The 103577-nt window shown below is 38.0% G+C and overlaps 2 protein-coding genes and 1 long non-coding RNA gene across 3 annotated transcripts; 2 read left to right on the top strand and 1 right to left on the bottom strand.

The window, feature by feature from the left end:
- The first annotated feature begins 35656 nt into the window (after positions 1-35656).
- LOC126816584 (myeloperoxidase) lies at positions 35657-43254 on the top strand. Its single transcript, XM_050543270.2, has 7 exons — positions 35657-35759; positions 37264-37365; positions 38038-38130; positions 38643-38874; positions 39619-39806; positions 42155-42413; positions 43097-43254. The coding sequence occupies exons 1-7, from the start codon at positions 35705-35707 to the stop codon at positions 43107-43109; spliced, it is 942 nt and encodes a 313-aa protein (XP_050399227.2). The 5' UTR covers positions 35657-35704; the 3' UTR covers positions 43110-43254.
- Positions 43255-50191: 6937 nt separating this feature from the next.
- LOC126816761 (uncharacterized) lies at positions 50192-61377 on the top strand. Its single transcript, XR_007678583.2, has 5 exons — positions 50192-50290; positions 50773-50824; positions 51780-51848; positions 58711-58850; positions 60006-61377. It is a non-coding gene; the product is annotated as an uncharacterized LOC126816761 (long non-coding RNA).
- Positions 61378-67394: 6017 nt separating this feature from the next.
- LOC126816591 (uncharacterized) lies at positions 67395-77600 on the bottom strand. The gene is made up of 7 exons (XM_050543282.2): positions 77429-77600; positions 74536-74667; positions 73537-73720; positions 72431-72528; positions 69818-70016; positions 69023-69177; positions 67395-68189 (listed from the first exon to the last, which is right to left on the bottom strand). Exons 2-7 carry the CDS (start codon positions 74657-74659, stop codon positions 67930-67932), a joined length of 1020 nt encoding a protein of 339 aa, XP_050399239.1. The 5' UTR covers positions 74660-74667; positions 77429-77600; the 3' UTR covers positions 67395-67929.
- Positions 77601-103577: the final 25977 nt, after the last annotated feature.

Here is a 103577-nt window from a genome sequence, read left to right on the forward strand (position 1 = left end):
TCGGATAGTCGTATCTGGACTGCCGTAGTACTAACCCGGATAAAGTGTGTGCCATGAGAAACATTCTGCCCAGACAGCGGTCCTACGGTATATTCTTTTTTTTTTAAATGTTTTTTTTTTGGTTGGACGTCACTGGACACGCTGTACCGATTTCACCTCCCACCCGAGAATATAAACTATGTCCCTTGCCATGCCCCCGACCTGCACCACTGATAAGAAGAACTCCGCTGGAATATAACGAGGTATATTCTCGGACAACACCGGGGTCGAACAAGTGACCTCCTATTTAGTGAGCCGGCTTCTTTCCAACTGAGCCATTCCATAGAAGGATACACCAAGCGTCAACGCCTAGTATTCGACTAAATGTCCCATTAATATTAAATATTATTATTACAACCTTCAAGTGCAATAGTATGCACTTAAAATGTTTTGCATTCAGCTGTAAGTCGTGACGTGAACAGAAGAAGAATATGAAGCTTATTATTTTGCTTGTTGGTTGTATTGGAGTTTCTGCAAGAGGCAGCAGTACGTAAATCTTTAATTTTATTTAAAAAATCTATACGTGATTAATGCGCTATAGAATCCCCTGGGAACTACAACATCGTGAAAGGCGTATCTTTAATAGGAATATCAGTTCTTATTTATTTACCCGTGAACCAAATTAATGGGCCTGTTCTAATCGTAACCTGGACATCATCTATAGCGTATGTATTTAGAGCTTATTGTCTTAAAAAGATGCATTATGTTAGAGGTAAATTTACCTATTGGGGGTCCTTCTTTTGATTTCAACTGTCATACAAACTACTCTCTAAACATTTATTCACACGCCAAGAATATAATCAACTCTCTAGACCATCGGATGGCAGAAACTGAAATGGATTAGGACACCCGCGTGATTTAAAAGTAGACAAACGAGACTAAGTCTAGATTGTTTAGTAACCTACGATAAGAAGCATTCTGTACAATCTTCAAACAACCATAACTTCGCTTGGATGAAATTTGAATGACATTTTCAATATATTCATTTTTCAATATCTATTTTTGAACTATTATAGCACGAATGACCAGCTCTTTATCTAAATCTTACATAATATATGCTATCAAACTCTTTATAGTCGTTCGGATGAGACCAATACATATTAACGTTGATTAAACAGTGAGAAATTGGATAGTTTACGAAAAATACAAATGGCGCATCGTTACTTTAAAGTTGCAATTTCATATTTTTAAGTTATATTTTTAAAATTTATTAAAATAAAGCCTTAAAATAGATAGTATCTATAAACAGTCCTACCTTGTTAAAGAATAATCTTATTAATCCTATAATTCACTATTGCCAGTTGAGAAATTGGCAAAAATATCATTTTCATCTTCAAATTCCAACGTTTGAAGGTAACTACTCCATGGTGGAGAATAGAAAACAAGGGAGGTAATTGGGAGGTAATTGTGTTATTATTTCCGGTGTAAATGAGTTTTAAGTGTGAGAATGACACCTATGATAATAGTGAGTTGACAACCTATTTGACTTTCTTAGAAAATATGAAATTGTAACTTTAACGGTTGTTTTAAAAAAAAGACAGACGCTTGATGATAGTGTATATTTCTTCTAAGATTTGTCGAATGAAAATGTGGAGGTGTAGCGGAGTTTTCGCATATAGAGCATCACATACAATGTCTCTTTTACGTACGCACAACGTTTATTAGAGTGTTCCTTAGTTTTTCGTCCAATCCAAACGATTAGACACTGTCCTTGTCAGCCCTGCTAACACTACCCCGGTCAAGTGTTGGAAAACTCATGATAATCTTGGCCGGCCACGTCGCGATTCTTACCCGTACTGCTCGACCAGTGCAGATCGACATTAACATGGGATATACAATGATTATGCCCAAGAACTAAGAATCTATGAAATTGTAAATTGGTATGTATTTTAACCGAAGCATCCAATTTTAAACACAGAAATGAGTGAGAGTTTCAATTGAAGTGGTACCCAAAACACCATATGGCAAAAAAACCCTTAATACGGACTATTGTGTTAACCACGCCACCACAAAACAACGAATGTTTTATTTCCATTAATCAGCTACGATAAATAAATTTGAACCTGTCTCATTAGATGATTTGGCACCAGGCCTTATAGATGTTCAAAAACCGTGATATGATGTATAACTTTATTGGACATAACGATAAAGGTCAGCCGTCTTGTACAGAGGTTAACGAAGGCTTTCGCAATACCGCTTTGAAACAGTTTGAGATCACAGGCACCTTTAACGTGGAAAATATTTCAAAAATAACATCAAGCTATGACTAAGTATAAGTATAATGTCTAAAGTCTGTTAGGTCCATGTTCGTAAGCGAGATTATCAAATAACCGGGCTGATTCCGATTTCTAAAATAATGGGGATGAAAGTTCACTACTCTAGATTCCGTCAACCAGTGGCAATACTCACTAATTTTCGCTAGGTAGACAATCGAGTCTACGATGACGTTTTAAAATTGTCCACGTGACTTAAAGAGGACTTCTAGAAATTATACTTAGTCATGTTATTTTGAAATATTGTCCACGTTACAGGCGCCTGTGTTTGAGATATGACGAGTCAGAGTTTTGAAAAAATCACGCCCCAGAAAACAAATCACGCCCCAGAAAACAAATCATTGAATACAAACCGCGCCCCTGAATACAAACATCACCCCTTAATACAAACCTCACCCCTTAATACAAACCACACCATGAAAGCATACAGTGAGTGTTTTTTTTTATTTTGTTTCATTATTAGAACCGTCATCATTTGATGATTTGACGCTTGGCCTGATAGTTGCTGGTATCGTGGTGGCCATTACTGTTGTTATTGTCGTCACCATAGTAATTGTCTATTTCAAGTTCAGTAAAAACGTAAGTAGAGAGAGCAAGCGAGCGAGCGAGAGAGAGAGAGAGAGGGCAATGGGGTTAAACGTCCACTCGCCACAAAATTTTATTTCAATAATTCGCCTGCACGTCTAGGTATTTTAGCTGTGGGAGGAAACCGGAGAACAAGTGAGCGAACCCACAAGATTGGGTAGGTGACCATACCCATACGCCACTTAACTCAATGAGAGGCCGTGTGATTGTTTGTTAGACTATTCGACCACCCAAGCACACGGGGTTGGATCTATTTGATAAGGCCGAATGATTGTTTGTTAGCCTATTCGAACACCCAAGCCCACGTCGTTAGATCTATTTGATAAAGCCAACTTCAAGTTTGGTCAAAGGGTACGAGATATAAACAGGGCTAGCGCTAATCCGAACCCTTACCCTAACCCTGGACCCAGCCCTAATGCTTGCCCTTACCCTAACCTACAATCTCACCAACAATCACGTGACCTAAACTTATTTACATTTGACAAAACTTGAGCTGGCTTGCCTTTAAGTAACCGTTTAACATCGCACTTTCTGCATAACCTTGGCTACTGAAGACGGTCATACGCCATATAGTGTGCTATGGGGTAACATTTTGCCCGGGCAGCGATGTTTCCGCCAACTGTTCTATCGAATTCCAATTGCCAAGAGTTAATTTACCCTTAGATGTACAGGGTAACTTAATTTTGATTTGTTCCGTACGTCCGGAAACGATGACAAGGAAGAACAGGGATATGAATCCAGGAACGAACCCGGGACACCCCGTGGTTAATGTTTATTTGCTTTTCAGTCTGGACAGTTATTAGTGATGAATTCTTGTCTTTACTTTTTCAGAGAGTTAAAAGTTTAACAAAATCCAAGAAGAAGCGGCCCAGGGCTATAGTAGCTAAAGATATGAAAGACATACCGATATTTAAAAAAAGATATCCATTTCCAGAAAGCGATCATCTATCACAGCCAGCATCGAGCAAGATCACCCCGGTCGATCAGATGGAATATGGAGATTACTTGTTTTGATTGGTTGTCTAAGTTTATTACCATATAAAGATACTGTATAGATATTTGTAAAACTTATTACCATATATATAAATTTGTAAAACATATTACCTTATATAGATATTTGTAAAACTTATTACCATAGTATATATACAGATAATTTTTGGGCTATACTATATACCGGAAAACACCGGAAAACACCATGTTATACTGAATACCGGAAAACACCGGAAAAAACCCACTAAATACCGGAAGATACACTAAATACTAGAAACCACCCTAAATTGGTAACCCGGAGAAGGGCCATACTATAAACCGGAAACTAACCCTAACCCTAACCCAGGCACACAGAGGACCAGGCTCCCGGTTACCTATTTAGGGCGCCAGTCTCCGGGTTACCTATTTAGGGTATTTTCCGGTATTTAGTGTGTTTTCCGGTATTTAGTGTTTTTCCGGTGTTTTTCGGTATTCAGTATAAAATGGTGTTTTCCGGTGTTTTCCTGTTGTTTTCCGGTGTTTTCCGGTACATAGTATTGCCGATAATTTTTCATTTTTGGACCAGGAACTGATCGCTAACCGCTACTCATCTTGTTCGTGATCTTCGAATTCAAGTACGATCGACGTGAAATTCGATTTGATGAATTAGATTTTTGAGTTTCATCCAACAAGATGGTGATCAGTTCTTGGTCCCTAGTACGGTCGTGCTTGTTTGTTTCAGTAGTGACGTGTGCACCAGGTATGACATGGTTATTCCCTCGGTAACACCTGATACCACTTCGCTAACAAACCTTTGTTTTACTTGTGTGCTGTAGTTCAAAATCTGTTCGGGGTCATGACCCGTAAATTACACAACTGTAACTTAGACTATAGGATTACACTACGTACCCGGGCAACTACAATCTTGTGATCATTGAATCTCAATCCAAAAAATTATTCAATACCGTTCAACATTTACAAAGATTTGATAAATTGAAAAATTGTCAACATTCGGCATTCTCTGCAGACAAAAAATACTGAATATGACTGAAAGTCAGTACCGTGCAATAAGCCACCGTGGAATCAACAGTAGAAAACCCTATCCAATCTAGCTCACTTCAAGTGCAGAAAATAGGTTATTGAATTAAGCTAGCGAGGAATGAGTCATTTAATTAAATTTAATATTTAAAGGAGCTAAATATCGCTTATATTTGGCATCTAGAAATTGACAGAAATGGGTCACAATGCAAATAATAATGTATATATGAATATATATAAACTGATTTACATTCAATCATTTCTGTCTTACTCTAATTTCAAATCAGTTATGTTCGGCGAAATACGCCTCAAGTCTCAAAGGATGGTAATATCTTGCGTCTGGTTATTCCAGTCTACACCGATAGTATTTATTGCGCATGCTTTCCAGATAAGAATACGAAGTCAACGTTTGACATGACTTCTGGAATATCTCTAGTCTCGTTCTTCGAGTCCCTTGTTACAAATAGCACTGAAACGTATTATAGTACACGATTCGTGTACCAATGGTAAAGTGTTTATTTTGTCTTAAATATTGGATATCAGAAGCCCATATTTTCCCGATAAGATTACAACACCAATGTTTATTTAAAATGACAAATAATTCGTATTTTAAATGTCGAAGACTTTTGGTGATATTGAGTTAGAGACTTAGCTACTTTAAAGACCTGGCGTGTGTATTTGATGTAATAAGAGCTGACAGTTGAAGATCGGGAACCAATCCATGCTTTTAGTAAATGATATTTTCTCAAAATATTGTTCTGCTGCCAATGATCATTTTACACATTTTTTCCTCTCTTGCCAGTGGGCAGTGGCGAGTGCCTTATGTTGTCTTCGTCAATTAGTTTTTACCAAATGAAATGGGGTTTAACGTCCTACAGTTCTGCACTAAACGGACTTATGGATACAAGGGAATTTTGCCCAGACAGCAGTGCTATCGCCTGCTCTTAATTCGAAGAAAGGGGTTGGATGGCTAACGCTTGCGCGTTGCATCATAAGGTATTTATTGAGTCAAATGGCTTGGTTTCGATTACCCGCTTGTACGTGACAGGGTTTAGGGTCGCCTGTCCAACCTCGTGGGTTTTCTCCAGGTTCTCCGGTTTCCTCCCTTCGCGCAAGCGAATAAATGAAATAAATTTGAACCATATTTAAGTACCAAAATGACATAGTTTGTGTCGAGTGGACGTTAAACCCCGTTCCCCTCTCTCTTATTTTGAAGGGTTTTGTAACGCACACACCAACGTGTACACGGAACAAGTAGAAACTGTTTCTGTCAGGCCCAGCGTTCTGATCAATCTTTCTCAGTGAACACCGGGACTATCATTACATGTATATTAGGTAATATCTGACTCTCACTCTTTAAACCAGAACTTACAAACCACGCCTTCATTGCACCGTCGTATTAATATAATTTGCCTGTTGTGTTAAGTTTTACTGTGAGATTATTCTGCCTTGTCGAGTAGCATTTCATATATAACTGTGATATGTAGATTTTACACCCAAAGATAGAACGAATCATAAATAAATAACAATATGTTGAAATGTTATAATCTAAAGTTTGAAATTTTACACAAATCATAGTCATCCTAACTATTTCTGTGCATCTTTCTGGCAGCAACAAAGAAAAGGCAATGAATAACGAACACCAGAAAATAATTAATAATTACAATTTTACGTTTCAATTCTCAGTGGCTCATTGGGTAAGAAGAAATTGGCTGAGAAAGTTCCTATGCATTGCAACCCGGCGTTTTCAGGCTGGTCGTTCGAATGTTGCGAGAGACCAATGTATCGTGTTGACATTGGCATGTACGTAAAAAAAACCTTGGCAGTTGGAATAAATACCCTCATAGAACACTGCATAGCATATTATCGTCTTCAATAGAATAGACTGTGCAGAACAGTAGAACGTTAAACCTCATTTCATTTCATTTAATTATTCCGTCCGTTTGACGAAAATTTGACAACATTGATTTTATTTCATTACTTAAACTATATGTTCGCGTCATCGACTTTCTTGGGATAATGGCAGCTTACAATAATTCTGAGAAACACTTTACCTTCTAGCTAACAAATCAAACTGTTTTCTGCTTTTTATATAATCAAATTTTATTACGTCTATATGTTTGTTAGTGCTTTCACATTTTCAAAACTTTGCTTCGACAAAAACAACAACTATTACCATTATTAAGTATTAGGGAGTCGCGTTGGCTAGCATGGAAGACGCAAGTTTCTCCTTGTCAGTGGCACAGAACGGAGGAACTGACAAGGACAGCTGTCTAGTGGTTCTGAGTGCGGGAAAAACCAAGGTCCCTTGTACGCATTGGCATGCACGTAAAAGGTCCATTGGCAGTTGGAATTCGATATAAAAATAGGCCGTAGCGCCGCTGTCCGGCACAATTTCCCTCATGGCACACTGTATGACGTATGCTCGTCTTCATTAGCCCAGTCGGAGCAGAATAGTAGGACGTTAAACCCTATTTCATTTTATTTCATTTTATTTTACTATTCCTAATTGATATCGTTTATTATGTGATATTACGTAGGATATCCCTTGCAAGATTCTATGAGTCAACCGCAGTTCCTACCCCCCCCCCCAGCTATTTCTGAAAATTACCTTATTAGACAGACGTCGGGATAGAGATCTCTGGTAAAGTGATGAGCACACTTTTATGAAAAGATGGTTGACGTACGTAACTAGTTGTCCGTATGACACCGTTTACAAATAGTCCACCCTGAATGCATACGTATCTAAGCCCTTTTTTATATAAAGTAAACCGGCGAGTTTTTACCGGAATACACCGTGTGGCGTAGTGTCACATATATCTTTTTGGTCCTGTGACGCAGAATCGTGTCATCCAGGACATGTGCAGACGGCTACATGTAGCACCATAGGTCTTTTGTCAGTCGTGGAGAGCGGGCGAGAAAACCGGTCGCCACATCCTACATACGACCCATGCACCTTTTCTTACTACATATTTCTGTAGCCTTGTGATCGTCTAGAATTTGTCTCTAGCTGTCTTTACTTCTGCTTCGAACGTTGTGTATTTACTTCTTACAGTTTCTTAAGACGTTTGTCTTACCAGGAATAACAATGCAACAGTTTGCTTCTACATTTTATATAGCTGAATACAGGTATACAAGCATAGCACAAATTACAATACTAGCTAAAACCATTTCTCAACCCTAGCCAGCTTCGCGGCTGTCTAGGAACTCAGATGGAACCGCTCTGGAATCTAATGGAAGTCTAACTTAAAACTTTACTATGATTTGTTTTAAAATATTCCTGCATAGCACGCACATAAAGCCTGTTCATGGCCCTGAACCTGTGCAATTAACGATATGATTGATTACTTTAAGCTAAATGATGCAATTAGAATAATTCCACTCACGTGTAATTCTGGTGGTAAATTATTGACATCTGTTTTGGTTAAAGAGCTCTTTTTATGTAACAATATGTCAATTACAGACTAAGTTGATTTAGTACACACTATATATGTGAATATGTTTGAAATTACTAACTTGCCAAAGATATTAATTAATGAAATATAAAGTCATCTTATTTCTCTATTCCTTGTCTATAAATTAAAAAACAATGTCGCAACGACGATAGTGCTACATACACTTGCTGACCATAACCAGATTATTCTTTAGTTTATTTTTTATACTTTCGACGGCCTTTACTACATGAAGATCTGAACGGATGTAATGGAAGGTCACATCAGGGTTCATACGCTCGGATATTGAGCCTATGACGTCAGACATCAGCGTTCAGGTTTCCAGCGGTTTACACACAGTTCCGTGCACATCACTCCAAGAACTCACCGCAACAGACCGTTTCATTGGATAATCCCTCACATCAATCAGGAAGCGGGTTATATAACAACTCTGTCAGATCCTAGTGTAGTAAAGACAAGTAAAACGAAATTTTGAACTATAAAAAAAACAAAACGAAATATTAGGTACTGTGTTTTAATCAGATCTTTGACGGACGGGGTGCAACAAATCATGTTGCTAATTGATGTTTGCTAATTAATATTGCTAATTACCACTGTTAGTCGATTTTACTAATCACAGTAACACAAGAAAACATAAAACAGTTTTAGCGCCCTCCACTTAAAATGGCCATACCTCCAGTGAGATTTCAATTTTTTTTTATTTGCATGAATCTTTATGCTCACATGCTGTGAGTGAAGTTCTCGTCGATTTGTTGCCAATCCACGACGTCTTAACGACTGTTGGTTTTCGTAACTATAAATGGGTTACGGTCACAATATAAACAATCTGTATCATCAAAGGACTAAATAATCTCAAGCATCGGAAGTTTGAAGGTGTAATCGAGTATTAGGGGCGTTGGACAACGTATAGTCGGTTGGATGAGACGAAAAACCGAGGTCCCTGTACACATTGGCGTACACCTAAAATAACCCTTGAATGTTGGAATTAGAGATAAGAATAGGTCCCTGTGTCGCTGTCTGGGCAAAATTGCACTCACAGCACACTGAATGGCGTATGTCCATTTTCATTAGCCCAGTCGGATCAGAACAGTAGGACGTTAAACCCCATATTTTTCTCATTTCATTTCATCTCCACATTAAATGGACGACTAGCCGCTAGTTCCTGATTACAACATTATAACTTACTAATCGTCTTTCTCCTGGTAAAATCCTGACTATCACGCCATCTAGCGTCAGTAGCTCAAAGAGTAAGTAGGTAGTCAATTAGTAAGATTTTGTGATCACCGTGTCTGATATTCTGTAACCCATCAATTAGTGGTACCGTATATAGACCGATTATGTCTTTTGTTAAGCCATGTTTCTCATCAATAAAAGGTTGGCAAGGTAGTTAACGCTAACCAGTTAAAAAAAACCCAACTTTCTTTATATTACTGTAATTGGACGAACTGGGGCACTGTGACTTAACAAGGACAGACTTCCGGAGTCACCGGTAACCTCCGCATTCCCGATGTTACCTTCAGTATTTTTGTAGCCATTGTAGGGTGAGTGGCTGAATGGTCTAGAGTATTATATGCTAATGTTTTTCATTGAGTCAGGTTGTGTTATTTCGATTCCCCGCCTGTACATGACAGGGAATATGATCGCCTGTCCGACCTCGTGGTTTCTCCGGGTCCTCCGGTTTACTCCTGTGCGTAAGCGAATTATTGAAATAAAATTGAAACATTATGTTAGTCCCGAAATGACCTATTTTCTGTTGAGTGGACGTTAAATCCCCAACTTCTATTAGTGGTTAACATCCGCTTCTACCGATGGTGATATATCAGACAAGTCTTCTTATTTTATTATGCACGTGGGGGGGGGGGAACCCGGAGTACCGCCCGCAGTAAAACCACATGGTGGAGAAGGCGCCCTATCTCCAAACCAAATACACCCACACCAGGGATCGAAACCACGAGGTGACCGGTCAGTTAGAGCTCAAAAGGCGATACTCTAGACCGCTAGATCATCGAAATCCAGCACCCCTCCCCACCCCCTCCCTCTCTCTCTCTCTCTCTCTCTCTCTCTCTCTCTCTCTCTCTCTCTCTCTTTCTCTCTCATTCAATATACTTGCAAATATTCTTATAGAAAATATCATAAATATTCTTATAGAAAATATCATAAACAAGCATCGTGTAGGACGTTAAACCCAGTTGATATCACTTCTTAAAAATATACCCCCCAACCCCCCCTACCGCCTCCTCCCCGCAAACCCTCTCAGATTAGAAATGAATTAGCACCCTTCACTTTTCAATTTTTAGGTCATTCAAGAACTGAATACCAAACATAAAAAGTTAGTTTTCGACGTGCCGAGCTATAACCATAAACTTTCTCCTGTATGCACTGGACCAAGATGATTAATCACCTGAAAACATATCGATTTCCAGTAGAGTATAACGGTGACAAAAGATTTGGCTAAAGTTCAGGCCTGATTGATATTTTCAGGTACTCAGCCTGCTCTCAATTCACCCAACTAGCCGTTTAATTAGCCTCATTTACACCACCGGCTTCCTTCTTATAAATGATTTATTGATGAAAAGCGTGAAATTCAAATCAGCTATTTTCAATCTCGTCCGTAATCATTGAAGAAAGAGAGAGAGAGAGAAATAGGGTTTAACGTCCACTCGACACAAACTAGGTCATTTCGGGACTAGCATATGGTTTAATTTTATTTCAATAATTCGCTTGCGCGTAGGGGTCTTTAGCAGTGGGAGGAAACCGGAGGACCCGGAGAAAACCCACGAGGTTGGACAGGCGACCCTACTCCTTGTCACGTACAACCGGGGATTCGAAACCACGCCAGTTGACTCAATGACAGGCCGTATGATACAGCACGCACGTGCTAACCATTCGGCCATCCAACCCCTCTTCATTGAAGAAGATTTCGATACGTGAATTACGCACCGTGATATCTTGTCGAACTTCAAAGGAGGGAGGCTGTGAACGAAGTTGCCGGGACAGCCTGCGTGTCAGGATAATTATGCCCGAATTCCAACTGCCAAGGGTTTTTGTACTCAACAACAACACAGTGTGCATAGCAATGGTTAATAAGCTGGTAATGCTCCAAAACGTGAAAGTTGGTGCCCCTGTATTTAATCCTCAAATAACAACAATATAGTGAATATCAATACAACGTGATGTATTTGACCATTCGTTATAAAACAATTGTTGTATTATACTGGTTACACAGTGTGAGTAGATGGGTGTTATAATATAATAAAACGGCATCAGCATCATCATCACCAGCATCAGCATCATCGACCCACCACATAAAAGATGTATGTCGTGTACAAGACATATATACCGATCATCATCATCATCATCATCATCGACCTACCACAGATTAGATGGATGCTTAACATTTCCCCCTTGAAGGATGGTGTAGTCATTTGGATGGTACGAAAAACCAAGGTCCCGTGTACACATATGCGTGCCCGTAAAAGAACCCTTGACAGTTAGAATTTGATATAAGAGTAGGCAGTATAGCGCCTCATAGCACGTCAAAGTCAAAACATAATTATTTCTATGTCTTTTGCTCAATAGGTTATCAAATCACGATTATACGATCATGGGCATTATTTCCCACCCTTAAAAATCTATGACACAGGAAATAACAACACAATTACCTCCCCTGTTTTGCTACTGACAACATGGGGCAGCCATTTTCCAACGTTGGAATTTGAAGTTAAAAATGATATTTTTGCCAATTTCTCAGTTGGCAATAGCGAATTATAGGATTAATAGGATTATTCGTTAACAATGTAGGGCTGTTTATGGATACCATCTATTTTAAGGCTTTATTTTAATACATTTTAAAAATATAACTTGAAAATTTGCAATTGCAACTTTAAAGTAGGATGTTAAAAGGGCATTTCATTTAATTTCATTTCAGTTTGAGAGAAATATTACTGTTTTCATGATATGAACCTAAAACATTAAGTAAGAGAATAAGGTCGATCTTTAGCTTGACATTTTAGGTTGATAATATTTATTGATTTCCCATGCTTCGTTTTCTTACTTCCATTTGTCTTGACATACAGTAATAGGGAGAAAAAGAAACAGGAAAAATTCTTTGCACATTTAAAGATTAAATACAGAGAATTTGTACATCCATCAGAACAATACTTAATACATCGCCAATGTTGAGGTCCACAGTGGAGTAGGGATTAGCATAAAATTGGTTATACAAACTGAAAGTATACAAAAGAGTACGGCAATGCCATTTCATTTTCTTTCGTTTTAGATTCCGCATTTTATATTTACTTAAAGGACAATATTGGTGCCAGCCATTATCACATGTGGTAGAACTGGTTAAACACGTTCCAAATATTATATTAACACAAAGATCATTGCTACGATAGATGCGTAACGAAGAATTTAAGAAACGGAAGTGACGAAAGCAAAATAAAAACACGGGTTATCCTTCTATATAACTGACTGAAGTAACGAGCGATAATAGATACACGGGCTAATGTCTGCTCACTGATAAGACCAAAAGTTGTTATGAGACTTTGAGAGGATATCTGATACAAAAATATGCGAAGGGGAACACGGACGTAATTATTCTAAATGAACACGTGGGTGTATAAAAATATATACATGTGTTAGTCCCAAAATGACATGGTTGAGTCAATTTTTTCTCAAATGCATATTATAATGGTGACGGAAAGACGGAAAATCTATGACCTAATGTACATCGATAACAAGTTGGTACTACCACCATAACCCGAGCTATTGTGCCCCTAAAATATGACAGTCGGGTACACCCACATACCTAATTAAACGTCCCTTTGCTTTCTCTGAAAGGAGGGGGACAATAAAAAGAAAGTTTTTCCATTGAAATAGAATTTATTCAAATGAATGGGGAAATTGGTCAATATTGTCATATACATAATATAATAACTGGTTGGTAAAAATGGTATTAATTATAATAATATAATATTGTACCTGATAATAATAATAATAATAATAATAATATAGTATTTATACGTGGAGCTGTATAACACTAATCTGTTATATATTTTGATAGGAAATAATATCCGAACAAAGTATTCACAACATGCAATAATGACGTTCAAAATGACATTGGTCTCGTAAAATGAATCTATCATTGATGTGAGATACCCCTGTCCAAGGTAAGTATAAATACGATATTACAATTGCGCCCGTAGGGGAAGGATATAGTTTTAAATTGCATGTAGCACTGAACACATGAGAATGATTGGCATATTCCTGTCAGGAATGGCAAAATATGGACAAGCAATTAATACGAACAATAGATCATCTTATTATACCGTCGCATTAATTACATGACATATAATTTCTGTTCAGTCGGTAATGCACGCATTAATTTTGTATTGTACAGTATATCACGACAAATGTAATGCCTTCCTGGGGCCGTGGTATTCAGAGGACCATGGCATTGTATTCTCAGCAAAGACTATGTTACTGGTTTCAATCTGGTGTGTGCGGCGAACAAAACCTTTGTGATTATTTAAGTCAGGCGGCTGCTAGGCTGACAAGTAATGTGTGTCTATTCGTTCGGATGTCACAGTAAACGCTGCCCAGGTAAAATTCTCTTACCTCGTTTTGTACACGTAACAAATACCATATGTTAGTCTCAAAATGTTACATGCCATTCTATTTCATTTGTAAAGCGTCCATGTCGAACATATGAAATACAAAATATATCAGCGCTGGTGAGCAGCACAGAGTTAGCGGCGCTATAAACCTATAACCACATTACATTATTTATATACAAACCCCAAACAAATCACTCTTTCACCGAGTTCAAAAACTATGATTGCAGGAAAGCTCTACCCAGTGTGCTTCCTCCCGCTGCTAAACGACCTCTACGAGTAAGCGAATTATTGAACTAAAATTGAACAACATGTTAGTCCCAAAATAACCTAGTTTATGTCAAGTGGACGTTAAACTCTCTCTCTCTCTCTCTCTCTCTCTCTCTCTCTCTCTCTCTCTCTCGGTAAACCAGTTGATTCTGATTGCGCAATCGAGGTTAATTTACCTCGTAACATTATTTCTTAGAAACTAACAAAGCTTATTTCAGTTAAATCCAGAGACGTCTGGCAACATCGACGCATATTGAATATCTCCTGAAATATCTCTGATTATATTCCGAAAATAGTTCATAGTTAATTTGCACATATTTGGTAGAACTAATCAATAAATAGTCCATAGTTAATTTGGATTCATCAGGTAGAACTGTAGCCGCACTCCAAAACACACCTAATAATATGGTTACTAAAGTATGAGACTGAATCTTGTCGTTCTGATATTAATGTGTTAACTACCTGAACAGTTTAATAACACAATTCAATATTTAGACCCATTCCTTATCTCGCCCTGGGGCTGATGCGAGTCTCTATCTATCTAGCCTGTCGTCTCGGGGCCCTGCTTTCAAATGGTTTCCACCGTGGCGAAAAATGTATTCTGTCCATCTGATTAATTCAGTCAGCTGCTAACTACGTAACTAGATCCATCTGGGAAATATTTTAATATAACAATTATATTTGTATGAGAGAGAGAGAGAGAGAGAGAGAGAGAGAGAGAGAGATTAATGTCCATTCAACACAAACTATATGAAATTTTGGGTTGAACGTAGGTACAATTTGATTTCATTTATGATCATTATTATATAACATACAGTTAACATAATGTAACTAACTACATTATGTAAGAGCTAAATCTGTCAATTGAATGTCTTTATTTTAGCTACAAATGTTATATTTAATTAGGCATTAATTATTAACATGACAGGTTCATAATCAAATCTCTAGATCGTCGGGCGGCAAAGATTCAAATAGATAAGAACACCCGCGAGATTAAAATATTTAACGATGCACTGAATAATCGAGACCTAGTCTTGCTTGTCAAGTGGAGAGAGAGCAATGGGGTTTAACGTCTACTCGACAAAAACCAGGTCATTTCAGGTCTAACATATGGTTCAATTTTATTTCAATCATTCGCTTGCGCGTAGGGCTCTTTAGCAATGAGAGGAAACCGGAGGACCCACGAGGTTGGACAGCTGACCCTACTCCTTGTCACGTACAAGCGGGGAATCTGATAGTCAAGTACCGTTGCTACGATAATAAATAGGCAATCTACCCTACACATGCAAACACGTATAATTTGGCTCAGAATAAAGTAATCATCGGTATATATGCATTTCTCATTATCTATATTTAAACTATTATAGCAAGAAAGGTCAGGGCCCTTATTCACGAAAACTGAAACTAAGATAAAATCGAAATTTTAAGAAATACTGCAATTCGATTGGCTGACCAGTAAAATCAATTGCATATATCCAATCGAATTGCAGTATTTCTTAAAATTTCGGTTGTAACTTAGTTTCAGTTTTCGTGAATAAGGGCCCAGCTCTTTATCAAAATCTTACATAATGCATCTTTAAAAAGATGTTATCAAACTACTTATACAAGAATCGAGGTCCTGTTTACACATTGCCGTGCACATAAAAGAACCCTAAGCCGTAGCAAAGCTGCCCAGGCACAGTTTTCCTCATAGCACACGTTATGACGTCTAAATTAGCCCAGTCGGAGTAGACAAGTAGGAAATTAAACCTCATTGTATAGGGGCCTTTAGCAGTGGGAGGAAACCTCACTCCTTGTCACATATAAGCGTTGAAATCGAAACCACACCACTTGACCCCCCCCCTCCTCACACACACACACACACACACTACCCCCACCCTCCCCCAGTGTTGATGGGATTCAAGACCTACATAACGGTAGGTGTCTACGCTCTTTGAGACAAAACCTCGTAGACAAGAAATAACGATAAGGGCCACCACGATCAGAAAAAGCCCTCCGGCAATTTAAGGACCAATTGTGTTAACTGTTCGTTGATTGTATATCAGACAACATCGGACATCTAATGTTTAAAATAATTGTCATCTATTTTGTGGACAATATTAAACAATGGACATCTATCAAGATCGTTAACCAACTAGGTGTCACAATCAGATGAAATCATCCAGGTTTCAAACTGAATTGCTTTAAGGATACAACCTAACAAACTAGCTGTTTACATATTGTCGTCTTTAAACTGAAACAAGTACGATCATAAAATGGACCAGGAACTGGCCATGTTGTTGGATGAAACACAAAAATCTAATTCTCCACATCGGTGCAGAATTGTTAAAAGACCAAGCATGACAATTTTCATGTCGATCGGACTTGAATTGACGGAGTCTTAAGCCTAGCTCACAACCCGTCGTATGTGTTACTACTGGCAGTGTACGAGCGAGGAATTTTAGTAAACCCATGCGCGAGACTTACGCGCATGCATGTGTTCGGCACCGTAGAGGATCGAAGACTGGCCGTAGAGATCCAAGAAGAAGAAAAAGAACAACACCAAAATAAGTAGCGGTTAGCGACAAGTTCCTGGTTCAAAAATGGATTTTGTCCATGACTGGTCTCATATAGATTTATGTAAAATGAAAATAATTAATTCTCTTAAGCGTCACGAGGTGTCAAGACATTTACTCCCTTGCTACTCGTAAAATCTATTACATAATGTCAGAAGTGAACAATTTAATTTTCAAGTTACATTCGGTTTTAAGATGTTAAGTCTATTTTAAAAAACGACGGACCTGTAAAACTTGGATAGATCATTAAAGATACGTTATGTAAGATTTAGATAAAGAGCTGACAGTTTGCGCTATAATAGTTTAAAAAATGGATAATGAAAAAGGAATGTATAGAATAGTTATGACTGATGAAGAATAGCGAAATCTCGATTGTCATTGCTACCATTGTCTCAATTATCCATTTATAAATTAAATTATTCAATGACAATCGTATTTCAATCCCTTCAAAATCCGAACCATCGGATGGTCGAAAGCTTGTCATGTGAATAAATGTGTAATTAATAACTTGTATAAAATTTCAGTCCAAAAAAAGGATCTGCAATAGGCAGATTTAGCCCTTACAAAATGCATCTTTGAGAATTCAGGAAACATGATTGCTATGATATGAATTTAATATACGAGTCCTTATAACATCACACATCAATAAACGCTGTTACTTGATATACCTTAATCACAGGTGTATGGAAATAATAATTGTCACAAAATACACATATAAGGAAAGTGATGGTTGGTCTGCCTGGTAAATATATCAAATGGCGTACAGAACCGGTGAATAGACAATACATGTATATTTTAGTGGATTTAACATAAATGCAGATGGCAATACACACAAAACATATTCTATCCCATAATACTCCATATATATTATATACACGTCTTATCCCTTTTGACTTCTCAGCTCGGTTTTCAAGATTATCCAGAACAAGAACCTTTCAGAATCGACAACTTCAGTTAAAACACTGGATAATCGATCCTAAGATATCCACCTTGGTGACTAGATATTGCTAACATACTTATCCAGATAAAATACCCATAAACACACATCACATCAATTCCAACTCAGAGATCATTTTCTTTACGGTAGGTGTATTACCGGACTCAACTTCTTCAGATACTGCGTCATCAGTCACCTCATTTCCGGTAGAATTATCCGTCGTTAGGTTGCTAGGCGGTCTCGTGACATGTTCCTTTGTAGGCGGATCACTGTGGGTGTAGCCGCCATCTGAAACACTACGTTTAAACTCTAGAAGGCGTGCTTGTGTTCTGTGGTCTTTCGCGTGTCTTTTGGTGGGCAAATCAGACTTTTCTTCCTGACTTTCGGGATTCGCAGTTGTTGAGTAAGAACGACACATGGGTTGTTTCCCTTGGGCGGCCATCTTGTATAAGCGGATTATTGACTGGATCCCTGCTTGAGCACAATCTACGGAAAAATAAAAAATAAAATTAAATTACGTTTGGGATATTGAGAGATAGAGAAGGAGAGAGCGAGATACGGTATAATTTCTTTTTAATAATTCGATTATTTTCGTGGTCGAATAAAACCGTAGAAAACTCATGTGGCTTGGCAGGAAGTAGAGGTATAATTTCTGGTACTCACCCTAAAGCACCGACACCCAATCTACCCACAAAGCCCTAAAACACTGACACCCAATCTACTTACAACACCGTTTTCAAAACGCGTTGTGGATTTTGGTTATGATCGTAACTGACAAGGTGGAGACATTTTTTTCGAGAACTCGAAAGTTCCCTCAATCGCTTATCAACTAGTATGTTTTAATGGTAAATTATTTTATTAGTAAAAGGTCTAGGTTCGTTAGTGACAGACAACAGTTTAACAGCGCAAACAGTCTGGATAGAAGTATCTAACGTCATTAAATTCTTAGAAGTTTATACAGTCTGGATATCAGTATCTAACATCATCGTTACATTTAGTAGATCTTTGTCACAAGTCAATTATTTTTCACCCAGTCTTAGAAACAACCTTGTCATCTAAATCCATTCAATATTATCCATCGAAATCTTTAAATGACCTAACAAACTATATCTGATACAATCATTAAATATATTCCATTTTGTAGATAAATATAAATTGGAATTGATATAATCTTACAAAACGTATTAGTATCAATATCACGTGATTATCTGTCAGGTAATGGAGAATTATCTGACAGCTATTTGTTTTTTATTTTATAAAACACAACGTGGATTATAACTGGTCTATCATTATCACAGTGTATTGTATTATAAATGTTCGGATAGGCTAATAAAATGGAGTTGTACTTGTAATTAATACACTGTCCTGTGGATTTCAAAACGAAGCCGGGATTTTGTTACCGAGACGCACGATTATAAAATTTTGAACAGTATTTGCAGAACGGAGATAATGTACGAAGAGAAATAGAAAGAAATGGAACTATCTGTCGATAATTTAATCGATGGGCGGTATGATTTGTTGATATAAATAATTTTTGGTATTTATAAAAATAAAATAACGTTTTATAAAAATAAAATAACGTTTTATAAAAATAAAATAACGTTTTATAAAAATAAAATAACGTTATATATGTATTCAATGATTCAATGGCCTCGGCTATTTAGTTTGCCGAGAAAATGTAAAATACATCGGCATTTACGGATTTACCTCGGCTACTACAAATGTCCGAGGTTAATTGGCAGGAAATATTAAAGATATTCAAAGGGGTGAGATTCAAAACCAGTAAAACGAATGTCGTTCTTTTTTTTCTGCACCTGTGTTCAAAAGAAATAATCCCACCAACTCTCTAATCAAATAATTAATACAAGACAGAAACAAAATAACGTACTACGGACGTAGTTATGTTTGTAAACTCCCAAACTCATTACTGAATGGGTCCGAGAGCAATAGCTTATTGATGCACACAATTTGAATTGTAAAAGAGCCAGACACCATTACAATAGGACAAGCCTTGCTGCCACCCCCTTGTAATTATCTTCCATTTTTGTATTTCTCGATGTCTAAGTTTGTGATGAGTTCAATTTTACAAGAGATAACTCTTTTATTCGCTGGAATATTTAATTGTGGAATGGATTTTATTTAACGGTTGGTGATTTCAAATACACAGGTAAGTTTATAATAACCAAAGTTAAGTAGTTTGTTCATAATCGAAGAAATCCGTTTAAAATTTACGACGGTTCAGACAGTAGTCATAATATATAATACGTATTACATCTTTTGAAATTCTATCATATCTTTTGTATATCAACTGCTCCTGCCGCCCCGTATTTGGTTTGTGTTTCATGTTTTTGTGTATCTTTCATTTCTGTTTAGTCAAAGTATGTATGGCTAATTGTTTACCCTTTTAAACCAAAGTTATTATTATTATCTATGCCTTCCTTTCTTGGTAAGAACTAAAGAATACTAGCTGAAACATCGCCCAGTAATACACAGTAATTCATTAAACGGGCATTATACAAGAGCTAAATTTGCCTATTTCCAGTCTTTCTTGAAGCCTTAAATGTTCTCTAAATTATTAATTAGACATTAATTAACTTATCAAGACCATAACCAACTCTCGATGTCATCGTTAGCCTGCGATATTTAGTGGATTTAAAAATGAATAATCGAGACTTTGTTTATTATCGTACCAAAGTTAGTAATGAGAATCGAGGCTAGTCTAAAATAAAATCGCTAATATAGCAATTTTCATCATAATCTGTTTTCATTATTATAGCGAGAACTGCCAGCTCTTTATCCAATCTTACCTAATGCCCCTTTAATTATTGTTCGTTATATGGTATTTTTTAGGTTTTCTCGTTAATAAAATATATATTGTTACACAGATTAGTGTCGTGTATATAGACCTTATATTATAAAACAAGTACGATCACACAGCTGGCCATATTGTTGGATGAAATTCAAAAATCTAATTCACCAAATCGAAGGAAAATTGTTCACAGAAGAAGCATTCCAATTTTCAAGTCGATCTGACTTGAATTGATTAAGCCTTAGGCTTTTTCGAAGAACCTCACCCCAAGAATAAGAACAACAACAACCAGATGAGTAGCGGCTAGCAGCCAGCTCCTGTTCCAAAAATTGACAGTTGCTTCATTTTATTTCACTGTCTGTGCGTATACCAGGTAACGCTTTTAGCAGTAGTACAAATCATTGAAGCCATGTTGTATTCAATATTTGATTATTAATTTACACGTATTTGTCTTCTGTACGTAATAGGCCCATCGAGTCGTGTTGTGTATTATATGGACGTGCTCAACAGGACCATCTTAAACCAGGGAACGCCTGATGTTGTTGGAAGTACCAATACAATAAATATATTTTTCATTTTGTTTACCATTTATATTTTGATTCATGTGAGTGGTAATATAGATATAGGCCCCAGTACACTACTTTTCTTAAGGCCTATAATGCAATGTTATTTTACCCAGATAGTTAAATTCCACTATCTTTTAGCTAAAACGTAGTAAGGTAACACGCTTAATTTGATACTCCTTGCTTACTTGCTTATTGGTGATTACTTTCTAATAAGGGAGACAAAGTCAAACTACGACGATGTCTTGCACCTATAGCCTCAAAACGGCCGATATGTCAAATTCCATGCCATTTAGTTTTTAAATGTCAAGCACTGCTTCCCTCGAGACGAGATTTGATATCCATTCAATTATACTTGTATGAACAAATATTTACAACTACTTCTAATGCAATAATTGTTTTGCATATCATTTTTCAGTGTCTATTAAACCAATATATCATGATAGATCATTGTTATGTTTTTGCCAAATATTTCACTTTCTACATTACGTGGTTTGAATGCATACTTCGAAAAATTTAACGTTCCAAGTGTCTTTCTCACGGGTTCACGACAAGTAGTTTTTCCATGTTCTCACGTTTCTAAAAGTTGTCGATTTCGAAAAGTTGTCGATCCAACCAAAACGAAACGAAATGCATCTTACGGACGTAATTATGTGCGATATTGATTTTGTAAAATTGCCTTATGTGTTTTATCAATACTCTGATTAAAGATTATCCTGTAAGAGGTAAATCTGCCTATTGCATGTCTTTATTTTGGACTCAATTATAAATTAGACATTTATTAACATGACAAGCCCATAAAAAACTCTTTAGACCATAGAATAACACATTGGCCTGGTACCTAAAATAACACATTGATTTGATACCGAAAATAACGCATTTACTTGATGCCCAAAATATCACCTTTTCTGGATACCCTAAAGAAAACATTTACTTGAAACCCTGAATATCACCTTTACTTGAAACACATTGACTTCAAAACATATATAGTTTATTGTATTCTACAACAAAGTCCCTTAAGCGCGTTGGTTTTAAAAGCAAAAAGAGCTTTAAAAGATTACAAATCACTATTCTTATAGGCGAAATCGTATGATCTACAACAGAATTTTACGGATTTATTAAAAATGTTGCAAAATACTTTTTATTTCGTTAATTACTAAGCTTTCATTTGATTTAAATATTTTGAAATATAAAAAAAGAGAAAACTTACTTGAAACTTGTGGAGTTTCTCAGACACAGAAGCTATATTATATCCAAATATATAGTTCCCCTAACGAAAGACGAACTCGAGACTATATGAGGGAGGAAATGGTCAAAGAGACACGAGGCGAATCGTTTGTTATATGGAAAGAATATAACTACATGTAGCTCCAAGATAGAAAACGGACTACAACACGCGTGCTAATAAACGGAGTCTCGAAAGCCCCCGCAGCCTTTCAGAGAATCGCGAACCGTTCATAATATAGTTAGATTGTTCATTGATCGACTACTGCTGATAAATGACAAAAAACCCGGAGACACTCGCCACTCTAATGAGACCGTGATTAAGTACTTGCACATTTCCAAGCCGTAAATAATACGAGCCTTTCTCATATCGGGAGGAAAATTTGAAACAATAAAGTCATTTCGTAAAAAGACATTTCGTTACATTATTGATGAAGTGAATATTTTGAAGCTTTCTTTACCACCAGATAGTTTACAATTAAAGCAACAGTACCGTTAGTAATTTATAAAACAAACATGCTTCTATTCTTTGCGTGGAAATGGAATGAACTGGGGTTTCACGTCCCACTGTTCTGCACCAACTGGGCTGATGATGACGGGCATACGCAGTACAGTGTGCTATGATGGCAACTTTGGCCAGACAGCGTCACTACGGCCTGCCCTTAAATCGAATTCCAACTGTCAAGAGTTCTTTTACGTGCTTGTTCGGCAATGTGTACATTGGACCTCGGTTTTGCGTCCCATGCGAACGCCTATAAGCTCTCCCTTGTCGGGGCATTCGCCCTGTATCGATGAACCCTCCCGGGATCGAATAAAGGACGTTACTCACTGAGCCGGCGTGTCTCCTACATATAGCCTTGGTTGTGTGACGGGGAGTGATTTGTAGCTACACCCATACAATAGTTATGCAGCTTGCCGCTTTTAGAATGAAGTTCTCAAAATGGTGTTGTTCGAAGACATTCGGCAAACCTCGGCAGACTCCGGTAGGTACCCTACCTACCTTTAAATTTAGTCAAGCAATGTAAGGGTTTACTATCGGAAATACATAACAAACAGCACACAGTTTCTTAAGATAAACACTCTTCACGGGCGTCTTCATGTGTGCCGCCAATTTTAATCCAATGGGCACCGCCATATTTAATCCGGGAACTTGAAAGTAGTTCTAATATGGCGGAATCGGTCATACAGTCGATTTTAGATGTAGGGTACTGGAGTTTTCCGAGGTTTGCCGAATGCCTGTGTGGGCACAATGTCCATCATAGCACACTTGAATTTACATAGTTGATATTGTTTGTTGTACATGTTACTTCATGTAACTACATCTGGAAGACATAGATACACAATCCCGGACACGGGCGTGATAATTAAGGTATCGAATTTGTGTTAAATTATCTTCAGTCGGAACTAAACAATTCGGTAATTAATGAAAGGGTAGAAGTGATTTAAATTGAATGTTTCAAGGGGTACCTGGATAGTCATATCTATTGGTATAGGAATGCCGACCAGAACGGCCCAGGGTTAGTACGCCAAGTGCAACTATTGGTATTTGTAAGACGACGTTTATGTTTTTATATCCGTTCAGAAAAGTGTGTATTTTATTTCGGTTGGAATACGGAACAGATAATCGTGTGCAAATTCCCGCTCGTGTGACAAAGTGCTCCATAACTTGTATCATATTAAGATTATTGTATACATGTAAAGTATTTATTTAAATTCATAGAACCAGTTTGAACTCCACATGTACCAACCCATTGAACCCCATACGTTATTGATCTATATATACGATATGAGATATACTGTCCATTACATATATACACGTATTTAATTACGTACGTAATAATTTCCACATGTAGTGACAATGTCCTTGATTAAATAGAATTTGCACAATTAGCTATACGAGGGCATATAAGACCCTGTGCTTTCTGTAGTTATCAGAGACGCAGACGTGAGACGAGCGGACAGGAGAACAGAGGAGCAGAGACCTGCGAATAGGCTCATCCGAGTTCAGGCGCTGCCGAGGCAGAAGAGCGAAATGGTTGTAATATAGTCCTATACTATACTATTCAAAATAAGTAGGGGATATTTGATTTTGGGGGCATAATACTAAAATATGCAAATGACTACGAAAAAAGTCACTATAGAACCTAACAGAAGAAACATTTCCAGTTACATGTGACGCCCAAACGCACCAATAGCTAACGCATGGAATGCAGGTGATGCTTGGGATCATCATAGGGGTCCAACCCAAGATTTGCACGACTCTGACTTTGAATGTTACAGTCATTGTGGCATTGAATTCCAGGGTGGAAACATCAGTTTAATTGTTTTAGTGACCAGAAAACAAATTTTGATATGCGTCGGCTTACCCAAAATGAAAGGTTACGTGCCCTTGGCATGCTACAGATCGGCACAACACAGGCGGTTGTGGTGCGGACGATGAATGTTTCTCAGTCTGTCATAAGCAGGCTATGGTCCAGATACCGTGATACACAATCTGTACAGGACAGACCACGCTCAGGTCGACCAAGGGCGACAACTCAAGCCCAGGATCGATTTATCCGTACCTTGGCCTTGAGAAATCGTGTCATCACAGCAAATCAGATCAGCGCTCGTCTTCAAACAGACACTGGTGTGAGAGTGAGTGTCCAGACGATTCGGAATCGACTGCATAGGGGTCACCTTCGCGCCCGACGTCCTCGCGTGATCCCTTGTTTGAGAGATCATCACATTCAGGCAAGACGTCGTTGGTGTAGGGATCGTCAACACTGGGATAATCGACGCTGGAGCAATGTGATGTTTTCAGATGAGTCAAGGTTCACTGTTGATTTTTTGGACAGACGTAGGAGGGTGTGGCGTCGTCGAAACGAGCGCTTCTAAGACGTTAACGTCATCAGACATTATCGATTTGGGGGTGGTTCTGTTATGGTGTGGGGAGGCATCACTGTTGCTGGAAGAACGGCTTTACATGTTGTTGCAGGGCGTGTTACAGGCCAGTACTACCGGGACAACATCTTGGCAGTCCATGTTGTGCCGTTCGCACGACGTCATGGCCGCCGTTTCATCTTCCAGGATGACAACGAAAGATGTCACAGGGCCAGGATCGTTACAGGTTACCTCCAACAACAGAACATCACCACACTACCTTGGCCAGCACTGAGTCCCGACCTCTCCCCCATCGAGCATGTCTGGGACATGCTTGGACAGAGGTAACGTCAACGTCAACAACGTCCTGCCAATGTCCAAGAACTTGCTGCTGCGTTGCAACAGGAATGGGACAATCTGGACCAAAATGACCTTAGACGTCTCATTAGGAGTATGCCACGTCGGATCAATGCTTGTTTGGCAAACAGAGGAGGATTTACCCGTTACTGACTTGGTTGTGATGCTGTGGTAACTTTGCTGTTTGACCCCGGGTATCATTTTACCCTTATAATGGTCAGTCTGTGCCTTACTTAGTCTAACGATCATTTGGAATAAATCGATGAATGTGAACTTCATTTCATTTTGTCATTTGTTTCTTCGTCAGTTTCATTAGGTGACTTTAATAACACTTAAAAATCAAATATCCCCTACTTTTTTTGAATAGTATATATTAATGTACTGTAGCTAGCGATGCCATTTATAGTTAATTATGGTCTGGATAGGTTAATTAATGTCTAATTAATAATTTAGATAACATTTCAGGCCCAAAGAAACACCTGCAATAGACAGATTTAGCTCTTGCATAATGTATGTTTAACATTAACTGTGTTTTTATCTTGTGTTAAGTGGAAAGTTAAATGCGCCATAAAATATGTTTATTTCTTTTGATATCATACAATATGTCCAATTACATTTCAACAAACAAGAAGCCTATTTTGACAAACATTTATGTTTTTTCTTTGGAACGGTGGGACAACATCAAATTACATTTGGGTGGGGTGGATGGCCGAATGGTTAGCGCGTGCACGCTGTATCCTTAGGTATGTCATTGAGTCAACTGGCGTGGTTTCGATTCCTCGATTGTACGTGACAAAGAGTAGGGTCGCCTGTCCAACCTCTGGGTCCTCCGGTTTCCTCCCACTGCTAAAGACCCCCACGCGTAAGTGAATTATTGAAATAAAAAATTGAACCATGTGCTAGTCCCGAAATGACCTAGGTTATTTCGAGTGGACGTTACCCCCCCCCCCCCACACTCTCCCTTTCTCTCTCGCTAGCAAGCCAGCGACTTAAACATATAGTGACCGTGACCCCCGAGGATGATATACACCATCAAATCTCATTTCATACAATGACAGTGCGCGGTGACATATTTGTTTTATTTGTTCAATTTATTCTTTAAAGTCACCGGGAAAATTGTTTTTAAGTTGTAATGAGACAAATTACTCTTCTAATCGTACACTGATGGAGTGTTTTATAGAGAGTATGAGGTTAACCAAGCATTGGGATTTATCGGCTATCTTTGTAACTATAGCAGGGGAAATAACTCTCACGTTTCTATTGATTTCTATAGCCATGGTTTAACTTGAGTCTGGTCTTCTATTGTCTAAATAGTGATTGCGTAAGGAATGACCTTTTTGTTTAATTCTAGTGCTAAACATTTACACAGTTCCCGCCTCTGGCCCATTATATCCTATTCAGCACTATTATTCCGTTCGTTTTCACTGTGGTGCTGACGTGCCATAAAACCACACCGCATTCATTCATTAATTTGTTTTCACTGACACCCATTATTTCATTTTTGTTTTTAATAATAATAAATAATTGGAAATTCTTATAATGCGCACAGATCCATCAAACTTAGCAAGCCCGCAACGCGGTCTCAAATTGACACCAGCGAACACGGGGATTCGAAAGCACGCCAATTGACGCAATGACAAATGTTATGATACAGCGCGCACATGCTAACCATTCGGTCATTCCCGCCCCCTCCCCCTTGTTCGCTAGCGTGGAGGTCGGGTATTCGATCCCTGCATTGGCCGAGAAAGTTCATCCAGTTTTTCCGGCGTGGTTCCCACTTGTCAGTGATGCAGGACGGAGGGCCTGACAAGGACAGCTGTCTAGTCGTTCGGATGGGACGTAAAACCGAGGTCCCGTGTACACATTGGCGTGCACGTAAAAGATCCCTTGACAGTTGGAATTCGATATAAGAGTAGGCCGTTTTGCCGCTGTCCCGGAAAAACTTCCCTTATAGCATACTGTATGGCGTATGCCCGTCTTCATTAGCCCAGGGGTCCTTGTCACGTATAACCGGGGAATCCAAACCCCGCCAGTTGACTCAATGACAGACCGTATGATACAGCGCAGCGCGCACGTGCTAACCATTCGGCCATCCACCCCACCCCCCCTCGGATCATATGACGTTAAGGCCCATTTCATTTCATTTCGTTTCGTTCTTCATCCTGTTTTTTTTTTTGTTTTTTTTTTACACCAACCGGTCTTATTAAGACGGACATATGCCATGTACTGTGCCATGATCCATTTTGCCTAGACAGTGGTGTTTGACTCAGTGTCAGACCTTGTGATTTAAAGTGCACAAGTTAAGTTTGGAATGCCCCTCGAGACATATTATCCGTGTATTGTTTATTGTGTAGATCGACTAGAATACGGATATAGTATTTAATGAGAAAGTTTTTAACCAATGACTGGATGTTTGGATGTTATAAAACCAACATCGTTATATCACTGTTAATAATGACTGACAGTGACAGACATGCATTAATTACACGTGTCTTCGTCGACATTGTTTAGATGTCCTTGTGGTTAGTATGATACGACAACTGAACGAGCAGCATGTTACAAGGTAAATAAATACATTTGATTTAAAGAAACTATATACGTCTCTGTTTAAGAGAAAATTATTTAATGGTGTTTCCCTGATAAAAGACTACATAGTGAATGACTGTCTTCATTAATGAGCCAAGCCCGTCTTCATTAGCCCTGTCGATACAGAACAGTATGACGTTAACATTACTCATTTCATGTCATTAGCCCGCATAGAGCAAAAGGACAGGACGTTAAACCGTATTGCATTTCATATCATTTCCTTTTATTTCCTATCGTAGTCCATTATGTAATCGTAGCATAACATAGCCAAAATCACAGCGTGTGCTACAGGCTTAAGTTACAATTTCATATTTTCTAAGAAAGTAAAAACATAATTATTTCTATGTCTTTTGCACAATAGGTTGTAAACTCACTATAACATCCCACTTCTACTCGTTGCCACTGGCAACCTTTGATAAAACTGTCCTGTTTAATTGCAGTACATGCAGAAAAGTATCCGTGTATCAGAAATGTTCAGAAAGAGTACTGTTCATTTCTGATACACGGATACTTTTATACCGTTTTAGATACCTATCAAGTAATAAGTAGCGGACGTTTAGTCCGACCCAGATCGCAATTGATATCGACGGCTCTGTACAATGTCCACGAAACGACTAGTCAAAATCATAGTAACAAAACAAAATGGGGGGGAACTACATGGCAGTTCAAAAACATATACAATGACATTAAATTAACATAACAACATATTACAAAAATCAATTATTATACATATCAATTGGCATCTATTTCATAATTTGGTTTGATTTATATTAATATGCAAAATATATAAATTAGAATTTTGAATAATTATTTTAATTAATTGTGATGATAGAAGGCGCAGTTCTCTTGCTTGACACTTCACAGGCATTGAAAATAAGCAGGATGAAAAAAAAACGCCTAGAAAGTCATAAAGTTTATTACAAATAAATTTCAACGGAAGAACCATCCGCCGATGCATACTTTCACCAGGAATGACCCACGTTTCGCATTTCCTTTACACTACATTTAATAATATCGCAGTCCTCTACGCCATAGACAAGTTTGTTTTGACGATGTGGTCTAAACAAACACCTGAATGTTTTACGCTCAGAGTATCATAGCAAGACGCACGTATAAATACTACTCAGGTGGTCTCTCCACTGCGAAATCATTCTACCATGAAATGTAACGTGAGGCTCATAAAGGGATAAATAATGAAAGAGCAGAAAGTATTTGTCACTTTTCGGTTGAAACGACTCGATAATAAATACTATTTTTCACATTTTGCTTCACATTACTCGATAGAAATGTGATGTAAGTAACTTACTAGCACCTTTCCTCGGTGTATCGGTGAATATCAGGACAGTTTTGGTCGGGAGCCGCCTCGGCTCCGCCTCGGCTGGGCCCCTCGACCAAAACTGTCCTGATATTCACCGATACACCTCGGAAAGGGTGCTAATAACTACTACTTATACGATCGTAGGTTATCTTTCTCACACTTAAAAATCTTCACACCGAAAATATTAACACAATTACCTCCTAATAACCTCCCTTGTTTTCCTATTCCCCACCATGGAATAGATATCTTCAAACGTTTGAATTTGAAGTTGAAAATGATATTTTTGCCACTTTCTCAACTGGCAATAGTGAATTATAGGATTAATAGTATTATTCATTAACAAGGTAGGACTGTTTATAGATACCATCTATTTTAGGGCTTTATTTTAATACATTTTAAAAATATAACTTAAAAATATGAAATTGTAACTTTAACGTAAAAGGTTAAGAAGACATCTTATGGCAGATACCAACTATAACGATTCGTGCTACGATTGAAATCGTGGAGTAATCGTGGTGATCATATCAGGTCAGTCGTAAGAATTTTGTTGATCGTATGGAAACGTATCCGAACGTATCTACACGTACCAGATCCTGGACTCAATAGGGACAATCATCGTAACGCATCGGAATAACCTTGGCCTCTCGTGGAAGAACTGGACTATACGCTATATAGAGAGTCTCCTACGTGTCTTTTTTGATATCAAAAAATATCAACACAAGTCGATAAAGTAACATTTTATTTATCACCCAATCCTTTCTTACATGCACAAATAAATAAATATAATTCTTTGCCGTAGATTTCACTTTTACTGAACCTGATTACATTACGGCGTAGTGATACATCATTTTTTGACAGCAGTTCAACCATTGCAAAGTCCTTTATATTGACCCAGTGTTTCCATCAAGGTCAATTAAAAAACAATAGTTCATTTTTAATTAAAAAAAGTTACTTTTAATAAGAAATGAATTGTTCTTTGAAAATAAAAAAGTTGTTTCTTTTCAACTGACCAATCAAATTCATGTAAAGGAGATATCGCAGTAGATTATGTAATATATCACACAAACGATATTTACTGTAGAATGTACTATTGGGTGATAAATCACAATATACACGATTTATGAGAGCATGTTGACCGGATTAAGACAATGAAAAGGGCAGAGTATTTATCACTGTCTTTATTTTCTAGAAAATATTAATTTATATGCTGTAAGTTGACAATTATTCCCAACGATCCAGTGTCTTATTTTCGTGATCGATGACTCGTGTTTTTTTTAAATAAAAAGAATGAAGTAAGGAAATATGTTTTTTTTATATACTTACCTCAGCCTTCTTCTGTTACGATTTCTTAGTGTAAAGAATACTTTCGATATGACTCGATATGTTTTACTGTTTAGTAACATCCGATATGTTTCAGAGAAATATAGCAAGATATCACTAATATATTCAAGTTCCAATTTATGTCTAGTTTTATTTTCTTATTTTAACGAAAAATAGTCAAGTCATCACTTGAGTGTTAGATTATAAGGATTATGAATTATTCCCATTTATAACGATATTTAGGTAAATTCAACAACCGCTGTCCGGGCAAAATTTCCCTAATAGCACACTGTATGTCCGTCTTCATTATCCAAGTCGGCGCAGAATAGTAAGACGTTAAACCCTATTTAATATTTCTTTACATATAGTCATTACACCCGATGACATCTTCAAAGGCGAATAAGACATCACTGATGTGCCGAATGAGTAACCGAGAGAACGTCGGCCTGTGGTAAAGATGACGAAAGGGAGACAACCGAAGATGATTAAAGGATTAAGAATTGTGATTATTATTCAATGTTTAACCCTCGATCTGGCTGCACAGCAAAATCAGGGTAAGTTAAATATACTACAGCCAGCTTTATCCTTTTTGAAGTTAATAAACCTAGTGAATGCTATTAATAAAGCTATCTGTTATCATATATCGCTTTCACTAAAAAATTAAATAGATTTAATCAAACAAACAAATTAAAAAGATTTAGATTAAATATTGGTTTTGTTTGCTGTTAATATTTTCTTTTCGGCTTGGGAGGATTTTGTTTTTGTTTATCTTATCGTCTCTTCTCGGCTTTTCAAGTAAACTTGTATTTTTTATATTTGCAGCTGTTCAATTTATAGATGCAGTAAGTAAATTATCTAGCACAAGAAATAAACGCCACGTTATTCCCCTCTCAAGAAGGTATTTCTTATCATTCTTACACATTGGCGTGTACGTAAAAGAACCCTTGACATTTGGAATTCGAAATATGAGTAGGCCGTAGCGCCACTATATCGTTTACGTTTTATTTAGAATGAAATGGGGGTTTAAATATTACTTTGCTGCGCCTCCAATTATAAGGGTGTCTTTAACGTACCGCCAATTTTATGCGATGGTTTTTACCTCGATGGTTTGGTCAGAGACATTACCTTAGCACCCGATTAGATTTTATTACATACTTCGAGAAAGTATTTGTTGAGTAATAAAACCTTCTAGTAGTTTATCGAGGGCTGGCCGTCCTTACCGCACGGTACAAATATTATCACCACTAGAAGCAACAAATTCCAGAACAAGCCAGAACTCATACCAAAATGGCCGCTTTATACAAATGAGTATTTAGGGGAATACTAACCCGAACCCTAACCCTAACCCTTTTAAGAGAAGTAAAAACTAAATTAGACCCAAGTTCAGTCTTTTAAAAAGGGTTAGGGTTAGGGTTCGGGTTAGTTATCCCCGAAATTCTCATTTATATCAAGCGGCCATTTTGGACTCCGGAAGCACCCGAACCTCGAAAAACTACTATAAGGTTTTATTTGTACCGTGCGGTAAGGACGGCCAGCCCTCGATAAACTACTAGAAGGTTTTATTACTCAACAAATACCTTCTCGAAGTATGTAATAAAATCTAATCGGGTGACCTTAGCAGGTCCCTCGACCTGCGCCCCTAACAAGATTAATCCTGGCTTTAATCCATTCTCGACCAACACCGGAATCGAACTCGGGACCTCACAGGTAGTGACCTCTTATTCAGATATGGAAAATAACCAAATGTGTCAGGCAAACCGGGCACCACTAACAAGGCGAAACACCGTAACTGAACCCAGGACCTCCCAGATAGTGACGTTTTATTAATTCATCTCCATAATAACAAAGGAATATGTATTTTCAGTGTGGCGGATCAGGCATGTTCGTACCAGAATGTTCAGTGTTCTCCGTTCGAGAAATATCGACTACCTGATGGAAGATGTAACAACCTTAAGATACCGTACTGGGGAGCAGCTGGAACTGATCTTAGGAGGTTAATTGATAATCATTACGATGATGGTAAGTAAACAAACCTCCTGGGAAGTGGTATCCGGTAGTATCAGGTGTTTGGTAAAAGTAAATATATACCTACCTTGCGAAGTGAGGGGTGGGTTGAAGGACGGTGGGGCGGGGAGAGCGACAGGCAAGCGTTAATGCCATACAAAACAAAGACGACGCGTTAGATGCATATTGGGGAAATATGAACTAATGCTAATTGCAATAGAGACTCGGGTAATGAGGCCGCTCTCAGTGACAACAGAGGTCAAAGTGATGCGACTTCACTCAAAGACAATAGAGACTCGGTTAATGAGGCGTCTCGCTGTGACGCGACTCGCAGTGACAATGGGGACTAGAGTGGGGGTGACTTCTCTCAATTACAATAGCGACTCGGGTAATTTATGGGGCGTCTCGCAGTGACAATGGAGACTAAAGTGGAAGCGACTTCTCTCAAAGACAACAGAAACCCGAGTGAAGCGACGTCTCTCAATTACAACAGAGACTCGAGTGGAAATACAGACTTCGGTGGGAATAGAGATATAAATCTAAAGTATATTTCTGCATAATAGTATGGTAGAGTTATTTCCCTTGTTTGTTATCTGCGGTGTCCGATATATTTATTACATTAATACATGATCAAATGAATAATTCTTTTGTAGGATTTGGAAGTCCGCGAACACGTGGTGTAGGAGGTGTGTTACTATGTAGTACCAGAAAGATCAGTAATGCGTTAGTAGATATAGAGGTCAATGGTGCCATAGATACGATCTACACCAACTTATTTCAAGTATATGGACAGTTTTTAGACCATGATATAGATTTCTCACCTAATATAAGAGGTTGGTGGTTCTATTCCTAGCGTTTAATTATTGTAAAGACAAGTTAGCTCCCTTTAACCCCCCAAAATGTAATAGCTCTGCACACGTGATTGAATTATTATACCAAATCATGGAATATGATTATTGATTGTTACTAAGACTAGGCTTGAACTAGAGAATATTAGTCGAAACGTCTCTCAGTAATAAATATTAATTATGTTACACAAAATTGTGTTCCATGCATTTCCAATTTAATTACTTCATGTCATTAAAACAACTTATTATATATTAAAGAGGCATTGTGCAAGAGCTAAACCGGCCTATTGCGGGTCTTTCTTAAGGCCTGAAATGTTATATACATTATTGATTAGACATTAATGAACTAATCAAAACCATAATGAACTACTCGATGCCATATTAAGTTGATTCAAATACGTTTTGCGGATGATGCGGTTACCGTAAAAATGGATACTCGAGACTGTTTATTATCGTAACAACGATAGCAATGGCAATCGAGGCTACAGTGTTATTGAAACGAGGATAACTCGGCTCAGAGTAAAGTAATTTGACTGATATTTTTAACATATTCCCTTCTAATTATATTATAGCGGGACCTGCCAGCTCTTTATCTAATCTTACCTAATTGTCCGTTTAATATTGACAAGGATATGTATGGGATCTGAAAACAAACTGAAGTTCATATAAATTAATCATCCGTTCATTAGTAAGTGGAGTGTGTGTGTGTTTGTGGGGGGGGGGGGGATCCACACATACATAACTACACAAGACAAACCCACGGTCAGGACACAAACACAAGCACTCACTGTGCTGTACAGTCCCGGGCCTGTAGTGATACAGACGTCACCCAAACTAACGGTAAGGGAAGCACCCCCACCCACTAAACAAAGGGGGGGGGGGTGTTAGATTTAGCATCGTCAAGTGAAACGTAATTTGATAATTTATCAATTTAAATGTGAAATGTATTAGACGCATCTATCAGAATTGATTTTATTTGAAGGTCCTGATAAAAGTCTTATAAAATGTTGTACAGAAATGAAATCACAGCAAAGTGCTGGTGTTGATAAAACGTAAGACTGGTTCCATTATTGCTTTCTTTTTGTTCGTACTTAATTGGTTTTATTTTATTTCTTGTTATCTTATTATCTGTATTTTGTCACAAAACCATAGACACATAAATCAGAAAATAAATTTTTGTGTCCCCGTTTTTTTCCCTTGTAGTTGTCTAGATCCGACCTCGCGATTATTATTGGATTTAAATAAAATGAAATGGAGTTTAACGTCCTACTCATCTGCACCAAGTTGTCTACTGAGGACAGGTATACATCATGCTGTGTGCGTCTCTATCTACTCTTCTTTCAGCTGTCAATAATTACATGCACACCAACGGTCAATAGTCGTTTTACATGCACACCAACGGTCAATGGGCATTTACATGCATGCCGGGATCTGCTGGGATATGCTGGTTAGTTGGCCAATACTGGGATCTACTGGTTAGTGGGTCAACTCTGGGATCTACTGGTTAGTGGGTCAACTCTTGGATCTGCTGGTCAGTGGGCCAACACTGGGATCTACTGGTTAGTGGGTCAACTCTGGGATCTGCTGGTAAGTCGGTCAATTCTTGGATCTACTGGTTAGTGGGTCAACTCTGGTATCTACTGGTTAGTGGGTCAATTCTGGGATCTGCTGGTTAGTGGGTCAACTCTGGGATCTGCTGGTTAGTGGGTCAACATTGGGATCTGCTGATTAGTGGGCCAACTCTGGGATCCGCTGGTTAGCGGGCCAACTCTTGGATCAAAGCTGGGACCTCTTGGTTAGTGAGCCATCACCTTACTATATATTCTATTTCATTAGAAACGGTCCCGTATTCATTAGCCCAGCCGTGGCAGAACAGTAGGACGTTAAACAACATTTCATTTCATGAATTAGAAAAGTAATTCGAATAGATTATAATTATATAAACAAAACATATTATATTGTTGAGTATATGCCAATTCGGGGGGTAACGTATTGCTACGTTGTTTTTTTTATTACTAGTGGTACGTGTTTTCCCATAGAGATACCAATTAACGACCCGTATTTTAAACCTAGAAGATGTATGAACTTTGTACGAACTGTTACAGTTGACGACCCGAAATTAAAATGCAAGTCAGGTGAGTGTTTAGAATTGACTATGTTCACTCCTTCAGCTAGGGATAATATCAGGTGTTGTCGAGGGAATAAGTATGCACGTTGCATCCGGATTATTTACATTATTATTGTTAAATGTTTTGACGCTCTAGTATAGCCCATGACAACAACCGTCAAGACTCATCGCATTATTTCTGTTACGTGTTTACTGTAAGTCATTGGGGTTTTTTCGGGAGCCGCGGTCAGTATGACGCTGGCTTGCTATCCTAGGGGTCGCGGGTTAACTTCCAGTGTTGGCTGAGAAAGTTCATCGGTCTTTCCGGCGTGGTTTCCCCTTGTCAGTGGTGCAAGACGGACGGTCTGACAAGGGCAGTTGTCTAGTCGTTCGGATGAAACCAAAAACCGAGGCCCCGTGTCCACGTTGGCCTGCATGTAAAATATCCCTTGGCAGCTGCAATTTGATATAAGTGAAGGCCATAGCGCCGCTGCCCGGGCAAAATTTCCCTCATAGCATACTGTATGGCGTATGCCCGTCTTCATTAGCCCAGTCGGAGCAGAACAGTAGGACGTTAAACCCCATTTTATTTCATTTGATTTTGTTTTGTTTGTCAATTTGACTTGAGAGAAGCCTGTATCATTACGGGCTCGGGCTGTACAGTGCGATGGACGCATACGACTGGATCCCAGATCCATCCATTTGATTTGATATTTGTTGTTTATAGTTTGCAATGTCTGCGTTGTCTGTCTTATATGGTTTGTTTGCGTGCAGTGCGGTCCACATGCACTTACTATTATAAAATGCAACCATAAGAACATATTGTTTCTCCGATAATGACAAAAAGTTGGAATAACTGAGCCGCGTTGACGGGATCACTAGCCAGTAGGTCCAGGGTTGATGTTATTCTGACATGTCCTGTCCCAATACCTTTAAAATGATGAGGGGTTGGGTGGGCAAATGGTCTGTCATGGAGTCAAGTGGCGTAGTGTCGATTCCCCTCTTGTACGTGACAAGGAGTAGGGTCGCCTGTCCAACCTCGTGGGTTTTCTCCGGGTCCTCCGGTTACCTCTCATTCTTCTTCTTCTAATAATGTGCCGGGTTCTGAGTTGAACATATTCGCACATGGTTAAAAGATTAAAATCGTGTTAATGAAATAAAATTCAACCATATATCAGTCCCGAAATGACTTAGTTTGTATTGAGTGCACGTTAAACCCCACTTCGTCCTCTTTAAAATGATGTATGGTTTGTCTGGATCGAATAAAAAATAGCCGAACTATATACATATATGTATGATTGAAGTGGCGCAAGTCGAGAAAGTGAATTTTGAGAAAAAGTAAGTGAAACGTGTCATATGTTCATAAACAATATCTCACAGCAGCCACTCCGTATATTTGTTATTTTTCCGTTTAATATTTCATATGTATCAGGTTGATCCTACAATATCCGCTATCTTTTGTTTTCTAAATGACAGATAAAATGGCTCATTTTACCCACACGGGTTATACGTGTTAATACAATTATACATAGGTGCTCGAGAACAGAAGAATACTATAACGTCATATATAGACGGTAGCAGCATATATGGAAGCAGCGAAGATGAGCAGAAGAAATTAAGACAATTCCAATATGGTGAGAATTAGTTTGATGTAGTCTACACGTAACGAGAAACATTGAATACATGGTTGAAACCAGCCACGGTGAACAAGTATAATACGTCTTCGCTATAGGGCCACTTATATAACTGGAGAAGTATTGACTATTACATTAACATTTGCCGTGGAAGATCTGCGGATACCCGGTACAATAAGGTAATACGAATGATAAAATGAAAATCCCCAGTAGAAAAGACATATTATTATTATAACTGATCGTATGTCGAGTCATATTTATTAAGCAATTACTAATTAACCAGATTCATTGAAAGTCAGCAATTAACTAATTATTATTAATTAAAGAAATTTACTGAGAGTCCGTAATTAACGAAGTATCATTATTATATAATTAGGTTAACCGAAAGTCAGCAATTAACAAAGTATCATTATTATATAATTATCCTTACCCGAAAGTCAGTAATTAACCAAGTATCGCCATTCTTTTACTAGGTTTACTGAAGGTCAGTAATTATCAAAAGTATCATTATTATACATGTATAATTAGGTTGACTGAAAGTCAGCAATTAACTAAGTATCATTATTATATAATTAGGTTATCTGAAAGTCAGTAATTAACAAAGTATCATTATTATAAAGTTAGGTTAACTGAAAGTCAATAATTAACCAAGTATCATTATAATTTAACTAGGTTTACTGAAAGTCGGTATGTATGGAATGTTACCAGAAGATGTTGATGGGGATTGTGTTAAACGAAACGTGACAGATTTCTGTCTTTTAGCCGGTAAGCTATCCGATATCTACAACACGTGATAGTTGTAGCTATATTTATACGAACACATTTCATTGAGAGTTTTTATGACGTCACCTCTCCCGTCGGATCGTCAACAATTGGCTTGTGAGTGCGATAGACATAGAGGCCAGAGTTTTAAATTTGACATCGAGCAGGACAATAAACCAAATATATATTCCTGGTATCCGAAACATTTATTTGTAGATTACTATCGACTAGATTGTCACCATTACACGTCATCAATGGTTCGTTTGTCCGCCCGTCAATTTACAAGCGAGGCACATTTCGTTCATCTCATCTAAGCAACCTGACAAGGATTTACGTATTTTGCCCCGTGTGTACGTGAAAGAAACGAATCTTAATTACAAAGATTGGATGTGTTACCATCAAGCAAAATTTTCAACTTTGATTATCCAGATTGAGCTTGAAAATAAAATTACATTTATTTATGGTTTTAGTAATACCCATTTTTTTGTGACACGACCTAAACGTTTTTCCTACAGGTGATTCGAGAGTCAACGAACATCCGGGTCTTTCTGCTTTCCACACAATATTTGTGAGGCTGCACAACCGAATAGCAAAGCAGTTAAGACGATTGAATATCAGGAACCGTTTATGGAATGATGAGAAACTTTTCCAGGAGACACGTAAAATAATAGCCGCCATTTTACAACATATAACGTATAATGAATGGCTGCCCCTTGTTGTTGGACCAGCAGCCACCCAAAAATACAGGTATAAGCCAAATCCCTTATCTCTTTAGCCACTCCCTCAGCAATATAGCTATTAAGTCAAGTTCACCGCATTGAAATCCTATTAGTCCAGACGATGAAACTAAACCTACTTTATACTATCCTCGATTACCGCGTGGGTATTCGTCCGGTTTCCTGCAACTGACAAAGAATTCTACGGTTAAGGTCTGATCGTGAGTCAGGTGTTGTCGATACCAGGTTTTACGTGAAAAGGAGTAGGGTTGCCTGCATAACCTCGTAGGTTTCCTTCGAGTCTTCCGGCATCCTTCTATTGTTAAAGACCCCTACACGCAAGAGAATCATTGACATATGTTAAACTCACATCTCTTCTTCTTATTCTCCTGTTTCTGCTAGGTTCCCCACTGTCGTGCGATGCGTTTCGACAGGATTGTCCCTATTGAGTCCACGATTTGCTACGTGCAGATACGTTCGGATATGTACCGATACGGTGAATACAATTGCTACGACTGACCTCGATGTATGATAAGACTTGATAGGATCATCACGATTACGCCATGATTAAAACCACGATTTCAATCGTAGCACGAATCATGATAGTGGGAAGCTATATATTCTCTGCTAGTACATGACAAGGAGTAGGGTCGCCTCCCACGGCTAACGGCCTTTACGTACAATCGAATTATTAAACTATTTGTTAGTTCCGAAATGACCTAGCGTATGTCGAATGGACGTTAAACACAATTTCTCTCTCTCGCCGTGGTTTCAGATTAAAGACAACGTTTGGTGTGATGCATCGATATGACGATAACCTGGATACTAGAATAATCAACAGTTTCTCTACAGCTGCGTTTAGATACGGCCATTCTACGATACCGAACGCGTGGTCGTATGGTGATATTTATATGTTACTTGTAGAAATGTTTAACAGTCCATTCTATATCGTCGATCACCAAGGTACGTACATCTTCATAACTCTGGTCAACAAGGTACGTACATGTCTATTATATAACTCGATGCCAGCCCAGAACGTCCCGAATTAACAAAATTGCAATCGAGTGGCGCGGAATTCACTCCTGTCACAGTTCTGTCAGTCTCGACAACGGAGGTGGTGTGAGTAGAATCGTGACGTAATTAAAAGCAACAAACATGTTTCAGCTATCGTGGTTGGTTGAGATATTTTCAACTGCAGTCTATGCATGTATTGTAGCCCGAAATCCCCCTTTCACTTGTACACGGTGAACAGTCCATATGCTGATTACACTATTTTGCCTGATTACACTATTTTGCCAATACCGCTTTTTTGGAACTTCGGATTTTGTCTAATGGTTTGGACTGTTCGTACTTGGTTTTAGTTTATTTAACTCGATTGTCACTATTTCGGGGTTTGAAAAAATTTATTTCCGGAACATTCAATCCCCCAAGGTATTTGTATTGCCATTTTATACCCCTGTCATCAAAGCACGCACATCTCTATTTCACATAAATGTTTTCGACGACATTTTCAGAAAGATGTTGTGATATAGTCTGAATTTATTGTACTTGTCATCAAGAATAGCGCGAAATTTGACATTCCACATATTTTGAGTAAATGGAAAAAGTGTTTATTTAACAGGCAATATTGGTTTTCTTCGATATCATCCCGCTTACACTTTTGTAGCCAACGCCGAGATTTTGTAATAGATGAACAGTGAAAAGGGAAAATCGAGAGGATTCATCCTCTCATTGTCCCAACGAAAGGTCACGAACGTTGAATATCGCTGTGTTTGTCGCTTCATGACCCCAATGGCCTACACCAAATTTTTAAAAAAATCATGGTCAAAACTGTAACCCCTATCGCTTCAACAAGTTTTTCGAGGGTTACTAACTCCGGAACAGAAGGCCATAACCCAAGCATTTGCACCAAAATCAAATTCAATCTTCATAACTCTGGTCAACAAGGTACGTACATGTCTATTATATAACTCGATGCCAGCCCAGAACGTCCCGAATTAACAAAATTGCAATCGAGTGGCGCGGAATTCACTCCTGTCACAGTTCTGTCAGTCTCGACAACGGAGGTGGTGTGAGTAGAATCGTGACGTAATTAAAAGCAACAAACATGTTTCAGCTATCGTGGTTGGTTGAGATATTTTCAACTGCAGTCTATGCATGTATTGTAGCCCGAAATCCCCCTTTCACTTGTACACGGTGAACAGTCCATATGCTGATTACACTATTTTGCCTGATTACACTATTTTGCCAATACCGCTTTTTTGGAACTTCGGATTTTGTCTAATGGTTTGGACTGTTCGTACTTGGTTTTAGTTTATTTAACTCGATTGTCACTATTTCGGGGTTTGAAAAAATTTATTTCCGGAACATTCAATCCCCCAAGGTATTTGTATTGCCATTTTATACCCCTGTCATCAAAGCACGCACATCTCTATTTCACATAAATGTTTTCGACGACATTTTCAGAAAGATGTTGTGATATAGTCTGAATTTATTGTACTTGTCATCAAGAATAGCGCGAAATTTGACATTCCACATATTTTGAGTAAATGGAAAAAGTGTTTATTTAACAGGCAATATTGGTTTTCTTCGATATCATCCCGCTTACACTTTTGTAGCCAACGCCGAGATTTTGTAATAGATGAACAGTGAAAAGGGAAAATCGAGAGGATTCATCCTCTCATTGTCCCAACGAAAGGTCACGAACGTTGAATATCGCTGTGTTTGTCGCTTCATGACCCCAATGGCCTACACCAAATTTTTAAAAAAATCATGGTCAAAACTGTAACCCCTATCGCTTCAACAAGTTTTTCGAGGGTTACTAACTCCGGAACAGAAGGCCATAACCCAAGCATTTGCACCAAAATCAAATTCAACCAAAATCTTTTGATCCTCAATATCTAAAACGGGCAAAATTGAGGCACAAATTAATGTAAAAATGTGGACGTATAAATGTTTACATAATTGACAGATTTGTATGTATAATGGCTGTGTATAGGTATCATTTACTTACAAAACACAAAATTGAAACGAAATCAAACTGCGTGATCGATGGCACACCAAATAAGCTTCCTCATACAAATATTGTCAGATTCACAAAGATACCTACCGTTTTTCAAAACACGGATTTTAGATTCTCGAAACACTGATCTTTCATTTGGAGGCACCCCCATGTCCATGTAATAAAATTACTTTAATAATGTTATTAACCAGTTTTATCACATATTTGTAGACATCAACAGTGTCTGTTAAGGACATAATAGGTATTTTAGTACTGTAATATGATATAATTTACGTTTCTATATTTAAAGGTAAAGGATTAAATCTAATTGTTGAAGGTATGCTAAAAGATTCAAGTCAGGACACCGATCATATATTCAGCGACGGTGTTAAAAATAAACTTTTTCAAAATTTTACCGTACCGGGTTTAGATCTAGCTGCTTTAAACATTCAAAGAGGCAGGGATCACGGTCTGCCACCTTACAACAAATATAGAAAATACTGTGGGTTAACACCTATTGGTTTTGACGGTAGTACGCCACAGGTTCGAGCCCTGGAACGGGTTTATAGGTAAATATAATCCAAACATTTAATGCCGCGTTCCGAAATAAGAAGTGACATCAGGGGGTCTGCCAAGTGTAAACGTGACTTACCTGGTGTACTACACCCGTTTGTGTTCCGGAGGGATTGGTGGCCGAATGTTTTAACACGCCGGCTAGTTCACAAGGTATGTCATTGAGTCAAGTGGCGTGGTGTTGATTGCTCACTTGTAGGTGACAAGCGGAAGGTTCGCCTGTCAATCTCGGGGGTTTTCTCCGGGTCTCCCGGGTTCCTCCCACTGCTAAAGACCCCTACCCGCAAGTGAATTATTGAATTAAAATTGAACCGGAAATCGATCTCAAAATGACCTAGTTTTTGTGGAATGGAAGTTAAAGACCATTTCTCTCTGTGTCTCTGTTTGGGTTCCTGAAGTCGGATTCGTGAAGAAATCAAGTTCGTTTTTCATGTATTTACGAGGCTGGTATTAATGTGCTTGTATTTGCTGAATAGTCCTTTTGTGTAGGCATTAAAAATTGACGTACGGTCGGATGACTGTATTACATATCAAACATATCTCCATAGTGATTCAAATTATATATTTTTACAATCATGTATTTAAATTGTTGACCTTGAATATCCATCAGTATTAAGGATCGTTTATTCAATGGTTTAACTATTTTTCAGCCATGTTGATGACGTAGATTTGTTTATAGGGGGCGTGACTGAATCAGCTATATATAGAGGTGTTGTCGGTCCAACCTTTGCCTGTATAATCGCCGAACAGTTTCATAATCTCAAATATGGTGATCGATTCTGGTTTGAGAATCTTCGTCCTCCGACACCATACCTTGGCGGGAATCCCGCTGGCTTTACAATAGGTAAGTTTGGTTTCTAATATATACCCTTCAAAAAAAGTAGAGGATATTCAGAAACAATACAAAACTGCGGAAATGCACTACTGTTGCCTACACATGAACTTAAACAATTCATATGGGCGGCTTATCTGACGTCCCCATTTCACTCGGAATGAGATACACTGTCAGAAGTGAAAATGGACATTTTTGATTTTTATCTTAATAATGAGTAATTGCTCCACCAATCCTCAGACATTCAGCAATTCTTTGTGGCATGCTCCTAATCAACCGTCCATTCACGATTTGGGTCAATCTGACCAAGTCCTCTTGCAGTGCCACGGCCAATTCTTGCAGTGTTGTCGATTGACGTTGACGTAGCTCCACAAACTACACAAAGAGAAACTGAGTATGTCCTGCCTCCAGTAATATCCATACTGGGTCAGCTGAGTTACTGTTAATCATCATGCATAATTCTGCTCTGAAAAATGTCTGACTTTGGAAATTTAATGTCTTACAACGATCTACTCATATTTCGAAATTTAACGTCCAAAAAATCTTTTAAATGCACTTCAATGCAACTATACATTGTGTCCTGCCAATGTAATATAAGATCTGACAAGGAACTGTGTCTAGGTTTTGAGATTGAGTGAAAAACCGAATCCCCATATACTCCATACAGTGCGCTATGCGGGGAAAAGCGCTACGGCATACTCACATATTGAATTTCAACTGCCAGGGGACTCTTTTATGTGCACCCATTGTGTGCACAGGCCCTCTACTTTTCGTACCTTCTGAGCTGCCCCTGTCAGACCCTCCTTCCTGCACCACTGAAAAAAAGAAAACCACGCCGGAAAATCCCGATGAACTTTCGCGGCTAACGCCGGGAGCGAACCCGCGGCCTACAGGTTAACGAGCAAGCGTTTTACTCACTTAGCCACCGTGGTTCCCTGGAATAAGAGTAGGCCGCATAGCACAATGCATGGCATACGCCAGTCCTTTTTATTATCCCAGTAGGTGCAGAAATATTATACTACAATTATTTGCATTTCATTTCACTCCTCGTGGTTTAAATATATCTATATTTGTTTTCACCAGGCCAAATAACCGCCATCAGAAGAGTTAGCATGGGACGGATATTGTGTGATTCTACAGACATCAAACACGTACCACGAAAAGCCTTTCTTCATCCTAACAATGGGTAAGATGTTAAATAGCTATTTCCTTCCTTATACCGGTTTGTAACACACTGCATATTCGTAATCAGTGGATATTATGATTATCTATTGTGTTGTGATGTTGCCACTATTCGGCATCGTGATGGTCAAAATTCCTACAGTCACTTTATAAGGCAGGAGAGTTGTCAGTTCAAAGGGCATCGAACTGCTTACATATGTGTTCTATTACATGCGTAAAGTATTGGACGTCGAAAGACTTGAACTGGACAAAACACAACGTGAGGAATCTTGGATGTTTTCTTGTAACTTTTATCAGTAAATAACTAATATCTACACGTATATCAAAAAGGAACATGGTTTATTTGTTGCATACAGACGTTATTACTGCCGTAACTTTCGGGTCGTATTTTGGCAACAGCCCACTTTGCTTCCCCAAATGTGATGTACAAGCTCACGTGGTCGTCAATTTCACACACGATATAGCCGAGAGTTGTGGAGAAAGCTGCCAATTCAAGAACACCCCAGGAAGGGCAATTTAATGAAAACTGTATTTCACGGGCGTAAGGCATCGCGGGCACCTCCCTCGACCATTTCAGATCGGATGGAAATTGTGCGGATGTCGTTCTAGACGCGGGGACGCCGTAGACAACCGAAAAAATTGAAATGTTGATGATCCCGAACATAGATTGTGTTCACCAATTTCGATAAACAAACCAAACGTCCCTGTCACAAGGTCACAAAAACGTTGGAGAGTAGGGGCAAACAGAACGCGATAAGACAACGCTGACTTTAATTATAAGAACATCTCGAGATAGAGAGAGAGGGAGAGAGAGAGAGAGACAGGGGATCATTTGTTTGATAAAACACGAGCAATACTTTTATAGGTGACGTTTGCAACGAATGGTTTATCCTCAGTTTTGTTCAAACCTAAACTAAATAATGAGCAAGTATCGATTTTGTCGGTTAGCGCACACTAATTAAGACCGCAGACCACGTAATGTTCGATTTCGAAATCTATAAAACATATACCCGTCTTCATTACCCTAGTCAGAACAGAATACTAAGCCATCCATTTCATTTATTTTGCAGGCACAGCAACAAGTTAGTGTCGTGTAGCGACTTCCATAGTTTACCTGCCCTAGATATTAAACAATGGTATCAGTCTATATTCGGTTGATACTCCATGGTTACTGTTACTAGGCAACACTGTTACTGTTACTAGGCAACCTTATGGTATTAAAAAGTCGTGATAAATGTAGGAGGGGTTTGTACATAAAATGGACGATAACCAAAATCAAAATAAAATGAGAAATGGGACGTACGTACTAATATGTATCATGGATTTGACGAGGAGATTGTTGAGATATTTACATGTTGAACGTAGTTAAAATTGAAATGATTAGTCAGTGGAGTATATAATTAGGTACATGATGGATTAAGCAATGTATGTGTGAAATAGCGTTATTTAAATTCCGCTTCATTAGCCCAGTCGGAGCAGAACAGTAGGATGACAATAATTTTGAAGAGTATATAGACTTGGTTGGTTTGCAACTTACACAGCGCGGAACCTGAGACATTTTAATAACCTTCACATAATTTCCCCATAAAATTAGATATTCAGATAATTGCATATAAGGGCTACAGTGATCAACTAGTTTTTTTTTATTTTAATATTAACAAATATACACCTTGTTTGATGTAAACGCCAATGTTATGTACATATAAGACGAGAATAAAGGGTTACCATGATAAACTAGTTTTATTATTGTAATATTAACCCTATGTATAATAGACCTTCATGAAGAATGTGGGCCTACATGCCTGTGCGAAAATGCTATCACAATTACTTTTACTATATATCTAAAACCGATAAAGATGACGGCATAAAATCAATAGAAACCATGAAATAAAATTTTAAAAAATCACTTTATTACGTTCTGTTATAGCTTGAACACAGCCAGTAGATGATGACAAACATGCTAATATAGTTCCCATAATCCAGATATATCACTTCCATATCGTTTCTGGCGTGTTAAATTTTTTGTAAAGTACAATGACAAGTTATAAGTAGTAAATGTATGAGGACCATACTACACGCAAACTAAACCTATTCAGGTGTGTATTAGGTGTGTGTGTGTGTGTCATTAGTAGGAGCTAGTGTTCTACAGTGTTTGTTTTGATGGTTTACATTATAACCAACTTCCAACACGCAAACTAAACCTATTCAGGTGTGTATTAGGTGTGTATTAGGTGTGTGTGTGTGTCATTAGTAGAAGCTAGTGTTCTACAGTGTTTGTTTTGATGGTTTACATTATAACCAACTTCCAACAATAAGTCCATCCATTTACATGTCGATCGCACGGCGTAATCTGTTCCTCTCCGTATTTTAAAAAAATATCTATTCCCATATTTATTAGCTTTTTAGTAATTTGAATGTACTTCTCCTCATCTTCTTCCATGAAATCTTTAGTAAATGCAACATACTTCTCCCCTCTTTTGTCCCCCTTCCTTGTATCATCAAATAAAATGTAGTTCAAAAAATTTAACAGCTAGATGTATAGGCATATGTGTCCGACTATTAGGATGGTTGACATCTACACCAGCATCAACCAACTTAATAACACACGGTAACAAGCTATCTTGAGTAAACTTAATATAACCCGTACCTGTTTTTGGTCGTTATGGCATAGGGCCGTTATGACTACATCCCTTGTTCCTCTTTCACAAAAAGCATGTACAGTAGATTGTTCTGGCATTCATCAACATAATGTACATCAGCACTATGTTCCGCCAGATATATCAGAACTTCGTGTAATCCTTCCCTAGCTGGTGGATATCTACACTACATTCAACTATTTTAAATACCAATCTACACCCTTTATTAGATATATAGCAACATCACACAATTTAAACATAACAGCTCTAAATATAGGAGTCAATCCATCTTCATCCACCTGATTCACATATGCACTACGATCAACCAGTTTAATTACACACTTTAATAATAACACATTATATCTAATATCCTGGCATAAGAGCAGTACACTTAGAGGGTTATTCGTATTTAAATGTACATCAGCACCATGGTCTATAAGATATATGGCAATATTACACATCCCTTTGCTAACAGCTGTAAATAAATGAGTTAGCCCTTCTTTATTCCGCTGATTAATATTAACACCAGCAGTAACCAGTTTAATTATACATTTTATCCATAAATCCATATCAACATGAGTAGGTATTTCAACGCAACATAATGGTGCGATTAGCAGAGTGTTGTTAGCTGAATCAACACAATGTACATCATCACCACTATCTATCAGATATAGCATGACATCGAACAATCCTGCACAGACTGCTTCAAATACAGGCGTAACACCATGTTGATTTAACTGGTTAAGGTCCAAACCAGCACCAACCAATTTAACTATACATTCGAATAACAAATAGGTGCTCATTACATATAATTGTGTTTATCACATTATCCGCATAATGCAGACCAAGACCATGTTCTGTCGCATATAACAGAACTTCATACAGTCTTGCGTTTCCTGCTCGACATACGTTTATTTTTCTTGGCTTGAAGGGATAATGATTCCATTAGTTCTTGTTAAAGTCCATCTTCCATGGCTTGCTGAAGCCTTAAATATAACACAAATGCTTCAGTGTAACACCCTTTCTTAATATTCTCCACACTCCTCGTTCGTAATTGAAAACATTGGCTTAACATATTTTAAAGCTTTATCGATCAAGAAGTTTAAATATTGTTACACCCATGCTCGTATAAATAGTTTATTCACCGCTTCTTCGAAGTTTAAATATTGATACACCCATGCTCGTATAAATAGTTTTATTCACCGCTTCTTAGACTTGTCTGCGATATCACCCTAGGTGGAAGTGAACGTAAAACCCCAGGGACGAACGAAGGAACGAACGCTTCTCAGATTTATGAATATACGAACCTGAATTTTAGGCCATCTGACTCATCCGAATCCATAGTGTTTCAAAGTTGTTGGTATTTATATGGCTATCTTATTTTCGACGTAAAAAGTAAATAAAAAAGTAAAACACTTAATCTTAATGGTCCATTACTTCTCTCATCTACTTGGTCATGCCTGTGGTACAAGGCAAAGGGCCAAACAACTTAGAACAGTGTCTAACCGTTCGGATGAAACGACAAACGAGGTACCGTCTACACATTGGCGTAAAAGAACCCTTGGAATTTGGAATTCTAAATCAGAGTAGACAATAACGCCGTTCTCTAAGTCGGTTCTGAATTGTGGGTGCAAACACCCTTCGCATACCTGGCACGCACCCTGCAGTTTTCACTGCTGTGGAGGTTGGGTGACGCCTGTGCAGAACCCTAATTTAGCGATCTTGTGCTGCAGTTGTTAAACTACCGATTCATGTCGTAGAGGCAGAGAATAGTGCTCTGATGTATTCACCTACCCACAGGCGACCTATTGCAAGGTTTCGATTCGGCGGGCTTAATCTTGTAACTCGTCTACGTTGAAATGTAAATGCGACATCATTGCGAGCATAGCAACTTCAAATTCCTAACCATAACATGCCATAACGTGCGTTACATTGGTTTTAGGAGACATGTGGGGGTGCTATCTTATTGCAGAAACATGGTCATTCATCAAGCGGGAACAAAAAAGAAATTTTGTAAAATCAAACCCTTTACTTCTCTTCATATTACCTATGCGTTTCTTTTTTGACAGATTATGTAAGTTACATATGTAAGTTATGTAAGTAGAGAGGGGGTTACACATAGGTATATCTTTTTCCTAAATACAAATTCAGAAATCTACTGAATGAAATATTGTTATTAAAAAATATGAAAAAAACAAAAAATTTGAAAAAAACAAAACAAAACCGAGTAAGCAATTTAGACAAAAGCATTACAAGGCAAAATTTACGCTCCATAAGCTAACGTAGCATTATTAACAGTAGAAGGGGGTGGGGGGGGTGGATGGCCGAATGGTTAGCACGCACGCGCTGTATCATACGGTCTGTCATTGAGACAACTGGCGGGGTTTTGATTCCCCGGTTGTACGTGACAAGGAGTAGGGTTGCCTGTCCAACCTCGTAGGTTTTCTCGGGGTCCTCCGGTTTCCTCCCACTGCCAAAGATCCCTACGCGCATGAGAAGTATTGAAATAAAATTGAACCATGTGTTAGTCTCAAAATGACCTAGTTTGTGTCGAGTGGACGTTAAACCCATTTCTCTCTCTATATTAACACTAGTGGCTGTTTGTATTAAATACTGATACAAAAGTTAAAATATAACATATCACAGTAAATTAAAAGTTATAATGAACATATAACCAACCACAAATTCCATGTGCTATATTTGTGTTGACCAAGAAAGTTCATCGAGATTGTCAGTGGTGCAGGGCGGTGGGCCAGCAATGGACAATGTATAGTCGTTCGGATGGGCCAAAACAACACATGGGCATACACATGGAATTCGAAATAAGAATAGGCCGTAGCGCCGCTCCCTGTATAGCGTATGTTCGTCTTCATCAGCTCATGCGGGGCAGAGTAGTTGGACGTTAAACCCCATTTCGAAAATTTAAACTATAATATTTATAAGATGTTACATCCATATTAGCATTTTACTATGTGTTATAAAAAGCTGGTTTATTATATGCAAATATATTGATAACTTGAAATTATATGCATTGAAGTAAACATTAGCAAAGTAATCAAATATAATCATGTCGTCAGTTTAACTCCATAGTTGTCAAGGGCATATTTCTCTGATTACACACACAGCGTTCACTGTATTAAATACTTGTTTATAGAACATGGCAGATTACATGATCAGAGCTGCTGTAGAAGACGATTGTGAACAAATCTACAATAACACGAAGGTAGGCCAGTACAAATAGAATATTCACATACCAACATAATAAATACACCGCAGTACTGTAGTCCACTTCATATTGGAAGTACATTGTCTATTGTGTGCCGTATGACCTGGTACACCCCCCCCCCCCCCAAACACACACACAGCCCAGTCGGAGCCGAACAATGTTTCATTTAATTTCACCTCCATAGCCTGCTAAAAGAAGTTAACTGTGGAAATACCGTCTGTATAACACTGTTGTGTTATAACTCTACCATCCAGAAAAATATTCATATGCTATGACAGTCACGTATTACGTATTTTCATGACACCCATGCGAAAGTGTGGAAACACTGTGTAGTCATCATACACTAAAGACACCATTATATAAGAATTTCCGTCGAACCATGAAACAATAGGAAATTAGGAAAAATGTTATTTTTTTTCGGATTCCCTTTGGTAATTGTCTACTGTAATCCTCGAAATAATTCTTTTATTTGTAAATAGGATCTGGCCATATTTCTCAACCCAGCATATCCGTCGAAATTAACCTCTGACAGTAAGTAACTTCATTTTAAAAATAATATATATTTATTCTTCCACCACAAATCGCAATATAACTATAGACTGTCATATTGATTTATATTAATTACGGCATTTCACCTTCGCCGACTTCGGCCGATTTTGAGTATGATGTTTTCTGATAAATCACCAAGCCCGTTTTTTGCAATTTATTCAGAGTAAACCATTATCCATTCCCGCCTATTCAATAAAACTAATTAAAAGCAAAAGTCCAAGAACTTGTAGGTGTAATTCAATTTGTTCGACAGTCCTTGGGATGTGGGAGCCGCGGTGGTTCAATGAGTAAGGCCGCGTGTCACTGACCAGGATGTTCCGGGATTGACCATAGTATTGATTGTGGAACTTTCTAGAGATATCCAAGCTTGAGTTCCCCTTGTAAGTTGTGAGATGGGTCTGTCAATGAACATAGCCTATTCCTTCGTTTGGTACAAAAACTTCCCGTTTTGATGTTAGCGTGCACGTAAATGAATCCTGAGAGAGAGAGAGAGAGAGTCCTGACGAACTTTCTCGGCCAACGCAGGGACCTAGGTTAGCTAGCCAGCATCTTATCCAATGAGCCAATGTGGTTTCCTAGTTGCATTGAGATAGAGACTAGCATCCGATTCAATTTTATTTCAGTAATTCGCAATGCCAGGAAATCGGAGGACCCTGATAAAACCCATGGGGTTGAACAGGCGACCCTACTCGAAATCACGCCACTTGACTCAATGGCAGACGTTATGAACTAAAGCACTTCCCTACCCTCAAAATCAACGCCCCTTTAAATATTATTAAATAGACCAGCGTTTTTGAATTTAGTATTTTTCAGAATTATTTACATTTGTTGAGAGTGATGGTGTTTCTTATTGAGAGGTCTCCCTCTGAGCATAGTATAGTAACCTTTTATTTCAGCTTAATTTGACCTTTCAGGCATTTTGTTTGTCTCTTTACAGCTTTCAGAGAAGATGGTTTTGGTACAAATCCTTTATTTCGATGTCATGTGGCTGAGATAGTTGATTCGGGTAAATATTGACCCATGTTTAAAATAAGCTTAACTTAACGATGCATTGTGTAAGACTTCATATTATATATAAATCATTAATTGGGCATTTATTCACAATGCCAATATCATAATCAACGCTCTAGGCAATCGGATGGGCTTGATATTCAACGGATTAAACAGGACTGCCAGTTCAGGCCCATAGCTAGCCCAAAATGTTTGGAGGCGGCAAGTTGATTCTGAGGGCAACGATGGGGCTTTTAGAGGCGCCGATGTACCTACACTTGACGGTCCACAGCGAACGGCACCGTGGACGCGCCCCCCTTCGAAGAATGGTCTAGGGTGCTCTCTCCCTAGAAAATTTTCGAAAGGAGAGGGACTATGAAAATGACGGAAAATTCCAATTTTGAGGCTGAATTTGCGATATTGACGTATTATGATATTTTTATATGAACATGAAAGAATACGACTTTAGCGTACCTATAATAATTTATGAGAAAAACGAAAAGTTCGGAATCGGGTTAGAGTGCGACTTGTTTTAATTTTAAAGATTATCAGAGATGACGTTGTAGTAAATCCAAAGAATATCCGTATGAACTTGATTGAGGATTAAGTCCAAACTGTAATCTGCACAGTTTCGATATCACCACAAACAGGAAGGATGCCAGTGAATTATTAAAAACGGGTGAGATTTACCACCATAGACCACAGACCATATAATTCGAATGACAGACCTTTGACAAACAAAGATAATAACTACACATGCCTGTGAAACTTCGTGTTTTCTTAACGGTTCTTGGAGGATCAATGGATTGTATTGCACGAACTTTATCAGGACCAGGTTTAACTTCTTCTGACGTAATTACAAAAGCCCGAGTATTTTGTTGGAAAAGTGGCATTTGCTCAACTTCAATATTAAACCGTGTTGTCGTAATCTATCAAGAAAAAATGAAAATTTCGTCCATGTAAGCGACGGCGAAGTGCTCAAGACCTTTCAAACAAATAGTCATTAAATTTGAAAACATACTCGGACAATTATGAATTCCGATAGGAATAACATTGAACTCAAATAAACCTTTTTTCTTTATTTTTCTCATCGACCAAAATTTGCCAATATCCAGATTTCATATCTAGCGTCGTAAAATATGCTGATATATCCAATTCACTCATAAGTTCGTCAACCAGGGGGAGGGGGAGGCGTTGAACTTCGTTACCTTATTCAGTTGTCGGAAATCTACGCAGAAAGGTTTTGTTCCGTCTTTCTTATCAACTATTACAATAGGAGAGCTCCATGGGGACGATGGACGACGGATAATGCAAGCGGTGAGCATATCGTCAACAGCTTTTTCAACGACTGGTCGTGTAGTCATAGGGTCGCTGTTTTATGGGCGGATGTTCAACGGTATCAATGGTCGTTTTAACCGTATCTGTATGAACAATGACCTAGCTCCGTATCGTTTGCTGCAAATAGATCATGATTTATCTTTAAAACTGATAGCAAGGTACTCCGTGCGTTGTCTGGCACTTGAACAGCAGCGAGTATCATCTAATACTCTCCCAGTTGGCACAGGTTTGTATATCTCTGTGTATCAGAAACAGAATTAACGTTAAAAATATACAAAGGTAGCGCGCGCCAAATTAACCAACCTCGTTTTAGACGGAAAATCTTATTTGTGTTATTAACAATGAGTATAGGTATTATTTTGGCATTGTGTCAAACTAAACAAAGAATTAGTGGTCATCAATCCAGGTTCGCTACTCACGTAACCTGTTGATAAACTTTCGATCTCGAACAAATTTCCATTAGACGTTATATAGCCATGAAACTATAATTTTGCATTACATATATTATTGGTTTAAGGTTTTAATACCACTTCATCTGCTATTCGCAATATTGAAGAAATGTGGACGTCGTCTTAAAGGGAAACATATGTTTTGCCTACTCGCAGACAACCTAAATCGTAATAGAGCCCAACACCATTCTCAATTAACCAATCTCATCCTAATATTAGGTTCTTATTCCTACTGGTAACACCATAAAAAGTGTGATTTAACTTTAGCCCCCTTCATTTCAAAGTTTAACATAACACTTCCTATTATATTTAATTGTTCGCCGTTTACTGATTGTAATAATGGTTTAATTTTATTTAATTTTGGCCTATTACTTAACGAATTATAAAATCGAGCATGGACTAAGGAGACTTGGGCTCTACTATCAACTAGGACTCGGTGTTTGTGGCTGCCTATTTTTATTAAACAAGAATTGGAGCTACCTGCCAAATGTATGTGAAACAATGGTGCATAGGATGAACTCTTTTTGTCGGCTCCACAAAAAGGGTTTAATGGTTTCCCTGGTTCCCTAACGGACGTGTTTGAAAATGTCAATTTCTTTCATCTAAGGACGGGTTCCTTTTTATATATATTGGAGGTACCTCCTGCAATCTCTCTTGTAATGTCCCGTGATCCAACAGAACCAACAGTCAAAATCAAACGGTCCATTTCCGCAAAGTCTGTACCTCATTGACAGATCGCCTGGCCCTGCACTCTCTTGACTCGTGGCCTCGTCCGTGGATCTTTTCCTAACCTTATCAAAAAGCGTTTCCTTTTGTTTTGTTCTGTCCTCGGGTCTTTGCTTAATCTTCCTTAACATCGAAAGGGCTTGTTGTGGATCGGTTATTTCGGTGAAGGTATTTGTCAACTCTGTTGTTAGCTGATCTCATGTCGCGTCTGGGGTTGCACTTACAGTCAAGTATCTCTGAATGAAATTAATTATCCCCCCCCCCACACTGATCTGAAAAGCGATAAGCTTAACCCTATTTTGAGCTATTGTTGCCAATGGGCTATATTTTACTATATTTTATTATCCAATCTCGAAAACGCCTTGGATCGCCATGGTAAGGTTCAATAAAATAAAATAAGTACGAACAATCCAAACCATTAGACAAAATTCGAAGTCCTTAAAAAACGGTATAGACAAAATAGTGTAATAAAGCAAAATAGTGTAATCAGCATATGGACATTTGCAACAGAATTTGATGAGATCGATGAAGACAAACCCACCAATTGAGAAGTTAAATTTGGATAAAATTATTCAGTCCTGTTCTTTCTAGCTAAGTAGACAGAAGAAGTTACTTACTTGTCTGAAGAATCAGGGTCGAGATCCTATGTTGTGACGGCACCAAAACGACAATGTAACACTCTGGGGACACCTACTCTATGTCCAGACGACCAACTCTTCATTGTCATACTGTCGTATGTCTGAGTAGGACTGTGATCAATAAGACCTCAAACTCTTTTTTGTCTTCGTTGATCTTTATACGTTACAATGATGTATTCTACAACATCGACACAGCAATTGTTCTTTAGTTATTTTAACGTTAATCACAATTAAAACCTATGATGTCTACCCTGGCTACTGGCTATTTCGCTCAACCGTCTCCCGGGCAAAACACGCTGGTCTAATTTATATAAAAATGTTAGGGCCGTCAACTATCAGGGCGGATCCTTGACCATATTTGGGCAAGTGTTTCATCAGAGCACGCCGTTACGTGAACCCTAATTTTGTGAAATTGGGCTAATTTGTACTGTACCAAAGGTGCGAAGACCTCTGAACTGATGTCTGATCGTTAACGTAATAGAATATCATTTTTAACGTACCGTAACACAACAGTAGCCCTCTTCCAGAAATATACTATTCAAAAAAAGTAGGGGATATTTGATTTTTAAGTGTTATTAAAGTCACCTAATGAAACTGACGAAGAAACAAATGACAAAATGAAATGAAGTTCACATTCATCGATTTATTCCAAATGATCGTTAGACTAAGTAAGGCACAGACTGACCATTATAAGGGTAAAATGATACCCGGGGTCAAACAGCAAAGTTACCACAGCATCACAACCAAGTCAGTAACGGGTAAATCCTCCTCTGTTTGCCAAACAAGCATTGATCCGACGTGGCATACTCCTAATGAGACGTCTAAGGTCATTTTGGTTCAGATTGTCCCATTCCTGTTGCAACGCAGCAGCAAGTTCTTGGACATTGGCAGGACGTTGTTGACGTTGACGTAACCTCTGTCCAAGCATATCCCAGACATGCTCGATGGGGGAGAGGTCGGGACTCAGTGCTGGCCAAGGTAATGTGGTGATGTTCTGTTGTTGGAGGTAACCTGTAACGATCCTGGCCCTGTGACATCTTGCGTTGTCATCCTGGAAGATGAAACGGCGGCCATGACGTCGTGCGAACGGCACAACATGGACTGCCAAGATGTTGTCCCGGTAGTACTGGCCTGTAACACGCCCTGCAACAACATGTAAAGCCGTTCTTCCAGCAACAGTGATGCCTCCCCACACCATAACAGAACCACCCCTAAATCGATCATGTCTGATGACGTTAACGTCTTGGAAGCGCTCGTTTCGACGACGCCACACCCTCCTACGTCTGTCCAAAAAATCAACAGTGAACCTTGACTCATCTGAAAACATCACATTGCTCCAGCGTCGATTATCCCAGTGTTGACGATCCCTACACCAACGACGTCTTGCCTGAATGTGATGATCTCTCAAACAAGGGATCACGCGAGGACGTCGGGCGCGAAGGTGACCCCTATGCAGTCGATTCCGAATCTTCTGGCCACTCACTCTCACACCAGTGTCTGTTTGAAGACGAGCGCTGATCTGATTTGCTGTGATGACACGATTTCTCAAGGCCAAGGTACGGATAAATCGATCCTGGGCTTGAGTTGTCGCCCTTGGTCGACCTGAGCGTGGTCTGTCCTGTACAGATTGTGTATCACGGTATCTGGACCATAGCCTGCTTATGACAGACTGAGAAACATTCATCGTCCGCGCCACAACCGCCTGTGTTGTGCCGATCTGTAGCATGCCAAGGGCACGTAACCTTTCATTTTGGGTAAGCCGACGCATATCAAAATTTGTTTTCTGGTCACTAAAGCAATTAAACTGATGTTTCCACCCTGGAATTCAATGCCACAATGACTGTAACATTCAAAGTCAGAGTCGTGCAAATCTTGGGTTGGACCCCCATGATGATCCCAAGCATCACCTGCATTCCATGCGGTAGCTATTGGTGCGTTTGGGCGTCACATGTAACTGGAAATGTTTCTTCTGTTAGGTTCTATAGTGACTTTTTTCGTAGTCATTTGCATATTTTAGTATTATGCCCCCAAAATCAAACATCCCCTACTTTTTTTGAATAGTATAATTGGTAGCAGGAACCGTGAGTCAGTCTTATAAACCCGAGGGAATCCTGCAAGGGTAGTTTGCGTAGTATCATCAGGAACAAAAGTACGGTTTCTACAAATTTTTTTAAGCTGGATAGATAGGATACAAGCATAGATTATAATAAAGTCATTCTCTATATCCCTCAACCCAGATGTTGACACTTGGACCTCAACGGTCTCTTCTAACGATGTCTACCCTAGAACGCACATTTTATTAATTATATACTCTGAGATTCACGGCCATTAACTATTCCATTAGCTAATTATGATGTAATTAATCATGTGATTGGTCACTTATGCCAAATATGGAATGGTCACTTTCCGATCACATGCTTTTAGACTTAGAATTTATCCTTGGCATTTGACCCCGTTTTCTTGTTATTATCACAATATTTCATAAACAATTTAATTTGAGTTTCAGATAAATCCATACCATAGCTAATATTTTGACAATGGAGAATAATTAATCAAGGCCATAATATTATTATACATGCGCCCTTTAGCACAAATTCCGCCATCCATATTACTACACATTATTGGTGGGGTGTCTCATGTCATTATAAGGCGCCCCACCAATCATGTCATTATGTGCGCCCTCCTGGATAAAGCACACCACAGACCATGCCGTTTTGGGCGCCCCATCAATCAAGTTGTGGTGTTAATCGTGTGATTCATTATGAGGCGCCTCACCATTTGTTGGGGAGGGGCGCCTCAAATATGAAGACATGATTGGCGAGGCGCCCATAAAACCAACTGGCATTGGTTGGGCTCCCCGCCAATCTCGTCGTGGGCGCCCAACTATTGTCACGCTGCTTTATGGGGCGCCCCCTCCCGCTAGATACTGGCCTACAGTTAATGATTTAATTTTAAAAAAAATAGTTAATCTACAGTTAATGATTTAATTTTTTAAAAAAAAGTTAATCTGCGCTTGGTTTATTTCCCTAACAACGGTAGAATGACTGCATTGTTATTCAAAGGACTATAACTCCAATCAAAATGACGTAATGTGGCTGATATTTTTTTTTTTACATATTCCCTTTTCCTTACCTATTTGGGATTGGTATAGCGAGAACTGTCAACTCTGTTTCGGAATCTTACATAATGCATCTTTTATCATAAACAGCCATGTTTGAAGCATGTCTGGATAAAAACATCTTTCCTATTTAGTGTAAATACGTATATAAATAGAGTAAAAGAAACAATTCTGCTCGGACCAGTTTACGTTACCGCGTCTGATGTAAACAATTCACGCGTCATCGTCTCAATAATCGACGCCGTATGATGTGACGTCACATGTAGAAGGCGTACTTGAAGTTAATGTTACTGACAGTTAGTGGGGAGGGGGGAGGGGGGGCTAGGGGGCTAGTGGTCTAGAGTGCTGCGCTTCGACCTCTAGCTGTCCGGTCACCTCTGAATTGCAGTTTAGATTTCGTTCCCTGGTTTGAGCGTATGCGCCTTCTCAACAACATCAACGACTGACAGTTACTCTTTAAACGGCTATTTCTTAGTAATGATTTATCAAATCAAAATCTGACACATTGAAAGTGTTTTGAATCGTTCCATTTGATGCCGTATTTGGTCGCGTGTGTTCATTGTTATTTCAAGGGAGATAATCGACCTTGCAATGTTTTTTGTATTACAGGGGAGATAATTGGCCATACCTTGTTTTTTCCGTCCTATAGTTCAGTAACAGGCAAGTGTATGTATATGGAAGATTTATATGTTTCTGAGCATGCGCGAGGTAGAGGTATTGGAACAGCTCTCTTCCAACGATTAGCTCAGGTAAAATCGGTCATTTATTATATAATTTTACTGTGGGAGTAGTCGCACACGTGCGCCTCAGTGAGTCAGATATCGTCATGACAAGGATTAACTTCCTGGAAGTTCTCCTAGAGCTGGTTCTCCAGTTACCATCCACCTGCTAAAGACCCCATCCACCTGCTAAAGACCCCTAGCTGCTAAGACCCCTAGCTGCCTGCCAGCGGATTAAGGACAAAAAATCAACCACATGTTAGGCGCGAAATATTTAAGTTAGAGGTTTGTCTTAACCATTCGGCCACCCAACTCCCGAAATAGTATATGCAATAATTTAATTTCATAAACGTGTCAATGAAAAGATTTTGATTTTTATCTGATTCATGGCCTTAAGTCTCGCAGACAACGATAACCGTTACTGTGTTTGAATTAGACAGCATGCATGTTAGTGGCGGCTTCCATAATTAAAAACTGAAATGGGATTTAACGTCCTGCTGTTCTGCACCGACTGGGTCACTGGGCTAATGAAGACGGGCATACACCATACATTGTGCTATGACGGATATACTGCCCGGGTCGCGGCACTATGGCCTACTATTATTTCGAATTCCATCTGTCAAGAGTTCTCTTAAGTGCACGCCAGGGTTTTGGTCCGGAAAATCTCGACGAACCTTCTCGATCAACAATAGGTAGAGCGAAACTGAGACCTGCTGGTTAGTGAGCCAGCGTCTTACTCACTGAGCTACTGCAGTACACTTTCATAATTACTGACTGTTGCTCAAAGCGCCAATGATGTTATTGTTAATTTGAATTTATCACTTCCATTTTATTGTTAAATCAGATACTGTCTTATTTCAATTAGTACCGTTCGATTGATAGGTCCCTGGTTTGATCCAGGTGTTGTTCGATAAAGGTCATCGGGAGTTCTCCGGCATGGTTAACCCTTGTCAGAGGTGCAGTATGGGTAGTCTGGTAAGGGACACGGGATGCAAAAGCTGAGGGCTCGAGTGCACGTTAAACAAACTCTTTAATTCGATGTAAGTAAGGCAGTGGTGTCGCTGTCCGGGCACAATTTACCTCATAGCACACTTTATGGTGTATGTCCGTCTTCGTTAGTCCAGTATGAGCAGAACAGAACGTTAAACCCCATTTCATTTGACTTTCTGTTTTTTATATCCCCAGTTAAGTTTGAAGGAGGGATGTCAGAATCTACTATGGCAAACTTTAGACTCGAATAAAACAGGTATCAAATTTTATAAGCGTCACGGTGCTGTTAATTCCACGGAGACAGAAAACAGCCATAGTTTTAGGTTGGACCTCGATCAAATGAAGAAATTGGCAGAGACATAATAATGAAAGCATTTTAATTAAAGAACTACTTCTAGTAGATTATATTTTCGTAATACATGTAATATGAATAAATGTTTCGATTATAATATGACCCCTACGCGCACGCGAATTATTGAAATGAAATTGAACCATATCTTAGTCCGGAAATGACCTAGTTTGTGTCGAGTACCCTCTCTCTCCCTCTCTCTCTCTCTCTCTCTCTCTCTCTCTCTCTCTCATATTTTACGGTCATCTTCAACATGTCTGGGCTATTACATGATCGATCACCTGCTTTTATTTATAGTTAAATCCCGGTCGAATTGCTAGTACATATATCGCTATTACTCTAATGCTTTTTCATATTTTACAAAGTTGGGAGGTGATTGTCTTCAGGGGTGTGTGTGTGGGGGGGGGATATCTCAACTACTTACTATGCTACAAATAGATAGGGTAAGGGCAAAGATAAGGGGGCGAGACACCCTGCGTTGCTACCAACCTGATTTAATTTGCTCAGCTACATTTATAGAATGACCCCATTAAACTTTCATTATGACTTAAAATATAAGAAGAGAACTAGAACTACTATGCAGTAATGACGAGTTTCACCGGTGCCAAATTACCCTTGAACTGACGTCAAACCCCATACCAATGGAGCCATGGAACAGATTTCCACACGCGCTTTGCACTTATGTTATAAAATAACATAGATTTTTCGCATTCGGTGCCCCGAAGTTATGGAATTCAATATCAAACGAAACCAAAAGCGCAAATCCTATTAAAGGTTTTAAAAAGTAATCAAATATACAACTGATTGAATACGGTTCTAGCGGTGTTTGTGTCAGACTTTTACCATGTGCACTAAATAATGTTCTCCGTTTTTTGTTTATGTCTTTTTGTAAGGATTAATGTGTTGTGATTGTTGTAATTTTATATTAGTTGTACTTATGTAAAGCGCCCGAGAGCAGCTCGCTGAGTTGAATTGTTGGCGCTATATAAATCAATTATTATTATTATTAATATTATTATTAAATAAACTGCAATCAACAAAGACTCGACACAGTGACACCACATCCATTATCAACAAAATATTTAAATTTGATTAACACTTTGCGTTTCCTTTGAATGAAAGAAAAAAATGATTAAAACTTAAACACAATTAACTCTTTATAAATCCTTAATACAAAGCGAAAAATCATAAAAAGCGATCTGGAAGATATTAGAAACACTTTTTTGATATATATATGATCGCATTGATTAATGCTATATGTCCATTGAATATCTTACTTCAACAAAATATTTGTTTTGGAGGCTAAAAATATAGTTTTGGTCAAAATGATACTACTTCCGGTGATAATGAAACTATTTAAATAGTTTTATAAAATCATACATAACATTAGACATTAGATGGTGAAAGTTTTTATGAAATTCGAATAATAATTTACACTTTAATGGACCAAAAACCCCGAAAAGTGATTTGTAGAAAATCGTCTATTTCTCCGCATTTTCTGATATACATATATGACCGTATTCATTCTATTTACTTGCTGATCTAAACTAAAAGTTAAAATTTTCATAACGTAGCAAATAATCAGACCATCATGTTTATAAAATTGTGCGGGGGCCATAAAAAGCTCCTGATACCTTGAATATATGCAGTTTAAAAGTAAACAAAAACTGAAAGTAGTTTATTAATCTCAATATTTAGGAGAGCGATTTAGCTAATTTGCAGGAGACTTTAATGACTCATTCGAAGGAAAGCCAACGTGCGTCGAGAGGAGCAGGAGCGAAAGCTCCCCTTAAACGTGAGGACTGAATAATGCTCACTTGAAAAAAATATTGATTTTTAAAGGTTAAAAATATAGTTTTTGACAAAACGAAATCAGTTCCGGTGTCAATTTTAAATTGCAATAAATTTCATATGACGCATATTTGCTGTATGTAACAAATAAAATCACTTTAATGAAAATAATGTGAAAAGTGACTAATGCAAAATTGCCTATTTCTAATCAACTGCTGATATTACAAACTAATTTTGACATATATTTCTTTCCTATGGAAGGTTTGTAAATAGCTTAATAGTACACCCTTTTTTACCTTTTAACCGAAATGGTCCGAAAATGAAATCGAAATTTAAAAAACTGAGCTCATTATTCTGTGCCTTTTTACTGGGTACACTCTTTTAGTTATATTAGATTTTAAAAAAAAAAACAAAAAAACTAATATTTGCTTTCCAAAAGTTATAATGAAAAATCAAAATTGTAGTTTTTAGTAAAATTACGTCACTTCCGGTGCCGACGGGGCACTTTATCGGTAAAAATGACTTTTGAGAACACGGAGCATATGAACTTTGTTTTATACAAATCTAACAATGAATAACTAAACTAGGACCGAAAAACTGAATTAGCCAATGGCGGATAGCGCAAGTTACTGGGACAAACGTTTTCATATTTTTTAATCCTGTGTAACATACCATCAAAAAATATTCATAAATAATAAAAAAAAATTGTAAATTTGGCGGCAAATATCTACTAAAGATGTTATATCTGTTACTTACGGATGATGTTGTAATGTTACTTGCTGTCTACTGATGAAGTTATATGTGGTATTTAATGTCCTACCGTTCTGCTGGGCTAATGAAGACGGGCATACGCCATATAGTGGGCTATAAGGGAAATTTCGCCCGGACAGCGGCACTACGGCCTACTCCTGTATCGAATTCCAACTGTCAAGGGATCTTTTACGTGCAAGCCAATGTGTACACGGGACCTCTGTTTTTCGTCCCATCTGAACGACCAGATAGTTGTCCTTGTCAGGCCCTCCGTCCTGCATCACTGACAAGGGGGAATCACGCCGGAAAATCTGGATGAACTTTCTCGGCTAATGCAGGGATCGAACACACGACCTCCAGACTAGCGAGCCAGCGTCTTACCCACTTAGCCACCGTGCCCACCCCCCACTTAATGTCTACTGATGATGTTGTTACTTACTGTGTATTGACAGTGTTATATTTGTTAATGTGTACTGATGATTTTATATATTACTGTTATATATTGATGATGATATGTATTACTTATTGTGTACTAATGATGTTATACGTGTTACTTTATGTCTACGAATGACGGTATATATGTTACTTATTGATTGTCCACTCATAATGTTATGTTTGTTACCTACTGTATAATGATATGATGTTATATATGTTACTTATTGTCTACTGATGATGTTATATAGGTTACCTACTCTCTATTAATGATGTTATAAACGTTAATTAATCTCTACTGACGATGTTATGTACGTTACTTTCCCTCTACTGATGATGGGATATACGTTTTCCTGCGAGGAAAAACAACAAGTTTTTATAAGGCAATAACAATATAACAAAACAAATCAAGGAAATAATAATCCCACCTTGGACCAAAATAAAGGGATTTAAAAACCAGCCTTGGCCACAAATGATGGGATTTTTAACCCACCTTAAAGATAAATGTGAAAATTACCATAGAATGCAAATCTACCAGAAAAAACCTCGTAAGTATGTAGAATGCAAATTTGAGAGAACAAAGGAAAACTGTTTTGTTTCAAGATTAAGCTACTGAATATGAAACAAATTTTATTTTCGCTTATTAGATGACGATAATTAGAAGCCATTTTGGTGATGGAGAAAAACCTATATTAAATACTAAGTCCAAATTTGACTTGCTAGGTTTCTTCAGATCAGAGGAGATTTACATACAGGCCTATAAAAGCCTCAAATATCTTTAGAGTATATTTAAAATCACCAATCACCTGGATGACAATACTGGGAAAGTACTAAGACGGCTGGAAACTCACAGCTGTTGGCAATCGAAGCATATATGAAAATCTAACGGGTTATCACTTTAACTATGAATATTCGGAGATGTTCCAGCCCAACTTTAAGACACACTCAAATCCTTTCCTACGGTATAGTTGAAGTAAGAGTGCTACACATTATATCATGTAATTACAGTTTTTATCCACTGAAATATCTGAAAACCATTTTTATTTTATCTTTCTCTTTTTCAACTTTCTAAATCTAATTGTTAACGCGTGTCCGTTTACGTACTTTTGACCCCCGCTTGTACGTGACAAGGGGTGTGGTAGCCTGTCCATCCTCGTGGATTTTCCCCGGTTTCCCACCCACAGCTAAAAAACATACGCACAAGCGAATTGTTGAAATACAATTGAGCCATATGTCACTCCCTCGGTTTGTGTCGAGTGGATATTAAACCCCATTTCTCTCTATATTCGTCTATATTCTATAATATTCTTGTAAAGCGATTTGGTTTAGTTGTTTTCAAGCATTCCACCCTTTATCTCATCATGTCAGTAATTGAATTTCTGGTACCTTGATGAATCTAATTATAAATAATATGTTATATGAAATTCATCACATACAGGGCCGTAACTAGCTCAGAGCAACGAGGGGGGGGGGGCGGGTGGTGTTCTCAGGGGTGCTGTTATCTTGATGGACAATGTATATCTATTTTTTTTATTGGTCCGAAATTTTTTCACAGGGGGCCTTCGCCCCCCCCCCCCCCCCCCCCTCGACCCCGACCCCCTGCGCCCGCCCGAGTTACGGGCTTGATCACATATCGTCGCAATATCGCTTCTTCAATACACAAATTTTGTCGACGTATTGGCTGGCGAAATTGAAATTTTATAATTGTATGGCTTCTATCTGTATTCTACATACCTTGTACAATCTGAATGTGATATGTTTTCACGATTATCAATAACAGCATCTCTGATTCTATAATTAATATCGCCACCAGCCGTCGTTATAATTTCGACTTTATACCAAGGACAGTTCACACCAAAGAGAACAGCCCACATCGATGCCTATACATTTATTAAGTATATTAATTATAGTATTGACACTCACGCGAATGATTATAAATCATATGGGATCACGTGCCTAAGTGGGTAAGGCGCTGGCTCGCTGGCCTGGAGGTCGGGTGTTCGATCCCTGCATTGGCCGAGAAAATTCATCCAGATTTTCCGGCGTGGTTCCCCCTTGTCAGTGATGCAGGACGGAGGGCCTGACAAGGACAGCTGTCTAGTCCTTCGGATGATACGAAAAACCGAGGTCCCGTGTATACATTGGAATGCACGTAAATGATCCCTTGGCAGTTGGAATTCGATATAAGAGTAGGCGATAGTGCCGCTGCCCGGGCAAAATTTCCCTCATAGCACACTGTATGGCGTATGCCCGTCTTCATTAGCCCAGGTTAGGAGCAGAACAGTAGGACGTTAAACCCCATTTCATTTCATTTCATTTCTATGCCGTATATGACTTGCCATGTTTTTATTTTCCAAAATTCAAATATTTTTCATAGATATTTAGCCATGTGTGCCGCTATTTTTTCATGTATTCCAAGGTGTACCGTTGGCAAAAAAAGGTTGAGAATCACTGGCCTAGCCATTCATTTGTAGTAGGTGCTCGTAACATGAGTAATAGCATGTGAATGTTATCATATGTATAGCATGATAATGTCCTTTGATTAATTGGAACAATAACATGAATACACATCTGTGAAATATATCAATACGTCTTGATTACACTGATTACATTATCCCATATCTATATTCCTTAAAATTGTCACTGTCTGGATCATACTTGCCCCGCATGACAAATATGGTTAAAGGAATATGACAGCTACGGTTTACATGCCCTGACTAATGTATAACCAGTACCTGCAAGAGATGTGAATTGTTAATAAAATAAATTGATAAATGTAAAAATATGCTCTGCTTTTAGGTAATAATCATTCGCTAAAATAATTTGGTCACAAAGAGTAACACATTTAAAGTCATGTATTACTTTTTCAAATCTACTTTATTTCAGCTATTTACTAGGGCTTTCAAACATCAGGGAAATTTTTATCCCGAGATCCGAGAAGGAATTGGTATCCGATCCAGGGGTCCAGGGATTCGCTGAGAGTTGGCATCATCATGGAAAAATTCAATGTCTATTGATATTAACTCCAAAAAGGCCCGGTGTTCAGTCAAAGTGCCGGGAACTCGACCGAAATAGTTGTACAGAGAGATGGACACAATACAACAATTTATATATGGTTACAAAGTACCACTGTGGTTTTAATTGTCTATAGTTACAATTGTCTGTGGTTGCATAGGTCACCAAGAGAGAACATGTAAACACGTGTGTTAATATGTTATATATGTAGGAACAATGAACGAAAAAATCGTTAGGGCTGGCCCTCCCATTATCCCAATGCTTCGCCATAAAGACACAACTGCCGAAAACTGTAGCTCCCATCGCGAACACAGAATTTTCTGAAAATGTGGGTAATGGAATCCCACGGTTCGATAAATACCGATAATGTCTTCGTCCCTTCATGCCACGGAATCAATTTGAAATAACTGAAAAAAATGTCGGCAAAGGGAGTGCAGACGGGAGGTTGCGGAAAACTAAATATGGCTAGGGGTCGTTATGTCGTGACCACAATGCTTCACACCAATTTTGGAAAAGATCTGAGGCCTTTATTGCATTCACAAAGTTGTCAGATTTGGGGACGTAACTCTTGAACGAAAGATCGCGGAACGCTGATTATCGGTAGGGTTCATCATCGCATGAACTGAATGCTTCAAACTAAATATGAACAGAAGTGTATTAGATACTATGGCGGTTATTTTATTCACAAGGTTTTCTGGCAAGGGGGCATCACTCTGGAATGGAAAGGTCGATGCATGCCAAAACCTAACTCGTTCGAGATCTGTCGATGCTTAAAACAATAATTTAAGTTTCATCAAAATCGGCCAAACTCTATGGCCTCTATAGGGTCCACAACAATACATTCGTAAATATATTATATGCATTGCATCTATTTGCGTAAAGGGGAGAGGCCATTGTGACGAGAAGTTACGGTCCGATTTTTACGCAATGCGAACTCATCCGTGATTATGGTGGAACGGTGATATATTTAAACAGTTTTTTAAAGATGAAATAAATGTTGCGACTTCTACTGGGTCCAGAGGTTAAACACGGAATTTTTCATACATCCAGGGACCAAAATCCTGGAAGTTACGTCACGTAACATAATATAATACGCCCATATAAAACGGTTGGCGTATAAATATCTAATATATGTTATACAATGGAACAATATGTACAATATGAGTGTACTAAATTTAAACTTAAACAATGTATACAATACCAATCCATATGGACATATTTTAACTCTTGTGCGGATACAAGGGGTATTTCGGGACGCCATGACCATATCCTTAACATTTGTGGGAAACTAGTTAATAATTGTCTAGGGAGAATTTTATACGTTGCCAGCTACTATGCTGCAAATAGAACGGAAGTGAGGCAGTGGCAACATTCATCATTTGGCAAGAAACTAAAAATATTACATTATCGGAAACAAGAGTCTTGTGGAGCCCCTCCTTCAAAGATTTTGCTGGTTACAAGTGCCTAATCTGTTCTGCACTCAGGGCAAGCTTTGTATTTCTTACTGATGATATTGTGTTGAAGATTTTAGTAATCTAGATCTGAAAACAAATCTAGGTACTTTACCAACCCCTTCAAAAGACGATTCTACATGGAAATGACAATTAAGCTATTTGCAGATTTTGATGGGGTTTCAAAAATGCCTTATGATTCATATCTTAACTGTTGATACCTAAAATATTTTGTTTTACTATGATTGATAATCCATCAGTCTTTATATCAGTTAAATATTTATATTTATCTCACACAAATATCAAGCTCGGGAGTAACATTATATATTAGTTACAAAATTTCAGTGTATATATGATCATCAACTGTGTATACTTCTGTGGATTTTTTTGAATCTATTGTGTTATACACATGAACATCCACCAGGCTGCTGGAATTATAACTGGAATATTCTGGTTCATCTGGTAGTGTTGGCACACTTCCGACTGTCTTCTTACACGTTCTAATTGTAGCTATCAGGCTTACAATCATGACTAGGCCAATAGCTACTCCTCCAGATACCATCAAAATTGTAGAAACAGGAAGTGTTGTTACTGAAAAATAGAATACAAATTACATTAATATAATATATTAAACCATTTAATATTTAACCATTGTGCGTGATTGACATGACATCGTAACATTCTGCTCCACTGGACTAATGGAGGTGGACATATGTGGTAAGATTAGATAACAATGAAATAAAATGAAATGGGGTTTAACGTCCTACTGTTCTGCTCCTATACTGGACTAATGAAGACGGGCATACACCATACAGTGTGCTATGAGGGAAATTTTGCCCGGGCAGCGGCACTATCGCCTACTCTTATATCCAATTCCAACTGCCAGGGGATCTTTTACGTGCATTCCAATATATACACGGGACCTCGGTTTTTCGTCTCATCCGAAGGACTAGACAACTGTCCTTGTCAGGCCCTCCGTTCTGCACCACTGACAAGGAGAAACCACGTCGGAAAATTCTGATGAACTTTCTCGGCCAATGCAGGGATCGAACACCCGACCTCCAGAAGATTAGATAACACTAACTGAACTAACTATCAATATTGGCATTCTAAAACCCTGATCATGTTCTTTGAAATACAGTAAAGTGATTATTAAGACATGAAATTTATTGGGGTTTAACGTCTGAAACGTCGCCCAAATAAATAAGTAGCTGTTTTCCATAAATATGTGTTTTTGTGTATTGATCTTTCCAGTTACTAAATGCCTCTAGAAGATTATAACCGTAAACACGTTTGTTTTGGGTTTTTTTTTGGGGGGGGGGGGGTGGGGGTGGAGAGGGATTTCTTAGGTAATTTGTTATCTGTGATAACTTTCCGGTTGTGTTAACATAATTTAGAATACTAGATTAAAAACCCACACTCACCTGTCTGTGTAGGTGGTACAACTTTCTGGTCGGTCAATACAACTTTAACGCGGGGTAATACACATATATATAGCCATGTCTGATCTTTTAGAGCTGGGGTCCTCTTAGGAATCAAAACCTTTCTGATGCCGGTTTTTAAATCCACTTTTAAAACCCTGTAAAGTTAAATAATGATTTGTATAGATGACTGTCATATATAAACAGTGTAGATGAAGATAGGGTGGTGGGGTTTAACGTCCGCTCGACACAAATAAAGTCATTTTGGGATTAACATGTTTCAATTTTATTTCAATAACTCGGGTGCGCGTAGGGGGTCTTTAGCTATAAGATGAAACTCGAGGAACTGGAGAAAACCCATGAGACTGGACGTTCGACCCTTCTCCTCGTTCTGTACAGGCCGGAAATTTAAATCACGGGACCTCGGTTTTTCGGCCAATCCGAACGAATAGGTAGCTGTCCTTGTCAGATCCTCCGTCCTGCATCACTGACAAGGGGAGGGGGGCACGACGAAAAATCGGGATGAACTTTTCTCGGCCAATGCAGGGATCGAACATTTGACCTCCAGACTAGCGAGCCAGAGTTTTACCCACTTAGCCACCATGACCCCCCAGGACAGTAGGATGTTTAACCACATTTCATTCATATTGTATAACAATGGTTAAGAGTTTACATAATTAAGTTAAATTTAATACGTACATTTCTTTATGTTAGTAAAACTTATAAGAATACATGCAGATAAATTACAATGCATGTCCACAAAGAATAGTTATAAATTATAATATAATAATTACTAACTGAGTTGGAGATTGACAGACGATGTACAGGTGACCATCAACTGTTGTAATATCCTCAATAAAATCGGGACCCGAACAACTAATATTTTTAAGTATTGACGATGTGATTGTCATATTCGGTAGCGATTCAGTCTTCACACCATTCAGGTTTGCTACATGAAGATCGCGACCCAAAAGTTGATAACACACAATACCATTTTCTGTTAATTAAACAATCAACAAATTGTTGTGCAAGTTATTTAGAAATTTAAGAGTTCAAAGTATGCGAGGTCCGTAAACGACCAAACAAAACAATAATACATTTTACAATATTAAACCGATAGAAATAACAATACGCCAACGATGTGCTTCTGATCAATGTATTGTGTGACTTAAAGGGAAACTCAAATACAGTATTATTGTTATTGTTATGTCGGTATTACGTGAAACGGATTGTATCACCTCACATGATTGGTATCGTATCACAAATGATTGATATCACCTCACATGATTGGTATCATGCCAAACGTTTGATATCGCGTATATGATTAATTGGTCTCATGTCAAATGATTGGTGGGTGTGTCAAATGATTTGTATCGTAGCAAGTGATTTATATCACGTCAAATGATTGGTATCACGTCAAATGATTGGTATCATGTCAAATGTTTGTATCATGTCAAATGATTGGTATTGGCATGACTTGGTTTAAACGTAAACTATTTGCAGAAGGATAATGGTATTAAAAGGATTCCAAGGGAAAACAAACATTACAAATCTACGGATCCAAGCCAACTAGCTGGACTAATGTCCAAGCAAATATACTCAGCCAAATAAAAACTTGACACTGATGAATTTCAACAATTTTTTTTTTCTTGTAAGTCAAATAAATTTTAAAGTATTTCTAACGATAGAAAGTAGTAAGAAGCCTTTGATTTCATAAAATTGTAAAGTCACGTGGATCACGTGACTTTTGAGCATATAAAGATGAAAAACCTGAAAAACACGTGCAAACACAAACTCGTGAGGTCAATCGATGCAAGTTTGCTTCAACTGAACACGCACACGTAACTTGAACTGGAAAAACAAATTAAAATTTTTATTTTAATCTTTGTTACAAAATGCCGCGCCTTTCAAATGTAGAACGTCTACGTGCTAAAGGTAGGCTCTATGCTGGTCAGTCTGTGGTCACTGTTGCAAGAGCCTTTAATTGTTCACGCCAGACAATAATTAATCTTAGAATGAGAGTGCTTCAAACTGGAACTATTGCCGACCGCCTAAGGGCGGGAGCGCCACGTGTGAATTCACTCCAGGAAGATCAAGCAATGCGATTACGTCATCTTAGAAACAGATTTGTCACTGCAACCTCCACAAGTAGAGAGATGTTTGGTGGAAGGGTAACTGCACAAACTGTTCGAAATCGCTTGAAGGCTTCTGGTCTTCGAGCTCGGAGGCCCTATAATGGACCAATATTGACACCTCTTCATCGCCGTAACCGACGTGTGTGGGCCACAAGACACATAAGATTTACTCAAAGACAGTGGAATTCGGTTGTCTTTAGTGACGAATCTCGATTCACTTTGAGATTTGCCGATGGCAGGGTCCGAGTGTACCGCAGACGAGGTGAACGTTACGCTCAAGTATGCGTCAGAGAAGTTGACCGATTTGGTGGCGGTAGCGTCATGGTTTAGGGTTCTTTTTGTGCACATGGACGTTCTCCTCTTGTTGTTGTCCAAGGGAACTTAAATGCTGTCCAGTACAGGGATCAGATTTTGCAACCTGTTCTTCTTCCGTTTATGCAGAGACATGGGCCTGGACTAACGTTTCAACAAGACAATCTTCGACCCCATACAGCAATTACTACCCAGAATTTTTAAAGAAATGCCGGTGTCCAAGTCCTGAATTGGACTTCGCTTAGCCCTGACTTTAATCCTATCTGGGACGAAATGGGTCGACGTGTTCGTCAGCAAGTGAATCCACCACTGACGTTGCAGGACCTTCAACATGCTCTTGCTGAGCAGTGGCGACGTCTTCCTCGGGTAGTGTTTACTAATGTTCTGAGATCCATGAGAAGACGTTGTGTGGCAGTACGAGACGCTAGAGGAGGCCACAACCGTTACTAAACACTTTATTCCGATTGTTCTCCAAGTCTGTGAATTTCATTTTGGGGGGTACTGTGACATCACGAACGTTATCAATGTCAAGGACTTTCGGCGAGACATATTCTTGCTTTTTGTTGATGTCAAGGTCGTCTGTGCACAACATAACACTAAAATAGTTGCCTTAAACCAAATATTAAAAATCTAGTCCCAAAAATCCCGAGTGTCAAGTTTTTAATTTGGCTGAGTATATATGGCCAGCGCTGGTTACTGTACCACAGACCTCGTGTTATTGGTTATCTGACTGCTAGACGGCGATGTGAAGTTAGCTTGTGTCGTTATTCGACAATATGAAATAGCTGGATATTCAGTTAGAATCTATTTCAAAAGACGTGGAATTGCTATAAATAGGCTCATAAAAAAACCATTCCCGTGTAATCCCAAAAAGCGCCATTATTATATCTAGTGGTGAATACCGAACAAAGAACAACAAACCACAAGCTACACATATTCTAACCTACAAATATTCAAACCTTACCTAAAATACTAAATAGCACACAGTCTCTTCCTGAATTGATAAGTTCAGATGTGCCCGGTTGTGACCTATAAAGCTTATATTCAGTAGACCAATACACTCTGTAATAAAGAAAGAAAGCAACGGGGTTTAACGTCCACAAACTAGGTCATATCGGGAGGAACTCTAGGCTCAAATTTTAATTTCAATCATTTGTTTCCGCGTAGGCGTCTTTAGCTGTGGGTGGTAGCGGGGAATCGACACCGCATCACTTCACTCAATGCCAGATCTTATGATCAAACACACTATTTAATAAAATAACAATAGATTCTATAGCTGTTTAAAGTACACTATATAATAGATTATAATAGATGCTATAGATGTGTAACGTCGACCAGTACACTATGATTCTATAGCTGTTTAAAGTCGACCAGTACACTATTTAAAAAAATAACAATAGATTCTATAGCTGTTTAAAGTACACTATATAATAGATGCTATAGATGTATAACGTCGACCAGTACACCATGATTCTATAGCTGTTTAAAGTCGACCAGTACACTATCTAATAAAATAACAATATATTATATAGCTTTTTAAAGTACACTATATAATAGATTAAAATAGATGCTATAGATGTAAAACGTCGACCAGTACACTATGTAATAGACTAAAAATAGATTTTATAGCTGTTTAATGTCGACTAGTAGTACATTCTATAATAGAATGAACATGATTCTATAGTTGATTAAAGGAAATTGTATGTCATTGTCAGTTACATAAATCAAAATCGAGGTAGCATTATTTCTATTATGCCGTTTGTTGTAAACCAGTCATTTTGAGTAAAGCTGGTATTATTAGAGACCCTGGACTGTACATCACAGGAGATGCTGACGTCTATCCCTCTGATCTATTCACCTGATTTTATATTTGTTGTTTATTTCTTGATAAATATGTGCAGCTTGTCTTATTCACATATTTATCTTATCGGGCTTGTGTGCGGACAGTGTGGTCCTCTTGATGCGCGTTCAGCTATTATAAGGTTGCTTTGCCTTAGATGCTGTGTACTAAGTATAACAATCATGTTACGCTTTACAAGTTGCGGTTATAATTACACAAAATAATATTACCTTTTATTGGAGCCCGTTCCATGGAATCCAATATCATATACATAGTCACCCACAAGAGCTGTATTAGAAATAACCGTTTTGCTATAATTCAGTGTGTAAGAATACAATCCAATGCCTTTGCTTGAATAATAATATAAGTTTCCAGTTTCTAGGTCAACGCTGATGGGGCCAGTTGTTAATTCAGCTGATAGGAAAAACAACAGAATCAGTTTAAAATTTTAAAAATAACATCAACTTATCTTGGATGAATACTATTTTGGTGTGCATCGGACCTTCCGTTCTGGCATTAGCCTTTTACGAAAAATGTGAAATATGTTCAAACTTTGTGGAACATCCAGCGGCCATATTTTCTGTCTGATGGATGATTAAAGACCTTGAATGAATTAGATGTTGGTGCGCATCAAAACTCTTGTTTAATACATCAAGAGTTATTAATTCACATTAAATTATTTAGAAAATACATTTGTATTCAACAAGAAACATATTTATATTTGTGTTTTTAATAAACAATATTATTCACTTGTATACACAGTCGACTAGAGAATATTGATGCTATAACCAACGCTTTAAACAATGTATATTGGATAATTGTTCCCGATAGGAACTATATTTTTGAATTTGAGCCGTTGTCAGCATATGGATTACTAAATTATAACGATTTTCCCAATTCCCCGTCAATCTTTTGGTAACCACGTGTTTGTTCGAATATTAAATAATCAACATGCCCTTGTTAAAATAGTATTGTTACAATACTGAATATGCGTGTTTCCTCCATTCGTTATCAGAACATATATTCATCTTCTTACCGATTCATCGATTTTCTGAATCTCTGCTTTCATTTGCTGTTCGAAGAGGTGAAAGGGAGATAGGTGACAACTTTGGAATGATAATTAAACAGAAATATGAAAGTGTTCTCTACTGATGGTGATAGGCAATAATATTTGAAGTATTATGCGTAATTTCATATAAATAAAATGTGTTTATTAATGTTACCGCTACCTGTATCCGATATGGTTTTTATATCCCCACCGTCATCATCAACACGGAAAATCTTTATGAAGTCTTCATCGCTTAAATGCAGTTGGGTGTAATATAAATATTTTCTTTCAAAATCACATGCCATGTGGGTAGCTGTAAATATAAGTTAGTTCGTGTAAATTCCAGGAAATTGGAGGTGTTTTATATGATTACGACCACAGAAATAACCAGATAAGATGCAAACATTAAATATTTCTTGTTTTCAAATTAAAGGGCCGGAAGAGCGACAGAAAAAGAAATATTATATAAGTGTACCCTTCTCGGCAGTGTGAAGTTAGCTCGATTTTCGTTTTTCGATATTGGTGAATAACGAAAAACGAGCTACACGTTATTCGATATTGGCGAATAACGAAAAACAACTAGCTCGTTTTTCGATATTGGCGAATGTCGAAAAACGAGCCACTCATTTTTCGATATTCAAACCTGAATCTCAAAAAAGTAGATTTAATGGAAGTACATCGACAGAATGTCTCCAAAACACATTTGATTAAATCAGTTTTGTAAAACGAACTAAATATATCGCAATAGAGGATGCCTGAGCAGTGTATTCACATAAAAACTGCTCTTTCTCCTTGTTTTTTGATATTGGGCGAATCTCGAAAAACGAGCTACTCGTTTTTCGATATTCAGGCTTGAATGTCAAAAATACAAATTTTAATCATGTATATCTACAGAATGTCTCCAAAACACATTTGATTATATAAGTATTCTAAAACGAACTAAAAATATCATAAATTAGGATGCCTGAGCAGTGGATTCACATAAAACTGCTCTTTCTCCTTGTTTTTTTTATATTGGCGAATCTCGAAAAACGAGCTATTCGTTTTTCGATATTCAAACTTGAATCTCAAAAAAGTAGATTTAATGGATGTACATCGATAGAATGTCTCCAAAGCACATTTGATTAAATCAGTTTTGTAAAACGAACTAAAGATATCATTAATGAGGATGCCTGAGCAGTGGATCCACATAAAAATTACTCTTTCTACTTGTTTTTTGATATTGGCGAATGTCGAAAAACGTGTAGCTTGTTTTTCGATATTCAGGCTTGAATCTCAAAAAAGCACATTTGATGGATGTATATCTACAGAATGTCTCCAAAACACATTTGATTAAATACGTTTTCTAAAACGAACTAAAGATATCATTAATGAGGATGTCTGAGCAGTGGATTCACATAAAACTGATATTTCTCCTTGTTTTTTGATATTGGCGAATCTACTCGTGTTTCGATATTCAAACTTGAATCTCAAAAAAGCAGATTTAATGGATGTACATCTACAGAATTTCTCCAAAACACGTTTGATTAAATACGTTTTCTAAAACGAACTAAAGATATCATAAATGAGGATGCCTTAGCAGTGGATTCACATAAAACTGATATTTCTTCTTGTTTTTTTTTATATTGGCGAATCTCGAAAAACGAGCTACTCCTTTTTCGATATTCAAACTTGGATCTCAAAAAAGTAGATTTAATGGATGTACATCGACAGAATGTCTCCAAAACACATTTGATTATATAAGTATTCTAAAACGAACTAAAAATATCATAAATTAGGATGCCTGAGCAGTGGATTCACATAAAACTGCTCTTTCTTCTTGTTTTTTTGATATTGGCGAATTTTGATATTCAAACTTGAATCTCAAAAAAGTAGATTTAATGGATGTACATCGACAGAATGTCTCCAAAACACATTTGATTAAATCAGTTTTGTAAAACGAACTAAATATATCGTAATAGAGGATGCCTGAGCAGTGTATTCACATAAAAACTGCTCTTTCTCCTTATTTTTTGATATTGGCGAATCTCGAAATACGAGCTACTCGTTTTTCGATATTCAAACTTGAATCTCAAAAAAGCAGATTTGATGGTTATAAATCTACAGAATTTCTCTAAAACACATTTGATTAAATACTTTTTCTAAAACGAACTAAAGATATCATAAAAGAGGATTCCTGAGCAGTGGATTCACATAAAACTGATATTTCTCCTTGTTTTTTGATATTGGCGAATCTCGAAAAATGAGCTACTCGTTTTTCGATATTCAAACTTGAATCTCAAAAAAGTAGATTTAATGGATGTACATCGATAGAATGTCTCTAAAGCACATTTGATTAAATCAGCTCGTTTTTCGAGATTCGCCAATATAAAAAAAACAAGGAAAAAGAAAAGTTTTATGTGAATCCACTGCTCAGGCATCCTAATTTATGATATTTTTAGTTCGTTTTAGAACATTTATATAATCAAATGTGTTTTGGAGACATTCTGTAGATATACATGATTAAAATTTGTATTTTTGACATTCAAGCCTGAATATCGAAAAACGAGTAGCTCGTTTTTCGAGATTCGCCAATATCAAAAAACAAGGAGAAAGAGCAGTCTTTATGTGAATACACTGCTCAGGCATCCTCTATTACGATATATTTAGTTCGTTTTACAAAACTGATTAAATCAAATGTGTTTTGGAGACATTCTGTCGATGTACATCCATTAAATCTACTTTTTTGAGATTCAAGTTTGAATATCGAAAAACGAGTGGCTCGTTTTTCGACATTCGCCAATATCGAAAAACGAGCTAGTTGTTTTTCGTTATTCGCCAATATCGAAAAACGAGTAGCTCGTTTTTCGTTATTCACCAATATCGAAAAACGAAAATCGAGCTAACTTCACACTGCCACCATTCTCGGCAATTATCCTTGCCTGTTTTTCCTTGTGTTATACCGATATATACCGGTGTCAATTTCAGGTAATTGGTGGTGATTAATATGATTAGGAAGCAAACATTAAATATTTCTTATTTTGAAATTAAATGGTTCTGAAAAGCGTCAGAAGATAAATATTTTTGAAGTGTACCATTCTCGGCAATTATCTTTGCCTGTTTGTTCCTTGTGTTATATCGATATATTTGATCTTCGGTATTTAAAAGAAGCAGTTCTTCACCTGAAAAATATTTTTACAAAATGTAATATGAGAATCGGCGTTATACTGATTGTTTATTATTATAGAGATGTGTTGGCTGGTACCAAATAAAGTACATGTATAAGGGATGGGGCAGTGACAAGTAGTGTAAGAAATTAGTGGACAAAAATGGGAAAAATGTCTCTCATCGTGCAATATTTTATGATGAATTCATAGGCTTATGTGTTATTGTTTTATATGGCAAATGTAAATGGGTTCAACGTCCTACTTTGCTGCACTAACTGGGCTTATTAATACGCCATACAGTACACTGTTCTATGGGGAATGAAGATACTAGATTGTATGGTGTTGTAATATATCTGGCGGAACATGGTGTGGATGTACAGTTTTGCTGATGGAGGTCAGAACAATGTACTACACGTGTTTTTATGCCACAGTGGTATATGCACGGAGGACGAAAATGTATGGTGTTACCGTGTGGTGTTATGTTAGTTGAGCGCTGACGCTTATACGTCTAGCTACTTGGTTATTTAGCTGATGTACAGGGCGGTAAAATGTTTTGAACTATGTGTTATTTGATGACACAAGACAAGGGGGGGGGGGGAAGTGCATTACTAATAATTTCAAGGAAGAAGATAAAGAAAAATATATTCAGATTACTAAAACGGTAATGAACATGATACGAGATATAAACACACGCGATTAAAGAGGCTACACTCGATTTTTTTTATTTGAGTCGCGATATTTCAGATAAAATACAAAGAGAAGCATATTACGCCTTGAAATTAAAATGTAAATGGATGAACTTATTTTTGGACGTTGGTTCAAATGTGAAAGGTAAAAACAAATACGGTAGAACACATTTAATGTACAATACAATCGGATATGGCCAAGTGGTCTAGTGTAAGCGTATGTGGTTTGAAGATGGGAGCGCCTCCTAAGCATAATACAATAAGACAACTGGGACACTAATAAAATAATCAGTTTGGGTAGCCAAGTGTGTGTATGTTAAGTAGAAAAAGTAACATAACTTTGTTCCTACCTGTTATGAACATTGCATCAAAAATACAAAAAGTAAGAATACGTCGAAACAACTCCATTTCTAGACATCAAATGGCAAGATGAATAATTTCATATCTCTTCTGTCCAACAAGTATTGATCAGACACAATTTAAATTACACAATTTTTGAAATACGAACCGTATCACTGTTAACCTGATATCACTGAAAAAATTCTATACTTCGCTGTTTAGTAATTACCATTAGGCCATTAAATCGTAGAAGTGATCATTAATCTAACTAATGTTTAGTATGTGTAGAAAGTGGATAGAACTTATACAGTGATAGGGTGCCCCAATATAAATAAATATTTTCAAATATAATATATAACAAGCCTTAAATATACATTATGGAAAGCTAAATCTGCCAATTACAGGTACTTTAGACCGGGGGGGGGGGGCGTGACCGAATGTTTAGCACATGCGCGCTGTATCATGAGGTCTGTCATGGAGCCAACTGGAGTGGTTTCTATTCGGTTGTACGTGACAAGCCTTAGATATACATTATATGCAAGAGCCGAATGGCCGAATGGTTAGCACGTGCACGCTGTATCATAAGGTCTGTCATTCAGTCAACTGGCGTGGTTTCGATTCCCCGGTTGTAAGTGACAAATAGTAGGGTCACCTGTCCAACCTCGTGGGTTTTCTCCGGGACCTCTGATTTCCTCCTACTGCTAATGACCCCTACGCGGAGGCGAATTATTGAAATAAAATTGAACCATATGTTAGTCCCGAAATGACATAGTTTGCGTCGAGTGGACGTTACCCACCCGCCTCGCTTTCTCTCTGAAGCGTGCACATATGCTGTGGTACGTTAACCTTTTAATAGCGAACATTTTGGTTGCGTGGGTCGCCCTAACAGTGGTAATTAATTAGAAGGTGTGTAACCACATTCCTCGAAGTGTTTCGTTCGATTAGATCTAATCACACTCAAACACTGCCGTACTCATCGCAAATTTATGTCCCAAATTATGACTGGTGCACATCAACAACCAAGATAGCTGGAATGTAAACATTAGGTAATCGCCGCGCACGTAGAATATTTTCATCATCTCTTGGAGCACACAGCAGGCGAACAATACTTCCACCATTTTTAATACATTTAATCAACTGTCCGAAGAACCAGATAAAAGAGAAGGGCAGCTGTCATGTTAAAGTTACAATGTCATATTTTCTAAGAAAGTCGAAACATAATTATTTCTATGTCTTTTGCTCAATAGGTTGTCATTCTCACACTTAAAACTCATTTACACCGGAAATAATAACACAATTACCTCCCAATTACCGCCCTTGTTTTCTGTTCTCCACCATGGAGTAGCGATCTTCAAACGTTTGAATTTGAAGAGGAAAATGATATTTTTGCCAATTTCTCAACTGGCAATAGTGATTTATAGGATTAATAGGATTATTCTTTAACAAGGTAGGATAGTTTATAGATACCACCTTTTTAAGGCTTTATTTTAATAAATTTTAAAAATATAACGTAAAAATATTAAATTGCAACTTTAAGTATTGTGTTTCAACAAACTGGATAGAAATACGACTTGTGTATAATTCATGGATTTTCATCACACAAATGAATAAATACCATCGAATACGTAAAGGTAGGAAGTAATGATTGGTAAAAACAGACAAGTTTATAGAATTTGTATCCATGATTTGAGTCAACGAATTTTCGATCCAATATGTAAGACTTTAGTAGAATTTTTGCTCTTTAAATTAATGATAGCATTATATTGTATTAATTAACATCCCTGGCAAGTTAGTAGATTCACATATTTGTACTTAAATCAAGTTAGCTAATGAGTGGCAGATGCTTACATAAAAAAGAGACATAATGTGGTAAACATTCAATTCTAGGTTGATAACAGATATATCGTGGGAAGTTTCTCCAGTAAATTTCCACTATCTATATAAGGGTGGTTTTCGACGTCATTTCGCCCAATTAATCAATCTCTCTAATTATTTACATCATATTTTACCAATTAGATAATTGAAGGTCCAAAACCCAAAGCTACAAAACTATCATACCTGTGAGAATTCGCCAGACAACAGATAGATTCTAGAAGGGAAAAGATGCAGCAATTTCTAGCAGCAGGCTCGCCCCAGAGAGTCTATCTGGATATGGTTTGAGAGAATGACTTTATTGTTATTGTACTATGTTTGTATCTATGTATCTGGCTATGATATATAAAATGTAAACACGAGCCGTTGCATTGTTTTCCTGATAAGACTAACGTCTTAACTAATTGAGATAGATAAGAAGAAGTAAATACACAACGTGAAGGGGAAGCAAAGACAAGTGAAAATACTAGACGATCACAAGGCTACTAAGATAAGTAGTAAGAAAAGATGTATGGGTCATACGTTGGATGTGGCGACCGGTTTGGGATAGGCCGCTCTCCGCGTCTGACAAAAGATCATGGTGCTACAAATAGCGAGTTTCGGCGATGGCCAAATGTATCGATACGAGAATCGATTTTTGCTCCCGATGCATCCAAGGGTAAACTTTCCTCGAAATCAGCACTAACAAACACTGTTTTTTTTTAAGATGTCACCCCGCTAAAGCGACAGTCATAATAAATTCCCTTTATTTTACTGTATTCAGGAGAGATTTGATTGTACGGTGACTTTGAACACACTCCTTCAAATTCTCAAGTTTTTAGTCTTAGTACAGCAATAACTAGAGAGGGAATTCTCTGGCAGTTGCTTCTGAAACTTGGTGTGCAGATAGCTATAAAAGACGCCACTTCTTGCGTAAAAGCGAGGCTATTTCTAATACGTATCACTACTGAATATACAAATGGCACTGTGAATTATTGTTGATAGTTGTGATTTTCAACAAGTATGGATTAGAAGTTCTGGTTGTACTCTTCAAGACAAGATTCAGATTACAAACTTAAAATGAAATGGAGTTTAACGACTACTGTTTTCCCCGACCGGGCTAATGAAGACGGGCATAAGCCATGCAGTATACTTTGAGGGAATTTTTTCCCGGGCAGATGCGCTACGGCCTACTCTTATATAGAATTACAACTAGGGGTAGGGGGTGGATGGTCGAATGGTTAGCACGTGCGCGCTGTATCATAAGGTCTGTCCTTGAGTCAACTGGTGTGGTTTCGATTCTCCGCTTGTACGTGACAAGGAGTAGGGTCGCCTGTCCAACCTCGTAGTCCTCCGGTTTCCTCTCGCTGCTAAAGACCCCTACGCGCAAGCGAATTTTTGAAATAAAACTGAACCATATGTTAGTCCCAAAATGACCTAGTTTGTGTCGAGTGGACGATAAACCCCATTCCTCTCTCTCGAATTCCAACTACTAATGGATCTTTTCATCCCATCTGAACGACTAGACAGCTGGCCTTGTCAGGCCTTCCATCCTGCACCACTGACAAGGGAATGTCAGGCCTTCATTTCGTCGACTTGTCGGGTCAATTCTGTCGAATTGTCGCCTTCGACTTATTCACAACCCGACAAGTCGACAAAATAGAATTATATCGACTTGTCGTGCGGCGACTTGTCGCCTCGGAAGCCAAACTCGAGTTTGCGCATTTGCTGATTGGATAACTTACATGCGCGCAGATTAACTCCCGAGGCGACAAATTGTATTTTGTCGACTTGTCAGGTTGTGAATAAGTTGACGCGACAAGTCGACAGAATTGACCGACAAGTCGACGAAATGAAAGCGACGATTGTCGGGTTATTTTGTCGTGTTGGCGGGTTGATTTCGTCGACTTGTCGCCTTCTTCATAAGGCGACGATTTAGATGACATTTGAATGGCCGCTAACAGCCACCGTACAAATCTGCTGAAAAACGGTTACATACTTCTAATGAAAGCATATTGCAGTACAGCATTCAACGTGTAGTTAATAACTTATAACGAGCCCAGGTTTATCATGTTCACAAACAAAAGATATAAATTATAATATAATAATTACTAACTGATTTGGAGATTGACAGACGATGTACAGGTTACCATCAACTGTTGTAATATCCTCAATAAAATCGGGACCTGAGCAACGAATATTTTGAAGTATTGACGATGTAATTGTCATATTCGGTAGCGATTCAGTCTTCACGCCATTCAGGTTTACTAGATGGGGATCACCACCCAAAAGTTGATAACACACAATACCATTTTCTATTAATTAAACAATCAACAAATTGTTGTGTAAGTTATTTAGAAATTTAAGAGTTCAAAGTATGCGAGGTCTGTAAACGACCCAACAAAACAACAATATATTTTAAATATTTAACCGATAGAAATGACAATACCCCAACGATGTTGTTCTGATAATGAATTGTGGGCCTAAAGCGATACTCAAATACAGTTATTGTTATGTCGGTATTACGTCAAAGGAATTGTATCACCTCGCATGATTGGTACCATGTCAAATGATTGGTAACACGCCATATGATTGGTACCATGTCAAAAGATTGGTATCACGCCACATGACTGGTATCACGCCACATGATTGGTACCATGTCAAAAGATTGGTATCAAGCCACATGTTTGGTACCATGTCAAACGATTGGTATCGCGTCATATGATTGGTATGTCAAATGATTGGTGGGCGTGTCAAAGATTTGTATCGTAGCAAATGATTTGTATCATGTCAAAGGATTGGTAGCGCTTTCAAGGATTGGTAGCGCTTCCAATGATTGGTATCATGACAAATGACTGGTATCCTGTCAAATTATTGGTATCATGTCAATTATTGGTATCACGTCAAATGGTAGGTATTGGCATGACTTGGTTTAAACGTACGCTATTTATAGAAGGAGAATGGTATGAAAAGGATTCCAAGGGAAAACAAACATTACAAATCTACGGATCACAACCAACAACCTGGACTAACTTCCAAGCAAATATATAGCCAGCGCTGGTTACTGTACCACAGACCTCGTGTTATTGGACAGTTAGAGAGCAACTTGAAGTTAGCTTGTGTATGTTATTCGATAATATAAATAAAATAAAACCAAGTACGAACAATCCAAACCATTAGACGAAATTCGAAGTCCTAAAAAAACGGTATAGGCAAAATAGTGTAATAAGGCAAAATAGTGTAATCAGCATATGGACTGTTCACCGTGTATAAAATATACGACAAACAGTGGTAACAGGTGTCCGGAAGAGTAAGCTTACCCTGCCTGGCGCCACACCCGCCATAGCTGCATCCAAACTATTAGGCGAAATCTCGGTAAAATAGCGTGATTGGCCAATGGACTATCGGTATGCAAAACGCACGTGATGAACAGTGTTAACGATGTAGTAGACAGACATTATCAGGGAAATAGTATACGCGTCAATTAAATTACAAATATTCAAGTCTTACCTAAAATACTAAACAGCATACAGTCTCTTCCTGAATTGATAAGTTCAGCTGTGCCAGGTGGTGACCTATAAAGATTATATTGAGTAGACCAATACACTCTGTAATAAAGAAAGAAAGCAACGGGGTTTAAAGTCCACTCGACACAAACTAGGTCATATCAGGACGAACACAAGGCTCAAATTTTCATTTCAGTCATACGTTTCCGTGTCGGCGTTTTTAGCTGTGGATGGAAGCGGGGAGACCCACGAAGTTCGAGAAGCTATCATACAAGCGAGGAATCGACACCGCATGACTTCACTCAATGCCAGATCTTATGATCAAACACACTATGTAATAAAATAACAATAGATTCTATAGCTGATTAAAATCGACCAGTACATTCTGTAATACAATAGTCGACCAGTACACTATGTAATATAATATAATAGATTCTATTGGAGTTTAAAGTCGACTTGTACATTCGGCAATAGAATGAAAAGACTTCTATGCCATTGTCAGTTACATGAATCACAATAGAGTAGCATTATTTCTATTATGCCTTTTTTTTGTAAACCAGTCATTATTAGAGACACTGGACATGAGATGATGACGTCTGCCCCCCTGATCTATTCACCTGATTTGATATATGTTGTTTATTCTTGAAAAAAACTGTGCCGTTTGTTTTATTCTCAGACTTATCTGATCGGTTTTGTGTTGTGGCCCTCTTGATGCACTGACGATTACGACCGGACAGTAAATGCTTGGTAAGCTAGTTGGTAATAAGCACACATAGTATATTTATAAACTATTACCCAACAGACGTAGGATATGCACAGGAATATTCACAGGAATAGTTTCGGATGTAGGTCATTCACAAGATTACTCAATACATATTGATAATAGTTTAAGATAGGCGAATTAATTACTTAATACATATTGATTACTTACTTAATACATATTGATTACTTACTTAATACATATTGATAATAGTTTCAGATGGGTGAATTAATAATATTATTCAATACATATTGATAATAGTTTCAGATGGGTGAATTAATAAAATTATTCAATACATATTGGTAATAGGCTCAGATGGGTGAATTAATTACACACTATATATTGACAATAATTTCAGTTTCTGAAATTTCACGAATAAGAAATATCTGATACTAATTATAACAAGCTATATTACATTTTACAAGTTGCTTTGCCTTGGATCCCGTGTACTAATTATAACAAATCATATTACGTTTTACAGGTAGCGGTTATAATTACAACAAATAATATTACCTTTTATTGGAGCCCGTACCATGGAATCCAATATCATATACATAGTCATCCACAAGAGCTGTATTAGAAATAACCGTTTTGCTATAATTCAGTGTGTAAGAATACAATCCAATTCCTTTGCTTGAATAATAATACAAGTTTCCAGTTTCTTGGTCAACGCTGATGGGGCCAGTTGTTAATTCAGCTGCTAGGAAAAACAACAGAATCAGTTTTAGTTTTTAAAAATGACATCAACTTATCTTGGATAATACTATTTTGGTGCGCATCGGACCTGGCATCAGTCCCCCCACCCCCCACTGCTTTTTACACAAAATGTAAAATATGTTCAAAGTTTGTGGAAAATCCAGGGGCCACAATTTATGTCCGATTGAGATGAAGGATTAAGAGACCTTGAATGTATCAGCTTTTGGTGCGCCTCAAAACTCTTGTTTAATACAGCATGTGTTGTTAATCCACATGGAATTATTTAGGAAATTGCACACCAAACATATGTATATTTGTGTTGTTAATAAACACTATTATTCACTTGTAATACACAGTCGACTAGAGAATATTGATGCTATAACCAACGCTTTAAACAATGTATATTGGATGATTGTTCGCGATAGGAACAATATTTTTTGAATCTAAACCTTTGGCAGCATATGCATGGATTACTGAATTATAAGGATTTTCCCAATTCCCCGTCAATCTCTTGTAGAATGTGGGCGTATCTTACATGGTAACCACGTAATTGTTCGAGTATTAAACAATAAAACAATGTCCTTGTTAAGAAATAGTATTGTTGCAATATTGAATGTGTGTGTTTCTTATAAGACACAACTCTTGGCTCAGTTTGTTATAGAACACCGTATTGACCATCTTGCCATCACAGAAACTTGGCTAACAGAAAATGAAATCTATTACAAACGAACTGTGTGTAAATGGGCATCTATTTATTCATTAATAAACCGCGAATATCAGCTAGAGGTGGTGGAATTAAGTTGAACGTGGAGCATAATAATTTAACCCAAATACAGTCTTTTGAATATTGTTTGACAAAATGTATGGATCTGAGTGTTCTGGTGATTTTTCACGCTCCACCTACTGCCACTAATAGATCTTCCAACAGACAGGTTTTTTTTTATCAGAATTTGAATCGCTTTTATATCTAAAGTTTTTCTCCTGTCTGAATCCATATTTATCCTGTGTGATTTTAATTTGACAAACCCAGTGATCCTATTGTTGCCCAATTCAATCACTTACTTTATTCGTATCATCTGGTTCAGCATGTAAATCAAGTGAGAGAGAAATGGGGTTTAACGTCCACTCGACACAAACTAGGTCATTTCAGGACTAACACATGGTTCATTTTATTTCAATAATTCGCTTGTGCGTACGGGTCTTTAGTAGTGGGAGGAAACCCGGAGAAAACCCACGAGGTTGGACAGGCGACCCTACTCCATGTCACGTACAACTGGGGAATCGAAACCCCGCCAGTTGACTCAATGACAGATCGTATGATACAGCGCGCGCGTGCTAACAATTCGGCCATCCAACCAACCATGTGAATCAAGCTACACATCTAAATGAAATGATATGGGGTTTAACGTCCTACTTTCTGCTCTGAATTCCAACTGTCAAGGGGTCTTTTACGTGCACGCCAATTTCCTATTCGAACGACTAGACAGCTGTCCTTGTCAGGTCCTCCGTCCTGTGAATTATACACAAAGGGGTGAATTTTGTTTGTGAATAGGGGTCAATATCAGATGGACGAATCGACAGTCCACAGAAGTGAAGCGTTGCTACTCGCTTATGTGCGATATGTAGAGAACGGACAATTCAGAGAGGAGATGTTGTTTTGCGAACAACTGAAAACAACCACTACTGCGGCAGATATCTACACAATATATACCAAATACATGACAGAATCACGTATTTCACTACAAAACGTAATATCATGCGCAGCAGACGGTGCCCCAGCTATGATGGGTAGACGGCATGGAGTTCTGAAGCTGATGAAGGATGACAATCCTGGCATGTTGACTGTGCACTGTGTCATTCATCGAGAGAATCTTGTGGCTAAAAACCTTTCACCAGAATTGAACACTGTCATGAAAGCAGTTATTAAGTGTATCAACCTAATCAAATCAAATGCTAAACAAAAACGCCTTTTCAAAGACTTTTGTTCGCAAATGGAAGAAACTAATATTCGCTTGATATTGCATGTACGCTGGCTGTCCAAGGGTAACTGTTTGGATCGGTTTGTCGAGTTGTATGATGCTTTGGATGAGTTTCTGGCTGATAAAGACGAAATGGCTGTCTTACGAGGGGCCGAAGCAAAAGCACGAGTCTGTTATCTCGCCGATATTTTCGGAAAGCTCAACGGCTTGAATGCAGAGTTACAGGGTGCAAACAAGACCCTTCTGGATTCAAAAACGAAAATATTCGGTTTTGTTACCAAACTCCGTCAATACAGAATAGCCAAGGCGGGAGTTCGTGAACTTCATTCGTTTGAGTTCTTGTGATCACGCGTCACCTACAAAGTATGATGACAGAGTTCACACAGAGATTCGTCGACTTGAGTGAGATGGACTTTCCTGGGTGGCTTACTCAATATAAATTGGTCGATCTCGGTGACGTTAAGCAACAGTTCCAAAATGAACTTGCTGATCTTCAGAACGACTCATCAGCTGAACTTATCCACAGAGCAAAGCGCCAGTTCATGTGGCTTGACGAAGAAATCGTTGAAAACTATCCAAATTTGAGTACAAGAGCACAGAACTTGCTATTACCTTTCCCCACTTCGTATCTTGTGGAGTGTGCATTCAGCGCCGTAGCAGATTTATTAACAAAACACGAGACAGTCTGAACATTACTGAACGCGGCGACCTATGCCTGAAGTTAACAAAGTTAGTTTCGGATGTTAAGACCCTTGTTCAGAAACACCAAGCACAAGGTGCTCACTAAACAAGGGTCATCACATATCCATTGTGCTTTTAATGTGTAAATCCATGGCATCTGTTCATTAAATATAAGTTTGAAACGATAGCTAATTAGCATGTTTCAGATTTTAGTTTTTAGTAATTTGATGTTTTATAGTGCCAGGGGTGAATAGCGGAGAAACTATTTCTCAAGTGGGGAATTGTATCATAAAGGTTTAGAAGCACTGTTTTAGATAGAACACAACAGATGCAAATAAACAGGTCTGTTTCCCAAGCCTGTGTTGTTACGATCGGTGTTCCACAAGGATCTGTAATAGGACCTCTACTTTTCTCTTATACGTTCCTTCAACTGGTCAAATCATAAGAAGACATGAAGTACAAGACCACGGCGTTGCTGATGACAACCAAATATATGACTACTTTCAGTACAACAACTATCTTGCTTCCTAGGATTCTATCAGTAGACTAGAAATAGTATAAAACTTAACGATGACAAATCCGAAGTTCTTGTCATATCATCCAAATCCAGTAAATTGTTTAAAGCGGATTCCATTCAAATCGGTGATTGGTCTATATCTCCCAAGTAGCAGGCTGGAAATCTTGACTATGTGACCGATGAATTTATGTCCTCAGTTCCCCAAATCAATAGTATGGTACAGAAAATGCATCTTTCGAGAATACGCTCTAATATTAATACTGATGCTTGCCAAAGTGTTATTAGAGCATTAGTAACATCGCATATGGACTATGCAAATTCACGTCTATTAGTAGCACCAGAAACAACTTTAAACAGACTACAAATAGGGCAAAACAAACTAGAACACGAAAAAATGATCATATATCAGCTAAGTTAAAGAAACTCCATTGGCTTCCAGTTCGAGCGAGGGTTCAATTTAAAGCTCTTGTGAATGTATTTTTAAAATCAACTTATTCTGAAACTGCACCCAGTTATTTAAAAGAACTCCTGGATTTCTATACTTCCCGGCGATCCAACCTTGGTTCTTCAAGTGATCATATTGAGGATTATTAAATAATAAACGTTCTGATGAATATTCTTTTTTCATCAGAGCAGCTAAAATATGGATCTCCCGAACACCCTCGAGAGTCCTCTTCATCCAGAGCTTTAACGCAAACTTAAAACCATATTTATTTCAAAAATGTTTTTGAACTGTTTTGTTGTGAATGCCTTAGAAACACTCACGTGTAATGAAGCGCTATATAAATAATTCTCAGAATATATATTTAGTTTCTTACCGATGGATGATGGATGACAACTATGGAATGATAATTAAACAGAAATCTGAAAGTGTTCTCTACTGATGGTGATAGGCAATAACATTTGAAGTATTATGCATAATTTCATATAAATAAAATGAATTTATTAATATTACCGCTACCTGTATCCGATATGGTTTTTATATCCCCACCGTCATCAACGCGGATAATCTTTATGAAGTCTTGATGGCTTAAATGCCGTTGGGTGTAATATAAATATTTTCTTTCAAAATCACATGCCATGTGGGTAGCTGTAAATATAAGTTAGTTCGTGTAAATTCCAGGAAATTGGAGGTGTTTTATATGATTACGACCACAGAAATAACCAGCTAAGATGCAAACATTAAATATTTCTTGTTTTCAAATTAAAGGGGCCGGAAGAGCGCCAGAAAAAGAAATATTATAGAAGTGTACCATTCTCGGCAATTATCCTTGCTTGTTTTTTCCTTGTGTTATACCAATATATACCGGTGTCAGTTTCAGGAAATTGGAAGTATTTTATATGATTATGACCATAGAAATAAGCAGTTAATATGCAAACATTAAATATTTCTTATTTTGAATTTAAATGGCTCTGAAGAGCGTCAGAAAAATAAATATTTTTGAAGTTTACCATTCTCGGCAATTATCTTTGCCTGTTTGTTCCTTTTGTTATATCGATATATAATACGAGGATTGGCGTTATACAGACCACATAAATAAGCAGTTAAGCCCCCGTCAGACCGGGTTGGCGTCCTTACTGCGTTGCTGCGACCGTACGGCGACCAGAAATGCACAAAGTCGCCGGCAAACGTGTGAACACAATGCGAGAAAATGTCCCAAAAAATTATAAAGTACAAAAAAGTCGCTTCCTTACCGCGACCTGTGCGTTCATACGGCGCGCTCGTCACGACCTCTCTGCGCTTATGGCGTTTCTTTTGACATCTATTGGCATGGCGACGGCGATCATCGGCGAACCCGCGGCGTCCTAACCACGCTCACGGGGTTCTTATCACGCATCTTCTACTGTGCGTGCGTTTCTACCACGTGATCACGGCGACTATATAAGCTGGTCAGATTTTTCTGAAATTTCAAGATGACGACATACACACTGATGTATGAACATGGAATCACTTGTTTTTATATCCCCGACAGACCGGGATGGCGTACCTATCTGACGGAACCCTTCTCGCAACGTAACCTAACAAAAGAGCAGAGGATAAGCAACTACAGGATATTTAGAGGGCGGAGAGTAGTGGATAATGGATTTAGGATACTGGCACAATGTTGGCATGCTCTACTAGGCACCATGCGCCTGACAGCAAGGTTCATTTTGGAAACATGCGTCTACCTTCACATGCGGTATCCTACGCTGCAGTCCGCCATACCTGGTCCGGATAGACCGGTACCACACCGTTATGTTCAAAACATCTTTGATCACGTGGTAGAAACGCACGTGCAGTCGCGATACATGTGGAAGACGTGTGGTAATAACCCCATGGGCGTTGTAAGAGCGCCGCGGGTTCGCCGTTGATTGCCGTTGCCAAGACAATAGATCTCAATAGAAACGTCATAAGCGCACAGAGGTCCTGGCGGGCGCGCCGTGAGAACGCGGTATAATCGGTTAGGATGAGCTTTTTCCAAGTTTGTAATTTTGGGGACATTTTATTGCGTTGTGTTCACGTTTGCCGGCGAAATGGTCGTATTAAAAACTCAATAAACGCAATGGGAACTTCATAAGATCGCCATAGGCGCACTGGGTGTCCATGAGGACATTGGTGCTATCGTGCAATAGTGGCACAATGTTCGTAACATCGCCATGACAACGCCATAAGGACTCCGACGGTTAGTGGGGTCGTGGCAGACACGCGAGGGTCGTGGTGAAGACGACATGAAGTCGTCGTTCCCAGTGTTAAAATTTTCGCAGCGTCTTTGTCACGTATGTACTACGGTCATGGAGATGTTACCACGCTTGTCTCGCGACCCCACCTCTTTCCAGGTCAGATAGCAGAACCTTGGCGTTTGTTTTGAACATGATTAAAACAAACGCCGTGACTCGGCGAACATTGACGACTATGGAGACCACAACACGATATCTTGCGTTTCCACCTAGCTTATGGCGATCTAAACGCGCTCTGAGACCATTTTCCGTCGCCGTAGCAGCACAGTAAGAACGCCAGCTCGGTCTGACGGGGGTATTACGACGCAAACATTAAATATTTCTTGTTTTCAAATTAAAGGGGCCGGAATAGCGCCAAAAAAGAAATATTATATACGTGTACCATTCTCGGCAATTATCTTTGCCTGTTTGTTTCTTGTGTTATACCGATATATTTTACCTTCGTAAGTTAACAGAAACAGTATTTCCCCTGAAAAATGATTCTACAAAATGCAATATTAGGATTGGCGTGATGTGAACGTGTTTGTATCAAATGACGAATATGGGATGGAACTGGCAAAATGTCTCTCATAGTACAATAGTTTATGATGAGTTCATAGGATGATGTGTTATTATTTCATATGACATTTTAATAGTAAATAAAATGGGGTTCAATGCCATATACTACACTGTCCCATTAGTAAGTACAGGGGGGCTGCGCCACACACAACACAAATCTACGGACAAAGACACTATACGCATAAACCACAAACAAACATATCAGATTATGTGAATGGATCCAGGGGCTAGCCGTAAGCGTCCCGGGCCTATACTGACACAGACTTCTCCAAAAATGAAAACTGACAATAAGGAATATACTCCCCCCCCCCCAAAAAAAAAAAACAAAAAAAAAAAAAGGAAAAAAAACAATGGAAAACAAATGTGTAAATTAGTACGAGTCATGATCTGCTATATGCCATAAGAAATATGCATGAAAGCATATTGAAGTAAAAATATTACCTATACAAGTATCCATATCGGTGAAATGTATAAAAAAGCCAGGTACTGTAGCCCAAAACTACACTCAAAGCCATTAAAAACGCAATGCCAAATTCAAAGTTTATTTACTGCAACAACTTTTAACAAATGTACATAACAATTGACAAAATCGAGGTAACAAGCATCTGTGGATAATTTCATGAAAGTATTCACTACAAATGCACAAAACCAAAACGCCAGAGAGAGAGAGAGGGGGGAGAGAGAGAAGAGGGAGAAATGGGGTTTAACGCCTACTCGACACAAACTAGGTCATTTAGGGACTAACATATGGTTTAATTTTTTATTTCAATAATTCGCTTGCGCGTAGGAGTCTTTAGCCAATAGCAGAGGGAGGAAACCGGAAAACCCACGAGGATGGACAGGCGACCCTACTCCCTGTCACGTACAACCGGGGAATCGAAACCCCGCCAGATGACTAAATGACAGACCGTATGATACAGCACCCGTGCTAACCATTCGGCCATCCCCCCCCCCAAAAAAAAAACCGCCAGAAAACATGAAACAAATCAGGGGTCAGCTTAAGTCAATATCGGGTATGTCCACCCTGAGCTCTTACACAGGCCTGAAGTTCCATTGGCATGGACTGGCACAGATGTCTCACTACATGCTGTGGGATTGTTTGCCAATGATTTTGGAGTGCCTGTGCCAACACTGCAACAGGTCGTGGTGGCACGGCTTGAGTTCGAACCCATCGTCCAAGTTCATCCCAAAGGTGTTCGATCGGGTTGATATCGACGTCGGTAGATACGGTGACGTCCATCAGGAAAACTGAGATGGAATCGGGATTCATCCGAGAAGATGACATTTCGCCACGGTGTGTTGTGCAGATACCCCTGATTTGCGGCCCATTGCTGTCTGGCAAATCGATGATGATGCGAAAGGATTTGACCTTGGTAAGATCGACGGCAGCGGAGCCCAAGAGCAACCAGACGCCTTCGGACTGTTTGAGGCCTGATCTGACGTTGCCGTGTTCTAACAATTCCCCTAGCAGTAGCAGTAGCCGAACCTGTTACGCAGATGCTGTAGTCTTATGTTGCGATCTTGAGCATCGATTGTTACAAATGGCACACCAGGTCGGGATCGATCGGCAACTCTTCCAGTGGCATGGAAGCGTTGTCTGAGGCACGCTATGGTCGATGGGTGGACATTAAAGTGTCTGGCGACGGCTACCTATGAAGCCCCCTCAGCAAGCACGCCAATAGCCCTGTTCCTGTTTTCTTGGGTAAGGCACGGCATTTTTCCGAAGTGATGAATGTTGAAATTTTGATCCGTATTTAAAGGCCCAGAGTACACGAACAAAATGAAATGAAATGGGGATTAACGTCCTACTGTTTTGCTCCGAACTGGGCTAATGAAGACGGGCATACGCCACACAGTGTGCTATGAGGGAAATTTTGCCCGGACAGCGGCACGCCAATGTGTACACGAGACCTCGGTTTTTCGTCTCATCCGAATGACTAGACAGCTGTCCTTGCTAGGCCCTCCGTCCTGCAGTGCACGAACAAAGTTCATTACCGAGAACTGATATTGGATATGTGCCATAAGATAGGAAAGCCCAAGAAAACGTTTACCAGAAATATTTCACTAATTAGGCATTGCGTTTTTAATGGCGTTGAGTATTTAATGGTGTATCGTATATTGAAAAACATTTTAAGTGTTCAAAAGAATTGAGGTGTATTGTCTACAACGTTTGGGCATATGTCCTATTTACCACAAAAAAACAGAGGAAAAACAATACTGAATACAAAGAAGCAAACGGAGAGAGTGTTGATTCAATGACGTGACGTAAAAGGCGGTAGTTTGCCAAATGACGTTAAGAGTTAAATGTAAAGAGGGAATGAAGACAAAAGATTGTATGATGTTGTGATATATCTGGCGAATCATGGTGCGGATGTACATTTTGTTGATGGAGGCCAGATTAATATACTGCACGTGCTTTTATGCCACAGTAGTTTATGCCGACGACAAATAGGTATGTTATTAGTTCTCAATATTCACTTTTGTCTTGTGCAAATTGAATTTTAGAACCTTTTTTTAATTATTAAGACATAAATAAAGTGTTTGAAGTATATCTGAATTAAACATATTTCCTATTCAGTACGAATTTATACAGAAAAAAGTAAAAGCATTACAACTTCCAGTGTAACCTATACTACGCACTTGTAATCAACGCGTAACCTTAAAGGTAAGTAATCTTATCGATGGATGGGGTAGGAATGACCAAGTGGTCTAGAGTGCTGCGTTTCAAGTTTTAATTGGCCGGTCACCTCTAGCTTGTGGTCGTGGTTTCGGTCCCTAGTGTGAGCTTATGTGGCATGGAGATGGTGGCGCCTCATTAGCATAATACAGTAAGACAAAGGGGACATTAAACACTAATAGAAGAAGCATTTTGGGTAAAAGTAACATAACTTGATTCCTACCTGTTACGAACATTGCAGTAAAAATATAAAAAAACAGAATACGTCGAAACAACTCCATTTCTAGACATCAAATGGCACGGTGAAATATTTTATATTTGTACTAATCAACAAGTATTGATAAAACGCATGGCTCAAGTCTTAAAGACAAGATTTAAATTACAAAAACATTGGAATACGAACCGTATCACAGTTAACGTGATCCCATTGATACAATTCTATACTTTGGCTGTTCAGTAATTAACATTATACCAGTAAATCATACTCTTACTAATGTTTAGTATATGTATAGACAGTGGTTAGATTTTATAGAGTGGTAAGGTGCCCAACCGCAAATATGTATCTCGACTATTATAGCAATATATACTCTTAAAAAAAGTAGGGGATATTCAGAAACAATACAAAACTGCGGAAATGCACTGCTGTTATTAGAGGCAGCCAGTGTATGTTAATAACAGGCCAATTGCCTACACATGAACATAAACAGTTCATATGGGCGGCTTATCTGACAGCCCCATTTCACTCTCAAAAAGATACACCGTCAAAAGCGAAAATGGACGTTTTCGATTTTTGTCTTAAAAATGAGTAATTGCTCCACCAATCCCCAGACATTCAGCAGTTCGTCGTGGCATGCTCCTAGTCAACCGTCCAATCACGATTTGGGGCAATATGACCCACTCCTCTTGCAGTGCCACGGCCAATTCTTGCAGTGTTGTCTGTTGACGTGGACGAACACGTCTCCCGATCAAATTACTAAAGCAAAGATACGCTAAACAGTAAATCTTATGCAAGAACAAATAAGAAAGCTAACATGGATAGAAAATCCACCACGCGGCAGTTTTTGACTAGAAAATGGGTTATCTGCCCCCGATATGAAATTAGTCCTAATACTACGTAACAAAATCCATCCAGGTTAACCAGAGCTCTAAATAAGTTACCGTAAAGTGTCTGGTGACAATCGCAGCTACATTACGTCTTTACGCTCGAACTGTTTTACGTTCAATTAACTAGTGCAAAATGTATTAGGTTCAATTAACTAGTGAATAGCAGAATATTGCAGAGAAACGAATTGTGTTATAAACGATACTATCCAAAAACAGCTGCAATGTAAACATTAGGTAATCGCCGAGCACTTAAAATCTTTTCATTATCTCTTGGACAGCACAGCAGGCGAACAAAATTTTCACCATTTTTTAATACATTTAATCAAATGTCCGAAGACCCCAGATCAAAGGGGATGGCTGTCATATCACATTGTGTTTCAACAAACTGGATAGAAATACGGCATGTGTTGTTTTTTGATAAAATAAATAATTCATGGATTTTCGTCACACAAATGGATAAATATAATCGAATACTTTAAGCTAGGCATTAATGACAGACGCGTTTATAGAATTTACCGATGCGAGTATCGATGTTGGCTCCCGATGCATACAAGGGTACAATCATTCTTGAAATTAGCACTAACAATCACTGGGATTATTTTCAAAGAGGTCACTATCGTTAAACGCCGGAAATGAAAATTCCCTTTATTTTACTGTACTCCGGATAAATGTGATTGGACGATGAGAATAGACACACTCCGTCAGTACAGCAATGGCTAGCGAGGGAGTTCTCGGACCATATTTTCAGGAATGGTATTGCAGACCTTCCCTTTCCATCACCTGCAACGATGTGGTAGATAAAACCTGCGTAGTTCGATGCAATAGATGTCTTGATTGAGAACAAGAGAGAGGGTTTTAAATAAGTTTGTATCCTCCACAAATAACACATGATACAGTTTATATATTAAATTGAACAATGTAATGAAACACGTAATGGGGGGCTGGTTAAACTATACCATAATATCATGTATCGTAACCATTAAGCAACACTTATGCTAGCATTACACATAACTATAAACACAAAAAACGTATTTTTTGCTTGGCCCTGAAAATACAATATTTGCCATTATTTATGTGTTCATAACCAATAGTTCTAATGGCTATACATCTTACAATTTTAATAATATTCTCACACGTCACTTTCAAAGTCACCTTATCAATTAAATGAAATAATTAACTAACCCATTTGTCGAAAGGAGCCGATGAGTGACCTTTGCTGATAATCTTTAATATGATGCGTGTATGTAATTTAGTTTTCTTCTCAGCTACACTTACAAATAACCAAACAGGACAAATAGTCACAGGTTACCTGCTAAACAACCTTTTCAGAAAAAGACCACATTCAGAACGGAAAGATTCTAACAAGTTATCCTTTCAACTATACCAGAATTATTAAAACTAAACCCATTTAAAGAAGTAAAACATTTCAATCACTAAAATAATACAATACAATACAATTCCAGGCCTATACAATAGAAAATCAACCAACCAAAACATTTATACTAATTTATATTAGTTCAAACCAAAAATATATACTCACTAATTCAAAACTTCAAATAATAAAGACACCGGCTAGTACATTCATAGCCAACATTAATTAACTGAGTCCTAAAACACAGTCCAGTTACATATGGCGTGAAAATAGTTGTAAAAGATGCCACAACTTGGCTAATAATGGTGGAGATTAAGATATGTTGTGTAGCTTTCACATATTTCATAACTCCAGTTTTCATCTTGAAGCGAGTCTCTACCAGAATGTGTTCTCTTTCATGTTCCTTTGACAGTTAAACAGAATCTTGATTGAGTGCATGCATCTTAAGTATATCACATATAAATATTACCATTACCAGTTAGTATGTCAGTTATTTGCTCAACTGCATCTATATAATAACGTGCAAACATTTTTAAAGTAGTCAACACATTATAAAATATTTTAAATTATATATATATAATCAGTTTTTTTTTCATTTTGAAATTTTAATTTTGATATACATAAAGCGATTTGATATTTGTTTTTAATTGATTAACCCATCTGTGATATTTGTTTTTAATTGATTAACCCATCTGTGGTATTTGTTTTTACTTGATTAACCCATCTGTGATATTTGTTTTTACTTGATTAACCCATCTGTGGTATTTGCTTTTAATTATGTATGCATATTTACTTTGTGATAGTTAATTCAATTTGTCTCTCACAAATCAGTATATGTTTGGCGAAAGATAGCTAGGCTGGTGCGCCATTAAACAAAATTTCATTTCATTTCTAATTATGGCGTATATCACTCAATAGTCCTAATGTCTACAACCGGATTACCGACCATATTATTAACTAGTAAATATCGTGTATATGAAAATACCACACTGTCGTATGTTTTCGTTTATGAACGTTTTTGGTTCGTAAGTCAACCATACTAACTTTACAGCGGTATTCACAATATCTGAAAGGCCTCGCCGATTTGTTTCCTGTTCTTCAGGGTTTTGAGAAATAAACGTGAATAATGTTTTGTTCAAAATTTCAAAACTTAAAAATGTTGAACTGAAAGTTTTGAAAAGCACAATCAAGTACTTTTGTTTTTTAATCTTTTTCCTGACGAAATAAAAAGAAACATTTTACAGGGGTTTCCCAAAAAAAACCCCCAGAAAATCAAAGTGGCATGGACAGAGTGTAGGAAGATTAGAAACAATATAGTTCAACCAGACAAACTCGACTATATTGAGCTTTGAAATTCTGTCCCGAAAGTAATGATGCGTGTATTGTATTTCTTGTAGAATGTCGTCTGAATATAATATCAATTATACCAGGGCACGACGCGGGGGTAATATAACATTAAATGTTAACAAATTAAATACTGCCTGATTCTAATCACTAATTATTCTCCCCATTTCAGTTTATATCTAACCACAGAAATGGTGTAGGCCAAGTCCTAATATTGTGTTGTACTTGTCATTTGAGATATTTACAGTTGGTATCTGGCAGCAATAGAGCAATTCGTAGCATGTTCAAAACAAACTCCAAGGTTCTGTGATCTGACCTGGAAAGCTGTGAGAATGAGGTGGGGTCCCATAGTTCGCGAGACAAGCCTAGTACCATCTTGAGTAATCCCGTAGCAAAGACGCAGCAAAAATTGTATCATTTGCAACGGCGACTTCATGGCGTCTCCACCACGATCCTTGCGTGTCTGCCACGACCCCACCAAGAGTTTGTAGTCCTTATGGCATTGTCTTGGCGATGTTACGATGATTTCACCCTTGTTGCACGACTGCAACATGCCCTTATGGGGCTCCCAGTGCGCCTATTGCGATCTTATGGGGTTCCCACTGCATTTGTTGAGTTCTTAATACGACCGTGGAGCGGTTACCAAGCGACTTGCTATAAAAACAGACAATTCAATGTTCATACATCAGTGTGTATGTCGTGATCATCATCATGGTAGACGATGTCCAGAACTTGCTAATACTACAACAAGATCCTAGAATTCTTGCTCGGTATCACCTGGGTAGAAGTATCATACTGACTAGTCACTGACTGGGTGCCAGCATGATTCTTTGGGCTCGAGCTGTTGAGGTGGTTACTGTCCTAGATACCAATCTGTCTCGGCCACTGACACGGCCTCTGGTAGCATGTTTCTTCGGCATCGTCCTGATTGTAAAGTGTCGCAATATAATAAATATTTCTATTTATAGGACACTTTTATAAAGCAGGCTGCTGGAATTATAACTTGAGTATTTTGGTTCATCTGGTTGATTAACACGATGATTGTTATATATTCTAGCCATACTTCCGACTGTCTTGGTCTTACAGGTCCTAATGACAGCTACCAGGCTTACAATCATGACAAGGCCAATAACTACACCTCCAACTACCATCAAAATTGTAGAAACAGGAAGTATTGTTACGAAAAATTAAATACAGAATTCATATATCCTGATGAGCTCGACAGTGACAATTACGCTTCGATTTTGACAATTGCCATAAACCGAGTGTTAAATTGCACGATAAACGTGATGACTTTGACTTTAAATTTATTAGTAGTAACATTCCAATATCACCAGCTTACGGCGTGTATTCTGATGTTTTGAGAAGATCTAGGCATTTGTTATAATTTATAAGCTTCAACTACAGGGATAATTGTCCACTAAACTTACACAAACATTTAACAAGTTATGGCCGTCATATTGACTTGATTAATTCATATAGCATGTCTCGTTCGGCTATTATTCTAGATATATACTAAGCAGCAAAATAAACGTCAGGTTTGTATGTTTCTCTGAATAGACGCATTGCATAAAACTTGCCAAATGTTTTTATTGAGTATTTGTGACTACATCTCCAACTTTACTTGCGCAATAAGGCTACTTCTAAACACAGAATTGAACCCCGGAAATGTTATCAAAAACGCAACCTGACTTCTGAGATGGTAATGTGTTCTCCATGATTTTCATGTAACTCATGCTGCACGTGCTGTTCACCGGGACCAGCCCTATAAAATGCACCCCCATACCTGGTTGAATCATTCACACTACAACGTTAGCAGCATGCCACAACTCACCACAGCTCAGAGGTACACTGAAAAAAAACTTGTGTTGGATCTCAACACAAGTACTTGTGTGAAAATTATTCTACACAAGTTATGTGTTGTTTTGCATTGCATTAACACAAACTTGTGTTCTTTTTAATGCATTAACACAAATCTTGTGTTTTTTCCATATAATTAACACAAGTAATGTGTACCGTCAACAAATATTTTTTTTTTTAAATTTGAACTCCATACAAAGTCTTAATCCGGGGTCCACAAGTAAGAGAAAGGTATTTTTTACTCAGACAATATAGCCAGACAGACTTGAATGCTAATTGGTGTTAAGATGTCTGTAGTTAAAATAAAGTTGGGCCCAATAAACTGGTAGATCAAAGGCCTGTTGAGCGCTCATGCCCGGTGTGATTTTAACAATTGACTCCAAATGCGTTGACAAGAAAATAAGTAAAACTGTTATTGAATGTGATTGGTTGATAAAATCAACGTACTATAGGCTACATTTTGTCTGCGATATCATCTAGGTGGAAGCGGACATTAAATGAAGTGATTTCACACAATTCATTTAACATTTAACAACTTGCTGAAATGATTTTGGAGCAGTGATATGTTTGACAAATGTAAGCTAAGCTCGACTTGAACCAGCAGGTAAGAATCTGTTTTGAAATTATATCTTGGGAGGTTGGATTGGCGTTGGAGACCCGATTGGCGGCCATTTTGATTCTTGTTTCATGATTTTTTTTATATTATAACGATTTTGCCAAGAGTAGACATAAACGCGGGCACAGACTAGAAAAAAATCTTTTTACACTTTTGTGTTAGTTGAATTGTAATCTAATTTATGTTTAAAAAAACAACCTTAAATCTAATAAGCAGACGGAAGATATGGACGAACAACAAGAAGAAGTTATGGAGGTCCCAACAACTGAACCTATGGAAGTAGAAGAATCGTTTACAGCCGAAACCCGATACGATGTGCCAGTTCCGGTCATGGAGTCCGGTCACGGCATCTCAGACGATGCCGACGTTAGTGTCTTCTGCGACGAAGAACCCGTAGTGGTGTATACGCAGGTAGAAGCTGGTTCCTCCCGTGGCAAGTCCAAGTTGTTTGACAACCAAGGGTTTAGTTATACAATTAAGGTAGGGTGATTTATTTTACCTAGTTAACTACCTTGTATAGAAATGTATTTCAGCTACAAAATGTAAAGATAATTAACTCTAGTTAACCTAGTTAACTCTATAATAATAAATGAATTTAATATATTTTAGACAAAGAAGAAAACTACGATTTGGAGGTGTTCCATCTTCACCCAGCAGAACCCGGTATACACACGGCTACCAAGATAAAAGTTACAGTAGGTTTAAAAATTATATATCAATTAAATTAAAAATTTATATATGTGTGTAAATAAATAAAATATAAATAAACCAATAATATATTTGTAGTTTAATATGTTTTATCTTATCATTACAGGCAAAGCATGAAGCCAAAGGAAATGTTTTTACCAAGTCATGTTCCTCAATAGCGGAGAGAGTTTTATCCAGTGTCGGTTCTGCAGAAGAACCCATTCATAGCAGACCACCCATGACAGCACTTGTAAGGTCGCTACAAAGAACCCGACAGACTCTGCGACCAAAAGATCCCACTGACGTGTCGTCAAGCGTAAGTATTCATGCAATTAAATACCCATGTATATAAGAATTTAATAAATGTACAATTTTATTTATTTATTAACATGTAATTAAATGTACTTTTTTATTTATTTTTTGTTTTAGCTTGACGAAGATTTCATTGATCATAGTGCACCGGGATTTTATCAAAAAAGAGTAAAAGTTGGGGAAAGGCGCCATCACATTTTTTGTACTGATAGACAGATGCAACTACTCGCACGCGCAAAAACTTGGTATATGGATGCAACTTTTGGGGTGGTGAACAAGCCATGGTCTCAGCTGTTTTCCATCCACGCCTTCATTAAGACTAGAGAGACCACCCGACAGTTACCATTGGTGTTTTGTGTAATGTCGGGTCAAAGCCAAGACGACTATTATAAGGTAAATAGCACTTACTGATTGAATTACTATTAATACACTGAAAAAAAACTTGTGTTGGATCTCAACACACGTACTTGTGTGAAAATTATTCTACACAAAACTTGTGTTGTTTTGCATTGCATTAACACAAACTTGTGTTCTTTTTAATGCATTAACACAAATCTTGTGGGTTTTTTCATATAATTAACACAAGTAATGTGTACCGTCAACAAATATTTTTTTTTTAAATTTGAACTCCATACAAAGTCTTAATCCGGGCGTCCACAAGTATAAGAAAAGTATTTTTTACTCAGACATGATGGCCAGACAGACTTGAATGCTAATTGGTGTTAAGATGTCTGTAGTTAAAATAAAGTTGTTGATTTTTTATGGGCCCAATAAACTGGTAGATCAAAGGCCTATTGAGCGCTCATGCCCGGTGTGATTTTAACAATTGACTCCAAATGCATTGACAAGAAAATAAGTAAAACTATTATTTAATGTGATTGGTTGATAAAATCAATGTACTATAGGCTACAGTTTGTCTGCGATATCATCTCTGTGCAACCGGACATTAAATGAATTGATTTCACACAATTCATTTACCATTTAACAGCGTGCTGAAATGATTTTTGAGCAGTGATATGTTTGACAAATGTAAGCTAATGGTCACAGAGAATAAAAGACCGCAGGTTTGTGAATATTTATATAAAAAAATAATACCATTTATTTTATGATCAGTAGTGGAATACCGCGTTTTATCAGTGAAATAAAAGTGTTATTCCACTGGCTAGTTGTTTTTACCTAAAATGATTGTAAAATCATAAAATAAATAGAACATTACGCATTCGTGAAAATATAAGTTTTCTTGCTTCTCGATGAAATAAAATATGTTATTCACTCTAAAACGACAAATATCCTCTATGTATGTAATTTAGCATCGATATTGTTTTTGTGTATAATATTAGTATTTCGTTTCCTTAAAAAAAACTCCAACAATTTAACCCGGAAGTTCATGTTTAAAATGGCGGGCGGGGACAGGGAAAAAATTTCGGCATGTTATTATCAAATCTGTTCAATTTTTCTGAAATCGTGCTTAATTAACATTAGTTGTTCGGCGCTACGATGTTGTTCAAATACGTACATTACAGAATCACATTATGATTAAACCAGAAACGACTCGACTTGAACCAGCAGGTAAGAATCTGTTTTGAAATTATATCTCGGGAGGTTGGATTGGATTGGCGGCCATTTTGATTCTTGTTTCATGATTTTTTATATTATAAAGATTTTGCCAAGAGTAGACATAAACGCGGGCACAGACTAGAAAAAATCTTTTTACACTTTTGTGTTAGTTGAATTGTAATCTAATTTATGTTTAAAAAAACAACCTTAAATCAAATAAGCAGATATTTTCCCCAAACCCTCCGTTCAACCTCTGA

Source organism: Patella vulgata, chromosome 1 (assembly GCF_932274485.2).
Source record: "Patella vulgata chromosome 1, xgPatVulg1.2, whole genome shotgun sequence".
Lineage (NCBI taxonomy): Eukaryota > Metazoa > Mollusca > Gastropoda > Patellidae > Patella > Patella vulgata.

Excerpts from the sequence above, each read along its gene's own strand:
- LOC126816584 (XM_050543270.2), top strand. The coding sequence starts at position 35,705 with ATGAACTTTGTACGAACTGTTACAGTTGACGACCCGAAATTAAAATGC. Across the intron at positions 35,760-37,263 it reads GAAATTAAAATGCAAGTCAG|GTGCTCGAGAACAGAAGAAT; the intron begins GTGAGTGTTTAG and ends AATTATACATAG. Across the intron at positions 38,131-38,642 it reads AGATTTCTGTCTTTTAGCCG|GTGATTCGAGAGTCAACGAA; the intron begins GTAAGCTATCCG and ends TTTTTCCTACAG.
- LOC126816591 (XM_050543282.2), bottom strand. The coding sequence starts at position 74,659 with ATGGCATGTGATTTTGAAAGAAAATATTTATATTACACCCAACTGCAT. Across the intron at positions 73,721-74,535 it reads AAAAACCATATCGGATACAG|CTGAATTAACAACTGGCCCC; the intron begins GTAGCGGTAACA and ends TTTTCCTATCAG. Across the intron at positions 70,017-72,430 it reads TGTGCTATTTAGTATTTTAG|AAAATGGTATTGTGTGTTAT; the intron begins GTAAGGTTTGAA and ends TTTAATTAACAG.